This window comes from Taudactylus pleione, unplaced genomic scaffold (genome assembly GCF_031769625.1).
Source record: "Taudactylus pleione unplaced genomic scaffold, aTauple2 ptg000216l, whole genome shotgun sequence".
Taxonomy (NCBI): domain Eukaryota; kingdom Metazoa; phylum Chordata; class Amphibia; order Anura; family Myobatrachidae; genus Taudactylus; species Taudactylus pleione.
Window position 1 is genome coordinate 6,854,057 of NW_028284618.1, and position 144,179 is coordinate 6,998,235.

At 45.7% G+C, this 144,179-nt stretch overlaps 2 protein-coding genes, 1 long non-coding RNA gene and 3 pseudogenes across 4 annotated transcripts; 3 read left to right on the forward strand and 3 right to left on the reverse strand.

Annotated features, from left to right (window-relative positions):
• Positions 1-989: 989 nt before the first annotated feature.
• On the reverse strand, positions 990-52,458 carry STEAP1 (STEAP family member 1). Of its 2 annotated transcripts, XM_088478653.1 has the most exons (6): positions 52,377-52,458; positions 42,905-42,990; positions 35,416-35,514; positions 19,783-20,295; positions 5,473-5,637; positions 990-1,271 (listed from the first exon to the last, which is right to left on the reverse strand). In XM_088478653.1, the coding sequence occupies exons 2-6, from the start codon at positions 42,926-42,928 to the stop codon at positions 1,014-1,016; spliced, it is 1,059 nt and encodes a 352-aa protein (XP_088334779.1). In that variant the 5' UTR covers positions 42,929-42,990; positions 52,377-52,458; the 3' UTR covers positions 990-1,013. The 2 variants fall into 2 exon arrangements, with proteins under 2 accessions (XP_088334779.1, XP_088334780.1); XM_088478654.1 differs by lacking the exon at positions 42,905-42,990 and having other exon boundaries at positions 52,377-52,441.
• On the reverse strand, positions 8,532-9,515 carry LOC148517473 (uncharacterized). The gene is made up of 3 exons (XR_015879289.1): positions 9,452-9,515; positions 8,837-8,916; positions 8,532-8,739 (listed from the first exon to the last, which is right to left on the reverse strand). It is a non-coding gene; the product is annotated as an uncharacterized LOC148517473 (long non-coding RNA).
• LOC148517474 (5S ribosomal RNA) lies at positions 32,079-32,196 on the forward strand (annotated as a pseudogene).
• A 14,700-nt stretch (positions 52,459-67,158) lies between the features above and the next one.
• LOC148517475 (5S ribosomal RNA) lies at positions 67,159-67,276 on the reverse strand (annotated as a pseudogene).
• Positions 67,277-68,444: 1,168 nt separating this feature from the next.
• Positions 68,445-68,563, forward strand: LOC148517476 (5S ribosomal RNA; annotated as a pseudogene).
• Positions 68,564-89,416: 20,853 nt separating this feature from the next.
• Positions 89,417-111,547, forward strand: LOC148517477 (uncharacterized). The gene is made up of 7 exons (XM_088478639.1): positions 89,417-89,635; positions 96,237-96,300; positions 103,388-103,535; positions 108,562-108,673; positions 109,659-109,778; positions 111,220-111,298; positions 111,399-111,547. Exons 1-7 carry the CDS (start codon positions 89,417-89,419, stop codon positions 111,488-111,490), a joined length of 834 nt encoding a protein of 277 aa, XP_088334765.1. The 3' UTR covers positions 111,491-111,547.
• The last annotated feature ends 32,632 nt before the right edge of the window (positions 111,548-144,179 follow it).

The following is a 144,179-nucleotide window of genomic DNA, read 5'->3' on the forward strand; positions in this document are numbered from 1 at the left end:
CCACTGCAGCTTGAGAGATCTATACTGTATATTATATATGCTCAGTGTACTGGGATGCTGCCTGTGTGGTATGGTGGACACCAACCAATATACTGCATGTATGACACAGCAGACACCGAGATACTTTCTATGCATTATGATGGTCACATGTTTGCTGCCTGTGCTGTATGGCGGTCACTGCGATGCTTAATGTGCTGTATGGCGGTCACTGCGATTATGTCAGTTTTTTATGCTGTATAGCATTGTGAATATCAGGTGGTGATTGCCTGAGGGGCCCAGTGGGTGCCTTTTACTTTTGTACCAATTCTCTTATCTCTTTTGCTACAATATCTGTTTAGGGTAGGAACTCTTACCTAAAGAAGGCAGCATTAGGTATATGTACCAGGACAGCACGGGCAGGTATTCTGTAAGTAACGGATTATCACATCTTTATTCTAGCAATGTGGCTGGCTACCAAGGACCTGTGTCTACACTACAGGGGAGCAAGTGCGGTGTTGTGTAACTTTGGCTAGGGTACCTAGAAACCTTGCACCAGCCCTGTATGTAATTTATGTCAATATCCCCTTCATATACAAAGCTGAGTAATATGTCAGCTCATTATACATAAATTATAATAATATCATTATAAGCATCATCATAGAATGTTCAACAGTGAGCTTACTTTCTATTTAAAAACATACTGATGTAGATGTCCCAATCCCCCATAGGTGGAGCTACGCCCCAGTCTATACATATCACAATATGGTTTATACTATGCTTGCCTATTTTTCTTATCTCGCCTCCAGGAGATACGAGAGGGAGAATACACGTGAGGGGGCTGTGGCGTTTTGATTTGCGGCATCATACCACTGCCCCTGTTACGCAATGCAGCTATTTTGCGGAACGGCGCAGAGGGAGAAACACTGAGTGCCAATTAGTGTGATGTTTGCCTGTACAATGTAAAATGCGTTGGTTCACACATACAAATAAAACAAGCACACACCAGATTATGAATGTTATATTTAAAATAAATATTACAAGTGTGTAAGCATGCATTTGTTGGCCATTTTTTGGTCTGCCTCCCACCCACACCTGATCCTCTGGATTCTCTTGCTGAAGCACGGCAGCAGTAGTATCACTTTGCAGATCAGGACGACGAGGGGAAGGACCGACACTAACATGAATGTGGGTGGTGTGTACCATATAAACTGGTTGATATCCACCCATTTATTCCAGGCAAATACGAGAGTGTGTACTGTGCTCAGGAACAGGGCTACATAGCCCATCTTGCTCTGTGAAGATAAAAAGAAAGGTGATTTAGCATGAAACCTGGAAAGCCTATTAAAGCATAAACTGTCACCTATACAGAGGGCAGGCTGCCATTCTGCAGGCTGGACCAATATTCTGCTTTTGCGAGGAAGTAATGACATTTATCTCTCATGTCTCAGTAAATGTCTGTATTATAACTAGCTGGCACACAACCTGTAATAAATATTACCTTGCTGACATGTAATAAAAAGTACTTGTGATTTAGGTCTTGGAAATAGATCAGAGAACACCACACCCTCTATGAGGACCATTAGAATATGAAGGAAGTGTTGGGGATTTAAATACACCATTCATTAGAGCCAACTTTAATGCTCATAAAATCTCCTAAACTACTTTAATCATTGTTATCAAAAGGAGAAGTGTTTTTTGTAGGTTCCCATAACAAGATAATCACATTTGGAATGACAGATAATTTAATATATATATATATATATATATATATATATATGTAATCGGACAATGGGCCCAATTCAGAATAGTTCGATATGCCGATATTTTTTTGATCATCTCTTTGAATACTTAGGTAAAATGCGTTTTTTCCCAAACCACAAGTTAAAGAAAGTCTTTATGTGCGATTTCCAAATCATTTGATACAAATCAAGATGCATTTTTTTTTTTAAAGCGGCTTACGGCAGACCGCAATGCTGTTTCTTATGGACTGGGCTCATTACAAAACAGTGCAGTGTTCTAAGCAGCGGGTAAAAAGAAAATGCATAGGCATAAGTATTATGAATCTAGCCTATACATGTAGCTAGAGAGCACAGATCATCTGACAGACATCATCAACAAGTAAACTAGACAGAGGCTATTGGACGTACAAAGCGTCGCCGCCTAAAATGTATGTGTTAAAAACACAGGTTCGTCAGATCACAAAGGGATAGATCATTGGAAACCAGTATTTGCCTGATAGTAAATCTGAAAACCAGGGGTTTCACACAAATACACTATAAAATTCTTTTTTTTTTATTTTGGAAAACTGGCACCACTTTGACATGAGTGATCGAACATTAGACAAGCTGTGACATTGAGTTGTTTAAACCATTCATTCCCTTATGAAAGTACGGCAGTTAGGCGTTCCCTGTTTACATACTTAGGCCAAATACTTTAATGGCTTGGTCTACTGTAGGCAAAATCATTTGAAATATTATGTAAGATGAAGTATAACTGCACAGTACAAGTTTGCCTAGGTTTTTTTTTATTGTACAGTAGCCTATGGATTATGAGGAACTGAAAGAAGAAAGAAGGTGATTTCTGGAATTAAGGACCCCATTTAACAATGATACATCACTTCCTTTCAGTATTCAACTAAAAGTGGTTAACGAAGATTACCGCTATTTGTCACTGCTTCGCCTACGCCATCAGGCAATGCCGAGCCCCCGCTGGGTGAGAGAATCATACGCATGTGCAGACTGGACACTGCGCATGACAGAGCAGCCCGTCGCTGGCAGCGGAGGACGCCGTTGAGGAGGGGGACAACGCTGGACTTCACTGGAGGGGTAAGTAATGTTGAATACCAACGGCATATTTGTTAGCATCAGTGCGATATTAAACAAAATATGCCGCTAGTATCAAATGGGACCCTAATAAAGTGGTAAACAAAGGATCGGAGTAGTATTTAATTTGATGAAAGGATTTTTGTTACCGTGTATGTGTTTATACTTTTTATGGTATTTTCCTATGTGGCAACACAGATCCATGAAGCCACTGATGCCAGGGCTTGTTGGCACTTGTAGTGGTATAAGCACCAGTATGCTAATGCAGCCATGGTTATGCTGGAACTTACAGTTCTATAGTTTCAGCATATCGAAACAGTTTATGGCTGCTAGGGGTTGCTGGGATCAGTAGTACCACTCATATAAATGTTTAATAATGATGAACTCTCTCTTGTCAGGGGTGTTGGGAGAAACCCCTGTACTATCAGCATGAGGGGCATTTCTTTCTACATACGGCGGTGCATTTTATGTGCCGGCCCAAGTCCTCTAGGGAATTCAGCCTCACATGAACAGAGGGGGCTAAATCACACTATGACATGGAGGGGGGGGGGGCGACACTCGCTGAGCATGGTGCTGTTTGTGGTATTTGCTTGGGGATCTCACACTGTCCGTCAACCCCCTTAACCAGTATCTTGGCCCATCTATGGTGCTTAGACCACCTTTTTTACTTTTAGGAGGAAAGGGTAGATTTACAAAATAATTGACTTATTGTTACACTGTATAGGTCTGTGCTAATCTTCCACCCCTAATTGTGCTGCAATTACATGAGTGCTCTTACTGTACTTGGCCTAAGCTCACCCATAGGTTACCGCCCCATTCTGCCTCTTTAAGCGTAAGGTGTAGTGTGTTATCTGCGTAGGATGCTCTCACCCACCTTTCCCTTCCATACACCTCTGACTTCATCACTAGATACACCGTAGCTCGGCATCTCCTCCCCCCTCCATACACCCCTGACCTCATCACTAGATACACCGTAGCTCGGCATCTCCTCCCCCCTCCATACACCTCTGACCTCATCACTAGATACACCGTAGCTCGGCATCTCCTCCCCCCTCCATACACCCCTGACCTCATCACTAGATACACCGTAGCTCGGCATCTCCTCCCCCCTCCATACACCTCTGACCTCATCACTAGATACACCGTAGCTCGGCATCTCCTCCCCCCTCATTTACGACTCTCACTCTCCCCTCCAAGACTTTCCAGCGCTGCTCCCCACCTATGGAACTCCCTGCCTTACTCTACCTGACTCTTCACTACTGTACCACTCCTAGACCATTCCCAAATTCTCCATCTGCACTGTCCACCTGCCATGTCCACGTGTCCCAATAGCGCCTACTGTCTCTAGATTGAGTAGGGCTCACACTGCCATATGTCTTGTTATTATGCTTTATATCTACTCTAAAAGATCAATCGGGCAAAGAATCAGACCACTCTGAACAAGCAGGCAAAATGGAGTGAAAAGCTTCTAATTGAGAGAAGTGACTGTACAGGGAGCGCCTTCATTATCATGGCTTGGTTGCTGGCAGTGGGAAATTTTCTCACACTGTGCCACTACATCAGACTGTGGCTAAGTAGATAACACTTCACCGTCATGCACACGTGGATGAAAGGCTGGTGAGACGAAAGTTTGAGCCACAAAAACTAGAACTTCCCTTTGTACACAAATCCACACCCCGTCCAGCTAAGACAGAGAGGGAAATGTAATTGAATGATATTTGGTCAAATCGTTGGTTTTCCGTAGTGAGTTGGTTTTCCTGGGTGAGTTAGAAACCGCAGAATTAGCGAAAAAAATAGCCAGAAAACTGATTTTCAAGCAGATACTCGCCAGCCTGATTTTTTCCAGTGTTCTGGATACAAATCATTGGATGTAATAAGCTGCCGGCAAACATGCCTAAACAAAAACAAAAGGCTGAACAAAATTGGTGCCTCTAGCTAATGAGATTGTCCGAACTGCATGTAAAACATAATATATATTACAGCTTCACTAATTAACACTTAATTTTGGGTCCCAAACAATTAATAAATATATTTATGGAGCACAATAATGTAATGATTTTTTTTTTAGGGCAAATTAATAATAAACAAAAAAAAAACCCAACATTTTAATCATGGGGACAATATGATATTTTTTTTTAAAATATCTAGTAACCAACATTATTTGTCAATTAGAAAATGAGGCCAATAATATTTTTCCCATTGATTTAATATAGTGTGGTTTGAAAGTTTAAAATGCAAATCGTCAATTTGAAGTGGGTTGGAAAGGCCAAAGACTGGTATAGCAATATTTTTATTTTTATTATTGCTAATTAGGGACATATTAACTAATGATGGAGGCACCAATTATATTGCACACTTGTGGCACCATAAGTGCCAGTATACACGTTAAAACATGCTGCCAACATCACTTTAAAATCTTACTTTTAGATCCTGTTTGGGTTGCATCGGTGTACATTTGGGGTTTTTGGTCAGCATGTGAAGCGCCACAGAGACAGCCACACTCAGAAAATGAATGCTATTATGAAGCCTTATGAAGTTCCTCCCTAGTGACAGCTTGGAGAGAAGCAATTCCTCTTAAAGGATTCGGAACACTATGTACCCTTGAAGCCAATGCTTTACCTTCAGCTTATGACAAGGTTAATAAAACCTAGAAAGGTGTGATTCACAGTACCTGGATGAAGCGATACTCCCGCCAGGACAAAGCGTTTCCGACAGAAGGAACTGAAGCGACAGCCAGTATGGCTAGAATGGCGAGTGCTATAATTCCTAGACACACATAAATCTCCATTCGCCATACATCATGTTCAACCCAGCTATTTTCTTTTTGTTGTTTCACCTATAAAAACAACCATAATAATCATAATAAGAATACATTCCTAAGATATTATTAAACCGCCTTGAACTTAATGCACTTTAATTGTGAACATTTTACTTTTGATTACGCAATTATTTTAAATAAAGGACAAAGTTCTGTAATCGGTGTTGCAACTAAAAATACCCCAAGGTAACAGTTTCCGCTGTTTTACTGCTTCATATTACGTGTGTGTCTGCCCCGGGCTCTCTCTACAGATACAGTATCAGCTAATTAGTCAAAACAGACCTACAGTACTTATAATTCTGCAGCACAGTACGGGGAGAAACCACACAAACAACACAATGTACAGACGTTTATTCCAACAATAAAACAAATGTACGCCGCTTTTATGCAATCATTTATCTAGAGAAGAGATACAATAGCTAGGCACCGAAACTGTGAGGCTGATGGAGAGTGGAGTGTAGGCCTGTTAGCTGAGCATGTGTTGACTAATGGTGCCCTGCACATGATCTGTAACAGGGCTCTAATGATGATGACTGGTACCAAACCATGCCTGTAGATGAGGGGTGGGCATAACGTTACATACATGTATAATGTATATTATCTGTGCTCGTATCTCAGGAGCAACATAGGCCTGATTTACATACAACTCTGTATCAGGGCCTGTATATGTGCTTGTGTGTTTATACAGATACGCCCACGTTCATTGTGGCTGATGGCAACACAAACATGCCTGCAAATTGCGCCATGCTATGGCGCGTCCCCAATCGCAGGAGTGCGTCTTCATTCAAGCCTATGGAGTGGAGACTCAAAAGCGCATCCCCGACTGTGGGAGTGTGCGTCTCCCATTATAGCCTATGGAGACGCGAATGCACGTCTCCAATCGCGGCAGTCCATCTCGAGCCACACCTAGCGCGATTCACTGCACAATGGACAACTAGGTAGCTGGGCAGATCTGTATATAATATATATATATAATTATATATATATATAGACACACACACACATACACACTGGTGGCCAAAATTGCGGACACATTTTGAAAATAATGTTTTTCAACTTTGAATGCTTATAAAAACTTTCACTTCACGCAGTGCAATGATTCATGTATCAAATGAAAGGAAATTTAATGCTGAATACAACACAATAAACAGAGGTCAAATATTTGCATTACAAGGGAAGTTATACTACTTTCAGTCAAAGAAGCACAGATGCGTGAGATTCAAGAAGCGGATTGTAATAACAGCTTCTACCAGCCAATCAGAATCGTCGTTCTGAGGACCAATCCGCTGTCGTTTATGAGCAGGTGCAAGGTCATGTACAAAGGTGGGAAAGGTCAGTTTGGCTGTTTCATTTTGCAGAATAAAGTTGGTTACTGAAGTGCAATTACGGCTGGATGTTTGTGTATATTGTTTAGTGCTATTGACGGTGTAAGAAATAATTTACACAATGTTGTCCAGGCAAAGTGGTGACTGGTCACCCAGGAAGAGATCCAGGATTGTCGCGTTACGTGAAAATGGTCTTTTGTGTGCAGCAATAGCAAGAGAAGTTGGTGGGAATGTGACAACATCAGGAGTAGGAAAGTTTTGTTTACGCTATATGGAAACACAATCTATACAAAATTAAGAAGGAAAAGGCCGGAAAAAGTGCACAACAGCTATTGATGATAGGAGAATAAAACGAATTTGTGTCAGGGACAGATGGATGTCATCTGCGGCCATTAGTAGTGAACTGAGTGCAACTGGTGTTTTTGTCTGTGCAAGAACGGTACAGAGAAGACTAACGGAGGTTGGCCTAAAAGGTAGGATTCCCCGAAAAAAGCCATTGCTGAATAAAAAGCAGCGGCAGAAATGAATACAGTTGGCAAAAGAACACATTGCATGGACAGAAGGTCAGTGGAAACAAGTGATATGGAGTGACGAAACTAAAATATCGATATTTGGTAGCGATGGGAGAAAATATGTGATGTCGCATCGGGGAAGAAGTACATCCAGATTGCATTCAAGCGACAACAAAGAATCCTACAAGTGTTATGATCTGGGCATGTATGACAGCAGATGCTGTAGGCCGTCTTTATGTCAGATGGCACACTGAACAGCAGAGAGTACATTGACACCATCCTACAACCAAAACTTCTATCTTTTATCAGGGATCTTTTTCCAGTTAATGTCCCATTTTTTTTCCAGCAGGATCCAACTCTCTGCCACACTGCACGGATATGCAAACAGTGGTTCACGGAGAATGACATACAGGTGCTGGGATGGCCAGGAAACAGCCCAGACCTGAACCCCATAGAACATTTGTGGTTCTGTTTGAAAACACTGGTACATCTGAGGCGTCCATCCAATAAAAGACAATTAATTGAGGCTATGATTGTCTCATGGCACCACATAATAAAGAAGGAAGAGCTCCAAACATTGGTTGACTCAATGCCACGTCGCTGTGCTGCTGTCTTGAAAAATAAAGGATACCCAACAAAATACTGATAGGACAGTAACATCATAAGTACACAGGGATTTTCACCCTAAGTGTTGTTTTCACTGCACAACTTCCCTTGGAATGCAAATATTTGACCTCTGTTTATTGTGTTGAATTCAGCATTACATTTCCTTTCATTTGATATATGAATCATTGCACTGCATGAAGTGTAACAGTTTTTACAAGCATTCGAAGTTGAAAAACAGTAACATTTCAAAAAGTGTCCGCAATTTTGGCCACTACTGTATGTATGTATGTATGTATGTATATGTATGTATGTATATATATGTATGTATGTATGTATATATATATGTATGTATGTATGTATGTATATATATATATATATATATATATATATATATATATATATATATATATATATATAGTCCAATTTACTGCACTCACACCTTAAAAAGTTATGTGTTCAGGGTGCTCTCCAAACCCTTGGGTTCCAAAATATAAGAAATATCTGTGAATTTCTCAGATGAAGGCACTCACTTAAAAATTATTGATTTTATTGAGACATTTTTCTTCAAAAAACTTTTAGACGTTAAAGTCAGACACCATATTTGGTTGTGTCGACGTTTCGGTCCAATTTATGACCTTTTTCAAGACTAGTGTCTTTCAAATCACAAGTTTATAGATCTACAAATGAATAAACAAAAAAACATAATAAGTGAAATGGTGACAATGTCTATCTGGCCCCATCCTACAAGATAATGAGCAAATAATCATTACATACGTCGAAATCATATGTATGTTCAACATACTGTATCAGAATCGCTGCCTGGCACAATGAGGATATGGACGTGTTAACATCACCTATAAAGAACAAATGAAGATATATGCAAATATAAATGTACATGTATATACCCATATATGTGAACACATGCATACATGGTCATGCAAGCACCTGATGTGAATCTGAAAATACATGAACCTATATATCTACCAAACAGGTGTTCATATATTCAAACACACATATATGTGTGCCAAACAAATAAACACCATCTTATATGACAAAGCACCCAGAGTGCATAACTATCTAAAGCAATTCCAAACAATATCAGACAGTATATAAATAGAAAACACATAAGTATACACTTATACCAATATCATCAAACTAGTATATATCATAGAGCAACATCTTATATAAACTGAGGGTACAATGTCAGTCCTAATGATAATATGAACATTTTACAATATACTGTGGCTCATATGCTTGAACCCAGGCTGCTTAAAACCAAAGCATGTAAACTAAAGTGTATATACTAGCAATATATCATTTAAACAGACTCAATATTGAGCACAACAATACTGATATTAGTAACTGAATGGAATGCAGGACACACATTACCTTATCCTTCATAGTGGCAGCATCAACAGCAACCTGCACAGCGCACACATGGAGCTCAGAGCTCCGGAAGCAGCAGAGGTCAGAGTCACTGACCATGCTTATTATTATCATGTATTATCAGATTCACATCAGGTGCTTGCATGACCATGTATGCATGTGTTCACATATATGGGTATATACATGTACATTTATATTTGCATTTATATTTGCATATATCTTCATTTGTTCTTTATAGGTAATGATTATTTGCTCATTATCTTGTAGGATGGGGCCAGATAGACATTGTCACCATTTCACTTATTATGTTTTTTTGTTTATTCATTTGTAGATCTATAAACTTGTGATTTGAAAGACACTAGTCTTGAAAAAGGTCATAAATTGGACCGAAACGTCGACACAACCAAATATGGTGTCTGACTTTAACGTCTAAAAGTTTTTTGAAGAAAAATGTCTCAATAAAATCAATAATTTTTAAGTGAGTGCCTTCATCTGAGAAATTCACAGATATTTCTTATATATATATATATATATATATATATATATATATATATATATATATATATATATAGATCCAAGTTTCAGGTCGCACACACTTTTAAATAAATGTTTGTGGGCGCCAGGTAATCATAAGTCCAGCAACAAAACCAGAAGCTTACCCACCAGGATAAACTAAAGGAACCAGCACACCACCATGTATAAATCAATCAAGCATACTGAATTTTTAATAGAAAAAACATTATTAAGAAAAGCCATCATCAAAAAAATAGTCATTAGTACTCATCCAAAATTGGAAACTTCAGATAGTGTAACAAGAGATGAGAACCGGCCATCCCATGGAGATGGCCGGTTCTCATCTCTTGTTACACTATCTGAAGTTTCCAGTTTTGGATGAGTACTAATGACTATTTTTTTGATGATGGCTTTTTTTAATAATATGTTTTTTCTATATAAATATATAAATACACACACACACCAATCGGCCATAACATGACAGGTGAAGTGAATACCAACAATTCTGTTGTTACAATGGCACCTGTCAAGGGATGGGATATATTAGGCAGCAAGTGAACACTCTGTACTTGTAGTTGATGTATTGGAGCAGTAGAAAATTGTAAATGTGCCTATCCACTAGGCAACCTGAAAGACTGAATGTCTAGCGTTCAGACCTTCAGGTCGCACGGTGCGGTGCCCGCACTGAACAGTGTTCACTGAACGTCTTTCAGTGCAGGATCCCGACCTCCTATCTCGGAACATGGGGAACCTGATGAGCGTCGTCCAGTTGACCAGCATGTTCCGTAGATAGTCGGGGTCGGCAGGGACCCATCGTGCACGCACATCGCTGGTCCTTGCCGGCTATCCATTACACGACTTTGTGAACAATGCGACCAAAACCTCCTGGTTTTGGTCGGATTGTTCACAAAGTCGTGTAATGGATAGGCCCCTTTAGGATCTAAACGACTTTTACAAGGGCCAAATTGTGATGGCTAGACGACTGGGTCAGAGCATCTCCAAAACCAGAGCACCAGCGACAGGTTCATGGGCAAAATACAATTGGATTCTGCACAGGCAGAATGAAGAGAAATTCCTTTGTGGGGGCACGCTTTAGTACAGTAGTTCTATGATATGGTTATATCTATTAATACTTAACTTTTAATATGTACCCTTGTAAAATAATAAGTATCAAGTGTATTATTAAAATACAAAAATACCTTTTAAAAAGGCGAAAATATAAAAAAATATATATTCAAAAAACATATATATGATTAAATGGTCAAACTTCAATCTTGGATACGTGTACATTACACAATCTTTGTAGTAATTCATCCCCGACCACACTATATGTTACTATCCATATAGTATCATAGTCATCACCTCTGTACAGAATTAATATTATATCAAGTTGCATTTGTTCTGTGTTGCAACATACTGTAACTTCCTAAAAATGTTAGAAATGAATAACATAACACGTATTCATTATATTTGAATAGTTATAAAGTCAGATAGTTTTCTTGGTCTGCATGCATCCCATAAAGCAAGAGTAACCATTCATCCAAAACAGCATATATTCCAAGTATTATAGTTATAAGGCATATGTTCAATATCTAGGCGTGCTGATCATTATCATTTGATGTTTCTCACAATAAATCTACATTACACAGTAACATGCCTTCCAGTGAAGTTACATCTATTCATTACTGTATCACTAACTTCACCCAATGCTAATTGCATAGTCCTACAAAGGATATTCACCAGTCCCTTGAAGCAGCACTGTGTGACACCTTGGTAATAGATATTCCCTTTATTCACGTGTCCTGTGTTGTAGAACAGGTTTAATTCTGCAGTAATAGTTTCTTTTTAGGAAAAGGAAAACACATTGTTTTGAAAATAATACATCATTCTATTGCTATATTGTTGCACAATCCTATAGCAGCAATTGAATAATATTTATGCAATTAATTGTTTAATGAGCAGATTGCCACACCTGCTTGCTTAGTCTCATTAATCCAGAGGTGATCAACTTCAATTATTATTTCTTATTAGACAGGCAGGTTAATTACACAGATAAAATAAGTAAAGTCAGGCACGTCAGTGTCCCCCACCTCTGCTTTCGCCAGTCATACATGAAAAGTATAGGACAGGAGATGAGAGAGTAGGATGACTAATGTCTTTAGAAAATAAAGTACAGTGGTGGTGTGTTAAGGATCTGTATCGGGTGTTGGATGATCACTGATGCCATTGACATTGCAGGGATCAAATTCGCCCTGGGTGTTAGATGGCCCCTAATAAACTCTGTATTGCAGGGGACAAATGCGCCCAAATCAGAGAGACCACCACCAGAAAGAAGTAATGGATATTACCTTGAGGAGGACCTGCCTGTGGATACTAAGTGTGCTGGGTGAAAGAAGTTGCCACTGTCCGCTGCTCCCCGATACTTATCCCTTGTCGTAGCGGTAATCCGTATATGGCTGCAATCAGCCCGCCGGGCTGCTCCCTCTAATGCAGAGCTGGTTTGATAATCCAGTTTAAGGGTGGAGACAGGGAAATATTATGACAGTCAGATGAGCGGACAGCTGAGAAATTGGTTGACGCGTGTCGCCTGCTGGCTTGCTCACAAGGAGTTGCTCTCTGGGCTCAATGTATAGACATGGGAATCGAATGCTAGCACGACTGGTCCTATCCCACAGCACAACTACTGTAGCACAAATTGCTGAAAAAGTGAATGCTGGTTATGATGAAAAGGTATCAGAACACAGAGTGCATCACAGCTTGCTGCTTATAGGTCTGCGTAGCTGCACACCTGACAGAGTCCCCATTCTGACCCCTGTCCACTGCCAAAAGCACCTACAATGAGCATGTGAGATACAGAACTGGACCATGAATCAGTGGAAGAAGGTGGCCTGGTCTGATGAATCACGTTTTCTTTTACATCATGTGGATGCCGGGTGCGTGTGTGTAGCTTACCTGGGAAAGAGATGGCGTCAGGATGCACTATGGAAAGAAGGCATGCTGGCGTAGGCAGTGTGATGCTCTGGATAATGTTCTGCTGGGAACCCTTGGGTCCTGGTATTCATGTGGATGTTACTATGACATGTATCACCTACTTTAACATTGTTGCAGACCAAGTACACCCCTTCATGGCGATGGTATTCCTTGATGGCTCTGGCCTCTTTCAGCAGGATAATGTGCACTTGCACTCTGCAAACCTTGTTCAGGAATAGTATGAGGAACATGACAAAGAGTTCAAGGTGTTGATTTGACCTCTAAATTCTCCAGATCTCAATCCGATTGAGCACTGTGGGATTTGCTTGAAATAGTCTGAGCTATGGAGACTCCACCTCGCAACTTACAGGACTTAAGGATCTGCTGCTACTGTCTTGGTGCCAGATACCACAGGACACCTTCAGAGATCTTGTGGAGTCCATGTCTCGATGGGTCAGAGCCATTTTGGCAGCTGTACGAAATTGTACAAAAGCTGTAGGAGGCATCTTATTTAAAAAGACGTCCTCTGCCGGCTTCTGTGATCCCTTGCTTCGTCTGAAGGTACAGCATTGCATCAACAGTGTGAACATCCGACATCTGGGTAATCGCGCTAAATCTCGCTGCTGGAGCCAGTGACGATGTGTCCAAGGACACAGCCACTGGCTTCGGCATGTCCAGAAAATGGGCCGCCGCACCCCCTTTTTTTGGGAACGCTGGCTGTCGCCGTCCCATCGCCGTTAGCAGTAGACCCAGATCTGCATATGCGCAGTGCGGCTCCTGCACATTTGCACATTGGAGATGTGTGTTTAATATCTGAATCAGCCCCAGGGTTGCCTGAAACGTCAATATATTGTCTACAAAAAAGAATTTTACTAATACAGCTCATCTCTTTGATAGCTGGAAAGTCCATGTCAGGGGTAAACCACTTCTAAAACCATGGATTACAAAATGGATTAGAGAAATCATCTCACAGAATGAGAAGAGAAAGGATGTGAGGTGCCAAAGATCTTGAGGGCACGTACCACGTGCGCTGTGCCCATCTGATGTTATGTACAGATGAAATATAATCTATGACCTCTGCTTTTGATTCTGTCATGGGATTAGGATTTTTCCAATCTGGTTTAATTTGATTTGTAGCAATCAAAATTTACCTGGGGGACCCTAGATCTGTTAATGATTTGTTAGTACATTATTTGTTAATAACCAGGGCCGGATTCAGGCTTGTGGGGGCCCCAGGGCAATTAACTTGTAGGGCCCCCTACCAATAAAGTGCAGCTTTATTCTGAGCAGTTCACATTTCAATTCCGCGCTTTCAGCCAGTAACAACATACAGGGCTAAAACTTTACGCCGAACTGTATCACTCGCTGCTCTTACATTGTGTTTTCAGGCAAATATTTGTAACTTATGTGAGTGTGGTCTGTTATCTGTTGAACCTTCAGACAGTTAGTTACACACAGCAGACTGTGTGGGATAAACACCTACTGTATATAGTAGAATCTCACACTGGGATTCAGAGGGGGGACGCAGTGGCGATGTTGGAACGCAAGCAGTTAATGTTTTCAGTCTGCTAATGCGTCCAAGTTGCACTGCGTACGCTTCCCGATGGTTACAGCACAAAATCCTGATGCCACAAGCAAGGGGGAGGAGCCAGAGCACCATGCCCTTTTCTGCACACCGGCGGTGGGGTTGCATGCCGGCAATCCGTCCATGGGTCCCACCTTTAATCTTGATCTGGCCCGGGGTGGTCTGGCACTGTGTGCAGTAACCATTCTCTTGGATGGATCCAAATCTCACAGAGATAATCTACCACCTGGTGCCTACACACTTAACGATCTGCCTCCCCGGCAGCTCTGCGCACGATCTAGTCCATCTTCAAACGATTCATCGTGCATCCGTGACTTTTTTCCAGTGCATTGTGTCCCAGATTGCCAGATCTGTGCCCTACAGCACAGCAGATGTGACGATGCGATGTACGACCAGCGGGGACGCACATCGCATCATGTTCGTGAGTGGGGACTCACGATTTGGGCATATTTTACACGTTCTGTCGTTCCGATGTGTCGGAATCGGCCACATCGGGTAAAATATCGCCAAGTGTGTAGGCACCTTTATTGTCCTTTCACACATGAAGGGGTGTGGTATGACTAGACGACATTCAGAATCTCAACAGGTTCAGAATGTCGACAGTCAGAATGTTGATATGGATGGTAGGTCGACAACCAATATGTCGACTTCATTAAAATGGTGACACATTCATAATGTCGAAATATAACACGTCAACACCAGAATGTCGACATGTTTTTTTTTACTCTTATTTTAGCTTAACCCTAACATAAAAAAAATACAAATCGACATTTTGAATGTGTTGAAATTTTTTAACCATGTTGACAGATTGGTTGTCGATCTAACTTCCATGACGACATTCAGAACCTGTTGACATTGTGGTGCCGACATTCTGACTACCTGACCGGGTACCTCATGAAGTACTCTGGGGGTTTTTAGATTGTGCTCTGCCCATCATATGATAGTTTCTATCATCATGTTCTCTTGCTTTAGGTGTCTCCTTGCCCGTTTCTGAAGGTTTCCACCGTCTAGTTCTCTGAAAAGATCTTTAGAAGTTTCTGCTCTAGTTGAGGTATAACATTGTATTACTCCACACACTGCTCTGGCCTCTAAAATGGTAGCTTGCAGTCTCATTTCCTTTCTGCCCTGTATTACTTTGGTTTGCAGATGAGCTTCCCAACTTTTGAGTCTGTCATTAACATAGTCCTTTCTGGTTCTTAGTGGAGTACTGCCATTTATCTTATGGCGGATCATTATCCTGAGCTATGCTGTAATCTTGTCCTTTAAACTCAAGAGTTTTCTGAAGTTCCACATTGGATACCAGCACTGGAGCAGTGCTCTCCAACGCACTCTGTCAGCTCCGCCTTGATTCTGTGATGTCATGGGAAGGGTTGGGGCTGCTGGCAGAAGTGTGTAGAACTGCTTGGATGCTGCGAGCGGCTCTACATACTGCAGGCTGAGTGCCTGGAGTGTCCATTTAATACGGCGGACAGCACTGAAGCTGCACTACTGGCGGCAGGCACACTACTAGCTAGATACAGGGGGTGCGGGGCAGCGCAGCTTGAGTACTCACTGCGTGCAATGAAAGTTGCAATTACTGAGACAGGTCAGACCTGCTGTAATTCTGCGTGAGGGTCCGATGTTACCGATAAATATGCAGGATTGCGAGGTCTTACAGATGTGCGAAAGTGGTAGTCGGCGTCTCCATTAGCAGAACTGCATGCGTAATCTCAGCTGAGATCCGTAATGGATCAGGCCCATAGTCCATATATAATGATTCCTTGTAATCATCAGGTAAATACTTACCTAATGATAACCTAAGCTGCACACACACAGTGCTGTTCCTTGTCTTATCCTCTTTGGGCTCAGTATTTAACTAACCTATAACCTGGTAAACAAACACCTCTAGCTAGATATATAGAACAGGTGACCTTAGGCTTATTGTGGACAGGTTCAGGCTACATACTGGGATGTCAACTTTCTCTGGTCTCTACTCTGATAAGTTACGTGTGTGTGTGTTTTCTCCTCTCTCTCCTCTCCTCCCCCACCCCCACTATTCCTGAACAGTTTTTCCAGAAAAGTAAAAAGTAACCCTGTGTGTATGTGCATATATATATATATATATATATATATATATATATATATATATACATAATTAGCAGCGAGAGATATTCACGGTTTACAATGTCTCCGCTATAAACAAAAGTAAAGGATGTCTGTACGATTCTGTAAAGAGACAGGAGGTTAGCACTTGGTGTTGGCCTTCTGTCAGCAGAATTCCAGGGACGTGACGCTGAGACCTGCAGTGTAGTTATGCAGTTTTCATCTCTGCATCTGGGCTGCTGTGTGCTGCTAAGCTGTCCAGACTACTTGAGAAATACTGATACACAGAATGGCAGTTGCTCCATCAATATATTGGGCCATCACAGGTGCATGTAAGGGAGGCGCTAACCCAGACATAGCACATTGCAATGAACCAGCAAATGAGATTTACATCCTCCATGATAATAGCAATGCAGAGATCTCAGTAACATACTTTTGCAAACATATGGTAAGCCTCCAACCACGGCAAGGCGTCTCTGTGATGGACCAATAAACTAATTGAGCAACTGCCATTCTGTCTACCTCTGTCCTGAGAGGTAGGTATGGGATCAGTAGTTGCAGGGTATACTGACCCTCAGGGGCGCAAGTTCGTGCCAGGCGCCCGGAGGCAGAACAGACAGTGGTTCCTTCGTCCCACCCACACCCCCCCACTTGTGTGGCTCAGGCCTGATCCAGTACCCCAGTGTCTCTGAAGCCCCTCTGTGTTTCTCTAACTTCAGCCAGCCTCCTTCTGCTTCTCCAGCCCTCCAGTATCTCTCTAGCTCCAGTGAGCCCCCTTCTGTCTCTCGAGCCACCAGTGTCTCTCCAGTAAGCTCCTTTCTGTCTCGAAACAGCCCCTCAGTCTCTCTCCTGCAAGTCCCATAGTGTCTCTCCAGCTCCAGTTCCAGTAACCCTTTGGCTCCAGCCCACAGACACCTTCTTCTGGCTGCTCTGCTCCTCTTCGCGCCATGGCTTCTCTGCCTTTAATTGGTGTGGCATGATGTCATGAAGTCATGTGCGCCGCGTCGCAAATTTTCAGGCACCGCCGGCAACTTGCGGGAAATAAAATAAACGTTATTGCACAAGCCGCCGCCTGTGGTGACTGTAGACAAGAGACAGTGGCTTCAAGATCCATCTATAACCGCCACCTGCACCGCTGCAGTGATCAGCAGGGTGCAAGCAATAAGTTATAGACAGATTTATCTGTGCCCTCTTGTACCCCTTCCTGTCGCCGGGCCTGATCCTCAGTGCCCTCCTGACAGCTGGTGCCCGGTGACTCCAATGTCTCTGGAAGTTCTGCCACTGCTGACCCTTGCAGTGCCATATTGGAGCATCCTTGGGTGCCTCCTGGTGAGTTAACGCTCAATTTAGAAATACATAAATGCATTACCCAAAGTAGGCACTATCATGATGTAGCATAGGAACCTCCAGATCAGAGACGCCTTGCCGTGGCTGGAGGCTTTCCATATGTTTACAAATGTATGTAACCGAGATCTCTGCGAGATGATTGCTATTATCATGTTGGATGTAAATCTCATTTGCTAGTCCATTGCAGCGTGCTGGGGGAAACTTGTTTTCTTTTTCCTTGCTTCAGAACTACTGTATGTAACACATCAGGCTCAGATGAGTGAAAGGTGGGGAAACAAACATAACGCAACACTTTTAATGATACAATATTAAAACAAATGTGGTCATAATCACAGAAGTTAGAATATTCACATCAGGTAGATTGAGTTGTGCAGTAGCCTTCAGCTGGGTAATGCAGAGGGGACAGTGTAAATTGACAGCTGCTCTGTTAGAGTTTGGGGATCACATTGCTGCACATGGAAGAGTTTTAAAACAAAGGGGAAATTACCCAAAGTTTGGAGAGAGATAAAGTACCAACCAATCAGCTCCTGGCTGTAATTTTTTAAACATAGCCTATAAAATGACAGAAGCTGATAGGTTGGTACTTTAGCTCTCACCACCCTTTGATAAATCTCCCCCAAAGTTTTAAAAGACTACAGTGGGAATTTTTCTGACTTCTTTTGAAGAATAGGCTTCATCAGAAAGTGATGTTCCAGTTATTTAGCCCTCTAATTACAGTTCTAGATGGATGCAATTTGCTGTTCCAGGATGGCAAATTGTATCCTTCACATTCATTGCACTAAATTGACTCGCCCCGCCCCCCCCCCACCCCTTAGAATAAAACTGGTGCAGTGTAACATAAGGGGTGAGTGTAATGACATTAGGAATGGGCTATGACCTAAAAGATGTACCCAAGTGGCAGAATCAGTAGTTTCCCTGAGTTCTGCGCAGTAGACTCTAGCACGGAGTCTTACATCTACCTTGGTGAGTTCATACATTACCAGTGTTCTCCCCAGGCTGTTTTCTGCGGGCACATCGTCCGGCAGAAACAGCCTGCCACCCGGCACTTTCCCCCACCGACCCCCGCTGTGGAACGCTGGCCTCTGAAGTGACCGGAGGCTAAAGAAGCCTCTGATCGCTTCAGAGGCCAGCGTTACCAGTGATGCACTGCGCAGGTGATGTCATCACATCACCGACGACGTGAGGAGCCTGCCCCGCGCGCCTGCTGGATCTAGTTTGATCCAGTCAGCGCGAGGCAATGGGAGTGGGAGCGCGAGCGGCCAGCAAGTAAAGGTAAGTTCTGGGCTGGGGCTGGGACCAGGGCCAGGACCAGTCTGGGGGCACTGCCTAAAGGGCACTATTTAAGCCTGGGGGCACTGCATAAGGGACACTATTTAAACCTGGGGGCACTGCATAAGGGGCCAGCCTGGGGGCACTGCATAAAGGACACTATTTAAACCTGGGGGCACTGCATAAGGGGCCAGCCTGGGGCACTACATAAGGGAACAGTCTGGGGGCACTACATAGCGGCACTACTTCAGCCTGGGGGCACCGCATAAGGGCAAAGCTAAACTACAGGGGGCAATGCATAAAGGGGAAAACTACAGGGGCACTGTATAAAGGGCACAAATACAGGGGGCACTGCATAATGGGCACTTTCGACTGAGAGTCAGTGGGGGAGCAGCCTGAGACCTGTCGGGCTGGATTGGTAAGAGAGATACCCCTTTTCCCGGCGCACGCATAATTGCAAAGGCCCCAACCCGGCTACTTTTTGATGCCACCCGGTTGGAAAAAAATTCTGGGGAGAACACTGATTACAGATTATCATGCGGCTTTCACACATATAGGTAATCTATACCTGCTCATAAGCCCAGTTCAGGAGCTTGTATCTGTAAGACCGCCTCATGGGGTAGGACAAGCTGTAGAGCGCATGCATCACTCCCAAGAAGAAACTGAGGAGTCCAAACTGCTTCCGTCTAAGCATCCAAGTGTCCAGCCACTGTGGAAACCTGCTGTACTTTGTGCTGCGATAAAGCTGGATGACTGTGGCTAATATTCCAGGCAAATACACCAAAGTCAACAGGGTGATGGCAACGTCCGGCAACACTTTGTTTACCACCAGAATTGGAATTCTGTAGAATTCATTTTTCTTATGCATCAGAAATGGGTGCAAAACTTCTCGGGTAAAAGTATATAAGAAAATGACCAGGGATAGCGAGAATGCCATTTTTACTGGCAAGTGCCACTTTGGGAACAGATCCATTTTCCGGCGGGAGGTGCTGGCAGAGTCCCAATCAAGCACATCGTAATACACTGCTCTCTCAAAGTTGCCAGGATCTGGGCTGGAACTGGTCAGCTGTAAATCCATATTCTATTAAAGGCACCGAAAAGAAACAAAGAAAACTTCAATTACAATTCTGACAATCTCATGCAGAACATAATATCGTAAAAAAGTCAGGGTATGCCCTTATTAAACGTATAGAGACCTGAAACTATTTCATCTTAATTGTGAATATATGTGCTAGGCATGGGGTTTAGGATATCCCTTTGTGCAGGCTATGAGCAGGCATCAGAGTTGTATATGCCGCCAATCATATTTTCCTTTCTAGACTAAGGGGCGTATTCAATTAGTTTCGCACCAGCGATACTTTTTCGCATGCCGGACTTTTTGCTTACATCGCGTGTTTTACATGTGGAAAAGTGTCAGGCGAGCTCCCGCTATTCGCCGTATTCAATTAGAAAGGACACAAAAACAGCACCCGGCGAAACTGAAACAGGCAAAAAGTCCTGTCAAAAAAGGGGAATTCGGCCTGACACCCCCCAAAAGAAACACTAACATTGGGGATCACTATAGATGCCCCTGATTAGTCCTAATGAAGGTATTTGGGCTAATTAAGTTGTGACAATTGCTGCCAATTAGCGCATTAACACAAGTGATGAAGAATAGTATTTAGCAGTTTTTTTTGGAGAATGTAAGTAGTCCCAGCAAATTTGGGGTACACGAAAATGGGTGTTAGCATATTTTAAAGTTGCTAAAGTGAAGTTTTAAAAAACCTATAAAAACCCACCTTCCGCAAGCACCAGCAAACTTAAAAACACCTGGGATTCCCCCAAATTTGGAATTCCCCCAAATTTGGAATTTTTCGCCCCCAAAATAAATGGTTTTTTTTGGGGTGTTCTTAAGTAATTTTTAAACTTTTTCTGACACCATTTACCTTTGGAAACTGTCCAAAGGGTGCAGGGGGGTTTTCCGAAGTTTGCACCCCAAAACCCCAATCCTGCATTTTTTTTTTCGACGCCTATTCATAGGCGAAACTTTTTTTGCAAGGTCCATTGCATTGGTTTTCCGCACTGACAAAAAGTCTTTGGAATTGAATGCGGGGAATAGTTTTCGCTGGGCGAAATGAAGTCACCCGCGATATTTTTCCGCAGAAACTGACTTTTTGCACATATTTGAATATGGCCCTAAGCCACAACCCCAATGACTCCACACATTTTCTTACCACTAAGCCACAAACCCAAAGGTACCACACATTCTCTTACCATTAAGCCATAACCCCAATGACTCCACAAATTCTCTTACCACTAAGCTACAATCCCAATGACTCCACACATTCTCTAACCACTAAGCCACAAACCCTGAGGCACCACACATTCTCTTACCACTAAGCCATAAGATACAACTCCAATGATGCCAAACATTCTCTTACCACTAAGCCACAACCCCAAAGGTACCACACATTCTCTTACCAATAAGCATAAGGCACAACACAAATGATGCCAAACATTCTATTACCACTAAGCCACAACCTCAATGACACCACACATTATCTTACCACTAAGCCACAACCCCAATGACGCTACACATTCTCTTACCACTAAGCCACAACCCCAATGACACCACACATTCCCTTACCACTAAGCCACAACCCCAATTACACTACACACTCTTACCACTAAGCCACAACCCCAATGACACCACACACTCTTACTAAGCCACAACCCCAATAACTCCACACATTCTCTTACCACTAAGCCACAAACCCTGAGGCACCACACATTCTCTTACCACTAAGCGTAAGATACAACTCCAATGACGCCAAACATTCTCTTACCACTAAGCCACAACCCCAAAGGTACCACACATTCTCTTACCAATAAGCATAAGGCACAACCCAAATGATGCCAAACATTCTCTTACCACTAAGCCACAACCTCAATGACACCACACATTATCTTACCACTAAGCAACAACCCCAATGACACCACACACTCTTACCACTAAGCCACAACCCCAATGACACCACACACTCTTACTAAGCCACAACCCCAATGACACCACACATTCTCTTACCACTAAGTCACGTCCCCAATGACACCACACATTCTCTTACCAGTAAGTCACGTCCCCAATGACACCACACATTCTCTTACCACTAACTCACGTCCCCATTGACACCACACATTATCTTACCATTAAGCCAATGAAGCCACAATTCTCTTACCACTAAGCAACAACCCCAAAAGTACCACACATTCTCTTACCAATAAGCATAAGGCACAACCCAAATGATGCCAAACATTCTCTTACCACTAAGCCACAACCTCAATGACACCACACATTCCCTTACCACTAAGCCACAACCCCAATTACACTACACACGCTTACCACTAAGCCACAACCCCAATGACACCACACACTCTTACTAAGCCACAACCCCAATAACACCACACATTCTCTTACCACTAAGTCACGTCCCCAATGACACCACACATTCTCTTACCAGTAAGTCACGTCCCCAATGACACCACACATTATCTTACCATTAAGCCAATGAAGCCACAATTCTCTTACCACTAAGCCACAACCCCAATGATGCCACACATTCTCTTACCACTAAGTCATGTCCCCAATGACACCACACATTGCCTTACCACTAAACCACAACCCCAAATACACCACACTCTTAAAATTGTGTAGTTTTTGTTTACACCCACAATAGCAGAATAAAACTAGAGACATGACATACATGCATATATCAGTAAAATAATACAGTACATAAAGCTGGCATAGATAAGGACTGAGATACAACAACAATACAAAAAAAGAAAAAAAGTATTAAAAACCAAATAAGAGCAAAAGAGAGGTCATACAAAGGGGGGAAAAAAACACGACAAAAATAAACAGAATTAAAGAAAAGCCTGGAATGATCATACCATCAACAGACAAGATTCAGGGGGTAACAATTTACTAGGAGCTCACAGTTACCTACACCCCATATAACAGCGTAACAATATGACGGGTGTACGAAGGCGCCATCCAGACCCCCATATCTAACAATCAGTAGGGGTAAAGGTAGACATCAGGTGAATGAAAAAAAATTCCAGTCTATAAAAAAAATAATCAAATCTACAGAAAGGATTAAATACCCCAAATTTAAATATTTAAAAATTAGCCAAATACCAGACTGTTAAAAGGAAAATACTAAAAACACACATCTGCCAATGCCTCAAAAATATGGACAGCAACTTATGGGCAGCAACTTAAAAGTACCCACCAACCAGGACCCCCAACCCCAATGGCACCACACATTCTCTTACCACTAAATCACAACCCCAAAGACACCACACATTCCTAGTCACTACAGAAAGGATCAAATACCCCAAATTAAAATATTCAAAAAGTAGCCAAATACCAGACCATTAAAGGGAAATAATACTAAAAAAAAATATATCTGCCAATGCCTCAAAAATATGGACAGCAACTTAAAAGTACCCACCCCACAGGACCCCCAACAGCACCACACATTCTCTTACCACTAAGTCACAACCCCAAAGACACCACACATTCCTAGTCACTAGACCATACCTCCACACTTCCAATTACATCACATATTCTCTTAACATTAGGTCATGCTCCCAAGCTTTTGTATGGGGAAAGAATTAAAGTATATCAATAAGTCTGACTGGAGAATTTCAGGAGGAGATGAATGGAAACACAAGTTAAACAACTGAATCTATGATGAATGATGAGCTCTGCAAGCCCAATTACTAGCACCATCACAGATAATATGTAATGTCATTCATCATATTTTATATATTCATCCATTAACATTTACATTAGACAAATAAAAAAAAATAAAATAAAAAGGAAATGAATCTTCCGTTTGTTTAGATGGGTTGGAACACTGACAAATTCGGCCTGATTTTTGGGTCAGAGCTATAAGGAAAATGAACTTCCACATTTGTAAGGCTTGATATCATATAAATTACTGCATTATAAAAAGTGAGGTTCATTGCTTAAGAACAATAATCTAACAGGCCATAACATTTTTGAGTACACTTAGTGTGGCTATATCTTTCCATTATTATTCAGTTTAGTGACTTGCCTGTTATATTCACAAATCAAACTAAAGAGCTATTTATTTTTTTGTGTTCTAATGTGAAAAGTGCAGAATTCTTCTTGTGACCTCACCAGGGAGCCTATTTACTATTCCACGCAATTTTGCTCCTATAACCATTATATCATACCCACCTATCGCGGCAATAACCAATGATCTTTCTGGGTAGTTTTAGAAGAGCCTCTTGCTGGGACACTCTCTCTGAGAAGAGACCATCCTGGGGAAGAGTAGAAAAAAGTGATAGCGTAAAGTCTAGTGTTCATCCTAACACCCTGCACCTGTCCCAGGCAGGAAAGAGGAACTGCACGGGTTGTGATAGGTGCAGGGTGCTAGAATGAACAACACTAGCTTAAACTATCACTTTACTTCGGAGTCTTACATACTGTGCATGTGCGTCCACCGGCCCTGCATGTGGAGAGGGATCGGAAGGATCCCTTTCAGAAAATATTTGTAAATATGTAGCCTACAGGCTGGATTGACGGATGCCACCTTTTCGGAGCTTAGTTAATTGGGCATTTCCGCAGCCCCCAGAGAAGGCTATGGGGACCGAAATTTGCGTTCGGAAACTGTTGCAAAAATCGCGTTTAACAAATAATAAAGCTAAACCATTTGAACAAAGTATTTGGCAGATGTGGGAGAGCTGTAATTTTGTCAGGTATGTACAATTCTACAGATTATATGAAGTAATTGCTCAGTGCAACTAGGACGTGGGGGTTATCGGTGAAGCAGACAAATTGAGGAGGCGTAGAACAGAATCTGCAGCTACTGCGTATATACATCTATTCTTAGCAACACAAGCAAAGAGCAACATGGAGAGAACGTTTTCCTCAGAAGAACCAGAGAAGGTTGGGGAGGGGTATATTTATCTGCCATGTTCCCATCTGAGATGCTGCAGTTTTTGCTCCATCTAGTTACGAGAAAAGGGTTTTATACGAGCAGATAAATCAGTGTAAACAGGACACAGACCTTGTAATGTAATAATGTAACACTTGATAAAAGTTAATCTGGCGCCACCACCTTACTGTCCTGCGTCATTAGGACATAAATTAAGATAAAGTGAATAGTATTTTAGGAGATCATCATTTACACAAAAACATATTGTAACCAGCGCACATCGCCAGCTGTTTTCATTTTAAGCCTCTAAACTGCTAGATAATAAATATGGTGGTTTGGAGGGCAAATCCGCCAGCAATTGCAAACCACCATTAAAATAAGCTATTGACAAACTCTCCCCATTCAGTGTATGGAATTATGAGAGGTCTGAAAGACTAATACCCCTTTTCCACCAAAATTCCGTGTCTGACCCGGAGTTGGAACAGGGATCCTATCCGGATCAGACCCGTAATTTAGCCGGCGCCGACTCGTGATATTCGCGAGTCGGCGCCGCTCACACCGCAGTCTGGTCTGCATAGACCCGGCTTTTCCGGCGTGAAAGTGGATGTTTGGAGATGACGTCATCTCCAAGCGCCACTGAAGCCGGACCAATTGGCCGGCTTGCGGCGCACTGCAGGTCATCAAGACCCGGAGTGCGCCGTACACACAGCGGGTTTCACGGGTTATGCCCATGTTAAACCCTGCTATTTACCTGGGTTGGATCGTCGGGTCACTCGACCCGGCGATCCAACCCTCACCCCCTTTACACCAAGGAGCTGGCCGGGTTAACCCTGCAATAACCCGGGTTTTAGCTCCGGTGTTTAAGGGGTATAATTCTGCAGGGAGAAAATGTTATTACTTGATTAAAAAAAACAGAAAAAAAAAAAACCTCTTTGAAGTGTTAAAATAAGTAATTATAGACAAACAGTGAATGCATCATCCATGGCCTCTAAATAAAAATATGACACAATGTGATAAAGTGAATACAACAATATTGTCATTGTTCACCATGCAAAAGGAAATGAAGAAGGGGGACATTGAGGGCACTAGTGCATACCCAATTATGACCTCCATCCTACTAATGAGGCCACAGAAAACAATGGGGGAGAGCGAGCACTGCACGTATTCTCATCTGCATCAGCTCAGTCTGACATATAATGTACAAAGCATACATACATACATACATACATACATACATACATACATACATGCTGTATCTTCATTCTTCTCCTTATATTTTATTTGGCATAATACATTAAAATTATATAATCAATCCTATTTAAGTACCTGTACCCTTATTAGGAGTAAAAATCAAATATACATTTTACTAAACATTCCAAATATTTCCTTTTACATCCCACATTATAGGAAAATGTGGGATGTAGATCTAGAAAAATGCATAGAAACTAGGGATGTGCGCCGGACCATTTTTGCCGGATTTGGATTTGGTTTGAATTCGTCGTCCGGCTTTGGATTTGGATTTGCCAAACTGCGGTGACTGGCTTTGGATTTGGATTTTTTTACAAAAATTTACAAAAAATCTAAAATCACATAAATTGGTCTTCTTTTTTTTCTTCCTAGAGTATTATTAACCTCAATAACATTAATTTCCAGTCAATTTAGACCATATCACAGCTTATAATATTGTTTTCAACATTATTGGTCAAAGGTTGCAGTGAGCTGTCTGGTTACTAAGCGACAAAGCAGCGGCACAACGACACAGACACCACAGTATAAAGCACATCTATGACACATTGCCACACAGCAGTGGCAGAAATTAAAAGTAGTGCACCCACCCAGTGGGGTACGGCCAGCAGAATCACAGTACTTGTTTACATAGTGGGCTACGGCCCAAGGAGTCACAGTGCACAATCTTATTCACATTACACCGCACATAGGGCCTGATTCACATTACACCATAAAGTAGTGTCTCTTATATGTTACGGCACACAGTAGTGCCCCTTTTACACAATGCCCACAGTAGTGACCCTTTTACACAATGCCCACAGTAGTGCCCCTTTTACACAATGGCCACAGTAGCGGTGTCCCTTACACAATGCCCCCAGCAGTGGTGCCCCATATGCAGTCCCCTTAGTAGTAGGGTCCCCTATGCAGTGCCCCCAGTAGAATGCCCCCCAGTAGTATGCCCCCCATTAGCAGGCCCCCCCAGTAGTATGCCCCCCATTAGCATGCCACCCAGTAGTATGCCCCCATTAGCAGGCCCCCCAGTAGTATGCCCCCCATTAGCAGCCCCACCAGTAGTATGGCCCCCCCAGTAGTAGGCTGCCCCAGTAGCAGGCCCCCCCAGTAGCAGGCTGCCCCATTAGCAGGCCCCCTGTAGTATGGCCCCCCCAGTAGTAGTATGCCCCCCCCAGTAGTATGGCCCCCCAGTAGCAGGCCCCCCAGTAGTATGGCCCCCCCAGTAGCAGCCCCCCCCCAGCAGCAGGCCCCCCCAGTAGTATAGCCCCCCCAGTAGTATGGACCCCCAGTAGCAGACCCCCCCCAGTAGCAGACCCCCCCCAGTAGTATAGCCCCCCCAGTAGTATAGCCCCCCCCAGTAGTATGACCCCCCCGCACCCCCAGTAGCAGACCCCCCCAGTAGCGCCCCCGGCCCTTGCACAAGTAAAAAAAATAAAAATAAAAAAACGTACCTGTATCCCCGCTCCCGCGCCGTCCGCTCTGCTGTCACACGCTGAGGAGGGAGCCGGAAGACGGAGCTCATGTGTGAGCTCCAGCCGGCTCCCTCCGTGCAGCAGCCAATGAGAGTCTGTGTGACTCTCATTGGCTGCTGTAACAAACACACAGCTGCCGCTGGCGGCTGTGAGTTTCTGTCTGTGTAGGGCAGAGCGCTATCACAGCGCTCTGCCCTACACAATAGGAGCCCTGATGTCGGATTCTCTAGTGAGAATCCGACATCAGGCGGCCGCCGTTCGGCCCCGAACGGGGATCCGAGTCAGGCGGTGAACACCCGAACACGGTTCGGGTGGACTCGGATCCCCAATGTTCGGAGCGGTTCGGATGCCACAGAATCCGAACCGCTCATCTCTAATAGAAGCAGAGAGATTAGATCCACATTGATCAGATATAGGGAAAGATGCCACACTGGTTTGACTGGTTTTATAAAATACAAACTAAAGATTTTGCACACTTTAAACGCTAAAAACATAGAGGCGTCCTGTCTTACAGATGCCTTCAGTCGCACCAAATAGCCCCTCTCGGTGCGCCAGGTCTCATGTGACTCCACCACCACAAGCTTTTTTTTTTTTAGCTTAAAATGTGCAGCTAATGCGCATAATTTGCGCAGAGCGTCCTGCACCATATAACGTACAGACAACCAGTAAATGAGGACTCATCTGGACAACAGGAAAAACAACAAACTCTGCAAGTGATGTAATATACCATCTGGAATAACAATGAGGACTTGCTGCACATTTCAATCAAACTGCAGATGCTGATCTCGAGCAAACATTTGACCACATTCAAATAATTCAGTTAAAAGTTCAGCCTCAAGTCTCATGGAAGATATTTGCTATTTTAAATGTTCGTCCAAGTGTCAGTATTTGCGCGGTAGCGGACAGCATCACGTTTCCTCTGCTTTATCGATATGTTAGGTCTTACTTTTTCTCTTCTCTTAGTGATGTTTCTTAGTATTTGCTGCTAAAGCTAATGTTTACTTATGTACTGCACATGCCAAATGTATCTAGTAAAAGCTATGTAACCACTGAATTTATTATGTTTGGGGTGGCTATCTAAAACAGCATTAGGTCCCTGGCTCAGAAAACACTCTGATGCATGTACTGTATATATACTTTGCTTTGAAGAAAGGAACCTCTGATAATTCAACAGTCTAAAAAACTATTTCCATGACAATTACAGTAATTGGTGTTTGAAGTGGCATGCAACATGGCTCGAGCAGAAAAGAAAGAGTACACTAGGCTATCCCGAGTCAAACATAGATATGTTAATTTGTTTTTTTTTTTTGCTTTAGTGACTGACGTTGGTCGCCCCTCTGCTACCAGATGTTACTGCACCTGACTGGACCATGGAATGTACAGTAGCTATTACACCATGGCTATATATGTGTAATTTACGTTTGTTCAGGAATCTTTTTAGAAATATCAGACAAAATTAAATTTTGTTACATGCAGGAAATAAAATATTGCTATGATGACTGAACCTTGTATGAATCGAGGAGTCTGTGTGTTGATGAAGTCTAGGACTATACATGTGGCATGTATCCAAGGAACATAATGATCCACTGGAAGTGCATGATAGCTTTAATTGTTATCTTTTCTCCCCTGTGAAAGGGCCCTTTTCATGTGCCAGAATAATTTGATGGTTAAATAAGTCTGCCATGGAGATCCAAGGCAAGACCCAGTGACGGAACTAGAGAGTGGTGGGCCCAGGTGCAAGAATATGCTTTGGGCCCCCCTATGCAGTGCCCCAGTAGTGGTCCCCCTATACAGTGCCCCATATACAGTGCCCCCAGTAGTGGTCCCCCTATGCATTGCCCCCAACAGTAGTCCCCACTAAGCATTGCCCCCAACAGTAGTCCCCACTAAGCATTGCCCCCAGTAGTAGTCCCCCTTATACATTGCCCCCAGTAGTAGTCCCCCCTATGCAGAGCCCCCAGTAGTAGTCCCCCCTATGCAGTGCCCCCAGTAGTAGACCTCCCTATGCATTGCCTCCAGTAGTAGTTCCCCCTATGGATTGCCCCAGTAGTAGTCCCCCTTATACAGTGCCCCCAGTAGTAGTCCCCCCTATACAGTGCCCCCAGTAGTAGTCCCCTTATGCATTGCCCCCAGTAGTAGTTCCCCTTATACATTGCCCCCAGTAGTAGTCCCCCTTATACATTGCCCCCAGTAGTAGTCCCCCCTATGCAGTGCCCCCAGTAGACCTCCCTATGCAGTGCCTCCAGTAGTAGTTCCCCCTATGCATTGCCCCAGTAGTAGTCCCCCTTATACAGTGCCCCCAGTAGTAGTCCCCCCTATACAGTGCCCCCAGTAGTAGTCCCCTTATGCATTGCCCCCAGTAGTAGTCCCCCCTATATAGTGCCCCCAGTAGCGCTCCTCCTATGCAGTGTCAGTGCCCGTGCCCCTTACACACACACACACCCACACACAAAAACCCCACACAACTGAATCCCCGCTTCTGCTGCGACCGCCGCTGTCCGCTCCTCCTTGCCCGGTCTGCACCATGCGAGAGACGCTGCGGGGGAAGCTGGAAGGCGGAGCTCATGAATAAGCTCCAGCCGGCTCCCTCCGTGGACTCAGCAGCCAATGAGAGTCTGTCTGACTCTCATTGGCTGCTATAACAAACACACAGCCACCGCTGGCGGCGATGTAGTAGTGCGGGCCGCTGTCACTGTGGTCTGCAGTACACTTACTGTGGGGCACGGGGGACACTGGCGGTGGGTGCAGCGGTGCTGTTGGATGCAGGCGGCTATGGGCCCCCGCACCATAGCGGGCCCCGGTGCAAGCCACCAGCTGCACCGCCACTAATTCTGCCACTGGCAAAACCAATATACCACTTCATGTGCTGGACTGCTAGTTAGATTCTATATCAGGGTATCACATTCCCCCTTCTTGACAAGCTGCGACTGGCAGGGCACACATTGCAATATCATAATGGGCTTTCATCATGTTGACATTGTGCTTTTCCTAACATGACCTGTAGTGTTAGAATACAAAAGAAAGAAAGGGATTCTGCAGAGAACCTGTTGGATTCATTAGTTTAGACCACCCATCCATTATTAGTGTACAAATTATATCATCAAAAAGTTGTTGGTGGTGCTCCCAAAGTTGAATAAACTGTATATAAGAAGGAAAAAAGTAGGGCTAGTTGCTGGGGCACTCTTAATTGAAATATATAGTTAAAATTTTACTTTTAATGTGTATCAATAAACTTAGGCGGTACCATGTACCCAGGTGGGGTTACTCGAAATTATATAATCATTGTCTGTTAAAATTAAGGTCTTGAGGAAATCCTCCGGCGAAATATTTATGAAATCTCCATGGCAATGGGTATGAATGGGTTTTAGTTGGAAGTGATTAGAGTGATTTAACAGTGAGTAAATGTGATGAACAAGGACACGATTATGGTGCTCTGCCAGTACATGCTAAATCCCAATTATCCTCTTCTCACCTACAGTACCTGGTATTCCCTACAGGTCTCCCATCCAGGTACTGACCAGGCCTATCACCATTTAGCTTCCAAGATCAGACGAGATTGGGCAATCTAGTGATGTATGGTTGTAGGGGCAATTACGTAGGGAAGGTGAAAACTGGTATTGAAAACTGTGAATGTGATTATGCCATTCTCTCATGCACTTTAATAATGGATAACATGCTATGTTGTTTGTGCATGTTACACCACTGATGATATCTAACCACTGAATACAGAATTGCTGGGAAATAGTGGATACATTACCATTTAATTGTGTTTGTTGGATATTAAACGTTATTTGGAATTAATATGCCATTTTAAATATTATTAACATTTTGTGATGTAAATGGCTTATATGAGTATATTGTGATTCAACCTTTGTTTGGTGAGGATTGGTAAAATATGAAACTCTGTGATGCAAACAGTTCATTTGAGCATACTGTGATTTAACCTATTGGTGAGGATTTATAATCGGATAGATAATGCCCAATTTATTTTGAATATTAGGATGAGTTCCTGTAATTAATACTCCTCTATTTTTTGTTACATGTTATATGAGTTTGTATTATATGTATATAAATGTACATTCCAATCACTTTCTTTGAACACTGTATTTTAATAATAAAATGGACTATTCATGGTGATAGTCCTACATTTATGGTTATGTTCTTGCTCTGACCTGTGTTGTTGGGATTCACCTTCCCTACGTAATTGCCCCTACAGCCATACATCACTAGATTGCCCAATCTCGTCTGATCTTGGAAGCTAAATGGTGATAGGCCTGGTCAGTACCTGGATGGGAGACCTGTAGGGAATACCAGGTGCTGTAGGTGAGAAGAGGATAATTGGGATTTAGCTTGCACTGGCAGAGCACCATAATCGTGTCCTTGTTCATCACATTTGTTCACTGTTAAATCACTCTAATCACTTCCAACTAAAACCCATTCATACCCAATGACATGGAGATTTCATAAATATTTTGCCGGATGATTTCCTCAAGACCTTATTTTTAACAGACAATGATTATATCATTTCGAGTAACCCCGCCTGGGTATATGGTACCGCATAATTTTATTGATACACATTAAAAGTTAAACTTTAACTATATATTTCAATTAAGAGTGCCCCAGCAACTAGCCCTACGTTTTTCCTTTTTCCTTCTTATCTATAGTGTTACAACTCTGTTCTGTTACCTGCCAATATCCATTGCATGCCACCACACCAGGCCTCTGTGTATGTGAGCTACAGTTCGGGACGTTGCAGAGGTACTGCTCTCCAAAGTTTGTTCTGTGGCCAGGGGTCATGTGGTTACTACTAAATCACCATTATGGTTTGCACCTGACACCTGCCTATTTAAAGCTGGGCATACACGTCCAGATAAAACGTCAGACCAACAGACATTTTATAAGGCAGCCTGCCAGCCCGAAGATGCCCGCGGCATACACTGAGATTTCTCACAGTGTATTAGCCCCGACATCTGCGCTCCGCCCCCGAGAGAGGAGACGTTTCCCTGTTCCTTCCATGGGAGGAACACAGGAAATGTCTCTCTGTCGACCGCGGCTGGGCATACACTGCCCGATGCGTCCGACATTTTAACTCATAAATATCGCATTGGACGGCATGCTGGACAATCCGGCATGCTCGACCAAGCGATATTTAAGCCTCGGTCGCCCGCACACACTCTACAATTATCGGGGCGATCCGCAGATATCGGGCGGATCGCCCCGATAATTGTAGCGTGTATGGCCAGCATTAGTTTGCCTGGTCCCAGCACTCATTGCTGGGTCATTCATGTTTCCTATATTGGACTTGTGTCCTTGTGAGTGTCTGATCTGCCTTGCCAAAACCTCTGAATGCCTGTTCATTTGTATACTTATTTGCTACTATGAACTACTGTATATTTTGTTTATTTATTTATCCGGGACTTCACTGTGTCTTCCATTATTATCATTTTGGACTCAGGAGTTACTGTCTGCTTTATCTTTTTTTATCAATCCGGGACTTTGTTTCTGCCAATGTTTGCTACCATTCTGGACACTGAGCTATTCGTTGCAGTTACAGTATCTGCATTGTGCCTACCAGGACTCCCAATATTTAGCTTGTACCTACATTTTCAAGTGTATCTTCATTGATAGGTGTCTCCTGCATCAGTTCAGTCTGTATATCTCCTCCCAGAATAAATACCATTGTATGTATATTACTATCCTGTGACAACAATATTTACATAATTGAGGTGTTGATGGATGTGCACAGGGTTCTCCCAGGTGTCCCGGAGTTTATTCTGGGTCATGGGAATAAACACCCACACCTTCTGACCCACTTCATACACTCTTTGTGGCATTGCAGCCACACCAATGCCTGGACCTGTCTTGTATACTTATGTACCTACCACATGAGATACTCTGGGGGATATTTGTTAAACCTTGTACAGCGGAGAAGTTGCCCATAGCAATCTATCATTTTATAGAATGATCTTTGAGCAACTTCTCCACTTGTCCTCTTTGAAGGTTTGAGATCTCCTCCTCTCTCACTGAGACTTCTATAGGAAGCAATCTCCCTCCCAGGATTCTCTTCTAAGATCTATGGGGCCCACATCCTTCTTCCAAACAGGAGCTCCAATGGTGGGAAACCTATTGATGCATGGGCTACTTCTCTGTAAGCAAATAGCAGATGTCGGAGGAAATGACCCCAGTCCCATACCTACGACTGTACAAGCGTCTTGATCATCAAGGTCCCAATAAAACGCTCACAGACCATTAGTCTCTGGCTGATCAGGCCTAGCTATGGTATGTCGCACCTGCAGTATATGACTGCAACAAGTTGGGCATGAACTGGGGGCCTGATTCAGACCCGGTCGCAAGTGCTGAGAGCTCGCAACCGGGTCGATGGTGGCCCACAGCGCATGCGCACCACAGAGCCGGCTCCGTCGTGCGCATGCGCGAGACCCGGCTAGCGCATGCGCACCACGGAGCCGGCTCCGTCGTGCGCATGCGCGAGACCCGGCTAGCGACGGGCAATCCGTTGCTCCAGGTCTCGCACCAAAGGGGGCGAGCTGTCGATGTTGAGTGACAGTTCGTCCCCTTTGGTGGGTGGGCCGGGGGGGTGGCTGCCCAGACGGAGGCGTTCCTGAGGGAACGCTTGCCATTTGGGGGCGGCCCCACTGACATCACGAGTGATGTCAGTGGAGAGCTTCTGGCTCTGTTAGAGCCGAAAGCTCTCTGGGGCTTGCGATGAACGAGACCCTACCACAAGGGTCTCGTCGCAAGCCCAATGGTCGCGATGGTCTTCACCATCGCGACCATCATCATGGCCGCTCGCTATAGCACTGGGTGGTCACCCACAGTTATGCGAGCGGCCAAGAGGCGCACCCAAAAAAAAAAGCCCGACCCTGATTCAGAGCAAGCGCTCTGTCAGAGCGAGCGTCTCTGAATCAGGCCCTGGGTCCCTTGATCCATACAGAAATCTCAAGCTCACAAGTTGATGGGCTAGAAACATTAATTTATGCTTATTTTTCTACCAGAAGGCAACGGAAAGGGTCATAGCAATCAACTTCAGTTTATGACATTGGGGAATACGAGTGCTATGACATGTTGCAGGCAGTTCCCTATAAATTAAAATGATTCTAAAATGATAACAGTAAATGGAAAAATTGATGGTCGCTTTTCTCTATGGAGTTTTCAAAAAGGTTTCCCTGCTGATAAGATATAGCTTTATGTCCTTGTTTTCAGCATTAGCATTCTGACACACCAGGGCAGCATGGGCATAAAGCTGGCAGTGTGTCCTGAAACTGAGGCTCCCAGTCTCCTAGTTGGCAGAACACACCGTAGTTGCACTTTTGGCTGACAGCAGAGGCAGCTGGCGCTGGTAATCTCACATTCTCTTACCGCCAATACATTGGGAATTATTCTGGAAATACGGTTGTAGAACTAGTCTGTTAGACGAGCTTAATTTTTCACATGCAGATAATTGAGGCTAATAAATGCTGACATTATACAAACTGCGGGCATCTGTAGGATTACTACTATGCGGTATTTAATGTTATGAAAAATTACCGGTCTATTTTTGCATTCCGTGTCCCTCCATTGTCTTGGTGCCCAAATATCTTCTGCTACATGGGAGTTGTGCATCTCGTCTTCCAGTATGGGCGACGTCTGTAACAAAAACAATAAAAATCAATGCTGTTAGCCAACAAAAATTCAAGTTTGCAAAGTAGTCAATACAGCAAAAGAAAGATTTCGATTAATAATTAGCATTTTGTATGGTCGCAATGCGATTAGGACGCACCAGCAGGCTGTGCTGATTAATTTGATATGCGACCCTTGTATATCTGTGTGCGTCTAAAGGCCGGTACACACTAGACGATGTCTAGTGTGTAATGACCTCGTTAGGGATAAAACCCGGCGTGGTGTCGGCGTCGGCAAGTGCGTACACATTTGCCGACGCTGGGAGCGACAGCGAGGGTCCCGCTGATGATATCACCCGTCGGACCTGCATGCAGTTTAACGACAATGGCCCGTATTCAATTGACGGCGAAAAGTCCCAGACTTTTCGCATGCCGGAGTTTCCGCCGTCATCGCTAGTTTTGCCTCCGGAAAAGTATCACGCTCATCACCGATTTTCGCCCTATTCAATTGCAAAGGACGCGAGAACGCGTCCCGGCGAAACTGAAATCGGTGAAAAGTCCTGTCAGATTTGGGGAAATCAGCCCGTCACCCACCCAAAGATGCACTGACATCACTGGATCACTATAGATACCCCCGAATAGGCCTGCTGGAGGTATTTGGGGTGCCTATTTGCCCTCAATTGGTGCTATTTAGCGTATTTGCACAAGTGGTGAAGAATAGCCTTTAGCAGTTTTTTTTACAAAAATAAGTAGTCCCAGCAAATTTGGGGTACATGAAAAAGGGTGCTAGCATGGTTAAAAATCGGTAAACTGCATTTTTAAAAACGTAAAAAACGCACATTCAGCAAGCACCTGCAATAAAAAAAAAACAGCTTGGGCATACTTGGGGGACCCCCTGGAGTTGATTTTGCTAGTTTTTAAGTTTGTCCCCCCCCAATTTTTTATTTTTTTTTTACCCCAAAACGAAAGTACTTTTTTTGAGGTGATCTAAAGTATTTTTTTTTTTACTTTTTTTGATGCAGTTTACCTTTGGGGGACTGTCCCAAGGCTGCAGGGGTATTGCCGCAACTTTGCACCCCAAACCCCCAATTCTGCACTTTTTTCCGCCTCCTTTCAGAGACAAATCTTGTCCGCTGGTTACAAGGCACAGACTTTTCGCAGCGGTGGAAACTCTTTGCAATTGAATACGGGGAAAAGTTCTCGCCTGGCGAAATGACGTCACCGGCGAGAACTTTTCTCCGAGAACGGCTTTTCGTCTGCAATTGAACACGGCCCAATATCACTGACGGCGCGCGGGAACACGCATCGTCAGCGGTATAGACGGTACACACTGGTCGATGTGTCGTCTAATCAGAAGAGTGGCGAAGGTAGCGCCGGCGGAGCTTGTGCTCCTGGCACCTGCTCCGGCCAGGGCGTCACAGCAGCATGACCACCAACATGCGCCTTCTGCGCATGCGCGGCTCACCCCCCGCGTCTCTCCATGCCACACCGGGGAGCAGGAAGAGGAACATGCACGCTGAAAAGAGGGTAAGTCGGAGGGGGCTAGGGAAGGGGTTGGCTGGAGTGATGGGGCTGGTGTGGAAGGTGGCTGGTGTGGCAGAGGGCTAGTGTGACAGAGGGGTGGTGTGACAGAGGGGTGGTGTGGCAGAGGGGCTGGTGTGGCAGAGGGCTAGTGTGACAGAGGGGTGGTGTGACAGAGGGGTGGTGTGGCAGAGGGGCTGGTGTGGCAGAGGGGCTGGTGTGGCAGAGGGGCTGGTGTGGCAGAGGGGCTGGTGTGACTGGGGGCTGGTGTGACTGGGGGCTGGTGTGGCAGAGGGCTGGTGTGGCAGAGGGCTGGTGTGGAAGGTGGCTGGTGTGACTGGGGGCTGGTGTGGCAGAGGGGCTGGTGTTGCTGAGAAACCACCATATAGGTATGGTGTATTTTTATTGCATACACACAAAGCTGGATTTTATTAGTGGAATTGGAATATATATCTAGTCCTCTATGCCCCAATTCGTTTCTGCCTCTAATGTTTATTTTTATTTCCCTTTAATTTAACCCCACATGCTGGACATGCCTCCTCCCTGGCACACAGGAGAAAGGGGGGGGGGGGGGGGGCGCCGTATCATGTGCTCCGGGCACCCTGACCACACTCTACGCCTCTCCGTCCGATCCAACATATTGTCTAGGGCAGTGGTCTCCAACCTTAATTTGGGTGGGAGCTACTTGAGAAAAATGAGACGTCTTGATGAGACACAGTTTATTTTTGAAAACTAAAATCTGGCTAATAACCAAATTTTTCATAGAAAAACAACAATGTATTTATTAATGCAGTGATAAACATCAGTATATAGATAAATGCATTGTTGTTTTTCTATGAAAAATGTGGTTTTTAGCCAGATTTTAGTTTTCAAAAATAAAATGTGGAGAGCTGTCAGCGGGGAGCAGGGGGCTGTTGGGTGGTTTGTGCGGGATGGACAGGCCCCATCCCCCCTTTCAAAGTGCCCAACTCTACCTCTGATGCCTGAGAGCTGTCAGCAGGGGGCAGAGAGGGGATAAGTGCTGACAACAGCTGGCGCAGTACTGGGGAGCAAGGAGGGGTTAGGGGCAGGTAGTACTGGGGGTAGGGAGTGGGCATGGGTAGATGGCAGCTAGGGCATTACTGGGGGGCAAGGAGTGGGTTCGGGCAGACAGTACTGTGGTTAAGTAGAGGATAAGGGTAGATAGCAGTTGGGGCAGTAGTGGGGGGCAAGGAGGTGGTTAGGAGTAGGGAAGGGGTAAGGGTTGATATCAGCTGGGGCAGCACTGGGGGCAAGGAGGAGGTTATAGGGCCAGGCAGTGCTGGGGGTAGGGAGGGGTAAGGGTAGACAGAAGGGCAGCTTAAACTAGCAGTAGCAGCGGCCCATCGTCTCCATCCCACCACCGCAAACACCAGCACTACTGCTTTGCCAAACGGTGGTATCCCCTTCTGGCTGCTCACCTGCACCTCTTCACTGTTAGCAGAAGCCATGGGAAGTCACCCTCAGATACCCCACTTGTCACAGCACTACCAACGCACCAAACCAACCCCCACCCACTTACTTAAATTATCCTCCAGGTCTGGGAGTTCAGCCACACGCGCCGACACCGTTTTCTAGTCACAGGTCCTCGTGCCTGGTCCACATTCGCATTATGCTGCCCAGCTGCCGTCTGTTCTTGTAAAGCCAGGGGCCGTCCTCACACCGTATGGTGCCGGGGGCCGTCTGTGTAACCGGGCGACCGTTTGTATCTCTGTAGCACTAGGGCTGGGGGCTGCCCACTTGCCGAGGGACGCCTGTGGTGCCGGGGGTTATCTGTGGCGACGGTGGCCATCCTCACGCTGGGTGCCGCCAGGAGACGCCTGTGTGCCGAGGGACGCCTGTGTCCAGGAGGTAAGGCACTAAAGGTCTGGCTCCACCTCCACTTTGTATAGTCCTCCCTGGGAGACATCAATCACTGAATAAGGAGCCACAGTACTGGTCGGCGCAGCGCGTCCCCAGGGACCCATCCATTGTCCAAAAGTGAGGCCCCGATCCTCATATTCTTGCAATCACTGGCGAGCCACCCTGTCTGCGGCTGCGAGGTACCTGTAGCTCGCGAGCGACAGGTTGGCGACCGCTGGTCTAGTGTGTACCCGGCATGAGTCTCTGAATCTGTATACAAAGTGCTACAATGTAGCACCCACAGTTTTTTTCATTCCAAGTTCCGTTGTGTGTCATATACAGACTCAGGTGCACACAGATATAAAAGTCTGCTGGTGTGTCCTAGTCGCATCTAATTTCCGGCAAAAAAAAGACGCCCGACGCTAGCACAGTAGCGCGGGACCCGGCGACTCACTCACGCCAGGCAAGTCCTGCTGTGTGGAGTATTGAGACTAGATGGATGAGGACACATCTGTATATCATTACAATTTGTGTTAGAAGACTATATAGTACAATATATATTGTATAATATGTAGCCAAAGGGGCCGCTCTCCTGCCTCCAAGCCAGGGATGGAGGCGCACAGGATGGGTATGCTACGGGGAGTGATTGTTTACTAAGCTGTGAGTCAGATGTCTCAGTGCCTGTAGCTGTTTAAGGTCGGGTAACAATCACGCACTGTAGCTGCTGATGGCCTGGTAAGAACAGATTCGGGAGAGTCAGTCTGAGAAGAGACCACCGGGTCCTAGGAGGGAATATTGGGGGTCATTCAGACCTGCTCGCGAGCAGCAGTACGCTCGCAAGCAAGTCGATGTTCCCCACTGCGCATGCGCACGACGGAGGGAGCTCCGTCGTGCGCATGCGCGAGACCCGGGGAGCGACGGGCTTTCCATCGCTCCGGGTCTCGCACCAAGGGGGCGTGCTGTCGATGTTGATTGACAGCACGCCCCCTTTGGTGGGCGTGCCTGCCAGGCGGAGGCGTTCCCATGGGAACGCCTACCGTCTCAAGCCGGCCCCACTGACATCACTAGTGATGTCAGTGGGAGTGATTTTGGCTCTGATAGAGCCAAAATCACTCCTGGGCTCCCGTAGCGAGACCCTACCGCAGGGTCTCCATTGCAAGCCCGATGGTCGCGATGGTCAAGACCATCGCAACCATCATCATGGACGCTCGCATAAGCTGTGGGTGGCAACCCACAGCTATGCGAGCGTCCATGAGGACGCTCCAAAAAAAGGAAGGAGGGCCCTGATTCAGAGCGAGCGCTCTGGTCAGAACGTTCAGCTCTGAATCAGGCCCATAGGCTGCTAAATGGATTATCAGACTATGGGCCTGATTCAGCAAGGAACGCAAAGGAGAGAACGCACGCACCCGTCCTCTGCGAGAATATGCTAATCAATGCACACGCACGGAGACAGCAGCGCAAGATGCAGAAGCCCAGCGCCAAATTTAGGCCGCCCATCTCCCTTTACTCAAAGCCTGATCAGTACGCAAGATAGCGTAAACATCGGTACAATTGAGAACCATCGACCACATTTGCATAATAGTGGTTGACCAGAGCTCGCGCAGGATTTTGGTAGCTTCCTGTGTGCACGGAGTCTCATCGCTGCGTCCGTCGCCACACTGGCTTAATTATGGACGCCCCAAAACGGTGTCCCAACGCACAGGCACGCCTGCGTTCGCTTGACCACCCCCCACCACCCACAAACGGCACTTCCGGTCAATGAATATCGGAAGGGGTCTGCGTACACACTGCGTGTAGTCTGCGTACGCTTACCCGATCGCACTGGCTAGGTTGCGCACGCTCAGTGCGATGCATAAGCAGTACAAAAACATCGGCCAAGTGCGTGCGTTCTCTCCTTTGCGTTGCTTGCTGAAACAGGCCCTATGCCAAGTGTTAAAGATCTGGTGCAACAGTACACTTCTGTACTCTCTGGTTATACGGTATACAGTAATACGAAACATCATACTAAGAATTTATATGTAACAGCAGGAATATTTAATTGAATAAAACTTAGGCACATACATTTCTTTTTTTCTTTTAAATCCCAGTTTCATATGCAGTTTATTGATCAAAGACACACATATATTAGTGGATTGGTACATAATAACTGTGTTCAGTCCAAAACGACCAGAATGCGTACCGTATATACTCGAGTATAAGCCGACCCGAATATAAGCCGAGGTACCTACTTTTACCCCAAAAAACTGGGAAAACTTATTGACTCGAGTATAAGCCTAGTGTGGGAAATGGCAGCAGCTGGTAGTGCCCCCAGTAGTAATTCCCCTTGGTTGTGCCCTCAGTAGTAATCCCTCCTGGTAGTGCCCCCCAGTGGTAATCCCCCCCTGGTAGTACCCCCAGTGGTAATCCCCCCTTTTAGTGCCCCTGTAGTAATCCCCCACTGGTAGTGCCCCCTGTAGTAATTCTCCCCTGGTAGTTCCCCCAGTGGTAATCCCCCCTTTTAGTGCCCCCTGTAGTAATCCCCCCCTGTAGTAATCCCCCCCTGGTAGTGTCCCCTGTAGTAATCCCCCCTGGTAGTTCCCCCAGTGGTAATCCCCCCTTTTAGTGCCCCCTGTAGTAATCGCCCCCTGGTAGTGCCCCCTGTAGTCCCGCCCCCCCTAGTAGAGAGAGACGTGATAAGAATAAAAAGAAAATAAACACTTACCTGAAACTCCCGCTCCTGGTCCTGCCGCTGTCCGCTCCTTCGGCCGCTTTGCATGGCAGACACGTCGTCATGACGATGTGTCTCCCATCACACACTGCAGGAGCCGGAAGATGGCTCCCGCAGTGGGAGCAGCAGCAGCCGCTGAGAGTCTGACAGACTGCTGATTGATCAGCGGCTGCTGATTACAGCAAACACACAGCTGCCGGCTCCGGCGGCTGTGTGTTTGGCAGTGTGTAGCGCTGACCGAACTCCGTCCAGTCAGCGCTACACTTCACTCGAGTATAAGCCGAGGGGGTACTTTTTCAGCACATTTTTTGTGCTGAAAAACTCGGCTTATACTCGAGTATATACGGTAATCAGAGATTAGGACACCACTGGAGGCCTGCGTGAGTGGTCATTTGCCGACTCCATGTGCTCCGGCTGAACCTGTCCAATTTGACCGCACGATGTGTGCGCTTGTTTTCATCAGCAGGATTGCTCATTTTGTGCCCAGCTTAGCAATCATCAAAACGGAATGTCCCATTAAGTATAAGGGGGTTGAGCTTATTTCCCCTTCATGCTACGGACCTGGAAGTGATGTGAGTGAGGGCAGAAGTGCAGTTCCATGCCCATTAAGGCCACCTAAAGAAGAAAGTTGTCCCCTCGCGGGCTTGTCACGCTTCGGGCTCGGTAGCTCGCTACAAGGTTATATTCCCCCTCTATGCCCACTTGGATGGTAGTGAATGACGTTGGCTGATGACGTCAGGGTCCTCTCCGTGAAGGGGATTTAGACATTACCGTAAATTTACTAAAGTGAGAGTTTTTAGAAGTGAGTTTTAGAAGAGATGTTGCCAATAGCAACCAATCAGATTCTACTTAACATGTAACTAGCACCTTCTAGAAGATAATAGCTAGAATCTGATTGGTTGCTATGGGCAACATCTCTTCTAAAACTCACCTCTAAAAATTCTCACTTTAGTAAATTTACCCCTTAAACTGGGCATCCACTATACAATTATCTGTCAGATATCTGTCCGATCTGGCTGGTTGGAATGAAAACCTGGTAATGTATGGGAGCAAATGACAATCGACCATTTGTTCACAAACACTGGAAAATAGCCAAAACTTTTTGTTCAGACAAATTGGATAAAACACACAAATTTAACCAATTTGAACAATTTTTTTTGTCCTTTGTTTAGTGTTTGAAGCCATAAGATCAACTGTCATCTGCTCCCATACATTACCAGGTTTTCATTCCAACCAGCCAGATTGGACAGATATCTGACAGAAAATTGTATAGTGGATGCCCAGCTTTATTGTGACCTGATTTTGGTGGACAAAAAGGTGCGTAACTCACCTGTACATGAGTCTCCTCCTCCATGTTACCTTACTCAGGCACACCTAGGGTCACATGCCTCTAGCAGTAGAGTGGAGTAAGGGGAACTGTACAGATAGAGAGATCACAAAGTTACAGAGAACAAAATAAACACTTCGGCTATTTAAATAACTGTAGACATGAAGCAGCCAATAAACTATGTTCTGTGGTGGCTGCAAACAGTGAGCCTCTAGCAGCGTGCTGAGCTACACAGCCCTCAGACTCTTCTCTGATGAATGGCTGTCATTGTGCAATGTTAATAAAGTTATTTTCCTTAGTATATAAACTCACAGAGGCGTCATTTTTGTCCTCTCTTTTTTTCCGTGTCAGTAAATGTCTGACAAATGTCCTAACATGTTTATGTGCACGTGGGCTTATTTACAGTCTGTCTAGCAAGAGTAGCAAAAATAGAATGAACACATTAAAATACATAAGTCAGTGTAGCAAGATCAATCACTATGTTTGAAAATGCGAATAGTATAATGTGTACATTTTAAATTCTTGTGCATATGCTTATATAAGTACTCTTTATGCTTTATTTTCTTATTTGTAGCCACTTTTTAAGACTCTTCAAATCTCCTGTCTGACTGTCTGTCTTTATGTACTAGGCCACAACTCTTCCACATTTCCACACTTGGCTGGATGTTATTCCTATAAGCAGGGCCGGACTGGGACTAAAAATAGGCCCTGGCATTTAAAGAGCACACAGGCCCACCTTGCGTCAGCATCTGGCTCCTGGCATAGACTCCTCCCCTAACTATTCCTGACCCCTCCCACTTAAGTCTATGCTCTTACAAATATAATTAATATCAGAACAACAGACAAGTACACATCATAATAAATATTAGAACAAGAGACAAGTACACATCATTCTCTATTAAAATACATACAACAGAGCACATCCTGCTGGGAGTCAAACATTTGGTATTGTGTTGGTTCTGTTAAGTTGTGTGGGACACCTATAGATATATCTGTCCAATTCGTGTGGCGGGACAGAAAATCTGGGAATGTATGGGAGCAAGTAGCAATAGCAATTTGCTCCTAGATGCTGGAAAATGGACCAGATTTTCTTTCCCACCAGACAGATTGGACATATATCTATAGGTAAAGCTGGCACTTCACTGCTGTAGGTCATACACAAAGAGAGGGGAAGGCATTTTCCCAAGCCCTAGTTTAGCAGTTGTAGAAGATTAGATAGTGGTCACTATAGGACTTTTTTAGGACAGGGGTGCTGAACGCAGAGGACACATCTGTGCACACCAAAGCAGAGCTGTAACTACACATTTTAACAAGAGCGTTTGTGCTGCCATCTATAGGTGAAGCTGGGAAGGGGCGTAGCCACCTAATTTTTCACTTTACGCCACACAGTAGTGTCTCTTTTTCACATTACGTCACACAGTAGTGTCCCTTTTTCACATTACGTCACACGGTAGTGCCCCATAGTCACACTACAAAACACAGTAGTCTCCCTTAGTCACACTACACTGCACAGTAGTGTCCCTTATTCATGTTACATCACACAGTAGTGCCCTTTTTCACCTTTCGTCACACAGTAGTGTCCCTTTTTCACATTACGTCACACGGTAGTGCCCCATAGTCACACTACAAAACACAGTAGTCTCCCTTAGTCACACTACACTGCACAGTAGTGTCCCTTATTCATGTTACATCACACATTAGTGCCCTTTTTCACCTTTCGTCAGACAGTACTGTCCCTTTTTCATGTTACGACACACAGTAGTGTCGATTTTTCACATTACGTCACACAGTAGTGTTTCTTTTTCACATTACATCACACGGTAGTGCCCCATACCCCCGTTACGTCACACAGTAGTGTCCCTTTTTCATTTTATGTCACACAATAGTGTCCCTTAGTCACATACACAAACATGAATATTTGCACCAAACAAATATTATATAATGGAAATTTAATAAAAAATATATTGTATACAATTAATATTAATACTACATGGATCTGAAGGTTTGAAATAGCAACATACTAAAAGAAATAGAGGGAGACAGGAAAAAGAGAGGAGGAAAGGGGAGAGCCAGGAGAAAAAGAGAGGAGGAATTTGGGCAGCTGGGGAGAGAGAAGGAAAGAGGGGACCCAACATAGGAGAATTAGGAAGAGCCAGGAGAGAGAGGAGGAATAGGAGGAACTGGGGTAGAGAGCGAGAGAATATGGGGAGCCAGGAGAGACATAGGAGAAATATGGGAAGTGGGAAGAGAGAGAGAAGAAATAGGGAGAGCCAGGAGAGAAAGAGAAGGTATAGGTTGAACCGAGAGAGAGCAGAAAAAGGGAGAGCCACGAGAGAGTGAAGGAACAGGTTGAGCTGAGAGAAAGGGAGGAGGAACTGGGGAAGCTAGAGAGACATAGGAGAAATAAGGTGAGCTGGGAAAGAAAGAAGGAATAGGGGAAGCCAGGATAGAGAGAAGAAATTGGGGAGGCCGGGAAAGACATAGGAGAAGGGAGCTGGGAGAGAGTAGGAAGGAATAGGGAAAGATGAGAGAGCGAGGAGAAAGAGGGGAAGCTGGGAGAGAGAAGAGGAATAGGGGGAGACGGGAGAGACATAGGACAGAGAGGGAAAGCTGAGAGAAGGAAAGGGGGAAAAGCTGGGAGAGACATAGGATAAATAGGGGGAGACGGGAGAGACATAGGACAGAGAGGGAAAGGGGAGAGAGAGAGAGAGAGAGAGAAATGGGGGAAGCCAGGAGAGACATAGGAGAAATAGGGGAACCTGGGAAAGAGAGAGATGAAATAGGGGGAGACGGGACAGAGAGGAGGAATAAGGGAAGCTGGGGAGAGAGAGAAGGTATAGGGGAAGGAGAGACATAGGAGAAAGAGGGGAAGCTGAAAGAGACATTGGGCTCGATTCAATTAAACGCAAATTGAATAGCGCCAGTAATGAGCTCCCGGAGCTTTTCAAATCAGCGCGCTGCTAAGCCCGACTAAGGATTTCTTCTCGCATCCCTCCTAGGATGCAAGCAAAAATCCGACAAAAGTCCAGGCGCAATGCTGTTTTCTGCCCTTAGCGCGGCGGAAACAGCATCGTGCCGGGAAGTTTAGTCGGAGAATGCCTGTTCTCGCGAATAAACACCTTGTTTAAGGCGCGAGGGGCGGGAGAAGGGCATTCTCCGACCTAACAACGCGCAGAATTGAATAGCTCCGGGAGCTCATTCCAGGTGCTATTCAATTCACGTTGAATTGAATCAAGCCCATAGGAGAAAGAGGGTGAGCTGGGAGAGAGAGGAGGAATAGGGGGAGATGGGAGATAGAGGGTAGGAATAGGGAGAGAATGGAGACAGGAGGAATAAGTGCAGGCATCAGAGTTTAGGAATAGGGGGAGATGAGAGGGGAATAGGGGGAAACAGAAAAAAGAGAGAAGAAATCAGGGGAGATATAAGAGAGAATAAGAGGAGGAGGAATAAGGCGAGATGGGAGAGAGACAGAAGGAAATGAATGGCGGAGATGGCAGAGAGAGATACCGCATATACAGTAGTTTTGGAGTGTGCAGAGGTTTTACCTAGTGTCACCATATGCAGGCTCCTCTGAATGGCGTGTACTTCTTGTGCGGCTCCACCTCCTTGGCAGTAGACAGTCTGCTTAGCGCTCTCCCCGCCCCAGATTCCTTCCCACTGCCCCATTGCCATGGGGCTTGGTCGCGGCAGTACAACCACCCGGACTGCGCTGCGCATTGCTCAGCAATCAGATTTCAGGATTGTGCGGCCGCGTCATGACGCGACTGCATCAGGATGTCATTACGCAATGGCGCGGCCGCGCATTTGTGAAATCTGCTTGCTGAGCATGGCGGCACCCGGGAGGTTGTACTGCCGGGTAAGTCTGTGCTCAGCCAAAGCGGCCCATTTGACCATCGGCCCTTCTGGCATTTGCCAGAAGTGCTCGATGGCCAGTCCGGCCCTGCCTATAAGGAAATCTGGCACAATTCCGGTCCAATTAATGGATGGATTTGAATGAAAACTTCACAGAGGGGTGGCAATTGGCAATTGGTCTGGGATGCGTAATGTAGTGGTTGGGGTCCCTTTCCAACATCATGGCGGAGTGTGCCGGGCAGACCTTTGACCCAGGGAGCCTGTTTTGGGCCTTCCACTGGATGGATTTGGACAACATCACATAATAAAACTTACTTGAAGATTTAAACCTGGGCAACGGTACTTCAGATAGTTGCAAATAAATGTCTTCATAATAATCTCTGAATTGCATGTCAGTCACTAGAATTTGACCTGTATTGTAAATTGGAGACAATGGGCCTGATTCAGTAAGGGTCACGATTGCAATAACGATAACGCACGCAGTCTCACTGCGAAGATCTGCTAATGATTGCAATCGCAATGCCGTCGCAGCACCAACATAAGGACGCCCACTTTACCTTACACACATCTGTAATACTTTGCAAGTCTGCGAAACCATCGGCAATATTGAGTACAATCACAGCCTCACGCACACTTGTACAAGGTCTGACCTTACTCAGAAATTGCTAACATCATTGCACGCAATGAAAGCGCTGTGTATGGCATTGCAGTGACTAATTTATGCACGCCCCTGTAACGACATTCAAACGCACTGGCGGGCCTGCGTTTCGCCAACCCCCCCCCCCCCCACATCACCACCCCCGAACGGTGCTTCCTGTCAATCAATCTGCGTAGTCAATGCAATCACATCCTAATCGTAGTGGAGTCTTTGCGCACTGCGGTGCATACGCATGCACAGAATGCAACAATCATCCGATGTGTGCGTAAATCGCAGTTGCGATCATTAATGAATCAGGCCCAATGCTCTCTATATTCTAAGTCACTAGAGTACTCCCTGTGTTTGGTATTTGTCATTAGAATGCTCCTTGTGTTGTAGATCAGTCACTAGATTGCTCCATGTAATTTATGAAGGTCACCAGAATGCTCCCTGTATTGTATATAGGTAACAATAATGTTCTATTTATTGGTCACTAGACTGTTCCCTGTATTGTATGTATATAGGTCACTAGAAGGTTCTCTGTATTGTATATTAATAGAATGCTCTTTGTCATTAGAATTCTACCTGTACTGTATATTAGACACTATACTGCTCTGTGTATTGCATATCGGTCAAGGTAATGCTCTATGTATTGTACATAGGTCATTATAATATTCTATTGAATAAGGGTTACTAGCATGCTCCCTTTATTGTATAATACTCCCTAGAATAGGGATGGCCATCGGTGGGGTGTCCATCGATGGTTACCATTGATGGGCCTATCAGTGATAACTATTGATGGTACACAAACCATCTATGGTTTGCACCCCCTCGATGGCCACTGCTGCTGGGGAATGCCTAGCTGCAGGCCAATCAAAAATGGAGGCAGAACTTATCGGCCTCCGGGGCGGGGCTAAGCTCCGTCCTGTAAAGAGAAAAAAAAAAAACACATCGGCTCCCAGTCATCCATCGATAGCAGAGAACCACTGGCACCCGCAGACCTCGCGGTGGCTTGGGGCACCAAAGGCTATAGCTACACCACTGCAACTGTGAATGCAGGCAACTGCACGGCCGCACCTGTTGGATCAAGTTAGATTCAGTCAGTGCGACAGCGAATGCACGGACAGCGGCTGAGTGGAGTCAAAGATGCCCAGCGTGGTCAGGTAAGTAATGGTGTCGGGGAACTCTTGCGGGGGCCTGCATAAGGGGCACAACTACAGGGGTCCCTGCATAAGGGGCACAACTACAGGGGTCCCTGCATAAGGGGCACAACTACAGGGGGCACTACTATAGGAAGCACTAGATAATGGGCACAACTGCAGGGGCACTACTACAGGGGGCACTGTATAAGGGGCACTAACTTGATACAAGCAGTTTTCAGATTATAAACTATGTTCCCAATAATCTGGTTCTACACGGACATAGAAACTGTGCAACCTGTCTTGAGCTGAGGTCACAGACTGGCAGGAGCGGTTGGTGAGATAGATCTTTCAGGGTGGGATGTAATGGACATTACTGTGTGGCATAATGTGTAAGGGGCATTACTGTGTGGAACAATGTGCTATTAGGGGTATTACTTAGTGTGACATAATGTGTTATAAAGGGCATTACTGCGTGGCATTATGTGTTATAAGGGGCATTATTGTGTGGCATAATGTGTAAGGGGCATTACTGTGTGGCATAATGTGTTATAGGGGGATTAAGGTGTGGCATAACCTGTTATAAGGGGCATTACTTAATATGGCATAATGTGTAAGGGGCATCACTGTATCACGAAACCACACATCTCTTTGAGGAATGCGCGTCATCTTTGGGTTTTCGGGTTTTTTTGGATGGGGGAAGGCACAAACTTTTTTGGCAAGGGGGAGCAATATTTATAGTTACGCCACTGGGAACTCTGACACCCAGGCACAGGTAAAAAAGTGCAATTCATTCACTTCTACAAAATATTGTTTAAGACTAACCGTGCTATTTAAGAAACTGCCTCTCCCTATTTAATGAGCCCCCCTAACCTTTGCCAGCTACCGCAGGTGATAACTTGCCCCAAACAAAGCATGGCATAGCCTATCAAGCACAGCAGTGGTATAAGTACTGCTGGCTGCACTCATCAATTGTTAGGGATTGTACCAGTGGCGTCCCTCCCCACGGTGTCACCTGATGTGGGCCGCCAAAGGGGGCGTGTCCTCACTGGCAGGGGCGGGCCATGGGGCAGGGGCGTGGGCATCGCAGTCCGAACCCCTGCGGTTATTACTGGGGAAGGGGGGGGTGCTGGAGGTGCAGACTGTCCTGTTTGCAGTGCCGGCTCCCTCACAGTGTCAGGGGCAGTGTGCTGCACTCCTGCCACTGACGGGGCATCTACACTTTAGTGTAACCCCTGGGCGGGTGACACCCGGGTGCGGCTCGCACCCCCATGTGACGCCACTGGTTTGTACTGCACGGTAGCTGATCATGACTGCTATAGAAGCTGCATCAACCATATCAGTCACCTTCCCCAGAACTACAGCGTTCACTAGTGCTCAGATGCTCCCTGGACTTGATCCCAGTAGTAAAATGTTGCTAATAGCACCAGTGCAACTGCAGACCATACTGGCCATCTCTCCCGGAAGTTGCGTGAGGTTACTGATTTTTCGGGTAACACCCACCACACCCCTGGAAGAGTAGGTGGATCTCCCCAATCATGCCCACTTCCTAGTGAAGTGGACAGAGTGGGGAGATTATACAGGGACACATCAGGCCGACGATTTGTAAGTATGTATGCACTTGCCAATGGTCAGATACGACGGCGGATCGGCAGCATCGCCCTAGTTTATATTTCTTATTTATTAAAGGCTACTGCTGATAGAGTCTGTCACTGAGAATTGCTGGTGGTAGTTATTGTAGAAGTCTTCCTCATGCAAAGAAAGGACAGTGATGACATAAGTAATGCAATGTCTTCTAATACCATTGCCATCTCATGGAGGAGGAGGCTCAGTACAGGTAAAACGTTTTATTATTTAAATATATTTATGTATTATTAACAGTATATAAAAACTATTTCCAAGCTGGCTATGGCCCGTATTCAATTCAAGGCGAAAAGCAGAGATCCGCGAAAAAGTATCGCTGATTTTGACTTTTCGCTAGGAGGAAACTTATCTCTGTATTCAATTGCAAACACTTTTCGCGTACGCGAAAACGCAATGCAATTTAACAGGCGAAAAAGATTTGCCTATGAATAGGTGGAGAAAAAAAGTGCAAAATCTCTATTTTGGGGTGCAAAGGTGGGGAAAGCACTCCGCACCCTAAGTTGGGACAGCCCCCAAAGGATGACTGCGTAAAAAAAAGTGAGGAACACCCCAAAAAAAGCACTTTAAAAAAGGGGGCGAAAAAGTGCAAAGTGTGGGTACAAACATAAAAAATAGCGAAATAGACTTTGGGGGGTCTGCAAGTATGGGGGAGGTGTTTTTTTGATTGCAGGTGTTTGCTGAAGGTGCATTTTTTACGTTTCTTATAACTTCACTTTAGCAACTTTTAAATATGCTTACACCCATTTTCAGGTACCCCAAATTTGACAGGAATACTTATTTCTCCTATAAATACTGCTTAATGCTATTCTTCACCACTTGTGCCAAGACGCTAATTAGAGGCAAATGTCCAAACTTAAGTACCCCAAACTGTTTCATTAGGGCTAAACTGGCACTACTACATTGATCCCCAAAGTTTCTGCATCTGTTCAGGCTGATTTCCCCGATTCAGACACCGCTTTTCGCCTGTTCTGACATCGCGTATCTCCATTTTCGCATCTTTTCGAATTGAATAGGGCTAACGCGGGTACGCGCACAATAAGTTTCTGCGGCTAAAATATGCGATGTAGGCGAAAAGTCCGGCCTATGCCTCAAGCTGGCAAATCAGTAACCGCTGATAGCCAGTACTGCTGATCAGCTGCCCCAGAAAACTTATTTTGCTAAACTGGCCTGGAAAAGTCTATGGATGCAACAAGCGGCAATAGAAAAAGCTTTCCTATTGGCCAATATTGATAACTAGTCCTTAAAAGTGTGCAATATGAAAGGTAGGTAATTGTTCTCAACTCCAATCCTCAGTTACCCCCATGGGTCATGTTTTCAGGAGGTTCTCGATGCCGAATACCAAAACCACCATATGCTAACTGGATGCTTATAATATGTAAAAAAAACAAAACATTCTACCTACAGTATAAACATGGTATAATGCAGAGCAAGGTAGGCAGCCTGTAGCTATCTAGCTGGTGTCTGGCAGAGTACGCTGATAGTGGCAGCTTGCCAAAGCCTGGTTTAATCATCATTGTTTCCCTGTAAATCCCTTGTCTACTTCATTCATAATTCTGATAGTAAAATGACCTGGCTGGGACCTGCACTAACTAGTTTACTCCATGGGAGGAAGGACATGTCAGAGAGAGACACATACTGTACTGTGAATAATACATACCATTCACTCAGTGTGTCTATTTCCATCTACAACTTGCTTTTACATAACCTATGTCTCACAAGCGATAGCAAGAACACTGTCTTACATCGATATTACATTACTTATAGAAATAAAAAACAAAGAATACACACACACGCACACACACATATATATTATATATATATATATATATATATATACATACACATATACTAATATATATATATATATATATAAATATAAATAAGCAAGAAAAGCACAGAAATTAATCAGACACAATACACAGAAAACCATCAATGTGGAAATATCATGCATTAAGCCACAAGTCAGCAGGAAGCTTAAGAGGTTTAATACAGAGTAATGCAGCACTTATAGAGCTAAAACAGAACTTGTAAAAGAATGACAGCAACATAATACCCCAAATCTGTGTTTCTTTAACTTTATCTTTTAATGATGACGTTTAATAAATCATTAGTAGGCGTAATACAAAAGATGAGAGTTAATTCTATCCTATACACTATAATCCTCCTGCACTGTACATAAAGGTGTAACAACAAGTTCACTCACCGATCCTTGTGCTGCCAGCAGACAGAGCAGCACTTACTTCACCGGGCAGGCATACCCTGACTCCGACCAGCTCTCACCGGTCACCGCCTCCTACAGGGCACACCCTCCAATTACACCCACCCCGGCAACTCCCACTGCCCGCAGCTTAGCTGCAACGTGGGAATGACACAAGCTTCTCAGGAAGACCCCACGTCACATGACGTCATTGTCAATATTGATTCACTGTGGAAATAATGACTGCAGCTCTCACACAAGTTTATAAAGTGCTTGTACTAGTGTTATACCTCAGATCAGGCTGGAGCAACTTACATTTATCCCATTGTTGTGGAACTGCAAATCCCGTTTATTACGTGTTTTTTTTTTTTACTTACAGGTAAATGCTAATTTTTCATTGAGACAAATAGAATGTAGTAAAATGAATTATCTACATTTTGCTGCTATTAGCTGAGACAAGAGTTTTAATATGCCACTACACTCATAAAAGGGTCAGTGACCTACCCCCTTTTACTTGTACACTAGGGATGCCCAGGCCATCAAATGGTGGCTGCAATGGCGTAATAGCACAATCCTTTGGAATAGCATGTAGCCGATGCAAGGCAACTATCTATGGTTTAACCATCGATGGTTGTGTTGTGTGCATGTGCAGTCGGCTGCAGAAACTTGCACAAAGCTGCTGTGCTGCGGACACCATTTCTGGGTGTTCACAGCTGATTTGAGGTAATACAGCCGTCGGGTGAGTACAGGAGCCCATCTGATGGCTGCATTAGCTAAAACTATTTTGATGGGACTATGGGGGTCATTCAGAGTCGGTCGCAAGCGCTGAGCGCTCGCAACCGACTCGATGTTGCCCCACTCGGCATGCGCACGATGGAGCCGGCTCCGTCGTGCACATGTGCGAGACCCGGCTAGCGACGTACGCTCCGTCGCTAGGGGTCTCGCAGCAGATGGGGCGAGCTCTCGATGGTGAGTGACAGCTCGCCCCGTTTGGGAGGTGGGCAGGGGGCGTGCCCACCCAAACTGAGGCGTTCTCGCCGGAACGCTTGCTGTTTGGGGGCGGCCCCACTGACATCATTGCTGATGTCAGTGGGGAGCTTCCTGCTCGATCAGTGCAGGAAGCTCCCTGGGGTTTACGAGTGCCCAGACCCAACCTTAAGGTCTGATTGTAAGCCCCGATGGTCACGATGGTCTTGACCATTGCGACCATCACCCATGTCGGTCACTAGAGCTGTGGGTGTTAACCCACAGCTTAGCGATCGACAAGGAGGCGGTCGTTCAGGATGCAAGCGGCCGCCCCGATTCAGAGCGACCGCTTGCAACTAACGACCGCCTCTGAATGAGGTCCTATTTCCATCAAGCTGGAAACATTGAATGTTGGTAACCATCAGCTTCCAATCAGCATCCTTAGCGTGAAGTAGGTTGCGAATGACGGGGTTGCAAATTCTGCATTTTCAGATGAGGGAGCCAGGAAAAGCCAAGTGCAGCGAGTGATGCACCCACCTGCGGTTTGCGTCCACATATAAAACCAAGCTTCAATTATTGTTTTCTAATGCCACTCAATAGAAAATGTTTTATTTCAGTGCTATTGATTCAGGGCAGCTGAGTACTGTAGTGGTGAATTTTGTTTAATTACCGCTTGCCAGGCCAGTTAGCTGACCAAGGGCCAGATTCATTACAGATTGCAACTACGAATACAATAGCGATTACACAGGCAGTTCCTCTGCGATAGTATGCTAATCCATTGCGATCACTATGCCGCCGCTGCACAACATAAGGACGCCAACTTTACCTTACACACATGCGTAATCCTTAGCAAGACTGTGAGACAATCGGTACAATCGATTACCATCGCAGCCTCACGCACACTTGCACAAGCTCTGAGCTTACTCAGAAATTGCTAACTTCGTCGCACGCTGTCAGGCGTGTTCAAAAGCACTGGCACGCCTGCGTTTCTCCGACCACCCCCCCTGTCACTACCCCCAACGGTACTTCCTGTCGATCACTCTGCGCTGGGTCTTCGTAGTCACTGTGACCGCAGTCCTGATCGCAGTGGCCGGTTCGCGCACTGCGATGCATGCGCATGCGCGGCATGCAACAATCGGCCGATTGTGTGCGTAGTCTCAGTTGCGATCGGAAATCAATCAGGCCCAAAAAGCGCATCCATAAGCCACATGTGCACTGGTACCTGACTCCGGCCTCTGGTTCCAGATTCCACAAAAAGTTAAACAATTTTTTTTTTAAATAAATATTAAAATAGATTCCCCCCCCCCAACAGCGTCTTTCCCCCTACAAGTTAACTTTTTTTTTTTCATACATTCTCAGATGTGTGCATATTTTATATCTTATACATGAAAACTGCATTTTTAGCCTCTGTTCTATCACTGTAATACAAACATCCACATGTTCAATACACATAATTACGACAATGCGGCTAGCCCCTCATTCCAATGACTTAAGGCTATAATGACTGTATTTGTAGTTAACCATATGTGGAGGGGGCTACAAATGGGGGTGGTCAGAGGAAAGAGCCTGGGAGGAACAAAGCACACCCCCCCCCCTGAGTCCCCTCCTGGTGCATTTGCTAAGGCAGGCTGGAGGCCGGAGGCAATTCGGCACAACCTGTAGTGCAGCTGCGCACCATATCCGGGCATTGCGCCTTTCTTCAACTTCACCTGGGTTCACTCTCAGCTCTCTGACCACCAGCGCAGCACTTAGGGGAGATGTACTAAGCTCTGGGAAGTGATAAATTGGACATACAGTGGGATGCGGCAGGGGCCGCCATATCGGGCGGTCGGTCACCGGATCGAGTAGTGCGTACCAGTCGCCCGATATGTTGGCCTGTCGGCAGGGGTTGCCCGTCGGATCGCTGGGTACACACATCACTTATTGTGTGCCCAGCTTAAGGCTTGGAAAGTGATAAAGTGGAGAGTGATAAACTACCAACCAATCAGCTCCTAACTGTCATGTTACAGGCTGTGTTTGAAAAATGACAGTTAGGGGCTGATTGGTTGGTAGTTTATCACTCTCCACTTTATTACTTCCCAGAGCTTAGTACATCTGCCCCTATGCCCGTGAATGAAGTTCGGACTGACACCATAACAGATGGTAAGTGTAGCAGCAATTGAGGGGAGCGCGGTGGGTTGCACTGCCTACTGACACCATGGGCAAACTACCACCATTGCACTGCTGGCATAATTTTTACTAATAAGTCTTAAATATTATATCACTGGATATTTGCCTGGTATGGGAAATGTCCCCACGTCTGCAATACTGAAGGTGAGATTCTATGTGGGAATCTATACCAGTTACTCCTGGGTATACTCTCTGCTAGTTGGCTAAGGCCATAGTGTAGGATACCCCGGGACTCTGTGACACCCATCTCTAGCTGAGAGACACTAAGAACACTTACCCATCAGTACAGCTATTGTGAGTGCTCACCCTTGTGCCACATGTACACGTGGAACAGTACCAGGAAGTGTTGATAAATACAATATTCATATTCAAATAATTACCTTGTTGTTTTCAGTTACATAAGTAGAAAATCCAAATGCAGTACAAGGAAGCTTGCATAAATGACACTAATATATTATTTATAGTCAGACTACTTCTTAACTCCCTTACCAGTATCAGTTCTTCCCTCCAACTCTTAGATTGGAAGCTTATTTGGGCGGGTCACCTTCAACCTTTGCTTCATGCATTTCTAGGTAATATGATATTATGAACCCCTCAATGGACAGCCCCAGGGCCGTATCTAGGAGTGGTTGTGTGGGGCCGCCTGCCAGGGCCTAGGGGAAGCTCCATCACAGCTTATTCCTGGCCCTGTAAGGCCGACCCCTCATCATGACTTCCTGACGCCACATGTTCAGGAGGCAGGGCCGGCACAATGCAGATTTTCTCTTTGCTATGGTCCTGGACAGCGCCATGTAATTGGCTGGCGCATTATAAATAAAGGCTGTTTATAATATTATATAAGAATGTTTATGTATGTATTTATGTTTGCAGGGGTGCCGAGAGAAGGTGGGAAGTGGGTACTCAGGCCTGGGCTTGTTGGAGTGGCTCGGTAGGGGCCCGGCTCCTGCAGCAATCCCCCCCCATTCCCTCACAACAGGATGTGGCACTTCGGGCAGGGAGAAAAGAGAGACTGCTGCTGCAATAGCCGCTCTCTCCAGTCCAGCACTCGGTGCTGTGTGCTGGGCTATTGAGAGCTGCTGCTACAGCAGCTGTCAGTCCTCTTTCTTCCTATGTGATGTGGTGGGGGGAGTGATCGCACTCGCCCCTCCTCCCACCTTATCTGCCACCGGAACCCCCTGGTGTAAGGAGCGGGTCTGGCCAGATCTCCCCGAGATGGCCACGCACCCTACCAGTACCGGGGCCCGGCAGATTGGTCAGTGGCCATGTATGTACTATATATACATTTATATTGCGCCATTGTTTACACATAGACATTACAGGCAAATATGGGAAGTCATTCAGAGTCGATCGCAAAAAGCGATTGCTCACTCTGAATGAGGGCGGGCGCATCTTTTTTACAAGTGAGGCCTCCTGGTCGCAAGCTAAGCTGTGGGTTACCACCCACAACTTAGCTTGCGGCCAGGGTGATGGTCCCGATGGTCATCACCATCACGACCATCGGGTCTTACGACCAGACCCCAAGGTTGGGTCTGGGCTCTCGTAAGCCCCAGGGACCTTCCTGCTCTGTTTGAGCAGGAAGTTCCCCACTGACATCATTGATGATGTCAGTGTGGCCGCCCACAAACGGCAGGCGTTCGCATGGCAACGCCTCCGTTTGTGCGACCACCTCCCCAGCCCGCCTACCAAACGGGGACGGCTGTCAATCAACATCGAACAGCCGCCCCTTTGGTAGCGAGCTCCGGAGTGAGAGAGTTTCTCTCTCACTCCAGGGCTTGCGCAGGCGCACAGCGAGCCATCGACCCGGTTGCGAGTGCATCGGCGCTTGTGACCGGGTCTGAATGAGACCCATAATGTGGTACAATAAATGCAGAACAGAATTTGAGTCACTGCTCCAATGAGGTTACATCTGTAGGTTAGAATCAGGGGCAGAACTATGGGAGACAATGAAGGTTCCTTCTGCCAGGCATCAGCACTGAAGGGGCACCTCCTCCATTGCCCACAATATATTCACCCCACTTAGAGCTGTAACTATGTACCCGGAGTGTACCATCATGGCTGCCCAATACATTGCACCTCTTCCTGGCACCTGAGAAGCCACCATACACTAGTGGTGAGCTCTGTGTAAGCTGCTGCCTCTGTCTATCTATAGTCTGTCACTACTCATTGGTGTGACAGGGGGACACCAAATTATAACTTGCCTCCAGGCATCTGGGATGAACTTATGCCACTGTTTAGAATGTAATCAGAAGGTGCAGGAGTAGGTACATTATCTATTTGTGTTAGGTCACTAGCTGGTGGTTACCACAGTATTACTATTCCTGACAATTCAGATGCTTCGTCCATGAAGTGAGTCTTAAAACCAGACATAAAAAAGTGATTGATTTTTTCCAAGTGAGCAGTGGTGTAACTAGGGGGGGGGGTCGAGTGGGGCACTTGCCCTGGGCACCGTAGCAGGCCCAGCAGAGAGGGGTGCCACCGGCCAGGGCATCGTACTCGCACCGACACCCCCCACCCCTTCGCCGCAACCAGATGATGCAAGGGGAAGGTGATGGTGTGGCTGAGAGACAACGCGGTGGAGAGGTGATGGTGTGCTGAGAGACGACGCTGTGGGGAGGTAATGGTGGGTTGAGAGACTACGCGGGGAGAGATAATGGTATGCTGAGAGATGATGCAGGGGGGAGGTGATGGTGTGCTGAGAGATGACATGGTGGGGAGGTGATGGTGTGCTGAGAGACTACGCGGGGGAGAGATAATGGTATACTGAGAGATGATGCAGAGGGGGAGGTGATGGTGTGGCTGAGAGATGACACAGGAGGGTGGTGATGGTGTTGCTAAGAGACAATGCAGTGGGAAGGTGATGGTGTGCTGAGAGACTACGCGGGGGGAGATAATGGTGTGCTGAGAGATGACACAAGGGGGGAGGTGATGTGTGCTGAGAGATGATGTAAGGAGGGAGGTGATGGTGTGGCTGTGAGATGACTCAGTGGGGAGGTGATGGTGTGCTAAGAGATTTCACAGGGGGGAGGTGATGGTGTAGATAAGAGATAATGCAAGTGGAGGCGGTGTGCTGAGAGACAATGAGGTGGGGAGGTGATGGAAAGGGGGGCTTGACTACTGCGAGATGGGGGGGTGCGGCAGGGTTATATTTATTTGGCTGGCTGCATTTGTGTGAAAGAGGTGTGTATATCCGTGTAGGCTTTGTCAGTGTGTGTATGTGTCAGTGTGTGTGTGTCTGTGTGTATCTATGTCAGTGTGTATCTGTGTCACTGTGTGCCTGTGTGCATGTCTGTGTCCATCAAATATTCATGTTGAAATTTTACAAGCCCCAAAAAATGTAAAAATTCAGCCCCTCATTCACATGTCCTGATGGTGTGCTGAGAGACAATGTGGTGGGGAGGTGATGGTGTACTGAGAGATGATGCGGTGGGAAGGTGATGGTGTGGCTGAGAGATGATGCAGGGGGGAGGTGACGATGTACTAAGAGACGATGTGGTGGGAAGGTGATGGCGTGGCTGAGAGATGATGCAGGGGGAGGTGATGGTGTACTGAGAGACAATGTGGTGGGAAGATGATGGTGTGGCTGAGAGATGATGCAGGGGGGGAGGTGATGGTGTGCTGAGAGACAATGCGGTGGGAAGGTGATGGTGTGGCTGAGAGATGATGCAGGGGGGAGGTGATGGTGTACTGAGAGACAATGCGGTGGGAAGGTGATGGTGTGGATGAGAGATGATGCAGGGGGGAGGTGATGATGTGGCTGATCGAGATGAGCGGTTCAGATTCTGTGGAATCCGAACTGCTCTGAACATAGGGGATCCGAGTCCACCCGAACCCTGTTCGGGTGTTCGCCGTCTGATTCAGATCCCCGTTCGGGGCCGAACGGCGGCCTCCTGATGTTGGATTCTCGGGCTCCTCTAGTGTAGGGCAGACCGCTGTGATAGCGTTCTGCCCTACACAGACACAAACACACAGCCACCAGTGGCAGCTGTGTGTTTGTAATAGCAGCCAATGAGAGTCAGGCAGACTCTCATTGGCTGCTTCATGGAGGGAGCTGGTTGGAGCTCACTCATGAGCTCTGTCTTCCGGCTCCTTCCGCGCATAATAGAGCAGAGCAGAGCAGACGGCGGCAGGAGCGGGGATTCAGGTAAGTTTTTTCTTTTCTTTTTCTTTTTTATGTGTGTGTTTGTAAGGGGGCGCTCCTAGGGGCATCCTAATGGGGGCACTGCTACTGGGGGGCATACTACTACTGGGGACCTGCTAATGGGGGCACTACTACTGGGGGCCTGCTAATGGGGGCACTACTACTGGGGGGCATACTACTGGGGGCACTACTACTGGGGGCACTACTACTACTGGGGGCATGCTAATGGGGGCACTACTACTGGGGGCCTGCTACTGGGGGACATACTACTGGGGGCATGCTAATGGGAGAACTGCTACTGGGGGGCATACTACTACTACTGGGGGCATGCTAATGGGGGCACACTACTACTGGGGGCCTGCTAATGGGGGCACTACTACTGGGGGCCTGCTAATGGGGGCACTACTACTGGGGGCATGCTACTGGGGGCATACTACTGGGGGCCCTACTACTGCGGGCCTGCTAATGGGGGCACTGCTAATGGGGGCACTGCTAATGGGGGCATGCTAATGGGGGCACTACTACTGGGGGCACTGCATAGGGGGCCCTACTACTAAGGAGAGTGCATAGGGGGCACCACTACTGGGGGCATTGTGTAAGGGACACCACGGCTGGGGACATTGTATAAGTGGCACTACTACTGTGGGCATTGTATAAGGGGCATTACTACTGTGGGCTTTGTTCATAAGGGTCACTAGTGTGGGCATTGTGTAAAAGGGTCACTACTGTGGGCATTGTGTAAAAGGGGCACTACTGTGTGTCGTAACATAAATAAGAGACACTACTTTATGGTGTAATGTGAATCAGGGACACTAAGTGCCATGTAATGTGAATAAGATTGTGCACTGTGACAGGGCCGTAGCCCACTTTGTAAACAAGTACTGTGACTCTGCTGGCCGTACCCCACTGGGTGGGTGCACTACTTTTCATTTCTGCCACTGCTGTGTGGCAATGTGTCATAGATGTGCTTTATACTGTGGTGTCTGTGCTGCTGCGCCGCTGCTTTGTCACTTGGTAACCAGTCAGCTCACTGCAACCTTTGGCCAATAATGGTGAAAACTATAATTTAAGCTGTGAGGTGGTCTAAATTGATTGTAAATGACTGGAAATTAAGGTTATTGAAGTTAATAATACTATGTGATTTTAGCTTTTTTTTGTCAATTTTTGTAAAAAAATCCAAATCCAAATCAAAAGCCAGTCCCCGCAGTTTGGCAAATCCAAAGCAGGACGACGAATTAGAACCAAATCCAAATCCCGCAAAAATGGTCCGGCGCACATCCCTAGTGGCTGAGAGATGACGCAGGGGGGGAGGTGATGGTGTGCTTAGAGATGACGTAGGGGGGGAGGTGATGGTGTGCTGAGAGATGACGTGATGAGGAGGGAATGGTGTGCTGAGAGATGATGCTGGGGGGGAGGCGGTGTGCTGAGAGGTGACGTGGTGGGGAGGTGATTGGATGGGGGCTTCACTGCTGCGGGAGGAGGGGCGGACACGTCAGGGTTGATTGGCATGCTGCATTTGTGCAAAAGAGGTGTGTGTGTCTGTGTAGGCTTAGTCAGTGTGTGTGTGTATGTGTAAGTGTGTGTGTGTATCTGTGTTAGTGCATGTGTGTCTGTGTGTATCTGTGTCACTTAGTGTCTGTGTGCATGTCTGTGCCCATCAAATACACATGTGTAAATTTTACAAGCCCACAAAAAAAATTCAACACCTCATTCACATAACCTGTTGGTGTGCTGAGAGATGACACGGTGGGGAGGTCATGGTGTGGCTGAGAGATGATGCAGGGATGAGGTGATGGTGTGGCTGAGAGACAACACAGTGGGGAGGTGATGGTGTGCTGAGAGACGACACGGTGGGTAGGTCATGGTGTGGCTGAGAGATGACACAGGGGTAAGGTGATGGTGTGGTTGATAGATGACAGTGGAGAGGTGATGGTGTGCTGAGATACAACACAGTGGGGAGGTGATGGTGTGCTGAGAGACTACGTGGGGGAGATGATGGTGTGCTGAGAGGGATGCAGGGGGGGTGACGTGTGCTAAGAGATGACGCAGGGGGGAGGTGATGGTGTGCTGAGAGATGACACAGGGGGAGGTGATGGTGTGCTGAGAGATGACACATGGTTTAGAGGTGATGGGAAGCAGGGGCTGGACTGCTGCAGGAGGGTGGGTGGCAGGGTTGTATTTATTTGGCTGGCTGCATTTGTGTGAAAGACGTGTGTGTGTCCATCTAGGCTTTGTCAGTGTGTATGTCAGTGTTTGTATATGTCAGTGTGTGTGTGTATCTATGTCAGTGTGTGTGTATCTGTGTCACTGTGTGTCTGTGTGCATGTCTGTGTCCATCAAATACACATGTTGAAATTTGACAAGCCCACAAAAATGTAAAAATTCAGCCCCTCATTCACATGTCCTGATGGTGTGCTGAGAGATGATGCAGTGGGAGGGTGATGGTTTGGCTGAGAGATGATGCAGGGGGGAGGTGATAGTGTGCTGAGAGATGATGCGGGGGGGAGGGAATGGTGTGCTGAGAGACGATGCTGGTGGGGAGGTGGTGTGCTGAGTGGTGACATGGTGGGGAGGAGATTGGAAGGTGGGGCTGGATTGCTGCGGGAGGAGGAGCGGGCACATCAGGGTTGATTGGCATGCTGCATTTGTGTGAAAGAGGTGTATGTGTCTGTGTAGGCTTATTCAGTGTGTGTGTAAGTGTGTGTCTGTGTGTATCTGTGTCACTGAGTGTCTGTGTCCATCAAATAGACATGTGGAAATTTGACAAGCCCACAAAAATGTAAAAATTCTGCCCCTCATTCACATGTCCTGATGGTGTGCTGAGAGACGACATGGTGGGTAGGTCATGGTGTGGCTGAGAGATGATGCAGGGGGGGAGGTGATGGTGTGCTGAGAGACTACATAGGGGGAAGATGATGGTGTGCTGAGAGGGATGCAGGGGGGTGAGGTGTGCTAAGAGACGACGCAGGGAGGGAGATGATGGTCTGCTGAGAGATGATGTTGGGGGGGAGGTGATGGTGTGCTGAGAGATGACACAGGGGGGAGGTGATGGTGTGCTGATAGATGACACAGGGGGGAGGTGACGGTGTGCTGAGAGATGACACAGGGGGGAGGTGATGGTGTGGCTAAGACGCAGGGGGGGAGACAGTGTGCTGAGAGTCAACATGGTTTTGTGGTGATGGGAAGGGGGAGCTGGACTGCTGCGGGAGGGGGGGTGGCAGGGTTGTATCTATTTGGCTGGCTGCATTTGTGTGAAAGCGGTGTGTGTGTCCATATAGGCTTTGTCAGTGTGTATGTCAGTGTTTGTATGTGTCAGTGTGTATCTGTGTCACTGTGTCTGTGTGTATGTCTGTATCCATCAAATACACTATGTTGAAATTTGACAAGCCCACAAAAATGTAAAAATTCAGCCCCTCATGATGGTGTGGCTGAGAGATGATGCAGGGGGGAGGTGATGGTGTACTGAGCGATGATGCAGGGTGGAGGTGATGGTGTGCAGAGAAACAATGTGGTGGGGAGGTGATGGTGTGGGTGAGAGATGACACTGGGGGGAGGTAATGGTGTGCTGAGAGACAACGAGGTGGGGAGGTGATGGTGTGCTGAGAGACTATGCGATGGGGAGGTGATGGTGGGCTGGAAGACTACTCAGAGTGGACATAATGGTGTGCTGAGAGACGACACAGGGGGGAAGGTCCTGCCAGGGCTCTGTCAGATAGGCCAGACCTCTGTGATACTGTGCATGCGCTACGTCTCCGGCGTGTCTTTATTCCCTGGCATTCCATGAGGATGGACGGATCCAGGAAACCCTAACAGTATAAAGCCAACCAGCGCCATATAGTAGGGATGTACAGTCAGGGTAGGCAGGGGAGGTAGAGCCTTAGGCCCTGATTGAGAGCCGGACGCTTTGACCAGAGCGCTCGCTCTGAATCAGGGCCCACCTCCATAAATATGGAGCGTCCTCCTGGACGCTCGTATAGCTGTGGGTCACCACCCACAGCATATACGAGCGTGCTGGATGATGGTCATCACCACTGCGAGCCGAAGCCTGCGGTTGTGTTTCTCAACCGCAAGGCCCGGAGTGATTTTGGCTCTATCAGAGCCAAAATCACTCCCACTGACATCACTAGTGATGTCAGTGGGGCCGGCTTCTGACGGTAGGCGTTCCCTTGGGAACGCCTCCGTCTGGGAGGCACGCCTCCGGCACGCCCACCAAAGGGGGCGTGCTGTCAATCAACATCGACAGCACGCCCCCTTTGATCAGACACTACGAGCGAAGGAAAGTCCTTCGCTCGTCGCGTCTCGCGCATGCGCACGACGGAGCTCCCTCCGTCGTGCGCATGCGCAGTTCAGACCATCGACCCACTTGCGAGCGGACAGCCGCTCGCGAGTGGGTCTGAATCAGGCCCTTAATTTGTTGTGGATATGACCTCAATTTTATCGATGTTCTTTTTATCTTTAACAATTTGATGTCGATGTTATTGTACTCTCCTTTTTTATGAATAAAAATTATGGTTAAAAAATAAAATAAAAAAACAATTAGAATAAAAATATATTAGCAAACTCCATGGCATTTTTAATGGTATCCTCTTCCTTGTACGTGTGTCTCTGAGTCTGATGCTGGAAAAATAACGCTGACCTATGTAATTGCTTATGGTCTTGTCCCCTGGTTAGAATCTTCTGGCTCCGAGTTTGTAGATACACACTGGATTATTTGGTTAATTTTCTGTCTTTTGATCCTGCATGGGCCATCCTGGGAATTTTACCGAAGAGCCAATGGGTGTCAAGTGGATGTCGTAAACTTTAAGTGGCATTGAGTGCAGCTGCTAGAAAAACTATTTTGCAAGTGTGGATACAGCCTGGAGAACCCCCTTTTTTATTTCTAGAAATGTTTTTTTTATCTATTCCGAATGGACTGGTTGGAGGCTTCTTTAGCTAAGGAGTCTAGAGTAGCCAGATGTTTTGAGGTTTGGGAGAGCTACATTTTTGTTCTCCCTACACAGACACAACAATTGCTAACTCAGTACTTCTCGTCTACCTCATGGTACCTAATGAGGCTGGTTGACAATGATCCCACCATTGCTTGATAAACTATCCTCTTTACTCGCACAGCGTGTCCTTCACTCTCTCTTATCTATTGCTAATGTATTAGATGTACACTGAATATATTAAATTTGTGAATTGACTTATCGTATGTCATGTCCAATTTACAATGCATTGTATGTTGTATTTTTCTTAATATGCTTCAGAATCAATAAAAACGGGGAGCCGCGCCTTGTGCAGGACGGTAATTCGTCGCCCCTTACCAGCGCGGAACCGGATATTGGGGCGTGACCTAATTACCACAGGTCACGCCCCTAAATGACTTTATTTGGCATGCCTCCCATTAATGTCAGGCTGGGGGCGAGCTCAGCATTATGTCAGTAGGTGGGCTGCCCCCAGCCCTCTTCCTCTTCTCCGGGGTTGGCACCACCACACAGCTGCGGCATTGGAGGTGCCCAAGCTCCCGAATGCCTGCGGGACACTTCGTCCCACAGGTGGAACAGCAGGGCAGTGCCCGAAAAACGTGACTGTCCCGCTGAAATCGGGAATGGGTGGGAGGGGTGCGCCCTCTATGGGGTGCGCCCCTGTTCGACCGCACCTGTCGAACATGCCTTGAGCCGGCCGTGACTGCAGGGAGGTGAGAGATGAGACAGCAATAGCTCAGCCTCTCTTCTGTATAGTCAGACACTGCTTGCAGAGCTGGGGATGGGGTCACACCACTGGCAGCAAGCTGCACAGAAAGAGAGCCAATAGAGGCATGCCTCTGAGTATGGGGGCATGCCTTGAGCACTGATGGACACCTTGGATGTGCCATGTGACCAGGAAGTGCACTGCAGTGTTTAGAGATTGGAGCTCAGTCACCAGAAGCAAGAGAATACACAGTGATGTGGTAGGAAAATCAATGGACACTGATGCTTAGTGTAGTGAGGGGAGAGTTACAGTGACTAGGGGGTGTGACAGGCTCCCAGCACTCATACCCATCTCCATGCGTGCCTCCCCAGCCATTGACCTCACTGCATGTCACTGCCATACAGCTGGACCACAAGTATACTATACCACTATCATCATAGTACAGGCCATCACTGCTACTATCTGCCAGTGTATTCATCATTACAATGCCCGGTGCACTACAAGCCCCAGTAACAGGCTGCCTATGTGTGTGTGTGTGTGTATATATATATATATATATATATATATATATATATATATAACGATAGGCTCAATCCACGGCACTCGGCCATCTGGGGTGCCCTTGGTATGTGACCACACCATCTACATAAAAAATATCATACAAACTCGGCACTCACATGCTTTTCAAACTGCAACTCCTTTGAACATAGGGAATGTTGGTTCCAAAATATTGCAATAATTGCAATTATTGCAATATTTTGGAACCAACATTCCCTATGTTCAAAGGAGTTGCAGTTTGAAAAGCATGTGAGTGCCGAGTTTGTATGATATTTTTTATGTAGATGGTGTGGTCACATACCAAGGGCACCCCAGATGGCCGAGTGCCGTGGATTGAGCCTGTCGTTTATTTAAATTTTGTGGTCACACTTGCTAGGGCACCCTGTTTTTCAAATGTAAGACAAACTTTTTTCTTTTTCCAGGTGCTTATTAACTGATAGCCCTGGGTGTGGTCCTGTCTCTTTAAGGCAGGACCCAGTTTTCTGTTTAAAATGTATGCAAGCTTGAGGCCAAGATGGCAGATCAAATTCATTTATCTGAGAATCAGTGTAGGGACTGGCTAGATGGGAATGACCGTGAAGCGGTGGCCAGCTTAACATATTATTGTAATATTTTGGAACCAACATTCCCTATGTTCAAAGGAGTTGCAGTTTGAAAAGCATGTGAGTGCCGAGTTTGTATGATATTTTTTATATATATATGTGTTTAGCGAGAGATTACAGCGCCAACTGGGTACAGACCCTCCTAAATCGTGTTTCAGTTATGTGTTACTTATCTCACACACATATATACTTTAACCAAACCAAGATCTATAAATGGTTATCCTGGAAGTAGCAATTTGTTTAATCTTTCCTATATGGCATAATGGAAACAATGTTAGTGTTAACATGTAACACATGTATTAAGCATGTCCAAAAATAATTTAGGTATGCCAAAAATAAATTATTAAGATTTGTTCCTCACACCAGATCTGTACTTTGTAAAAAATTTTTTTTTTAATAAAAATAAATGTAAGACAATATTGTGTGTTAATAATTATTACAAGTCCCATCTATGTGATATAATTTATATGTGTGTTAGTATTGATAATAGGGAATTTCCTCTCTTTTTTTCTTTCCATAGTTTTACTCAATATGTGTATATATATATATATATATAGTCAATTCAATGTTTATTTCAAAGACTTCTTTTTTGCTGCGTGGTTCATTCAAGGACACTCAGGTGTAGATCAGAGATTGCTTCATGGATCACTTATCCTGAGGGAATAATAACAGTAGGTCCCTTGGGAATCTACCATACCTGTCTTCCCTAGAGGTCTCCCATCCAAGTACTAACCAAGCCCAATGGTGCTTAGCTTCCAAGATCAGACAAGATTGGGCGCTCCAACACAGGTATGACAGTAGATATTTATTGGGACATGCCGTATACCCTCCTGACCTGTTTTCCTCCATCTCGATCTTCTTATAGGAAGGGAGCTATTGAAATTCACATCAAATATAAATAAGAGCACCATTGAATTTCTGGATTTGATTCTATGTGGAGAAGGAAATAAAATCATTACCAAAAATTTTATAAAACAAGTAAACACCAACAGCTATCTACATTTTAAAAGTGGACATCTAAAAAGATGGAAGGAGAACATACCGTACTCACAATTTCATAGGATAAAACGAAATTGCAGTGAGGTACAAACATGTGATGAACAAATCCAGTTATACACTACTAGATTCTTAGAAAAAGAATATCCTCCTAAAGTCCTTTTGGAAGCTAAAGAGAGAATGAATAATATGGAGAGAGGTACGCTTTTGGATTACAAGGGTGTAGAAGAAAAAGAAAAAGAGAAAAACATCATTCCCTTCATAACAACATATAATGCACAGGAGAAAGACATCAAGCATTCACTCAATAAACACTGGAATATCCTTTTAATGGATCCAGTTTTGAAGGAAATCTTACCAGCTAGACCCCCCATAGTGTTCAGAAAATCAAGGAACCTTAAAGATGCTCTAGCACCTACCATGCTAAAGGATACCAACACTTTGACACGTAGCATCCTTCCCAGTTGTCCGGGGAGTTATAAATGTGGTAGATGTAATGTGTGCAAATACCTGCACCGAGAGAGAAAGAGCTTTAAGAATTCAGCGGGTAGTAAGGAATATAAAATTAAACAGCATCTCAACTGCAACTCAACTTCAGTGATTTACCTCTTGGAATGGTCATGTGGAACAAAATATGTGGGCAAGACGAAACGACCACTAAAACTTTGCATACAGCAACATATATACGGAATATTAAAAATAAGGTGGAGACGCATATGGTGTCAAGACATTTCAATTTATGTCATAAATCGGATCCGGATGATTTGACGTTTAAAGCAATAGAACATGTGGAATTGGGAGACAGAGGAGGAGACCTTGCAAACAAATTATCTAAACGGGAGATGTTTTGGATCCTTGAATTGGACACTATAACGCCTAGAGGATTCAACAATAACTATGAAATAGCTCCCTTCCTATAAGAAGATCGAGATGGAGGAAAACAGGTCAGGAGGGTATACAGCATGTCCCAATAATATCTGCTGTCATACCTGTGTTGGAGCGCCCAATCTCATCTGATCTTGGAAGCTAAGCACCATTGGGCTTGGTTAGTACTTGGACGGGAGACCTCTAGGGAAGACCAGGTATGGTAGATTCCCAAGGAACCTACTGTTATTATTCCCTCAGGATAAGTGATCCATGAAGCAATCTCTGAATGTCCATGAATGAACCATGCAGCAAAGAAGAAGTCTTTGAAATAAACATTGAATATATATATATATATATACACATACACACATATTGAGTGAAACTATGGAAAGAAAAAAGAGAGGAAATTCCCTATTATCAATACTAACACACATATAATTTATATCACATAGATGGGACTTGTAATAATTATTACGACACAATATTGTCTTACATTCATTCTTATTATAAAATTTTTTTTTTTTACTAAGTACAGATCTGGTGTGAAGAACAAATCTTAATAATTTATTTTTGGACATACCTAAATTATTTTTGGACATGCTTAATATATGTGTTACATGTTAACACTAACATTGTTTCCATTATGCCATATAGGAAAGATTAAACAAATTGCTACTTCCAGGATTAAGCGCCCTAATAGCAGATAGAAAGGAGTAGGAAGATGGCTGTGGAGATAGCGATCACTAGGAGTAGCAAGATGGCCGCGGGTGGAGACACCACTGAGATCATTAAGATGGATGCCGCCAGCGATGACCGTGGAGATTACGATTGCCAGGAGTAGCAAGATGGCCGCGGGTGGGGACACCAGTGAGAGCACTAAGATGGATACCGGCAGCTATGGGGAGTGACCAGGAAAGAGGAGACGTGAACATGTGATCGGATGCTCGAGTAGAGGAAGCAGACTGACCAGCCTATCACGGACAGCCAAGGATGGTGTGTAGCGCTGTATGCCAATTGGGCGAAAGTCACGTGAGATGGAGACAACTAATGGAAAGGAGCAGAGCGTACTGCACACTAAGTAAAGGGCGGAAGTGCCGCGGGAACTAAGGGCGGAAGTGACGCGATAAACCACAAACGGAGTAATACTCGATCTATTAAATATCTAAAGATCCAAAATTATATACATTTCTAGAAATATGATGATGTATATTAACAGTGTGGCTAATAAGAGAACAGTTCAATGAAAATATAACAACTATGACTCTTTAATAAGCTTATGCTAATCGGAAAACCGGAAGTGATGTCACTAACTATTCCTATCATTCCTTGTTTGTCCTTATTAGAGGGGGTATAAATATTGGATACCCCATAGGAGCCTTACTATCCCTTGAAGAAGTCCAGGATACGGACGAAACGCGTTGATGCTCCTGTTCTCTACCCATTCATGAACTTGCCATTTTTATCAGATAAGCTATATTTATCTTTTAAATCCTTATTTACTCTGATTTTTTATGGTATTTTTATATATATATATATATATATATATATATGTATATGTGTGTGCAATTGTTTTCTTGGTTTTTATGTATTTTATCCTTCATGTGGAAGGATATTATTGCTGTTTTTGATTAAAATTATTTTTTTTTAAACTTTTTTAATTGACTGGTTTGCACTTTCATATCTTTGCACTTTAATAATTAATGCACGGTTGCACATTCATATGAATTTGATTGATATTCATTTTGGTTACTTCATTGTTTGCAAGGTATCACCTAATGTATTATTTCTTGCACTGCAGCACTTTTTACACAGTCCACTAGTCACTTTAATACCGTTTTTGTATATATAAAGGTACATAAGCACATAAGGTGCTCTATTCCAGTTCTAATAGCTCTATATATATATTGTGATGACTTGAAGTAATTAGCTGGTGGATGGGTGTCAGTGGTGCAGTGTTTAAGGTTCTCAATCAGGTCCAACACAGCTTTCAGTTAAATAAATTGAATGGTGCTTTTCTTGTCAGCAAGAATCAAAAATGAAAAGAGACTAATAAACAGCCTAGCCCCTTTTTGTTTTTTAGGGCAACTACCTCACTTCTTTGCCCCTAACTATAATTGTGCAGCTAAATTGCAAACTTAGCATCAAAGTCCCAGTCCTGTCTCTGACAGGTATTCTCACAGGATCTGGCCTGCTCATGTTCAGGCTCCTGGCCTGCTTGCAGTCTCACAATCTGCTTCCAGCAGAGTAACATGCACAGTCTTTCTTGGTGGCCTTCCCTGTCTCCTACAAGTATAGGCTCTGGCTTCCTTAACTGCAGCTTAGCTGCTGCTTTGTCACACAGTCTTTTGGAGTTTTAGGGTTCTCCCTACCTCCTGTAGGTCTGAACCCGGCTTCCTAGCCACCAGTGGCTTCCCAGCACACACTGGTCTCCAACTGTAGTCCCAACTGGACTGGACACACAGGCCCCAGCCTGTCCTGACTGCAGAGTCTTGCAGACTGACTCTCTCTCACTACAGCCCATAGATGTGGCAAAGCTTAGTATTTCTACCCTGTGTGGGTGGATCTCTCATGCCCCACACAGAATCTGCTGCTCACAGGGCCATCTCTGCTGATACTGCCACATATCCCCTCCCCAGCTTGAAACCCCTGTGTTCAGCGACATGGGACGAGGCACTTTCATAACGATGTCCCTCTTCACTCTCCTCATGAGGGAAATCCACCGCATCCATGGTCATACAGTCTCTTGTGATCTCTGGGGGTCTCATCCTCCAAGTTCCAGAGTTTATCTTCCTCCTCACTTTTTTTCTACCTATATGGTACCTTTTGCATTCTTTGCTTTCTTTAGGCAGGACTTAAGGCTCATCCCTGGGTACCACGTCAGGCATTAAGAACCTGAAGTAACTTTACCCAAAGTGACACACTTCATCTTCATATTTGTCAACTGCATCAAAACCCAGCAAGCTATTTTCCTTGGAATCTTCTGGTTCAGACCAAGAACAGTTGCTTCTTTGTTTCTTTTTAACAGATAATTGCATTGAAACATCTTTAACCTTCAACCTTAATCCTTGTATTGGCTATTGGCATACTTAACTGGCAAATCCTTTTCTTTCAGAGAGCCACCCTCATCCTGAGAGACACCAGCATCACAACTTCCGGACCTTGGCTTTATATCAACAGTCCATGTACTGGCATTGCCACCCTCAGACTCCGGACTCTCATGTCCATGTAAGATACTTGAATCTTTGCTCCATTGATCTGCAGACTTTATCTCACGGTTTTGATGGCTATCTGCCACTTCATTAAGGCATATATCACTTGCATTTTCTTGTGCTCCCGCTTTTTGAGCCTTGAAAATGTGATGAACAACTTTCAAATGTTCCACCAGCACAGGATGAAGTTCACCTTCCACAGAGGTCTTTATTTTCAAATACTGTCTAGCAGGACTACTTGCTTCAAGCTTTATAATGTGAGACCACTCCACTTCCCCACAGACAAATTCAGCAGTATTGCAAGTTCCATCCTGCTTGCATGAAGGCATTGTTTCACATACAGGAGTATAACTCTTCACAAGACTCTCAGAATTAACTTTCTTTAAGGTTCTGCTTTGCACTGCAAAATGGTGTGATTGGGTCACATTCATATCACTCTGAACACACGGCAACAAGAGTCTCATCCTTTGAAGCAATCACGGTCTCTGTACATCCTGTACTTTTGCTTCACGGGCTTTGCGATCATCAACTGTATAAGTCACATCTTTTTTTTTTTTTTTTAATATTACATTTTTATTAATTTCCGGCACAAAAAAGTATACATAATAGAAACATACAATAAAAGCGTGCAAAAATATGGGAAAGAAAATAAAATAAAATTACCACACGGAAACAGAAACAAAAAAAAAACACATAAAGAGGTACATACAGTATTATAGTATCTTTAAATCACAATAAACACATTATTCAAAAATAAGAAATATAGCACAAATACTGAAATCGTATATTCATTTATTTATATTTTCCTACTTCTATAGTTTCCTTATAGTGCCCGATGCAATGGGCAACATTACTGTAAGATCTTATAAAGAAATTACAACATATCCAGCTTTGAAAAAAAAATTGCATTGTAATTGTTTTATTCATCCAATTTAGTTACCAAAGACATTTTTGTGGGACCGATAATCGGACCAAGCGAGCCAACGGATCATAGGATTAGAAACTGATGACGAGTATTGGACATCTGCTGTTTCGAATTCATAATGAGCCTGAATTTTATTTTCGATAGCTTGTATATTTGGAATAATTTTGGATTTCCATTGTTGGGCGATTAATAATTTAGTGGTAATAAGTATATGTCCCATTATATAACAGTCATTATTGGAAATAGGTCCATGATAAATGTGGAAAATTGCTAATAAAGGGTCAGGGTTTATAGAGATCTTCAAAACCTGTTCTATGAGATTAAACACTTGTGACCATAATGGACGTATCAAGGGGCACGACCAGAATATATGTGGAAGGGTGCCTACCCGGCCACAGTGTCGCCAACACTGATTAGAGACTGAGGGCCAGATCTTGTGCAGTTTCTCTGGGGTTAAGTACCATCTATGCAGAAGTTTATAGAATTGTTCTACATGGGATACACATTTCGAAAGTGTAAAGCAATTGCGGAAGACTGCCTGCCAGTCTTCTTCAGTCAACGAGCAGGACAGATTTGACTCCCATTTTACCAACGAGGCAAATTTAGAGGGTTTTTAGAGTCCATTAAAAGGGAATACCACCAGGCTATGCTACCTTGGAGGTAGCTGTCACCACTCTATCTTGCAAATATTTTGGAATCTTACTGACCTTATGAGGAGACTGTGTTGCATTAAACAACCAATGACGCAATTGAAGAAATTTTAAAGAAATCCCTTCCCGGAATAGAGAACTTCTCACATATCTGAGCAAAAGAGCTCAGAACGCCATCTGACGTTACATCGTCCAATGAAATCACCTCATTAGCTATCCAGTTATCAAAACGTAGGTTTGGGATCAGGGATGCGATTCCTTCATGCGATAGGTTAGTAGTGGGTAGGGTAAAGACATCTAATCTAGAAACCGCTTCTAGCCATGCTTTTCTAGAAGATAAGGTAGCTGTCAGGCTTCTAATACTTTTAAGGTTACTGATTTGAGGCAACCATAGAAAATCTACCAAAGGTAGCGGAGTGGCCACATCTCTCTCCAGAATAACCCATGTTTTTGGTTTATCCAATACGAACCAGTCTCCCACTTGACTCAGCAAACATGCCAATTGATATGTTTGTAGGTTTGGAAACGCCAATCCCCCTCCCCGTTTTGGCAAAGATAAAATGTTCCTAGCTACTCTAGGTCTCTTTCCCTTCCAAACATATGTTATAAACAGTGTATGAAATGTATCTAATATATATTTGGGAACCAGTATCGGAATTGTTCTAAAGAGGTACAAAAGTTTAGGAAGAAGCATCATTTTCAGTTCTGCAATACGTCCCAGCCACGATACCTCCTGCATCATCCAATCTTTCACTAATACAGACATCGAGCTCAATAGAGGGATGTAATTACTTGAAATTAAATTAGAAATTTGTGAGGTAATTTGGATTCCGAGGTATTTGAGGCTTCCTGTTTTCCACGCATATGAATAGGATGCTTTGAGAGAGGCAAGCATGGTTGGATGGACATTGATCGGGAGGGCTTCGGTTTTGGACGTGTTCAATTTATAGTATGATACATACGAATAACTCTCCAACACTGCTTGTAGTTTTGAGAAACTAAGAATAGGATGAGTAAGGGTTAATAACACATCATCTGCAAATAAGCTGATTTTATTATGTACTCCTGCGATAATAGGTCCGTGAATGTCCGATGTGGACCGGATAGATTCTGCTAAGGGCTCAATAGCCAGCGCAAATATTAGTGGGGATAATGGGCAGCCCTGGCGGGTGCCGTTTGATATATTAAATCCATTGGATAGCATACCATTAGAGGACACTCTGGCTGAGGGGTTGGAATACAGAGCCAATATAGAGGTAAGGGCTCTATCACCTATTCCGAAACGTTGCAGCACGGCTGCTAGAAATCCCCAATGAAGTCTATCGAAAGCCTTCTCTGCGTCCAGGGAGAGCACCACCAGTGGCTCATCTGAGTCAGAAAAGGCCTCAATCAAGTTGATTACTCGTCTGGTGTTGTCCGGGGCTTAGCGGCCCCGGAAAAACCCCACTTGATCTTGGTGAACCAGGGATAGTAGAAACACACTCAGCCTATTTGCAGTAAGTTTCGCGTATATTTTGATATCCGAGTTAAGTAATGCTATCGGCCGATAGTTTGAGACAAGTGAAGGATTCTTGCCTTGTTTGGGGAATGCCACTAGTCTAGCTTCCAACATTTCCGTGGGCAAAAATCCACACTCAGAAACTTCATTGAAAAGGTTCACCAAAGTGGGAGCCAGTAAATCTTTAAACTCTTTATAAAATTTAATAATGTACCCATCTGGGCCTGGGGCTTTGTCTAAAGGCAGAGAGTATATCACCCCCGCAACCTCTTCTATTGACCACGGCTCACTCAGGGAAGCAGCAGAAGCGTCATCTAAAGAAGGGAGCCGAATGGAGTTTAAGAATTTATCTATATCTGCTAAGGCAGGTTGGGAAATAAGAGGATCATCTTTTAAATTATATAGTTTAGAGTAGTAATCAGCGAAAGCATTTGCTATATCTGTAGGATCAGTTACCTTAGCTCCGTTGGAGTTATAGATCATTCTAATCCGTTCCTTAGCTATTTTGCCCCTTAATTTCCGGGCCAACATTCTTCCCGCTCTGTCACTTTGAGTATAATATTTCTGTTTCAATTTAAATAAATTCTTATGTACCCTCCCTAAAACTAACACATTCCACTCCTCTCTGGCTTTTAATAAGTCCCTGTAGATCTCATCATTAAGAGGTGAATTTTTATGTTTGGTATCCAGGTCAACCAATTTTGCTTCCAAATCTGATTGGGTCTTAATAGTGGTTTTTCTAAGTCTCGCTGCCGCCTGTATTGCCGAGGCTCTTACCACCGCCTTTAGGGTGCACCAATGGTTAAACAAGGAGGTTTCCTCAGGATTATTTGTTTCCATGTACATTGTAAGAGAGTCGTGGATGGCCTGTCTAGCTATGGAATTAGTTAATAGGTGGTCGCCAAGGCTCCAAGGTCTAAATGGAGTCTTGTAAGGTTCAGCCTTCCAGTGTATTACAAGGGCCGAGTGGTCTGACCATGCAACAGGTAAAATTATAGCTTTCCTGATTTCCCGCATTGTCCATTTATCTGACAATGCCAGGTCAATCCTTGAATAGGATCGGTGTACATGGGAGTAGAATGTGTAGTCTCTGGACGTAGGGTTTTTTGCTCTACATATATCATATATGTCATATTCTGATATTATTCTGTTAAATACTTTAGAGTGGTTTAGAGTCTGTTGTGGATGTAATTTACTAGTAGGTATAGATTTATCTAGAGATGGGTCTAGATTCTAGAACCATATTGAAGTCTCCTAATAAAATAACCGGTCCCTTACTGTGTTTTTGGAGTATGACACAAAATTTCCTAAAAAATACTGTTTGTTTGGAATTTGGGGCATATATTGTAGCAATTGTAACTGTCCTGTTCTCTAGTTGTCCTATCAGGATAATATATCGTCCTTTAGGGTCTACTATTTGGTCATCTAATTTAAATTGGCAGGAGCTGGCAATTAGTATAGCGACTCCAGCTTTTTTTTGTGGGCCATTGGACAAATATGATTGGGGGTAGTAGGAGTTTGTGAATTTCGGGGGGAGCCGAACATATAAAATGAGTCTCCTGAACCGCAACTATATGAGCTTTATGTTTATGGAAAAAGTGAAGGGCCAGTCGCCTCTCATTGGGCGAGTTTAGCCCCTTAACATTCAAAGATAATAGATTAACCATTGTAATATTGCACAACAGCGATAACTGATGCTATAAATTACATAAAAAAATAACTGGTCTGTGTATGTAGTACCTTTAAAATAATTAAAAAAATACAATAATAGAATACTCGATACACATTGTATACAAGTGGATAAACGGCTATAGAAATAAAACTAAATAAAAACATAAATGAGGAAAGGATAGCACCTTATAGGAGCTATTTGGGACCACCTCCTGAGGCGGTACATAGTAAGCATGTGGGGGGTAGCGGCCACCCCCTCCGCTCCAATTCTAACAATATGAACTAGATATTGACCTATAACATCCATTAAGAGAAATAAGCATTTTTTTGTTTTTTTAAATATTTTACCAACTATTCCGACATCATCGGAACATACTGAATAGAGAGATGAAATAAGTTACACAGATACTATACATTTTGGGCATTGTAAGCAACTCAAAATGAAAACCTGCAATATGAGATGGGTTGAGAGCACATCGACTGTAATTAAGTCCATTCACGATCAATCCTCGGGCTTTTGACCAGCGACGCTGAGATATCCTCCAGATTCCAAGAGATCAGTAGCTGGATACCATCCTCCGGTGTTAATACAGCTGTGGTTGATCCATTTCGAGCAATCAGCAATTTGGTCGGAAAGCCCCACCGGTAAGAGATATTAGCTTGTCGAACAGCTCTTGTAACCGGATAAAAGGATCTACGTTTAGCTAGTGTGGATGCTGATAAATCTCCATAAATTTGAAGGTTGCCCAGAATAGGACCTGCAGTGTCAGAGGACCTAGCTGCGCGTAGTACAGCTTCTTTTATATGAAAATAGTGCATTCGCATGAGTGTATCTCTGGATGATCCCTCTGGGGCATTTCTGGATTTAGGTAATCGGTGGATCCGGTCTATCAAAAAGTCAGTAATGGTAGTAGTAGGGAGCAACCTTGAAAACAAATCAGTGGCGTATTGTTTGAGATCTGAATTTGTTACAGACTCTGGGATACCTCTGATTTTGACATTGTTACGTCGAGATCTGTCCTCTAGGTCGCCCACTTTATCTCTCAGGGAAGTCACTTCATATTGAAGTTGTTCATGCAGAGTTATCAGGTCATTGTGGGACTTAACAACTTCTTCGAATTTATTCTCTAGATGATCTGTTCGTTCTCCTAGACCAGCGGTTTTCAACCGGTGTGCCGCGGCACACTAGTGTGCCGTGGCCGGTTGTGAAGTGTGCCGCAGGGCTGTCAGAGCCACCGGGCACATTTTACTGTACTTCAGCATCCCGGGCCGCTGAGCTCCTCTGGGAGACTCAGGTGCGACCGGGTAGTGACCTGCAAAGATGCGGCGGCGTGACATCACGCAACACCCTGCGCCAATCAGCCAGCCCGCGCTCTGTCCAGACAGGCTCTGCAGCCTGCCTGGAAGCCCGCCCACACGCGATCCTGCTGCAGTGTGAGTGACAAGGGGGGAAGAAATGTGGGTTTTGTGGGGACCAGACATTTTTTCTTCTTCATGGGTACCAGCCATAGTTTATTTTTTCATGGGAACCAGTCATGTCACTTTTTCAGTGAGAACCAGCCATATGTTATCCAGCCATATATTTGCCTATTTAGTGGGGAACAATGGCCCTGATTCAGAGCCGGACGCTCTGACCAGAGCGCTCGCTCTGAATCAGGGTCCACCTGCATAATTATGGAGCGTCCTCCTGGACGCTCGTATAGCTGTGGGTCACCACCCACAGCATATACGAGCGTGCAGGTTGATGGTCGCGATGGTCTTGACCATCGCCACTGCGAGCTGAAGCCTGCGGTTGAGTTTCTCAACCGCAAGGCCCGGAGTGATTTTGGCTCTATCAGAGCCAAAATCACTCCCACTGACATCACTAGTGATGTCAGTGGGGCCGGCTTCTGACGGTAGGCGTTCCCTTGGGAACGCCCCCGTCTGGGAGGCACGCCCCCGGCACGCCCACCAAAGGGGGCGTGCTGTCAATCAACATCGACAGCACGCCCCCTTTGATCAGACACAACGAGCGAAGGAAAGTCCTTCGCTCGTCGCGTCTCGCGCATGCGCACGACGGAGCTCCCTCAGTCGTGCGCTTGCGCAGTGCACACCATCGACCCACTTGCGAGCGGACAGCCGCTCGTGAGTGGGTCTGAATCAGGCCCAATGTGTTTTGTTTTGTTTTTTGTTTCTGTGGGGCCAGCCATAGGTTTCTTTTTCTGTGGGGAGCAATTCTGTGGGGCGCAATGTGGTATGGTTGTTTTTTTTGTGGGGAGCAATGTGTTTTTTTTTTTCTGTTAGGCCAGCCAATGGGATTGTTTTATTCTTGTGGGGGGCCAATGTAGTGTGTTTTTTATTCTTGTGGGGGCCAATGTAGTGTGTTTTGTTCCTGTGGGAACTAATGTAGTGTGTTTTTTCATAGTCCGCGCACACCGCATCGCCGGATAGTGTGCCTTGGCAATTTTAAAATCTTGTGTAGTGTGCCGCGAGTTAAAAAAGGTTGAAAATCACTGTCCTAGACTATCCACCGATTGTTGGCAGGACTGGAGTGCAGACTTAAATTCCAGGGAAATGTCTGATTTAAAGGACGCCAAGAGAAGTTTCATGGATCCCACTGTTAGGGGGGCGTCGTCACCCAATGAGTCCCCAGAACCGGAGGGCAATACAGAGGGTTTTGTAACCTGATCAGTGGAATTCGTCGGTTTAACTCCCTTGTCAATGGGGTGCTGTTTAGGTCCTTGTGCGGGAGATGGCAATTTAAAGAAACTCACTGGCGGAACCTTTGCAGGATCTTTCTGACGTTTGGGAGCCATCGTTACCACTTCAATTCTCCCTTTTTCTTTAAACACTGGAGAGTTGGTATCAGTTGAAATTAAAACATCAATCCGCACTACATCTGAGCTTTTGTTGAGAGATTATTACCCTCCACTTAGCGTAGTAGTGAGCTTTATATAATATTCAATGAAATTCCCAGCACCAGATATAAACTTCTAGGAAATGCAGCAAAGATATTAAGAGTGTAATGAGACTGAGCTTCCACAAGGTGGAGCCAAAGCACTAGTAGTAGTGAAGAAGTAAGACTTTTCTTCCCCCTGTAATATTGTATGGAGAGGTATCCAGAGATACCACAGCTGCCCCTGCGGTACTCACACTTATGTTTCCAGGGAGTTTGAACAAGAGCGCAGATCAGGACTGATCTCCTGCTGTGACGTCACCCGCTTCAGTCCCCAGAGATTGCCGTTTCCCGGCCGGTTGGTAAGAGGGAGGTCACGCTGCAGAGGAACAGATGGAGCTCATCCAAGGGTCAGAGCGGGTAGGTGAAGGGGTGCGATGAGTGAGGAGTGGACCCGGTGTTCTCCGCTGCGGGTCCCTTGTCGATGCGCTCCCGTCCACGGCCGCGGCGTTCAGGCGCTATGGTGGGCAAAATTGAGGCCCCGGCTTGGTCCCTGGCGACAGGCCACAGCCTGCAACGGCGTGATTTCACGTCGCCCGGCTCCGTGTACCTCGCCACCAGTTAGGGCTAGTGAGGGGGATTCGGGTGTTCAGCTCCCTTTTTGTGGGCAAATGGCGGAAATTTGCGGTGGTTTCCCCCGGAGCTCTAAAACCCACGTCCAGCTCCTTTTGCTGCTAGGCCATGCCCCAGTACGTCACATCTTTATCAGTGGCGTAACTACCGCCCCCGCAGACCCCACGGTGGCTTGGGGGGCGGGGGCTTGTGGGGCGATGTGGCTGCAGATTCCATGCGGACTAGCCGTCCGCATGGAATCTGCAGAAAATGGCCCTCCAAAAATGGCCGCCACCTATGAGGAGACAGATGCTAGAGGTCCTACTGGACCTCTAGCATCTGTTAGTCATGCAGGCAGGGCGGTAGTGCGGACCACACATAAGTGCCGTCCACACTACACTAGTATAACAAACACACAGCCGCCAGCGCCGGCAGCTGTGTGTTTGTTTTAGCAGCCGATGAGAGTCAGACAGACTCTCATTGGCTGCTTGTCTTGCGCCCACTGCCGGAGCCGGGCTCTTCCGGCTCCCGCAGTGGGTGATGATGGGAGAGATGTCATGCCCGGGAGGACGCCGGACGGGGGAGCCGATGCCAGAGTGTTGATCAAGGTAAGTAGATTTTGTGTGTCTGTCTGTCTGGCAGGGGGTTGGGGGGGAAGTTGTTTACTACTACTGGGGGCATTGCTGGGGGGGTTGTTTACTACTACTACTACTACTGGAGGCATTGCTGGGAGGGAGGACTATTACTGGGGGCATTGCTGGGGGGGGTTGTTTACTACTACTGGGGGCATTGCTGGGAGGGAGGTCTACTACTGGGGGCATTGCTGGGGTGGACTACTACTGGGGGCATTGCTGGGGGGGAATATTACTGGGGCATTGCTGGGGGGGACTACTACTGGGGGCATTGCTGGGGTGGAACTACTACTGGGGACATTGCTGGTGGGGGGGACTACTACTGGGGGCATTGCTGGGGGGGACTACTACTGGAGGCACTGGTGGGACCACTACTGGAGGCACTGGTGGGACCACTGCACTGGTGGGACCACTACTACTGGGGGCATTGCTGGGGGAGGACTACTACTACTGGGTGCACTGCTGGGGGGTTAGTACTGGGATCACTATTTAAGGGGGTCTACTACTGAGGGCATTATATAAGGGGCACTGCATAGGGGGATGACTACCTGGGGCACTGCATAGGGGGACCACTTCTGGGGGCACTGTATAAGGGGCACTACTGTATACTGTAAACTGTCTAGGGGGGGTGGGAGCACATTTTTTACTTTTGCACTGGGGGCCAAATTGCGTATAAATGGCTTTTTAATTATATTACCAATATGCCGAGGGGTGGGGGGTGACAGATAATTTTTTGGCAGGAGGGAGTAAAATTTATAGTTACGCCACTGATCTTTATCATCAACTTCAGACACGGTTTTGCAATCTGGACCTGTGTCCCTTTTGGAAGACTTCACACCCCCAGCTATCACTGTAAGCTGAAAGACACCAAGGAATTTCATCCACTTTTACAAGACAGTCTTTTAGGGAGTTTTCCAACTCTGATACTTCTGTCCCTTCTTGTACACTGTGACATTTAATGGGGACATCTTCTTTGTCAAATTGCTGCTGACAAACATCATTCTTCTGGAACATCTTACTTTGTTTAAGCATCTCACTGTTCGTCCGCTGCTCATCACACAAGACACTCTAAACCAGTAACATATCACTCTACCCGCCAGCCTTTCCAGGATCAATCTGTAACAATTGCTGCTTATGTTTATGTACTTCTGCCACACTGGATTCAGCAAAGACACCAGATGCCATTTTGGGTCCAGAATCCAACTTCAGAATGTTATTTAACTTCTTTTCCTCTTCTGATTTTCCCACTACAATGTTGAACACTTTTTCTGAGCTGCAGAGAGCTGCTCATCCAGCTGGGCAATTTTTGCCACGGCGCCTTCCAACTTGCTCTCAGATTGCAGCAGATTGCTCTCCACAACTTCAAATTCAGCAAGTCTCAACTTTTGTACAATTATTTCAGACTCTGCTGCAAATGGCCACATTTAATTCACATTGCAACTCTAGCTCTTTGTTATTCCTCTCCATTTGGAATCGTTGCAACTGGTTCTGTGTACTTAGCAGACATTTCTCAAGGTTCTCACTCTGTTCTTGCAACGTCCAAGCCCTGCCATGGGCAAGGTTAAGCTCTCTCTCTCCAAAGATTCACTTTGCTCTGTGTCTTTATGCAGACTTTCCTCCAGGAATACATTTCTTTCCGTCTGACATTCTGAAACTGCTCTAGCTGCAGCTAAATTGGATTGGAGAGTTTGTACTTGCTCCTTACAGCTGACTTCAAGACGGACAATCTCCATCTCTTTTTCTTCATGGTCTATTTCCGAATGAGCGCGAATCTGCAGCATCTGGAGATACTTCTCTTTTACTTCACAAAACTTTTCAGCCAGAGAACTTTTCTCCAATTCACAATCTTTCAGCTTTACTTGTGTGGACACAATTAAAGAGTCTTTTTTTTTTTAACACCAGAGTCAGATTCGCCACTTTCACTGGCATGTGCTCTGCATCACTCTGATGTCTCTGGACACATTTTTTCAATTTGTCCACTTCCTGTTGTAGTACCACACACTTTTGCTGCAATTCAACAGCATCTTGCTCTAATATTTCATTCTTTGCTAGCATCCCATCATTCTCATACTTTGGGCTCTATTTATTAACATTATTTTTACTAAAATAAAGTGAAAAGGGTGTTTTCACACCCTTTTCACATTATTTTAGTTTCACCTGTAGTTATTACAGGGCAATTGGAGTAGAATTAGTAAAATTGTACTCCAATCCCCAGTATCACTTATTTTTAGTAAAGCAAATCGCATTTCCCATAATTGTAATGGGAAATGTGATCTGTGTGCAAGTTACTAAAAATAAATTGTAAAAAAATACCGGGGGAAGCCCTGTGATAATAACGCCACCTGGAGGTGGTGTTATCCAGGGTCTCACCCGGTTACTGGGCTCCCACTCTGCTCTAACGGGGAGAGCAGATGCGGGAGCCGGTACCAGTAATCAGCTATGTGGTCTAATCAGACCGCAAGCTGATTGCTGTAAAAAAAAGAAAAAAAAAATTTAATATTTTTTTTTTACTTACCTGAATCCAGGGACCGGTGATCGGGCCTCCGGTGATGGCTCCTCTCCGGTCAGCTGGTCTCCCACACTGCACTGGGGCCCGGTCATCAGGTGATCGGGCCCCAGTGCAGTATGGGAGATCACCTGATCGGGAAGCCCGGAGAAGACCACCGGAGGCCAGGAGGATGCAGGTAAGTGTAATGAAGGGAGGGGGGGTCGCGGGGGGGAGGAGGGGTTGCGGGGGTCCACGATCATGGGGGGCGGGGCTTAGCGCCGGGGGGCGGGGCTTAGCATCGGTGGGGGGGTAGTAGCGGTGGTCGGTCGGCGCATGCTCGGGCTCTTAGTCGCGGTATTTTTTCCGAAAATACCGCGACTAGAGTGCGGATGGGATCCGCAGGGACAGAGCTTTATCGCAAGCTCTGTCCTTGCAAGGGATTTATAGTAAATTCCTGTGATATTGCCTGAATTCGCAATGCGAATTCACTCGGTAATATCACACTACAATCCGCATTCAATATGCGGATTGTAGTAAATAGAGCCCTTTGTAACACATTTGAATGCTCTAGCCTCCTCAAGGCGTTCAGACACAGCTGCCAATTTGAGGTCTGTTTCTTTAAGAACTTCAAGTATTTTTTTTCTTCCTCCTGCTCAAATGCTATTTTCAAAGAGGACAACTCACTCTGGGCTCTATTTATTAACATTATTTTGACTAAAATAAAGTGAAAGAGGGTGTTTTCACACCCTTTTCACATTATTTTAGTATCATCTATAGTTATTACAGGGCAATTGGAGTAGAATTCGTAAAATTCTACTCCAACCCCTAAGTACCACTTATTTTTAGTAATCAGATCACATTTCCCATAATTGTAATGGGAAATGTGATCTGACCAAAGTTACTAAAAATAAATTGTAAAAAAAATATCAGGGAAAGCCCTGTGATAATAACGCCACCTGGAGGTGGCGTTATCCAGGGTCTCCCCCGGTTACTGGACTCCTGCCCTGCTCTAACAGGGAGAGCAGAGCCGGGAGCCAGTCCCAGTGATCAGCTGTGTGGTCTAAACAGACCGCAAGCTGATCACTGCAAAAAAAAAATAAAACTAGTAAAAAAAAAAAATTTACTTACCTGACTCCAGGGACCGGTGATCGGGCCTCCGGTGATGACTCCCCTCCGGTCAGCTGGTCTCCCATAGTGCACTGCTGCCCGGTCATCAGGTGATCGGGTCCCAGTGCAGTATGGGAGATCACAGAAAAAAGGGATTTGCCCCCCAGCACACTGCAGCAAAAACAATACTTAAATCCTATATGATAATAGAGATTCAGAGGTATTAGTTACATACATTTGCAAATATATGAATAAGCGCCAGGCCAATCATCAAGGCTCCTCTATACTGGCGTCCCTAACATTAAGGGGTTCACGTCCGAGAAGCAAGGCACCCCAAAAAATTCCAGCCAAGAAATTCCAGCCAGGGCATCACACGAAAAAGGGAAAAAAGGTGATAGTGAAGTGTAAAGAATAGATGTGTAAAGATAAATCAATAAGTGTTAATGAAATGAGAGAGAATTAAAATGACATAAATAATATACAAACAAATAGAGAAGTGTTAAAAGTATTCTATGTGAATTAAGTGGTGATGCCATGAGAAAGGTCCAGCCAGAACCCCCCCAGGGGCCCCACTCCCAAACGCTCACCCCAAAATAATTATTGCTACATAATGGTAGCACCCACTCTGGGTCATATAATCACAATTAGTGTACTACATGATAACAGCACATATATAAGCTGAGAGCTAACTTACCTTGGAGGTACCCCAAAAAACCTCCACATGGCACTACAAGGATCAGCACATCCTCCTAATGCTGACTCCCTTCATGCTTCTCCAAACTGCAAAACAATATGGTAGTTGCTCAAATCAGCTTAATTGCATACCACAGGTGCTTGTAAAGGGCGGGGTTTACACTGAACACAGAAAAAAGGGATTTGCCCCCCAGCACACTGCAGCAAAAACAATACTTAAATCCTATATGATAACAAAGATTCAGAGGTATTAGTTACATACATTTGCAAATATATGAATAAGCGCCAGGCCAATCGTCAAGGCTCCTCTATACTGGCGTCCCTAACATTAAGGGGTTCACGTCCGAGAAGCAAGGCACCCCAAAAAATTCCAGCCAAGAACCATCCCCAGGGCATCACACGAAAAAGGGAAAAAAGGTGATAGTGAAGTGTAACATGAGAAAGGTCCAGCCAGAACACTTCACTATCACCTTTTTTCCCTTTTTCGTGTGATGCCCTGGGGATGGTTCTTGGCTGGAATTTTTTGGGGTGCCTTGCTTCTCGGACGTGAACCCCTTAATGTTAGGGATGCCAGTATAGAGGAGCCTTGACGATTGGCCTGGCGCTTATTCATATATTTGCAAATGTATGTAAATAATACCTATGAATCTCTATTATCATATAGGATTTAAGTATTGTTTTGCTGCAGTGTGCTGGGGGGCAAATCCCTTTTTTCTGTGTTCAGTGTAAACCCCGCCCTTTACAAGCACCTGTGGTATGCAATTAAGCTGATTTGAGCAACTACCATATTGTTTTGCAGTATGGGAGATCACCTGACCGGAGGCATGGAGAACTTCACCGGAGGTCCGGATCATGCAGGTAAGTGCAATTAAGGGAGGGGGTGTCGCGGGGGGTCCGTGATAGCAGGGGGCGGGGCTTAGCACCGGGGGTAGCAGCGGAGGCCGGTCGGCGCATGCGCGGACACTTTGTCAAGGTATTTTTGCGAAAATACCGTGATAAGGCTCTGAAGGGGATTCGCAGGGACAGAGCTTTATCGCAAGCTCTGTCCCTGCAAGGGATTTGTAGTAAGGCCCTGTGATATTGCCTGAATTCGCAATGTGAATTCAGTCGTTAATATCACTCTACAATCTGCATTCGATATGCGGATTGTAGTAAATAGAGCACTCTGTAACATATTTTTAATTTGCGCATGCAGAAGCTTCTCTTTCTTTGACTTTTCCTCTAAGTCACATATCTGGACACAATAGCACACACTGACAATTTAATCTGCTTTAACAATTAAAATCTCTTTTTCTGGAACATTACTTGGAGCATCAGCATTTTGACAAGATTGACCACAGAGGATTTCAAACAGCTTTAAATCACTTCCTTTTAACAGACTTTCATATTTAGACCTGACGCTCCAGTCCTGGATTTGCATCCCTCCAACTTGAGACTGAACTTTTGTAGCAGACATTCTGCCTTTAACATATTTCTTTTTATTTCCCATAAATCTTGGCACAAAATACACAGGAACAACTTGCTTTTTTTTCACTATATCACACTTTGGTCCGTATTCAATTTGAGGCGAAATGTCGGAATGATGATGTAATTTTCGCCTATTTAAATTATCCCCGTAGTCAATTACACTGACTTTTCGCTGGTTCGAAAAGTCAATGTAAAAAAACGGGGATAAATATACTCCAGCCTTTAGCTGGCGAAAAAAACTGCAGGATTGGGGTTTAGGGGTGCAGCCTTAAAAAATTAGCCTGCACCCTTGGGAATGCCCCCTTTTAACGATCTGTGTCAAAAAAAGTTTTTTCAAAAAATAGGGACACCCCACAAAAATGTGTTCAATTTTGGGGTAAAAATAAAATAAAATAGGGAACACACTTCTAAATTAGCGGAATGGAGTCCAGAGGGGTTCCCTTATATGCGGCAGGTGTTTTCTTCATTGCGATAGTAGCGGCAGGTGCATTTTTGCAGAATTTTTAAAAATCATTTATGGGACTTAAAAATATGCTTGCACCCATTTTCAAGTACCCCAAATTTGATGGGCATAGTTATTTTTCCCAAAAAAAACATTCTAAATGCTTTTCTGCATCACCTTCTTCCAAGCCGCATTTATGCACCTGCCGCGAATATTTTAAAACCGGACTTTCTTCTGCAAGCAAAAACGGGGATACCCATAGTGATCCCCCAGGTCTGGACATCTTTAGGGGGGGGTCCTACAATTATTTCCCAAAAATTCCCATTTTTCTTCGCCGATCAAAGTTTCGCCGGTTCCCGATTTTGTGTACTTTGCAGTTTAATACGGGGAATAGCAGGCGCGCGCGCGATACTTTTCCGCCTGGAAAATAGGCGAAGGAGGCGAAAAGTCCAGCAGGTGAAAAGTCTGGACTTTTCGCTTCAAATTGAATACGGGCCTTTGCCTTCAAAAGTATTTTCAACACAGCAAAACATCTTTCTTCATGTGACACTACAATTACCAGCATGTATCAAGCAGTCTCAACAGCCTTTCAAGAGAAATCTCTGCTCCACACCACACTTGATTAGCCACACCTGACTTAACGAGCTTGAGCATTTCAGCTGAATAAACCGCACAATTTCTTTTAACTCTTCCAATGCTGCAAAAAATCCAAATGCTTTGCCTTTTCCTGCAGGAATTTCAACACGTGTGCACATTTCTCTTCACAGACACAATATATATTTCAGAGCTGGCAATTAACCAAAAATATGCGTGTGTCATAATGGTTTTCCATAAACTGCAGGCAATTTGCAGATAAACAATACTCCATAATGACTTATCTTCACTCACCAGTCTATTGAGCATTGCACTGTTGAGTACACTATGCAGTCGCAGTCGCTGTACACATCTGTTAGCTGCTGTATTCCACCTTTTCTTTGCAGATCTGTCTAGCGTAGACCTTTCTGCCCGCATTCTCCACCATATTTTAATGACTTGGGGTAATTAGCTGGTAGATGGGTGTCAGTGGTGCAGTGTTTAAGGTGCTCAATCAGGATCCAACACAGCTTTCAGTTAAATAAATTGAATGGTACTTTACTTGTCAGCAAAATCAAAAATGAAAAGAAAATAATAAACAGCCTAGCCCCTTTTAAGGGCAACTATCTTACTTCTTCGCCCTAACTATAATTGTACAGCTAATCTGCAAACACAGTCTCTCAGCGTGAAAGTCCGTGTCCTGTCTCTGACAGGCATTCTCACAGGCTCCGGCCTGCTCACATTCAGGCTCCTGGCCTGCTTGCAGCCTCACAATCTGCTTCCAGCTGTAGTCCCACCTGGACTGGACACACAGGTCCCAGCATGTCCTGACTGTAGAGTCTAACAGACTGACTCTCTCACTACAGCTAGGTGTGGCAAAGCTTAAAATTTCTACCCTGTGTGGGCGGATCTCTCCTGCCCCACACAAAATTTGCTGCTCACCAGCACCATCTCTGGTGATACTGCCACAATATCTATCTATCTATCTATCTATCTATCTATCTATCTATCTATCTATCTATCTATCTATCTATCTATCTATATACATCCACAATCTGCAGGCACTCAGACCCAAAAAAGTTTCAACTTCCTCCGGTGCACAAATATATTAGAAATAACAGATCCAAGAAAAAACGGCACTAAGAGATTTCAATGGAATAACAGGTAACGTGTATTCCCACTGTGAAGCATGGAGGAGGAGGTGTGATGGTGTGGGGGTGCTTTGCTGGTGACACTGTTGGTGATTTATTCAAAATTCAAGGCACACTTAACCAGCATGGTTACCACAGCATTCTGCAGCGCCATGCCATCCCATCTGGTTTGCGCTTACTGGGATCATCATTTGTTTTTCAACAAGACAATGACCCCAAACACAGGCTATGTAAGGGCTACTTGACCAAGAAGGAAAGTGATGGAGTGCTGCGTCAGATGACCTGGCCTCCACAATCACCCGACCTTAACCCAATTGAGCTGGTTTGGGATGAGTTGGACCGCAGAGTGAAGGAAAAGCAGCCAACAAGTGCTCAGCACCTCTGGGAACTCCTTCAAGACTGTTGGAAATCCATTCCAGGAGACTACCTCATGAAGCTGATTGAGAGAATGCCAAGAGTGTACAAATCTGTCATCCAAGCAAAAGGGGGCTACTTAGAGGAATCTAAAATATAAAACATATTTTGATTTGTTTAACACTTTATTGTTTACAACATAATTCCATATGTGTTCTTTTATAGTTTTGATGTCTTCGGTATTAATCTATTATGTTGAAAATAATTTAAATAAACAAAAACCATTGAATGAGAAGGTGTGTCCAAACTTTTGGCTTGTACTGTATATATACAGTATATATATATGTAGTCTGCATACCGCTGTTACACCCACTTGTCCTAAGAACTGGTTAAGCTTAATCACATGTGGATAAAGCACCTACAACTACATTACATACTAAACACCACATGCATCTTGGCTAAGCATATTATACCCTGGTTTAATTAGTGTCTGGAGGACTACTGCTATTAGGTTATGGGCCCAGTAACCATATGCTAGCAGATACCATCACCCCAGACTAAACATCTCTCTAATTACCAAGTTAACACAAGTGGAATCAGGTATCATGTGCATGAATTTGACTGCCAAAAAGTCCAGATACCCTTGGTGTTGAACACGCCGATACCAAGATCAGAAAGACTTGCAGACAACATGGAATAAGAGGATCTGAGTAAGTACAGTACAGGGAGCAGCATGAGTTTTGAAAAGAAGGCAGGTGCTGAAAACTACACTACATGGAAGTTTGCCATGGAGATGCAGTTGAAGCAGGAGAAGTTGTGCAAGGTCACTAGTAATACCGGTGACAATACAAATCTTGAAGATGTGGACAGAGCTATGGGGACAATTGGTCCTGCAGTGGAATCAAATGTTTATTCTATAGTCCACGGGAAAGCTTCAGCATATGATATGTGGGTAACTCTGCAAATGGCTTGCGAAGATAAAGGCTTAATGAGAATTAACCTGAGGTGCACATTGTGTACAACAAAGATTAGTGTTTGTAAGAATGAACTAGTGCATAGACAGAATGTTATTAATTTCTCAGCGCTTGATTTTAGTTGGTATCACAGTTGATGATGAAGAGGTTGCTGTGGCAATGCTGCAAAACCTTACGCAGGAGTACGACTTCTTAATAGTAATAGCATTAGAGTCGATTACTAGAAGCTAACAGACTGTATGTGCTAATTGATTGCAGTTTCAACAGCACATACCTACAGAAACAAATACTTAGAATTATATTCTGTTGTCTAAGAGTTTAAAGCTCAAAATGTTTAACTCAGATGTTTCAAGAGTCACAAGTTGGGACATAAGGCATCTCATTACTTAAGTGTGAAATCTCCTCCATTCTTAAAAAAAAATATCCTTGATCCTAACACTGTCTCTAACTACCAACCCATTTCTCTTCTCACTTTTGTCTCCAAACTCCTTGAGCGGATTGTCTACAACTGCCTTACTGCCTTTCTCTCCCCTTACTCCCTGCTTGACCCATTTTAGTCTGTTTTTTTTCCTCTCCACTCCACAAAAACTGCCCTCATGAAAGTCAGCAATGACCTCCTTGCTGCCAAATCCAAGGGTCACTATTCTCTGCTTATTATCCTGGATCTCTCTGCTGCTTTTGTCACTGTGGATCACGGTCTCCTTCTGCAAATCCTTCACTCGCTCAGCCTACATGATACTGCCATCTCCTGGCTGTCCTCCTATCTCTCTGACTGTTCTTTCTTCATCTCCATTCATGACTCTACTTCCCCACACTTCCACTACCAGTTGGTGTTCCCCAAGTTTCTGTTCTTGGACCTCTCCCTTTCTCCCTTTTCTCTGCTCTTTTGGCCTCCAATATTATTTCTTTTTTTTGCAAGTAAAATTTATTGAGATTTTAGTTTATAAACAAATACAGCATCATGACATAATAGTCATCAACCATGGCAATAAACAAAACAAAATAGCCAAAACAGTACAATATATATATGGCTTAAGAAAATCCAAAAACAAACATTGGCACAGTGACATCAACAACAACAAAGAATAAAAATATTAGTCAGGAAAACTGCCAAACATAAATAGTATAACCTTGCATAGTTTAAACAGTCTATGATGAAAAAAATAATCACCCAATATAAGAAAAGAAAAATAAAGTGATAGAGAAAGAGAGAAAGCAATATAGGAGGAGGGAAGAGAGAGAAGGGAAAAGGGTATCCACCGGAGACCCAATGACCAAAAAAAAAACTAGATAAAAGATTACTAAGGGAGAATGGTAATTGTAATTACAATTATATTTGTAAGGCTCCTATCAAGGATTTGTAGCTAGGAGACTCGCAAAATTCTGGCCAGGAAAACATACCTTCAGGTAGTACTAAAACTTATCAGCAGAAGACATTATAATATCATCCATTGAACGATACAGTTCAATCCTTTGGAACCAATCTATGATAGTTGAGGAGGTAGATTTCCATCACACGGGAACTACAGCCTTGGTAGCACTATTAAGATATTTCAAAAGGGAATTTTTATATACAGATAAGGGCATGGTAAGCAATGGTAAGCAAGAGCCAAAATTCGGGCCCATCTTATCCGGGCCCATAATTTCCTGAGTGACTGAAACCACCCCGTCCCAAACAACTGCTGGACAAGACCACCAAAGATGGAGGGGAGTGTCCAGATCTGTGCCACATTTCCAGCAGCACGCCAACACCCCCTGGTACATTCTAGACAAGACAGATGGACAATGGTACCAACGAGAAATTGCTTTAAAATGAGTCTCAATAGTTAGTACGTTGGTAGAGCTACTCCAAGATTTCTCAAAAATAGATGACCATTGGGTATCGCTAATTTCAGTACCAACCTCTACCTCACATTTTTTAGTAAATTTTGGCAATGTAGAAAAGTGATTTTCAATCAGTAGTGTATATAAAGTGGATACAACTTTGGTGGGAGAGGTTGAAGACTGTACTTATTGTTCAAAGGGCAAGAGACTACGAGTCCCTGAACAGAGAAGATCCTGTGATTGGAGAAAATGTTTAACCTGGAGGTATCGCCAGATCTCGTTGTTGGGTAACTGTCATTGTGCTTGAATATCTTGAAAAGACCGTACTCTGGAAGCAACCAAAAACTGACCAATCCTAGATATTACTGCCTGGGACCAACATTTGAAAGCCAATTTAGAAACCCCAGGGGAAATGCTGGGTTGTCAAATGATGGAGTTAGAGGGGACTGAACCAAGGAAATATAGTCTAAGCTCCTAAGTTGTTTCCAAGCTGCCAATGTAGGTCCTATGGTCAGATGTATAATGGTAGGTAAGCGGGACAACCAGGGTACAGCAGTCAGGGGTGATTGTAAAAAGTAGCCCTCAATAGTCACCCACTGTTTAACTGAACTTACAGTAGCCTGGACCAATCAAGAATTCTACTAAGCATAACTGCGGTATATTAAGTACAGAAGTGTGGGAGCTGAAGTCCAAGAAAGTGTCATCGTCTGAATAGAACGTCATGTTTAGACCAAGGAATTCTCCCTCCCCACACAAAGTTTTTCACTACCTGATAAAGATCTGTAAACCACCAGTGAGGAATCAGCACTGGCAAAGAGAGAGTACCTAAGGCAGAATACTAATTTTTATTACATTAATCCTCCCAATCCACAAGATACCTTTACATGTCCACGAAGTAAGCTCCTGCCTGATTTTCATAAGTATAGGAACAAAATTAAGTGAATGTACCCTAGAAAGGTCTCTAGGAAGGAGCAATCCTAAATATTTTAAATGCGCGGGATGCCATTTAAAGGAAAATGCTTGTTGAAGACCAGAAAGAACCGAGGTATTAACAGTAAGGTTCATTGCAATTGATTTTGGGAAACAGGAGTGTGATCAGACCATGTAAGTGAATCAATCCTTGCATCATGAATCATATGCAAGTACTTGTGTTCCAGAAATAAGTAAGCTATGCGGGAGTAGACATTGTGTGGATGGGAGTAAAAAGAGTAGTCACGGTCCGCGGGGTGATGTAGCCTCTGTGTCAACTAGATGATGGTCATGAAATAAATGTCGTACCTTACGTTGCTGTCTATCAGGGCGGTTAGAAAATGTAGAGAATACTGTATGTCCACTAAAGGGTGAAGTAACCAATTAAGTTCTCCCCACACCATTAATAACAAAGTTTTAAGAGCATGAACCTGTTCAAGCAACCGTTCCAAGAAGGCAGGTTGGTGTAAGTTTGGGGCGTAAATATTGACAAATGTGAAAGCCTGTTCATGAATCTTACAGTTAAGTAATAGGCCACTACCTTTACTGAGAATATGTATATCAACGTCAAAGAGAGGAAGATTACGAGCAAAAATAATAGCCACCCCCAAAATCTTACCCAAACTATTGTTACTGAAGTAGGAGTGGGGATAGTCACGATTGCAAAGCGGCAGAGACTTGCCTTCTTTAAAGTGAGTCTCCTGAATAAAGGCCACATCCGCCTTGTATGCTCGGAGCTCCCTGAGAAGTCTAGACCGCTTTTCTGGAATATTCAAGCCTTTGGAGTTTATGGAAACTAATTTAAAAGTCATTGAGGCAAATTAAGGGGAGTGATCACACAGAAATCTAAGACCAGAGAGAAGCATATACAGACAATAGTGTCCAAGATTTGGTCAGGTCTATTGAGTCCCGGTGGAGGGGTGAAAGGAAGAGGATCTAAGGGACAAGAAACAGAGAAGAACCAATGGAGGAATGGAGAAAAAAAGAAAAGAAAAGAACAACATACAGTTAAAACATTAGCAATTAAGAAGAAAAAAACAACAACTTGAATACCGCTCCTAATAAACATGGAAAGAAAATATCTTCCCACTATTAGGAAAAATATCAGCAGTATAGGGGCACTGGGCAGTCAGTGCCAGTGACAGAAACAAGCAACAAAGAATAAACAATTCTCGTCAAAATATCACAAAATATAAATATCTTTTGAGCTGAGACAAGAAACATGTGTCAATGCTAAGTAGAACAGAACCTAAATAACCTAATAACAATAGAATTAGTTATCAAGGAAAATATCAATACAAAATATTCAATATTCAATACTGTGACTCAATCAGAAATAGTCTGGAACCTTACGGAAAGTATCTAATAAGGTTAACAGATTACTTAGGTCAAACGAAGGGCCTATGAAGAGTAAATCTCTCAGTGCAATATCTGTACGAGTTAAACAAATATATAGCATAGAACCTTGAACGGCTTCATAGTACGTATTGCCTGTGCTTGTGTTGGCGTCTGGAACTTCTAACCAGTTGAAATGCCCCATCCCGAGGAGAGTCTCTTGGAGGCTGGGGAACAAGTATAGGTTACATCCCAATCTGGTAACACAGGTGTGGACTAGTCCAGCACAGAGCAGAAGGTATCAAGATCAGATGGGTCCCGGAACATAGTAGATTTGCCATTATGAGATTGAAGTCCAAAGGGGAAAAGCCATTTATATTTCCTGCTATTGGAATGTAAAGCTTCGGTCAGAGGTCGTAATAATCGCTGTTGCTGAAGGGTGTGCCAAGAAAGATCTTGAAAAATCAGGACACGGTGGCCATTATTCCAAATCTTCCTTCTAGTTGTAATAGTGTAACCTGCAGATGACATCTCTTGGTTTATCGGTGGAGTCTCCATGAGGCTTTAAAGCTGTGTGTGCCCTGTCAAAAGTAATAAGTGCAATAGGATCGCTGTACCAGTATTTAATTGAAGAGCTTAGTCAACACGTCTATCAGGCCCTGTGTCGGAATATCCTCAGGGATACCTCGAACCCGAAGGTTGTTTCGGCACCCTCTGTTATCCAAGTCATCTACTTTATGTTGCAGAAAGACCAAACCTTTAGCTTGTGCATGAACAGTATCCTGTAAACTTTGGAAATCTCAACCATGGCTTCCCTACCCTCTTCCAGAGTCACCAATCTGGATGTCAAGTGGGAGATATCTGCTTGGAGACCTGCCACTTCTTTACAGAGGTTAGGGGTCTCCATTAGTACCGTGCTGGTAGAGACTCCCATTTGAGAAGGACTTGGTGAAGGAGGAGCACCTGGTGAGGGAGGTTGAGATGAGGCTTCTGTAGTGGCTGAAGAAGACATAGAAGTCCATAAAAAATGATGTAGATCAGAGTGAAGAGAAGAGCTCTGCGGTTTGGGAGTGTCCATCTTAGAGGAGCCTCTCTTGTCCTTGCCCATAGAAAATAAGGATTATATCAAAGCCACCAGCATAAATAGATAACTAAGTACATATTGGACCTCATTCAGACCCGGTCGCAAGTGCTGAGCGCTCGCAACCGGGTCAATGTTTAGGCCCCGCACACGCGCAGTGGCCGCACTGCGTGTGCGTAAGCCCCGGAGCGAGAGAGAAATTCTCTCGCTCCGACGCTCACTACAAAAGGGGCGGCTGTCGATGTTGATCAACAGCTCGACCCATTTTGTAGGCGTGGCGGGGGGGTGGTTTCACAAACTGAGGCGTTTTTTAAGGAACGCCTGCCGTTTTGTGGGCGGCCGCACTTACATCAGCAGTGATGTTAGTGGGGAGCTTCCTGCTTGATCAGAGCAGGAAGCTCCCTGGGGTTTGTGGTTGCCGAGGGTCTCGTCGCAAGCCCCGATGGTCGCGATGGTCTTGACCATCGTGACCATCAACCTGGTCAGTCACTAAAGCTGTGGGTGGTAACCCACAGCTTAGCTAGCGACCAGGAGGCTGCACTTGAAAAGTCAAGCGCCCGCCCTCATTCAGAGCGAGCGCTTGCTTCTTGCGACCGCCTCTGAATGAGGGCCATAGTGAGGTTTAGGCTGTAGGTGTAGTCAGAATTGCAAGCACCGTCACTGGACACATTCCCCAGAAAAGATGGCCTAAGCAGTCATATTCCTGCCCAACATCAGAGCATAGGAGCAAACAGCATTGTAGGGCGAGGCAGGGTTGTTCAAGAGACCATGGTGGGAATATTCAATAGGTAGAGATATAAATATAAATACCTAGGGGCGAGCATACATAGGAAAGGAGCAGAAACTACCGCCTATATAAGCCAACCAAGGGAACAGCAAGCAATAGAGGAAAACAGAAAAATGTATAAGTAATTGACAGACAGAAATAGTAATAAATGCTGTTTATACAGCATTGGCCACAGGAGGGAGCTCTAGCCTCAAAAGTAAGTTTACATGGTCCATAAACCCAGGCTCCTATCATATAGTGAAAGACAAAATATATATTACCAGGAATATACGGGGCCCAGCATTAAATATAACTGAAGAAAACTTAACCTGCCCCCTGGAAATAATATGTATTTGGGCACTATGTGCAGGAAACTCAAAGTGAGATCTGCCTACCAGGGATGAGGGGGGGGGGGGGGGCATGGACAGAAAACAGGAGTACTCACTGGAGTCAGCACTGACTGATCCCAGAAATTCACCACTACAGTGGTGGCATATATATGATCAGGCCTCTTTATCCAAGGTAAGCACAGCAGTGGAGAGTGGGAGAAAGAGAAAGTCCGGTGGGGATCACTCACAATTCAGCCTCTCTGTCTCTCAATCAGCACCACCAGGTGCCACTCATGGGAGAAGAAGAATCCTCAGAAGCCCACCAGTCTGGATCGGAAGGTAAGCTGTGCAGTGCCTGAGCCTCCTCCACAGATGGGAGCACTAGCGGGCCCCAGATAGGCAGTAGAGGGAGGGGAACAAACAGCCACAGGCTCCACTTGTGGTGAGCGATGGTCCCAGATCCCGGTGAAAATCTAGCCCACGGCTTCCAGCAGGTCAGTAGGTGGCAACCCTTGGGATGTAGGAGACACACCCGGCTCCGTGGTCCTTACTGCCTGGAGTGAACTGGCCCAGAGAGAGTGGGGGAATCAAGAAGGAGTTCCCAGGTGGCGGGAAGATGGGGCAATTTATGAAATAGAACAGGAGCTCCAGCTCACATGTCTGCCTCAGTCGGTTGCTAGACCACGTCCCCCCAATATTATTTCTATGCTGAGGATACTCATATCTACTGTACCTCTCCTTCCCTGAGCTCTCCCCATCTCTCCTCACGTACCTCCAGCTGTCTCTCTGCTCTCTCTTCCTGGACACCCCAGTGCTTTCTTAAACTCAACATATCTAAAATTGAGCTTATTATCTTCCCTCTCACATAACCTTCCTTCCCACAATTTCATTATCTATTTATGGCACAACCATCTCCTCTAGCTTACAAGTGCACTGTTTTGGAGTTATCCGTGATTCCTCCCTCTCCTTCAAACCACATATCCAGTACCTTTTGCAGTACTGCCATCTCCTTCTCAGAAATATCTCCACGATCAAACTCTTTCTCACCCCAAAGGTAACTAAGACCCTCATCCTCACTCGAGATTGGACTACTGTAACCTTCTACTTTCTGGCCTCCCTGACGCCCATCGTTCTCCACTTAAATCTGTCCTCAATGCTGCTGCTCAACTTATCTTTCTCTCCAAATGCACTATATCTGCATTCCCTCTCCTACAAGCCCTACACTAGCACTAACTCCTCTTCCCCTGCAGAACTGAATTCAAACTTCTCACACTCACTTACAAAGCTCTCACCAAATCCTCTCCCATTTACATCTCTGACCTTAACTTTTTTCACACTCCTGACCGCCCACTTTGCTCCACAAATACATGTTGCCTCTCCAGCCAACTGATTACTTCCTCCCACTCCTGTCTTCAAGATTTTGCCTGTGCTGCTCCCCACCTTTGGAATTCTCTCCCTCTTTCTATCAAACTCTCCACCTCTCTACTGATCTTCAAAGGGGCTCTCAAGACCCACTTCTTCATCAAAGCATTCCAGTTCTCACCCTAACCCACTGCTCCATGCTCCTTCACTGTCTCTTCCCTCTGTGTCACCCCTGTCTGTCTTCCCCTTCCCTTTAGAATGTAAGCTCTCATAAGCAGGGCCCTCTTCCCTCACATGTTTCTCCTTCCCTTACTCATACTATCATTTACTCCTATCTCCCCACAACGACACTTAACACTTGGTTGCTGACACCTTGCTGCTTTAAGTGTTGTGATTGCTAATGCTGCAATGTTTATAATCCATGTCCTTGTCCTGCATTGTTTTGTACTGTTAATAACTGTTTTCCTGTGTGCTCATATGTTTATGTACATTGTAAGGCACCGCAGAACCCTTGTGGAACTATATAAATAAAGTATAATAATAATATTAAAGCAGGAATCAGGCAGCCTTGAATGAAGCTGACAGCCATCATAGGGACTGCTGGTGCATGGACTCTGTAGCCTCAAGCATTTCAGCTGCAATGACAATTGGTATAAGTCATTAAAGTTGTGCAAGTCAACCATAATCCGAGTTACAGGAGGCAAAGTGTATGCTACTCAAGTTGGGACAATTGCATTATGCTGAAGAGCGAGAGGCAAGGAAGTTGTCACTGGTGTGGAAAATGTACTATTTGTGCCTGACTCAAGAACCAACCTAATTGCCATAAGTGTTTTTGATAAAAGAGGATCAGAGTCTTGGTTCCAAAGGGTCGGTGCATTGTGTATAATCAAAGATGGACTGTTACTGCTGCAGTAACACGGTACCAACACCAACACATTCTTGACACCAAAAGAAGTTGTGTAATCATGACTCGTAAGTCCAACAGGTCAGCAAAGCAGTGTCATAGGGAGTCAAGACAAAGAGATTACCCAGGGGGCATTGTGTTTAATGAAACTACTCTAGCTGAACACAATCAGGATATCGTAACACCACATAAGGTTGTAGTCAGTGGTGTAACTAGGGTATTTGGAGCCCAGGGCAAATTTGAAAAGGGAGCCCCCCCCTGATGTGCGCGGGGGGGCTCCCTTTTCAAATTTGCCCTGGGCTCCAATGGGCGTGGTCACTTAAAAATGGGGTGTGTCTACATGACACACCCCTTTATTTTCACGCTGAACATTCCTATCCATATGCACCTTAACCCCAGTAGTACCCCTTATACAGTACCCCCAGTATGCAGTTGTGGTCCCTCTTATGCAGGCCCATAGTAGTGCCCCTTATACAGTATCCCCAGTAGTGGTCCCTCTTATACAGCCCCCAATTAGTTCCCCTTACTCAGTACCCCCAGTAGTGGCCCCCCAAATGCAGTGCACCATGTAGTGTTCCCCCTTATGCAGTGCCCCCAGTAGCAGTCCCCACAATGCAGTGCGCCCACTAGCGGTATCCCCTTATGCAGTGCCCTTTATATAGTGCCCCCAGTAGTAGTCCCCCCCATGCAGTGCCCTTTATATAGTGCCCCCAGCAGTAGTCCCCCCCATGCAGTTTTCCCAGTAGTGGTCCCCCTTATGCAGGCACCCAGTAGTGATCCCACCTATCCAGTGCCCCCTGTAGTGGCCCTTCCTATTATTGCCCCCAGTAGTGGTCCCCCCAGTGCAATGCCTCTAGTAGTAGGCCCCTTTTATAATGCCCCCAGTGGTAGTCCCCCCCCCCAAGTAGTAGTCCCCAGTAGAGGTTCCCCCTCCCGATTAAGTGCCCCCAGTAGTAGCCCCCCCAGTAGAGGTCCTCCCAATAATGGTTCCCCCAGTAGTAGCCACCCCTGCCCCTTTGTGCCCCCACCCCCAGTAGAGGTCCCCCCAGTAGTAGCCACCCCCCTCCCCCGTTTTGCCCCCAGTAGTGCAGACAGGTTTAAAAAATATATATATAAAAATATACTTACCTGAATCCACGCTGCTGCTCCGGACCGCGACACCGCTCCCGCCCCCGCCTGCCAGTCCTCCCGGGCTGGCGCGCTCAGAATTATGGGAGAGACGTCATGATGTCATGACGTCTGTCCCATTACCCATTGCAGGAGCCGGACGGAAGCCCGGCTCTTGCAGTGGGTGCTTCAGCAGTCAATGAGAGTCTATCTGACTCTTATTGGCTGCTGTTTAACACATGCATTGCCGCCAGCACTGCCGGCGATGCGTGTGTTATGCACAGCCTGAGCCCGCCTCCTAGCGCTATTGAGCAAGTTGTGCAGCACAGGACCGGCGCTGGAAGCCTAGCGCCGGTCCTGTGTAAATGTGTAGCGCACTCACTGCGGTCGGCGCTACACTGGTGGCTAACTAGGGCGGGCCGGACCGTGGCACGCACCCCGCTCGCCCTGCCCTAGTTACGCCACTGGTTGTAGTGCCAGACAAACCTGAAGCTGGAAGCGTACCAGAAGGTGAAACAACAAGTGAAACTGACCAGTTAAGGAACAGATGTTTCACAAGGAGGATTAAAGGGAAATCTCCCAAAAGTTATAATGAAGAATATGCAAACTTCATCTACTGCAATCCCCAAACACTCCATGGGGTAATGTCAAGTGAAGACTAGCATGAATGGAGGTCACTATAGATAAAGAGCTTGTAGGCTTGGATGGAAACAATACATTGTTGTAGACAGACCGAGAGACATTAAGACAGTAAAACACAATTTATTTATTTTTATTGCAAGAAACGTAATACTTGTATGGTAGAAAGCTCGTCTTGTTGCCAGTTTGGGAACCACTTCTATAACATATATGTTCTTGTATTTGGTGTATATTTTAGTTGCTTTCTTGCCTTTTACATAAAACCAAATGTATTTTTTATTACTCTTGCATCTACTGTCTTATTTGACTTGCAAATTATAGGTCTACTTTCTAATTGTGCATTTCTCAATGCTGTTCATTTGAATAACTAAATTGATTGATCAGTCTGTAATTGCACATAGATCCTTATGGGCATATTTACTACTTTTTTTTCTTCTCCCCAGGAGAAGCCCGGGGAGGAGAAGCAGGTGGGTAACAATGGGGGCGGGGTGTAATCAAGCCCCACCCCTTTGCTGTCAATTGTTGCGATTGATGCAAATTTAACTGGAGGGCGGGGCCAAATTATGTGATTCTTGAAGAATTGCTTTATTAAGCCCCGCCCCCTACACGGGGACCCGCGATTGCCACGGAAATTTTTCACATTCTGCTCACTCTCCCGGGGGGGGGTTACCCGAAAAAATCGTGAGTCTCCTACGATTTCTGGGAGAGCAGGCATGTGTGCCCTAAATACATAAAAGTGCCATAAATTGCATAATTTTATGAGTAAAATAGAAATGTCATTGTATCACTTTATGGCAGGTATATTTGCATAATACCCAATTCGTAGAGTCCCTGGAGAGTAGGTCACCCTCCCACATCTTGCTTCTCTTTATTGTGAAGAAGGTGGAGCTGGGCCATGATAATGCAGCTTGTGCCATCACTTAGCTCACTCTCACAGCCTTGTAGTGAATTCAGCAATGAAAGAGGATTACTGTCAGGTTACACAAATAAAAAGCGGGACTACATGGAAAGTAACATTAGATAGTTGTTATCACATGGCATTTGCCCAGTAGTTGCTCTAGTAAATTTACAGTACAGTACGTTTCATACAGGTGAGCAGTGTTCTGATGCATTTTTATTTGACACAGTGACATCTAGTGGTAAGAAGGCATAACAAGCAAATGTGCACCACATGTAAGCTGAAATAACAATAAGTTTATAAACACTGAAAATGAAATTAGTTAGGTGACATCAACCATACAAATGAACTGTTTCCATCCAGTTTGAATTACAAATTGCTCGTTCTTACAAACACTTAACAAGTGATACAACTATCTTGCATTGGGCATCTGCTATTTTACAACATGATTTAATAAATGTAAATAAAGCTTGATGCTTTACCACCTTTCTCTGTTCAGTAGTCTATGCTGTATATAATGTACTTATTTAATTGTGGTCTCCTCTAAATCAATGACCCACAACTACCATTCTCCCATCTGCAAAACATTTTGTTGTACTGAACTTATGCCTACGGAATATAATACCTGTTCGAAATATAACATCTCCTGATTTCAGCATTTTCAAAGTTCAGACAACCCCTTGGGCCGCCCCCAACGTCCTGTGCTAATTGCTGCTGCTGGCAAGACTAGATTGTTCCCCCCTCTGTCAGGACCAGCAGTGTGATAAGGAGCAGCGTAAGAGCTCTCCTATACCAGGGAGCTAGACTTCGACCACTGTGAGCAGGGGCAGAACTATGGGAGACAATGGAGGCGCCTGCCGCCGGGCTCCAGCTCTGAAGGGGCACCTTGTCCACAACATATTCACCCCACTTAGGGCTGTTACTACGTATGTGCCCAGAGTGTACCGTCACGGCTGCCCATTACATGGCACCCCTTCCCGGCACCTGAGAAGCCACCAAACACTAGTGGAGAGCTCCATGTCAGACCATCAGCTGCCACCTTCGTCTAACTATTGCCTGTCTGCATGTGGATTGCTACATTACAGTGTCAGCAGCTGTGACCGGGGGGGGGGGGGAGGTGCAGCAAATTTTAACTTGCCTCCAGGCGTCTGAGATGAACTTACGCCACTGACTGTGAGATAAGGATCATCCAATTGACATGGAAAGGAAGTAAGCTACAAGAAAACCTGAGGCCTCCATGTGTTGGGTGGGCAGGATGCAGGGATTTTTTGTGATTGCAGGACGCAAGTCATGTTACGTGGTGGGTGTGCCGGACACAGGTCTTGTAACTTGCAGTGGGGCCCAGAGGGGTCAAACGGTTCCATAGCTTGACATCTACTGCAAACTGACAGGAGCCAATTCATTGGTAATTTATTTATTTTCATTTTAGCTCTCTCCAAGGCTTAGTACATCTACCCATCTGTTCTGGACCAGGGGTGTTGAGAGGGGCATGCAGGGGTGCCAAGAAGGGGGGGAGCGGGTACAGATTACCCGGGCCCGGGCTTCCTGAGGGGCCCAGGTCCGGCGCCACTCCCCCCCCCCCTCACAGCAGCCCAGCACACAGCGTGTGCTGAGCTGCAGTTGGAGACTGCTCATGGCTGCTGAGCAGCAGCCATGAGCAGTCTCCTATGCCTGTGCGGGGGAGTGATCACACTGATCGCGCCCCCCTTGGCTTTGCGCCGGGCTGAGGGGGCTCAGAGCGCCCCCCTCCCCAGCTTCGCGGCGCTGCAAATCTTTTTTTTTTTTTTTTCTCGGCAAGGGGGCGTGGCTACGCCTCCCGCGATTAGGTCACGCCACCTATTACCGGGGCCTGCTACGGCTCTTGGCGGGCCTGGGGGCATGTACTAATTACCAGTGCCCGGGCTTGATGGAGGGACCCGATGAGGGCACGGATCAGCTGCTGAGGGGGGCATTGTTCCCCTTTGCAGTGCTGCTGAATGGGGCAAATGTCCCTCTTTGCAGTGAGCGGCACACTTGCTTTTTTGGAGGTGGCGTGACCACACCCCTCATATTTGGGCACCCCTCCACCCCCAGTATTTGGGCCTATGTCGGCTCTTGATGGCCCTGTTTTGGACATGTTGAGCTTTAGGTAGAATTGGGACATCCATGCATATTGGGTGTGCAGGGTCTGGCCTATGAAGATTTCCTCTTCAGTGGTGTTGTTGTCTTTGATGTCGGTGACTTGGGTTGGTTTAGTGGGAAGTGGGCAGGCTGGCAGAGACACTATTGACTGAAAATGGCAGAGCAGTGAAGTAGATCCGCTATCCGCTAAAGAAATAACTGCGAACTTTGATGGGCGGACATGAAGACAAGGATTGTATTGACAGAATGCTTGCATGGTTGGCGGAGAGCTAACTAACCACACTATGCTGGAGTAAATGACAGGAAGCACATGACAGCGCCTGTCTAATCAATCCAATTCAACTGCAACTATCCTTGTGACATCTGTGGTGACTCTGAGATCATTTCATTTCTAGCTCCGACTGTAACTGGGATTATTGGGAATGTTAAACTGGAAATGAAGATGCCTTTAAAAATTGAAATATCAATATCACTCTTCTTACTTTTGTCATTTCCATCTTCCGTTATTGCGGGTCCGTTCCATGCCCAGTGCAGGCTTGAATGGTAAGTACGGCTTTTATTTACAGCTATATATGTGCTAGGAAGTCTAGTTTACGAATTATGCTGCAAAGTCCCAGTTCTACATCATCTCACAATGCACTATAGTAAGTAGACTATAGTACACTCAGACAATGCGATGTCTTGGATGTTTTCTGTGTAAGGGAGTGAGCACACAAACTCGCTTTTCTATACTTACTAATGACATGGTGGTTCCTTAACTGCAGCAAAAGAGGAGAGTGCTTTATATTTTAGCTTCAGATTTGAACTAGGGACAATGGCCCTCATTCAGAGCCGCTCGTTAGCGGCAGTACGCTCGTTCCGAGCGATGTTTGCACATCTGCGCATGCGTACGGTTTTTAGTACGCATGCGCGAACCAGTCAGTGCGGTCAAAATTCGTTTGTACGCTATATAGCGAGTGCCTGCTATTTTGAGTGACAGAATGAGGCGTATGTGGGTGGTAACAGGGGAAGGTGCTTGAAAATGGGGAGTGGAGATCCGAACGCAGGCGTGCTTAAAGGTCAAAACGGGCGTATTATGGGTGTGCATAATTAATTCAGCAGCGTCATTGACCACGTCACTGGGTTATTTTATAGCCAGAACTGCTCGCAAATTTGTGGTAGCAAACACCAACCACAAGAATAGCGAGCAGTTCATACGCTGGTCGATGTACTCGATTAATCTAATAAATAGCGGACATGACGTAGGATGCGAGCGGCCAGGGGGCGTTTTTAACAAATAAACGAGCGTATGTTTTGCTCGCTCGTTCAGACTTAGAGGCGTGAACAAACTACAATTTGCGAACGGATCATTTGAATAGCCACCCCTTGTTTTTGAACGAACGACCGCAAATAGCGAACGGCTCTGAATCAGGCCCAATGTATTACATACAGCGTCTTGCAAATGTATTCAAACGTTTACAAAACCCCTAAAAAACAGATTTTGCTGCATTACAAATGGCACAGATTGTTCCAGACAGTGGACCTGATTCAGCAGCATGTGATCATGTGATCGCAGCTGCGATTTTGCACAAAACACAGCTGCGAAAATATGGTAATGCCTGCCAAAGCTTAGCCGGCATAAAGACGCCCGCTGCTGCCTTCTCATATCCGTCCAACGTCGCTCTTCTGCATAAACATCGGTACCATCGACGCCCATCAGGCAGTCATGCAGCAATTACAACAAGTCAGAGCAGCCGCAAACACTGCAAGTCTCGACGCACGCAGAGAGCTCTCATGCCACGTATGCAGTGGCTAATTTATGCCATCCCATAAAACGGTGTTCAAATGGACAGGCACGCCTGCGTTTTTCCCGACCACCCCCAAACGGTGACAGCCGGTCACTCACTTTGCGATGGATTCCTCTGTGTAACAGTAATCGCAATGCGATCGCTGCGCTCGTGCAGTGCGGCTTATATGCATGCGCAAACAATCACTCGATCTGTGGGCCTGATTCAGAGCCGGACGCTATTTGCGCTCGCTCGTTCAGAAAAAGGGGCCGGCTATTTAAATTGAGCGCTTGCTCTTTGCGGTCTGTTGACGCCTCTATGTCTGAGCGAGCGAACGAAACATGCGCTCGCTATTTTGTAAAGACGCCCCCTGGACGCTCGCATCCTACGTCATCTCCACTATTTATTTGATTAATCGATTAATCGAGTACATCGAAAGGCATCTGAACTGCTCGCAGTGCTTGTGGTAGGATTTTCCTACCGCAATCATGCGAACAGTTCAGGCTAAGAAACAACCAAGTGACGTGGTCGATGACGCTGCTTTGTTAATTATGCACACCCTTAAAATGCCCGTTTTGACCTTTTGGCACGCCTGCGTTCGGATCACCACTCCCCGTTTTCAAGCATCTTCCCCTGTTATCACCCACAAACGCCTCATCCTGTCACTCAAATTAGCAGGCACTTGCTGTTTTGCGAGCGCTCGATTTCCGACCGCAATGACTGGTTGGCGCATGCGCATTACGACCGATACGCATGCGCAGATGTGCGAACATCGCTCGGAGCGAACGAGCGGCTCTGAATCAGGCCCTGTGTCCGTAATCGCTATTGTGTACACTGCTGAATCAGGCCCATTGGTTTTATTGTGGGCCAGTGGGCTCTTGAAGCAAATTTTCAAACTCATAATTCATTATTCCTGCAGGATAGTAATCATACTTGCAAAACCAGCTTTAAGGGGTCTATTTACTAAGCAGTTAGGAGACAGAGTGAAAAGTGATAAGAAAGTGATGAGGTGCCAGCCAATCAGCTCCCAACTGTCATCTCACAGGCTGTGTTTGAAAAATGACAGTTGGGAGCTGATTGGCTGGTACCTTATCACTTCCTTATCACTTTTCACTCCATCTCCTAACACTGCTTAGTAAATAGACCCCTAAGTCTGTTAGCGTAAGTTTCTTCAAGGTTTACCCATGTTTGCCCATTCTTCCTTGCCGATTGCAGATTTGCTGCAGGCTCTTCAGGTTGGCTGGATGACGTTTGTGTGGACTGCAATTTTCAAATAGTATTACAGATTCTCAGTTGGCTTTGAGATTAGGGCCCGTATTCAATTAGCCGCGAAAAGTCCCGGACTTTTCACCTGTTGTACTTTCCGCCGCCTTCGCCTGTTTGGGACGCGAATTTGCAGCTTGTGCGTCCCCGCGTTTCGCACTATTCAACTGCAGAACAGGCTAAAACGGAAATTGGCGAATGCATAACAGACGGAAAGCACTGAATAGATTGGAGGAATCAGTCTGTACCCCAAAATAAGACGCTCTGCCACTGGAATTCATTACAGATGTGCACTATTAGCCCTAATAAACGTACTTTGTGTCCTTAAGTTGTGTTAAAAGCTTTCTAGATGCTTTTATGTAAAAGTCGTGAAGAATGATAGAAAACAGTATTTTTTGGTGAAAATAAATAGTCCAGTCAAATTTGGGGTACTTGAAAATGGGTGCTAGCATATTTTTGTATCTCTATAGTGCACTTTTAAAAAAAAGTGAAAAAATCCACCTGCTGCACATGCACCTGCCATCCTAAAAATACCTGGACCATCCATACAGTCCCCCAAGAGACCTGTTTCGCTGCTTTTTATCCTTGTCCCGCCACTTTTTTTATTTTTGCCCCAAAAATGACATGTCTTTTTTGGGGTGTTCTGAGGTATTTTTTTTTTTGCCTGATTTGTCCTTTGGGGGGGGGGGGGGGGGGGGGTGTCCAAAGGGTTCTGAATCAATTCCCAACATTTGCACCCCAAAACAGAGATTTTGCTCTTTTTTTCGCCTGCCATTCATTGGAGAAACTTTTCCGCCTGTTACACTGCATTGAGTTTCCGTGTACGCAAAATCGACCTGGAATTGAATTTGGAGATAAAAGTCAAACACCCGAAAAGTGGTGATAGGCGAAACTTTTTCGCAAATTACGGCTTTTTGCGTCTAATTGAATCCGGCCCTAGGTGGTAGATGTAGCAAAGCTTGGATCAGCGCCTAACTGTCATTTTACAATGACAGTTAGGAGCTGATTGGTTAGTACAGGGGTTCCCAACCACGGTCCTCAAGGCACACTAAAGGTGCATACACACTAGACGATATGCTCCCTGAGCGATATCGTGTAGTGTATCCCCGGCAGGCTGTGCTCAATGTCGTTTATGACATTGAGCACAGCCGCTGAACGATATCATTAACGATATCGTTCAGCGCCGGGCTCTCTCCCCCATTCCCTGACATGCAGCAACCTGACGAGATCGTCAGGTTGGCCTGCATGTCAGCCCGATGAACGATGATGACGAACGACCCGCGGGAACGCGCGTCGTCGTCATCGTTCATCTTTTTTGTGTTAAAAATGGACGATAAAGTGGACGACTGAACGATAACGATATCGTTATCGTTCAGTCGCCCACTTTAATCGCCCAGTGTGTACGCACCATAACAGTCCAAGTTTTAGGGATAGCCGTACTTGACCACATGTGTCTTAATTAGTACCTCAGCTATTTTGATTTAACCATCTGTGCACAATCATGGATATCACTAAAACCAGAACTGTTAGTGTGCCTTGAGGACCGTGGTTGGGAATCACTGGGTTAGTACTTAATCTCTCTCCCCTTTATGGAGTATATTTAATGCCTACTTAGATACCATGTGATCCAGAATGTATGTGAATTGAAACGTCTGTAACGTGAAGGCATGGTTCATTATTTTAATTGAAATTGCGAAACAAGAAACCTAATTTTACTCACTGCATACGGCTTGGTGTGACAATGTTGTGTTAACGTGTGGTGTTTGGCGCAATGCTCTCATGGGGGCATGCGGTCTGGTGTAATACCTCATATGGGCATGTGGCTGGTGTAATGCATCAGTAAGGGCATGTGGGCAGCTATAATGACTTTGAGGGTGCATACAGGCTGAGGGTGCATACAGGCTGAGGGTGCATACAGGCTGGTGGAAAACTTTTTTATGTGGGTGCTTGCAGGTTGGTATAATACTTTTGAAGGTACATGAGAATGCTTTAATGTTTTCTATGTGGGGCATACAGGCTAGTGTAATAGTTTTTGGGGAAATGAATGCAGTCCGGCGTACTGCTGTTGTGAGGACACAAGGCCTGGTATAACGCATTTGCAGGACCATGTGGCTGGTATAATACATTTTTTTCTGTGCACTCCGGCTGACATAATGCCTTTTTGAGGTGATTGTAGGCTGGTCAGTGCCATAGCAGGGCACTTCTGCACTCAGGGATGACGCCCACCCCTTCCCCCACCACATGGGAACTCAGACAATGCAGTGCCCACAGCAGATTATGCTGATGCTGTAACCCCAAAAGAGAGGGATTGCAAGTGTCGCTTTTCATAAATGGGGGGAAAGTATGATAACCCATCCACCAAAAAAATCCAGAGAAAGGGATTATCATTGCTTCATAAGTAGACCCCTTAATGAGATCATGTCATTATATTGTGCACAATTACAGTATAAAGATACATTTTCTCAGGTCCTATCTACTTTGCACAGCGTAAACATGACTGCATCAGGGTAAATCATTATATTTTTATTTACATTGTACAGGTATTTTGGAATCTCTTGTATCAATGTGTACACGTCTTTAGTGACACAAATTAAATTGTGGACCTCAGTGGAGAACTGTAAAAAAGAAGGTGGAGAGAGATGTCTATATGAGGTAAGATGGCCGCTTCCTACAAACACCTCACTACAACCCTCCTAATGGGTGACATACATCACGTGCATCGCTACTAAAATGACTGACCAGCAGAACTCATACTGATATCATTATTACTCATTGCTACAGCTAATTAACAGTTTTTCCATACATTAAGTATGGGCCTGATTTGGATTTGTACCCAAACCTGGTCTCTGCATGTGCAGGATGAGCCCTGTGTGATCGTTCACAGTCCATACTATGCCTCTGCCTGCCGTTGGTCGCAGTGCTGGGATCGCGAATACAGCAGGGGGCGCCAGACACCTCATGCTGCATTTGCATATTAGTGAGGATAGAATTGCAGAGCTGCTTGTGTGCTGAATTAGGCTTAGCCCCTATGTTCAAAGGTAACTGAGATTATTATTATTATTATTATAATTTATTTATATGGCGCCACAAGTGTTCCGCAACGCCTTACAAAGTACAAAAACAAATTGTATACAAGTGACTTACAGAACAATACAATACAGGACATGGATAATATATATTGCTACATTAGCGACCATATCACCCAGATAAGCAACAGAGCATAAGCAACCAAGTGTTAGGTGCCCTAGTGGTGAGTAAGAAGTAAATTACACTATAGTAAGGAGAAGCACAAGAGGGTAGATGGCCCTGCTCGTGAGAGCTTATAAATATCATTATATATCATTATCAATCAGTAGGACATATGTTTTGCATTTGCTGCATACTAAAACACATTGGGGCATATGTATCAAAGCTTGATGTGAGATAAAATTGTGAGATATATATCACCAACCAATCAGCTTCTAACTTACATTTTGCAGGCTGTGTTTAAGAAATGATAGATTGGTGCTGATTGGTTGGTGATATATATTTCACAATTTTATCTCACATCAAGCTTTGATACATATGCTCCATTAACTGATATGAGTCATTTTTGGTTGTTAGAAAATTTGGGATATTGGAGATTTTTTTTTTCTAGCTCCAGTCGGCTAACAAGCATTACATTGTGGCAAAACACAGAAACCTAATGCACGACTATGTGGATGATCTGACATTTAAGCTGATGCCATATGAGGCAATGCAATCTTGCCACGTGTCTGTAAGTATCAGCATTCATACATACAAAAATGACAAAGACATAGAAGTTCTACTGACTGTATGAATGTTATATAAGAGTCTGTCACATATATCTATTGTGACCCCATTGAGGACCAAATGCCCAAATACTAGTCTATATTGTAATATATAGGGCCTATTGTAACGTGAGGCACTTTGATTGACAGGTGTCAGTCAGTAAATACAACTCTGAGACACAGGTTTATAAAAAGTGAAATATAATTTATTGGTGCAGATAAGTGATAATAGCAAAAACATTCAATTGAATATGAATATTAATACTCAGCTTCAGGTTTCATTGTTTAATATGTCTGGTAGGAAGGAATCTATAGTCAAGATCGACACCAAAACTGGGTATGCACTATGCGATCTGTATTACGATATATACTGTAGCTCAGACGCGGATCGGAACGATATATCGTGCGCACCGTATAGTGTGTATGCCCAATCGCGGGTTCAAGGCAATTGTTCATCAAATCGTCCTATCAGCTGTGTTGCACAGCCAATGGGACAATGTAATGAACGATGCCATGCCGCTAAATGCAGCATGGAACAACACATCGCGCCATCGTACACCGGATCGTGTAGTGTGTATGGCCGGAGCAATACATATATCGTTCCATCGCGTTGTGCCATCGCTGGCTACACACATCGTATAGTGTGCACCCAGCTTAATGTTCTATAGTCAGCTAGGTTAGTGCTAAGCACAATACTTCCTGCAAGCTCCATGTTCTAGCAGAATTCCAAAGAACAAAAAGAATACCCAATCCAATAATATGCATTCAACCCTTGGTCAGCCCTCAGGACCGGCCAAAACTGGCTTCAGCACCATGTGCTCAGTTTTGGTACCAGGTACATATACATACAGGAAAGTAAATGTAATAATAACAGCTGCAATCTCTCCCAGCTGTCAAGTGATGTGACTTATAGCATATAAACCGAACTCGGATGTATCCTTTGTTCTAACTTGTATGTGTTCAGCAATGAGCAATGTGATTACCGCTACTTACAGATGTGTCCTCGTACATCCTTCTATCCTTAGGTGCTCAGTCATATGCAGCAATTCCTGCACTTTCATACTTTTCCCTATAGTTACCATCTTAGTTGCATTGTAGATGCATACAAAGTCGCTTATAGGGTACTAGGCACCAGGATTGGTGTTTGTCACAAAGGATTTGGTATAAAGTCACTCATTAAGCACAACAATGTGTAGCGTGAATCTGGTAATGCTGCAGATTTCTTCTAGCAGCAAAACAAACTACAAAACAAACTGGAACCTCTTTCAAATACCTTTGTACTCAGGTTGACCCTCCACAGAACATGGTGTAAAACACATTTACCTGTTTACACAAGAGATATAAATTTTTATTAACACTATGTATTTTTTGTTTTTATTGACAAAAAAATAACAAATCATTTTACAGGCATTCTCAGTATCTGAACCGTGGTATATCGTGTTGGATAATGGGATCAACTATTGCAATCTCCATAATCTTGTTGAGGGTAAGATAAAAAATTGTAATGTGGTACAGCTTGATTATATTTACTTATATTTCTATTATAAATGTATCTCACCTATTCCCATGTTTTGTTTTATTGTCAGGTTGCGGTTTGGACTCTGTTCCAGGATTCACAGAATCAACCAATGATTTCAATTGCACCCAGTATTCCTCAGCCAATTGTACTATATACTGATGCTAACAGAACATTAAAATGTATTACAATCAGTAATATCAGACCAACAGGAAAACAGAAATGCTCAAATATTGTGGGTATCAATTAGCCCATCCTTGAGTTAGATAGTAATAGTAGTATATATTTTAATATATATATATATATATATATATATACACACATATATATACTGTTTAGTAATGATAGTAATTCCATTATAGACACGATAAGACATTTTCGTGTGAATAATTTTCCATAGCATTTAACGCAATCTTTTTTTCACCACCTCCTGTGCAGGCAAAAAGTTGGGGAAAAGCCCCTATTTTAAGATAAAAATGTTGGGACTTGGTTCAGAACCACTGGGACACCCTCCTTAATGACTAATTAGGCAAAATATATATTTTTTTAAATTAGCTTAAGTAGGCTAATAATGGCCAAATTAAGCAAATTAATCATTTTTGGGGTGAAAATGTGTAAAGTGCAGAAAAATGGGTAAACTGATGTGGGACACGTATGGGGGTGCTATATGAATGGGACAGGTGTTTTTAAGATTGCAGTTGGGTATTAGAAGTGTATTTTTAAGTTTTTTTTATTGAAGTGGCTTAAAATTACTCAAATATATACTTACAGTCATTTTTAAGCACCCCTAATTTAAGTAGAGCATTATTATACAGTAAAACAGTCGCTTTTTATCATTTTATCACTGTTGGAGAAAAATGCTTATAACAGCAATTTGACACAATTTAAGAACCGCAAATACTTTTACTATGGCCACTAATAGACTTCTATACTGTTATCCAATATTAGTCTGTCTTTTTTTGGGGGGGGATACAGGCAGATTTCCCCATTTTCACCTATACTTAATGAGTATAAAACCAGCCAGAATTATCAGGTAAAATACTTATCACCCATTTTCTAATTGGATTGCACGGTACGTTAACACCCGTATAAAGGCGTTACGTGAAATTATCGGGCGATATTCTTGATAAGTTAACACCCGTGAAACCTTATCACTTTCGCCTCTAATTGATTTCCCCCGTCTCCAAAAAAATGGACGACTGGAGCCACAGATAAAAATTCCAACTCCTCCAGTGAAACGCGTCACTTTTACTACAGAACCTTATCTGAACAGAATTTGAAATAGAAATGATGGTTCTAGTCTTACAGGCTTACCAGTACAGTACATAAACCTCTGTGGCCGATAATAAATCTATAGGTTCCAGAGTAGGGGGGTATTGGACAGGGTAATGATGTCTGAAGATGGATATCCTTAAAGCATGTTGCATTTGAAAAAATTGAGTGTAGACAGTGATGAACATTCACAAGCCTGAATTGTGCAGACTGCTTGACAATGCAAACATGAGCCATGACCCATTGCCATCAATGTGTTCCTCTGATTGAGATTTTTCTGGACCAGCTTTGTGTCCCTCAGTAACGCCAGAAAGGTTTTCACATGTAATTGGCTTAGATCAAGTCTACTGCAAAAATTGGTAAATTATGGTACGTACACACTACACGATATGCTCCCTGAGTGATATTGTCTAGTGTGTCCCCGGCAGGCTGTGCTCAATGTCGTTCATGACATTGAGCACACCCGCTGAACGATATCATTAACGATATCGTTCAGCGCCGGGCTCTCTCCCCCATTCCATAACATGCAGCAACCTGACGAAATCGTCAGGTTGGCCTGCATGTTAACCCTTTTAACAATGATGAAGAACGACCCACGGGAAGCCGCGTTGTTGTTATCGTTCATCGTTTTTGTGTTAAAAATGGACGATAAAGTGGATGACTGAACGATAACGATATCGTTATCGTTCAATCGTCCACTTTAACCGCCCAGTGTGTACGCACCTTTACTATTATTATTATGAAACTTTAACTTATCCCTGTTTATATTTTACTTTTACTCTGTTTTCTATCTGATGCTTGGGTAGCTCCCTGACATCTATCTTTTACTTTCTGACATGGTTATCCTCAGTGTTTGGATTCTGTGCATTAGTGTTTCCATCCTCTGTGAAAATATTACTTTTGTTTGCACATTGGAAAGAATCATCTCTGATGACCTTCAGGATTCATCTAAAGTCAAAGAAACAAAGGCTCAACTCAATGCAAGGACACATCTCTGCTTGGGGCTTTAATCCCACTTTAATATTTAATATTATATTTTGTATCTCATTTATTGAATTTATAAATAAATACATTTGCACAAAAAGGCTTTCTGTATATTATATAACACTGTCCACAATACGCAGCAGATAAACCCTCGTATTTGCACCACTATTATTCTTGTCTATTCAGATAATACCCATAATGTGCTGGAAGCTCTAGCCGTCCACCTCCATCTGTACCTCTCCTCTTTATTACAGTAGTAGAAGTATTATATTTTCTGTTCAGATCTTTTTCTTGAGGACATTAGGATGGGAGAGAGTAGGGGAGATGTGGTGGAAGCAGAGGGGACCACCAATAACTGCCAAAGACTGGCAGCTGAAACAAGCTGCCTCTCACAGAAGGGAATTCACCCAAACATAGAACATAAAATATGGATTTTCATTATTACTGTTCTTTATGGCACAGGCAGTACCCATTCTGAGGTCAAAGTCCCTTTAAGAAGGAAATGGATATTTAGACAGAAATGCTTTAGCAGAGCAGATGTTATTTATTCCATGTTCTCATGCAGTCACAATTAAATAAATAACTAGTATTTTGTTTACTAGTTGTTATCCGGCCCCCTCCCAACTCTGCCCTCCCCTTGTAATCTCTCTTTACCTTCCCATCTCTTCCCCATTCCCATCTTCTCCCTCTTACCATCTCTCCCCCCTTCAAATCTCTCTCCCCCCATTGTAATCTCCCCCTTTCCCATCTGTCTCTTCTTTCTATCTCTGTCCCCCCCACCACTCTTTCTTCCCCCATCCCTCTCTCTCCCTAATCCCCCATCTCTCTCTCCCACGATCTCCATCTCTCTCTTTCCCTCTTCCCAGCTTGTTATCTCCCTGCTTTCCTTTTTCTCTCCGTCCTCCTTTTTCAGACTGCTATAGATAAGCCGACTTTAGCCACAGGCTACCTCTTCCACAGCTGCTAGCCATTCCTCTTTTGGGTGGTCCCCCACCATGTAGTCAATGCTCCATTGTCGTTTAAGGCTGGGTCAGTATGTACATGAAGGACCTTTGTTTATGCAGAATAATTCTGAACTGATGAGAGGAAATAAAAGCATGTTATCATAGAGAGCAGAGCAATGTCTCGGAGGGAGTCCCGGCCTTGGTCACATCCAGTGGCGTAAGTTCATCCCAGACGCCTGGAGGCAAGTTATAATTTGGTGCCCCCACGTCACAGCCGCTGACACTGTAATGTAGCAATTCTCATGCAGACAGGCTATAGATAGACGAAGGCAGCAGCTGATGTTCTGACATAGAGCTCTCCACTAGTGTATGGTGGATTCTCAGGTGCCGGGAAGAGGTGCCATGTATTGGGCGGCCGTGACGGTACACTCTGGGTACATAGTTATAGCCCTAAGTGGGTGAATATGTTGTGGACAAGGTGCCCCTTCATAGCTGGAGCCCGGAGGCAGGCGCCTCCATTGTCTCCCATAGTTCTGCCTCTGGTCGCATCTAGTCTTCCCATGTATTGTAGACGGTGGAGTGGGTGCCTTTTGTAGGACATTGCTTGTATAAATCCCTTTACTTCCTGTCTCTCTGTGTGTATGGTGTCCAACACGCCTGTGCTAGACGGACTCAAGACATGATTATATAATATACATGTCTGTACAAAATACTGACTCAGAAAAAGTTACGTGTAGATTCAAATCAAATTTCGGTATTCATTTTCAAGAAATAGGAACTGCTGCTGCCTTTGGAGATAGACTGGTCTCTAATCACCAGTTTTCAGTGCCAATGCTGACGTGTTCATGCTATCTTCTCTTCGTAGGGAAGGAGGTTTCCTATGTGGAGACGCAGGATGACCCCAGGGGTACACAGACACATAGGGGTATATTTACTAAAGAGCGGGTTTTTCGAAGTGGAGTTGTTGCCCATAGCAATCCATTGCACAGAGCTGGAATAAGGGGGAAGAGGGGTGTGTGTGTATCAGGGGATGCATATCCCTGTGGCCCCCCCACCTACCCGCCAGTTTACCACTGCCTTTTGTAGGAGAGGACTGGTGTTGCAATTGCTGGGCTGTCATTACACTGGCACAGGCACTACAGCAGGCAGGTCCATCCCTGCTGCTCCATCACCACTACAGACAGCAGAGGACATCCCATCAGACTGAGCTGCATCAAGGGTCAGGGAAGCCCTGATTGGAGGAGCTCATCCCATGCTCCTCTGATCCCTCCCTGGTGATCAGCATCATGGGATTGATTACACCAGTGTAACGGTAGAGACTATTTCCACTTCAGATACTGTACCTGGAAGTGATGTGTACTGAGGGCGGAAGTGCAGTTTCCAGCCCACACAGTCAGCCAAAAAAAGAAAGTTAACCCCTCGCGGGCTCGCTTCGCTCACCACACTTCGGGAACGGTGGCTCGCTACGCACGCCACATGGTTATATTCCCCCTCTATGCCCGCTTGGATTGAAGGGAATGACGTTGGACACTGGCTGATGATGTCATGGTCAATCTATGAAAGGGGATCTAGCTGCTTCCCCAGTATAACTGGGTTGTGTCTAGATGCCCTTCACTGAGCCAACCCTGGCGGCATCAGTTACTGTCCTACGTCATTCCTTACTGTCTACGTGGACATAGAGGGGGAATATAAACCTGTGGCTAGTGAAGCGAGCCCACAAGGGGACAAATTTCTTTTTTTGTTGACCTTTATGGGCATGGACCCACACTTCCGTCCTCACTCCATGTCAATTCCAGGTCCTTAGGATGAAGGGGAAATAAGTTCAACCGTGGCGACTGTAAAAGCAGCCAGTTAACTAGGGTAAGTATGGATGGATTGGCGGAAGGGGAGCCCAAAACTGGTACTTTGCCTGGAATCTTAATCTGTTTCTGTTCTGGAGTCTGCCCCACAGCAGGAGTGCAAGTAAAACCTGCACTGCTGTCTCTTGGAAGTGCGGGGGGAGAAGGCACACACAGAGCGGGCACAGCAAGGGGGGCAGTGCTGACAGAAGGGGAAGAGCTTAGTGGAGGGTTTACCTGTAAGGCAATTTGTCATGTCTGACTGTCTCTTCTATGGTATGTGTGGTACCCCAGAAACTGAAAGTACCACTTATGCTAGTATGTCCCAGTGTCTACATATAATGTAATGTATATGCAGGCGGCTCTGCACTGTTTGGCATTAGTGACAGTGGACATTGAGGATGGCTGCAGAGGCGGGCATGTGGGCAGAACGGACAGTTGACTGAAAATGCCATTTGGCTGCTCCAGCTCACGGTCCCAGCAGAAAGCATCCAGGACACGGATAGAGACTCACCGGCCATTGTACAGTGCTGAGGCAGCCCTTGGCCTGGTGAAAGCTGCGCTGGGTGACTTAGTAGAACAACGATGGTCGGCTCTGAGTTGCCGGTAACAGAGCTGGGAGAGGCTGCCCAGTGAGACCTGCTGCCTTCTGGACAACAGTGAAGGGAGGAAGTTGTAAAGACCTGTACGCAGGGTTACTGCGCAGTTCCGGAGGCGAGCTTGACAGGGAGAGAGAGAGACTTGTCACCCTGCTGTTACCTGAAAGAAGATCCAAAAAGCCGTGGACAGTCGGGAGCTGGTAGAAAGCTGACACAAACCGAACTAAGCCACAGTAACAGTCACTGGCAGTGGAAATCAGACTTAGGGGGTCTATTTATTAAGCAATGTTAGGAGAAGTGAAAAGTGAAGAGTGAAAAGTGATAAGGTGCCAGCCAATCAACTCCCAACTGTCATTTTTCAAACACAGCCTGTGAGATGACAGTTAGGAGCTGACTTTCTGGCACCTTATCACTTTTCACTCTTCACTTCTCATAACACTGCTTAGTAAATAGACCCCTTAAACTTATCGGACGTTACTAGTTAGTGAACAATACAGAAAGGAGTAAGAGTAAGTGATCACCAACGTATACAAGCCCTACCTTTCCGGGAACTAATTGTGCACCAACAATAAAGCGCTGGACTCTTATTGGGGGAACTTTACTTACCTGATTGTCATTAGCGCAGTGTAATACTAAGTTAGAGTACAACGTTAATGGTTAAGTCAGAATATATAGAATAGTAATATTACATTGAGTAAATGTTATGTTTGATGCGATTGGAGGAATTGACAAATATACTAATCTTTGGGATTCCGCAGGGATCCAGGTGCATCCGGTGATTCCACGAGCTGCTGAGTTCCTGTAAAATAAAAATACAAATGTTATTGTAATGGGATTTGATGTTATGTGTATTGTGAAAGTAAATGTAAAGGAAGATTTACAGTAAATGATCTTTCCAATAACCTTAAATAAAAATATCAACACAGCTTACCAAAGTGCAGTATGCGTACCTCCTTACCTCTCTGTAAAGAAGGAAGAACTAGGGATTACTACACCTATCGTTAGCTTTACCCCATAAATTTGGGGTGTTACATATGACCTATATGTGTGGCATAGATATTCTGGTCACTTTCTGCTGTTATTAGTACATACCAATCATAAGCTACTAATAAGAACTCTCAAGCCCTGTACACACTGGATAAAATGTGTATGGAGCGACCTCGTCAGTGGTGGACCTGGTGGGGGTGAGGGGCACACTTGCCGATGCCGGCAATGACGAACGACACCCTTGCAGGGCCATGTTGCATTTGGCAGCATGGCATCGTTAACGTTATCCCCAGATTGAGCTGCATGTTCAGATGACTGGGGATATCGTTAACGACCGTTAATCGCCTAGCGCATACACACTGGACGATATGAACAATGTATTGTTCAACGATATCGTTATCGTTCATATCATTCATGGATATTGTCCAGTGTGCATGGGGCTTGACAAACACTGATTGATATATGATATATGACTGGTTATTATTTGAGAAATGTCTTTAGGAGAGCTAGAGATATGTATTAATATATTATATTGTGTGTTAATGTTTCTTTGAGGGTCCAGGGGGGGCCCACACCGCACACCCTGCACCCATACTTTTTAATACTTACCTCTCCGAAGTCCCACGTCGGCTGGAGAGGCGCTACACAAAATGCCTAGAAAATGATCACCGCAGCCATTTTCTTTGCGTTTTGCGCATACACAGTAGGAAAATTGCCGGGAAAATGTCTGCCGCACCATTTTCCTGGTGACCTGATGGAACTTATTTATCACAATCCGCATCTCAAATGTGGATGTGATGTGATAATATTGTCAGGATTCACAATGCGATATCTGAATACATTGCAAGGATGTATGAAATATCGCATGCAGGGATAGAGCTGGCGAAAAAGCTCTGTCCCTGTGAATCCTGCTCTGTGCTCACTTTTCAGGGTATTTTTCGCAAAAAATACCCTGACAGTGTGAGCACGCAAGCGCTGCCGCTCTGGAAACCACATGGAAGTGGATGTGCTCATTTATTCCAGTGCTTGGATAAGTGTAAAACTCACTGAATTTTAACTATTATTAAGGGTTTGAGACCAATTTCCAAGATGCATTAACTTAATATAGCTTTCAGAAATCAGCTGAGAAAGTCGTCGAATTCAGTGATTTTGTGATGTTTTAGTTGATTTGGAAAACTAGTGATTTAATGGTTGATTTCCTGTAGAGATGCTTAAGGAAATCATTGACAAATAGTGATTTTATCATTATTCCTATAAACTGATCTTTCATTTTAACTTTTGGCTCCGTTACATTGCAGCAGGTGGTGATGGCTGGTGGTGATGTCACAGTCAGTCTGCACATTGTGACATCACACAAGGCTGCTGCCTTGGAATCCTCATTTCTCAATACGAGTTGCTTATTGGAGGTAGGTTTTGTTTGAGGCTCTGATCCTGTCCTTTATTATTTTCTATTATCTCCAAACTTCATCCTCATTTAGGCCTATACTCTTTCTGAAGACATGATCTGTGCTCAGTCCTTTCATTCTATCATTATTTCATAATATTAGCAAAACCATAGGTTCATTAATCATTTGGCTGTTTCATTACCTTTAGATTGTAAGCTCTTACGAGCAGGGCCCTCTACCCACGTCTGCTTCTCTTTACTTTATTTTCATCTACTCCTTACTCCCCACTAGGGCACCTAACATTTGGAGCCGTATTCAATTTGAGCGAACCTGCGATACTTTTCCACCTCCGGGACTTTTCGCCTACTTCACCTGTTTTGAAGGCGGAAAAGTGTTGCGTGCGTGCCCGCGTATCCCCGTATTCAATTTGAAAGTACACGAAAACGGGAAACGGGACCCGGCGAAACTTAAACAAGTGGAAAGTCATGTCAGATTTGGGGAAATCAGCCAGACACCCCCCAAAAGATGCTCTGACATGGGGGATCACTATGGTTATGCCCGATTTGGCTTGCTGAAGGTATTTGGTGTTTTAAACGGGCTTAATAGCTGCAAAATAGTGTTTTTGTATAAGTGGTGAAGAATAGTATTCAGTAGGGGTGTGCACCGGCCACTTTTCGTGTTTTGTGTTTTGGTTTTGGATCTGGATCTTTCTTTGTGTTTTGGATCTGGATTGGTTTTGCCAAAACCACCCTTCCGTGTTGTGGGTTCTGGGTTTTGTGTTTTGGATCAGTATTTTTTTTAAAAAAAAGCATAAAAACAGCTAAAATCACACAATGTGTTGGTTTTTCTGCTCCTATGCTATTATTAACCTCAATAACCTTAATTTCCACTCATTTCCAGTCTATTCCCAACACCTCACAATAGTGTTTTTATGTCCAAAAGGTTGCACCGAGGTAGCTGGATGACTATGCTAAGCGACACGAGTGGGCGGCACAAACACGTGGCCCATCTAGGAGTGACACTGCAGTGGCAGACAGGATGGCAGTTTGAAAAACTAGGCCCCAAACAGTACATAATGCAAAGAAAAAAAGAGGTGCCAGATGGAATTGTCCTTGGGCCCTCCCACCCAACCTTATGTTGTATAAACAGGACATGCACACTTTAACAAACCAATGATTTCAGCGCCAGGGTCTGCCACACGACTGTGGCTGAAATGACTGGTTCGTTTGGGCCCCCACAAAACAAGCTGGCAATTAATCTGTCCCTGCACAAACTGGCTCTTCGGAGGCAAGATGTCGTCCTCATCCTCCTCATTCACCGATTCCTCACCTTCTTCAGTGTTGTGTACATCCTCATCCTCACAGAGTATTAATTCGTCCCCGCTGGAATCCACCACCACAGGTCCCTCTGTACGTTCTGGAGGCTGGTCTCCCTGGAAGAGTTGATAATTCATTTTTATGAACATCATCTTCTCCACATTTTGGGGAAGCAACCTCCTACGCCTTTCGCTGACAAGGTTCCCGGCTGCACTAAACACTCTTTCGGAGTACACACTGGAGGGGGGCAACGCAGGTAAAATAGAGCCAGTTTGTATAGGGGCCTCTAAATTGCCTCTTTTTCCTGCCAGTACATGTACGGACTGTCTGACATGCCTACTTGGATGCTGTCACCGATGTAATCCTTTGACAGACAGACGCACGCTTGTCGCTGCTGCTTTGAGGATGCAGGTGCGGCTACAGCCCACACAATTCACAAAGACAGAAAAAAAAGAGAAGAATTTTTCATTTGTTTTGGAGCGCACTTTGAGGGTTACAGCACCCTTTAACGGACAAGCCAGCCGGCCCTTTACTTATGACACAGGCGCACGCTTGGCGCTGCTCCTTTGTTGATGCAGGTGCAGCCACAGTGCACACAATTCACAAACACAGAAAATAATTCCTCCACCATTCTGTCAGTGGTGACAGTATCATATGCAGTGACAGTAGACATGTCAGAAATTGTTGGCACGTCCTTCAGTCCGGACAAGATGTCCAAACCGGCCCTTGACTTATGACACAGGCGCATGCTTGGCGCTGCTGCTGTGTTGATGCGCGTGCGGCTACTGCGCATACATTTCGCACACAAACACAGAAAAAAAAGAATTGTTTATTTTTTGTGGAGTGCACTTTCAGGGTTACACCACCCTTTAACAGACTTATGGGAGACAGGCGCACGCTTGGCGCTGCTCCTTTGTTGATGCACGTGCAGCCACAGTGGGGGTCATTCAGACCCGCTCGCGAGCAAAGGACGCTCGCAAGCGGGTCGATGTTGTGCAAATGCGCATGCGCACGACGGAGGGAGCTCCGTCGTGTGCATACGCGAGACCCAGCGAGCGATGAGGAATACGTCGCTCAGGGTCTCGCACCAAAGGGGGCGTGCTGTCGATGGTGACTGACAGCACACCCCCTTTGGTGTTGGCGTGCCGGGGGCGTGGCTGCCAGACGGAGGTGTTCCCATGGGAACGCCTACCGTCTGAAGCCGGCACCACTGACATCAGTAATGATGTCAGTGGGAGTGATTTTGGCTCTGATAGAGCCAAAATCACTCCTGGGCTTGCGGCAGCGAGACCCTACCGCAGGGTCTCGTTGCAAGCCCGATGGTCAAGACCATCGCGACCATCTTTTTGGCCGCTCGCATATGCTGTGGGTGGTCACCCACAGCTATGCGAGCGGCCAGGAGGCCGCTCCATTTTCAGGGAGGAGGGCACTGATTCAGAGCGAGCGCTCTGGTCAGAGCGTTCGGCTCTGAATCAGGCCCAGTGCACACAATTCACAAACACTTTGGGGGTTACACCAGTCTTTAACAGACGAGCCAGCCGGCCCTTTACTTATGACACAGGCGCACGCTTGGCGCTACTTTGTTGATGCACGTGCGGCTACTGCGCACACAATTCACAAACACAAAAATATTTTTTTATTTTGTTTGGAGTGCACTTTGGGGGTTACAGCACCCTTTAATGGTCAAGCCAGTCGGCCCTTTACTTATGACACAGGCGCACGCTTGGTGCTACTTGGTTGATGCACGTGCGGCTACTGCGCACACAATTCACAAACACAGAAAAAAAAAATATATTATTTGGAGTGCACTTTGGGGGTTACAGCACCCTTTAACGGACGAGCCAGCCGGCCCTTTACTTATGACACAGGCGCACGCTTGGCGCTACTTTGTTGATGCACGTGTGGCTACTGCGCACACAATTCACAAACACAGAATTTTTTTATTTTTTTTTCACTTGGGGGGAGCACCCCTGATGGACAAAGTACCCCCTGGACAACACTACAGCACCCCTTTAGGACTGGGACACTACACAGGACTTTGGAGTGGACACAGCCCCTATGGACAACTGACTGCACAACACAGTCCAGCCAGCCCCAATGGACTGGAGGAGTGGACACAGCCCCTATGGACAACAGCAGCACAGCACAACACTACACTGCACTACACTACACTACACAGCCCAGCCAGCCCTAACTCCCACCCTCCCTCTTCACTGTCCACAGCCGAGTGAGAAAATGGCGCCGAAGCGGGTACCTTATATAGGATCCAAAACCCGCGAGACCAGGAAGGCGGGATGATGAGGTTTTGCCTCGATTTCAGATCCGAGTCAGGCGGGAAAAGTCGGCCTGACTCGGATCGGCCTCGGATCGGCGGGGCTCGGGGGGGTTCAGATTTCAGAAATCCGAACCCACTCACCCCTCACCCCTAGTATTCAGGAGGTTTTTTTTGCAGAAAATAACTTATCCCATCAAATTTGTGGTACTCGAAAGTGGGGGCCAGCATATTTAAAAGTTGCTAAAGTTAACTTTAAAAAATCGTGAAAAATCCACCTTCCGCAAGCACCTGCAATGAAAAAAAAAAAACACATGGGGCATACTTGGGGACACCCCTGGAGTCTAGTTCGCTAGTTTTTAACTTTGTCCCCCAACATTTTTTTTTTTCGCCCCCAAATTGAAAGTGTTTTTTTTGGGTGTTCTTAAGTCTTTTTTTTTTAAAGTTTTTTGAAGCAGTTTACCTTTGGGGGACTGTCTGAAGGCTGCACGGGGGTTCCCGCAATGTTGTACCCCAAAACCCCAATTCTGCACTTTTTTCCGCCTGCTATTCATGGGCGAAACTTTTTCGCCTATTACATTGCATTGACTTTCTGCCTAGGTGGAAAGTCTTTCAAATTGAATACGGCGATACTTTTCCGCCTGGCGAAATGACGTCATTGGCGAAACTTTTTCGCCGATCTCGGCTTTTCGCTCCAAATTGAATACGGGCCTTGGTTGCTTTTGCTGTTGCTATTTGGGTTATATGGTCACTAATGTAGCAGTGTATATTATCCATGTCCTTGTCCTGCATTCTGTTGTATTGTACTGTAAGTCACTGGTCACTTATATGTTTATGTACTATGTAAGGCACTGCAGAACCCTTGTGGCACTATATAAATAAACGATAATAATAATAAATTACCCAGATGACTTAAATACAGTTGGAAAATCCTTATACAGTATGATAGCTTGCTATAGGAAGTAGCACATAAAATGTTCTATTATCTTACCTCTGTCAAACGATTCTTTTGCTTTCATATATTGTTTTATTCAGCCATTTCTCTAATTTAGGTGTGAATATAACGAGACTACGAAATTAAAAATCATTACTGATATTTTGATTTGTGGCAGGGGTATAGTAATGTTTATAAAAGTTATAATTTATTCATCTCATGTTTATAAATATCCTACTTATATTAAAGAAGATTGGTAACTATGGTTGCTATAATACACCTGGTGGGGGCGTGGCCTAATAGCGGGAGGTATTGCCACGCCCCCTTAGGAAAAAAATTAACTGTCGGTCCCCTCCAACAAGCCTAGGTATTTAGGGCCTCATTCAGAGGCGGTCGGAGGATGCAAGCGGTCGCTCAGAAACTGGGCGGCCACTTGCATCCTGACCGCCCGCCTCTGTTGCGGTCGTTAGGCTGTGGGTTAACACCCACAGTTCTAATGACCGTTCAGGTGATGGTCGCGATGGTCAGAGACTAGTGATGTCAGTGGGGCCTCCCCCAAACGGCAGGCGTTCCCATGGGAACGCCCCCGTTTGGGCTGCCACCCCCCCGGCCTGCCTTCCAAACGGGGCGAGCTGTCAATCAACATCGACAGCTCGCCCCCTTTGGATCGAGACCTGCTACGACCAGCGCTGTCGGTCGTAGCGGGTCTCACGCATGCGCACGACAGCGCCGTCGTGCGCATGCTCTGTGGGGGGCCATCGACCCGGTCCGAGCGCATCGGCGCTAACGACCGGGTCTGAATGACCCCCTTAGTACCTGCTTCCCCCATCTCAGCAACCCTGCTGATATGTTTTGGAAATCCAAATTTTATTTATTTATTGGATCAAGGGGACAGCTCTATATCTGGATTATCATGTTTCAGTAAGTAGTAAATAAACTCTCTATCGTCAGATAACTCCACACACAAGAGCCTTATAACTAAAATAACGACTCGGACACAGAGAATTGCTGGGAAACGGGTCAGACTTTTTATTGCTACATACTAGTATCCTATTTAAATGAACAAAATTTCACTAGTAAGATTTTTTAAACATTGAACAGTACAAAATATATATGGTGGTGGGGATTTGTACGGCCTAGCAAAAGCACATAATAAATACAAATAAAATGTAAAATAACAAAACCGGGTCTAAACGAAATATCAACTCGGGACCAACTGCCCCTCCCTCATCAACTTGTAGGGGTCACCGGCCTCCTGCCAAACCCTACGGGGAAACTGCCCTAAAATCTACAACTTGGGAAACCACCTATGCAGCTAGGAAGTACAGGACCCACCTGGTGGTGATCCAAACTACCCTCAAGTCGCCCTCATGCTATCCCAGCCGCATGGGGAAAAATAATACCTTACAGAATAAAATGAAAAACAACCCAAAGGCCGTTCACAACCAGGCCAACTAACCAAAAGCTGATACCAATCAAACAATGGACATAGGGTGGGCAAGTTCTGGAAAAAGAGAGGGTTTCCTAAAATGGATTACCCATAAAACCCTCACACCACCTCCCATTGCAATAACTCTTGAAACCATTGGCTACATAACATAATCCTAACCCCTCCCCCAATCAGTAACCTCTGTGTCCCTGAGTGTGCAGAGGGACAGACTGGAGGTTTATGACACTACTGTCATATAAAATGCCCTCCGTGTTCTTTATGCTGGGTCTGTATAAGACCGGTAAAACCTAGGACACTGTTAAAAGGAATAGTCTTAACAAAAATTAAATTCTTCTTCTTACTTGTTATGATATAAAAGTTCGGGACTTCCGGTGGGCAAAGCATCGTGCATGGCCGTTTTGTACTGAAGCTCCCTCATCTCGTCTATAATTTTGTGTAATCTACCCACACAATCTCTCTTTATTTAGATTATCTCCAAACAATTTACCACCTATGAGCCAGAGGTTACTGAGGGATTACTTATTTTAGCAGGAGTTCTCTGGATTCCATGACCGCCTAAACTGTTGAGGCAAATTCCAGGCTCCCTCCCTATATCCCAAAAGAGCCTGAGTCTGACTCTCCCTTCCCCTCTGCTTCACCTTCCCTATCTTCGGATCCTTACTGCCAGCTGTTGCTGTTCCTTACAGTCTCCTTTAACCCCGCTGTCCGGAGTGCCATACCCGCGGTAAAGACTCGCCAGCCGTCGTACCTCGTGACTGGTGGATCCACTCTCCGGCTACCCCCCACCTGTGGGGTCTCTCCGTGCTAAACCCGGAGTCTGGCTGTGGATGGCTGGCCGGTGGTTTGCTGCGCCTCCTCACTCTGACCGTCTCTCCGGCTTGTGTCTGATACTCTGCTGTGGCAGGTCGTCTCCTGGTGGTGCAGACCGCGGCTGGCTATTATAACTCACCTGCTCCACTGACCCTCCGCCTCTGGACCTGGTGATTCATTTGGTGCCCTGCTGTGTCCATTTACTGCCGATGCCTTTCTTCTCCAGAGCCGGACCTGACTTCCTGAAGCTGACTTTGTACCCACGACGCTGGTGCAATGATACTTCACTTCAATGTCTGGTCTGGACTGTCTGCGGTGTCCTCTCCATCTGACTGTGTCACTGACCACCTGCTTTCGCTGTAACATTTACAGAGCTCCTACTGACCTGGTGCCATAAAGGATGATACACCTGAGACCCATCTGTGACCTCTGTTATACTTTAAATCCGACCACTGCTGTGGAAGATGGCTTTTCTCCTTTCCTTTCCTTCTAGCCTGCTGTCATTGCAGCTTTTGCTGTAACACTCCCTAATCAGCTGTACCTGGGTCCATATTACTGATCTGCTTAAAGGCCCCCATACATCAGCAATCTGAAAACCACAATTGAACAATTTGAAGATTTATTGGCCGATGTTAGGATTTCCCAATCTAGCAATCTGCACCCATACATTACAGATCTTTTTCAGTGATTTGCAGATCGTTTGCAGCAAACACAGATCTGCCAATCTTGAAAGGCCCATCCTTTTACTGGTAACGGTCTGCAAATCTGCAGACCATCTCCATACACTAGCTATCTATAGCCCCATTCCATCTGTGAAATCCAACATGTTGGACAATCTGATTTAACAATTCCAATTACTTTTTGGTTGCAATCTGCGATCTGTGAAGCCCATACATTGCATATTTTTTTTTTATAAAATCAAATGCAAATTGCAGAATTGCCACAACTGATTGCTGATGAATGGGGGGCCTTAAGACCAGGGACGTTGTTAATGACATTATAATATTGCTGGACTCACTCGGACTTTATCAACTATCTAGTATTGCTGTGATTGCATATTACAAATTTGCCATCTAGTGGTGAATTATATGCAATACAATTTACTGATTATATTGCTATCACATTCATTGTCATTGATATATCAAACCTGCCATCTTTCTGGTTACTGTTTGCTTTTAGTTGACCTGTGTTATAACTAGGGATGAGAGGGTTTGGATTTCTGAAATCCGAACCCCCCTGATCCGAGCCGGTAACCGAGTCCGACTCGGGTTTTCCCGCCAGACTCGGTTCCCAGAACGAGGCAAAATCGTCATCATCCCGCTGTCGGATTCTGACGGGTTTTGGATTCTATATAGGTCCCGTGATCGCCGCCATTTTTCATTTCCGGCTGTGGAGCGTGCAGACTCAGGAGCTATTGGCTACTGTTGTGAAAACTTTTATATAATAATAAAGTACTTATATTATATACATTACATACTGGGCTGACTGGCTACTGTGAAGAGGGAGGGAGCTGGGAGCTGTTGCTGACCATAGGGGCTGGCTGGCTACTGCTGTCCATATACATAGGGGCTGGCTGGCTACTGTTGTCCATATAGGGGCTGGCTGGTTGTAGTGCTGTGTTGTCCAAGGGGTGCTCTCTTCACCCATCCCCAGTGTGAAAAACAAATATTTTTTTCTGTGTGCGTGCCGTGTTAGCCATACCTGTCATTGGCGTAGGTAGGTACGCAGGGGTGCTATGCTCCTGTCTGTCAAGGGGCTGCTGCCCAAAAATAAAAATATTTTTTACAGGGGCTGCCCTGTGTGGTGTAGGGGTATGTTGGCTTTCATCAAACTAATTTTTCCAGGGGCTGTCCTGTGTAGTGTAAGCTGCCCTTCATCAAAATATTTTTACAGGGGCTGTCTTGTGTGGTGTACGCTGCCCTTCATCAAAATAATTTTTACAGAGGCTGTCCTGTGTGGTGTACACTGCCCTTCATGAAAATAATTTTTGCAGGGGTTTGGATTTCTGAAAGGGTTTGGATTTTTATTTTTGGGCAGCAGCCCCTTGACAGACGCTCCATAAAAATAATGCACTCCATAAAAATAATGGAGAACAAAAATTTGGAGGATAAAATAGGGAAAGATCAAGAACCACTTCCTCCTAGTGCTGAAGCTGCTGCCACTAGTCATGACATAGACGATGAAATGCCATCAACGTCGTCTGCCAAGGCCGAGGCCCAATGTCATAGTAGAGGGCATGTAAAGTCCAAAAATCCAAAGTTCAGTAAAATGACCCATAAAAATTTTTTTCGATCGTCTGAGGAGAAACGTAAACTTGCCAGTATGCCATTTATGACACGGATGTCATGATTGGTGCTTGTGAGTTACCTGTCTCAGGAGATGAACTGGATTCTCTGGAGGCCGGCTGGACCGGATCCATGGGTGATGTAGATAGCTCTATTTACAAGACTTGTGTAGCAGTGAAAACTGCCTTTGATGATAAATGACAGGAACTGGAGGGACTGGACTGGGACCGGCAGGAAGACTTGTTGAATTGAACTGATGAACTAAGAACTTGACTCTGGACTGGAACAACATGGACTGAACTGATGAACTTGGAACTTGACTCTGGACTGGAACAACGTGGATAGAACTGATGAACTTGGAACTTGACTCTGGACTAAAATAACGTGACAATGGCTGAAGGGAAATCAGCTAATGCTGAGACGAGGGTTAAACAGGGTGATCCGGAAATGCTGTGACACAGGTTGGAACTCAGGTGCGGGCTGGATTGGATAATTGGGAATTACAGGTTCAGGAAGGAACAGGTAGGTTTGGGAACTAGGTTCAGGGAGGTAGTAGGTAGGTAAAAGGAGCAGGAGTTGATCCACAGCAGAAAGCAAGGCACGGTGACACGATGCAGGTTTACAGAGTGCCAGGGACCAACCAGGAGTAGGACTAGCAGCAGAGCACAGGCCAGGTAATGCTGTAACAGGACGTCTGGATGCCAGGTATTACTGTAGCAGGTTTTCGGGATGCACCAGGAGTTGCTGTCAGCAGGTTTACTGGATTGCCAGGTTTAGCTGTAGCACGTTTTCTGGACACAAAGGGGTTGCTGCCAGCAGGTCTACTGGATTGCCAGGTATAGCTGTAACAGGTTTTCTGGATTGCACCAGGGATTGCTGTAGCAGGTTTCAGGGATACACTAGAACGCAGAAACAGCATGAACCATACACCACGTGAAGACGAGAGGATATATATACCATGGGTCTGGCAGCAATTGGTGGATACGGACAGGTGGTCTGGTAGTAGCATTCTGAGTGGTGGAAGGCACAACATGCAGAGGGAGTATTCATCTCTGCAGCTCTGAGAATCAGAACCACACCTGCGAATCCAATCAGGGCTAGCAGTGCTCACAGACAGAGGAGAGGCCAGGTGCAATAATCAGAGCAAATCCTCCAGGTAAATTACACACACAGATCCATGGGGCAGCTGACAGGGGTAAGTGTCAAGGCACAAAAGGTGACAACTAGACAGGGTCGTGACAACGGAGTGGCAAGGAACAGCTAAGTCCCTGGCCTATGTTAATTACTAGTGGTTCATCTTCACATGATGATGGAAGCCCTCCTCCTCCTGCTAGAAAAAAAAAAGATTTAAGCTGGCAAAAGCAGAACAAAGAATTGTGCTTTCTAAGAAGATATCCCAAATCCCCAAGGAGAATCCAAGTGTGGCGGCGGTTGCGATTCCTGACCTTCCCAACACTGGACGGGAAGAGGTGGCTCCTTCCACCATTTGTACACCCTCTCAGAGCCAGATTTAGACCTCATGGGGCCCTAGGCAGGATACCAGTTTGGGGCCCCACTCCCTCCAACTACCCTCATATCCTCTCCATCACCGCCCCTCTCAATCCCCCTTATTACAGTCACCTCCATCACATCTCCTCATATCCCCTCTTCACAGCAGACCTTCATCCTAGCTCGCTCATTCCCTCCCCCCCATGCAGTCCCTCACAGCCCAGCACCCCTCATCACAGCCCCTCACAGCACCCCCCACCACAGCCCCAGTCATCACAGCCCCCCTCACTCCCCTTATCACAGCCCCATATCCCTCTCATCACAGCCCTCCATCACATCTCAGTCCCCCTCATCTCAGTCCCCCTCATCACAGCCCCCCTCATCACAGCGCCCTCCATCACAGCCTCTCCTCATAGCCTCCTCCATCACAGCCTCTCTTCATAGCCCCCTCCATCACAGCCTCTCCGCATGGCCCCCTCTATCACAGCCCCTCCTCATAGCCCCCTCCATCACAGCCCCTCCTCATAGCCCCCTCTATCACAGCCCCCTCCATCACAGCCTCTCCTCATAGCCCCCTCCATCACAGCCTCTCTTCATAGCCCCCTCCATCACAGCCCCTCCTCATAGCCCCCTCCATCACAGCCTCTCCTCATAGCCCCCTCCATCACAGCCCCTCCTCATAGCCCCCTCCATCACAGCCTCTCCTCATAGCCCCCTCCATCACAGCCTCTCCCCATAGCCCCCTCCATCACAGCCTCTCCTCATAGCCCCCTCCATCACAGCCTCTCCTCATAGCCCCCTCCATCACAGCCTCTCCTCATAGCCCCCTCCATCACAGCCCCTCCTCATAGCCCCCTCCATCACAGCCCCTCCATCACAGCCCCTCCTCATAGCCCCCTCCATCACAGCCTCTCCTCATAGCCCCTCCATGACAACCCCCTCCACACAGCCCCTCCTCATAACCCCCTCCATCACAGCCCCTCCTCAAAGCCCCCTCCATCATAACCTCTCCTCAATGCCCCTCCATCACAGCCCCCCCATCACAGCCCCTCCTCATAGCCCCCCATCACAGCCCCTCCATCACAGCCTCTCCTCATAGCCCCCCCACTTAGACTTACTTAGACTTACCTGGTCCTGGTGGCTCCAACAGTGGCAGCAGAAGACTGCCTGCTGGGGACAAGTCTCACAGCGATGTCGGTGCCGGGAACCCTCCTGAGCGCTGCGGTGTGCCTGCGCAGGCAGCTGTATCACAGTGATACAGTCTGCCCGTAGTCTCTCTGGGAGTGGAGGTGGGACCACGTAACTTAAAGACGTCACGTGGTACTCACGCAGTGCTCCTCTGGGAGCACTGTAATCAAGTAATTTCTTCAGGCAAAGGGGCCTGTCCACGGGCCCCTTGGGTCCCGCCGGGCCGTAGGCGAGCGCCTAGGATGTCTAGCGGGAAATCCGGCCCTGCACCCTCTGCAAGTGCTGGAAGGAGCACCCACAGTCCAGTTGCTGATGTTCAAATTGAAGATGTCACTGTTGAAGTACAACAGGATGAGGATATTGGGGTAGCTGGTGCTGAGGAGGAAGTTGACGAGGAGGATTCTGATGGTGATGTGGTTTGTTTAAATCAGGCACCGAGGGAGACAGTTGTTGTCGGTGGGATTAAAAAGCCCATCGTCATGCCTGGGCAGAATACCCAAAAATCCACCTCTTTGGTCTGGAAATATTTCTATCCAAACCTGGACAACAACTGTCTTGCCATATGTAGCATATGTAAAGGTGTAATAAGTAGGGGTAAGGACGTTAACCACTTAGGAACATCCTCCCTTATACGTCACCTGCAGCGCGTTCATAAAAAGTTACTGTCAAGTTCAGAAACTGTGGCTAAGACCGTAAGCAGTCCAGGGACACCTAAATCCCTTTGTCTTGTTGTATCCAAGCACCTGCAAACCACACCGTCAACTACCTCCTCGTCAATTTTCTCCTCAATCAGGATTGGAAGTAGTCCTGCAGGCCATGTCACTGGCATGACTGACTCCTCTCCTATCCGGGATTCCTCCGGAGGATCCTGCATTGCTACGCCTACTGCTGCCGCTGCTGTTGCTGCTGGGAGTAGCTCATCATCCCAGAGAGGAAGTTGGAACACCACTACTTCTTTTACTAAGCAATTGACCCTCCAACAGTCCTTAGCGAGGAGGATGAAGTACGACAGCAGTCATCCTGTTGCAAAGTGGATAACTGAGGCCTTGACAGCAATGTTGGTGTTAGACGTGCGTCCGGTATCCGCCATTAGTTCAGTGGGATTTAGACAATTGATGGAGGTAGTGTGTCCCCGGTACCGAATCCCATTAAAGATTCCACTTCACTAGGCAGGTGATACCGAGAATGTACAGAGACATCAGAAAAAGTGTCCTAAAAAATGCGGTTGTACCCAATGTCTACTTAACCACGGACATGTGGACAAGTGGAACAGGGCAGACTAAGGACTATATGACTGTGACAGCCCACTGGGTAGATGTATCGCCTTACGCAGCAACAACAGCAGCGTCACCAGTAGCAGCATCTGCTGTGTATAACCGGTTTCAGTAAGAGGCACACCGCCGACAACCTCTTAGAGATACTGAGGAAAATCATCGCCCAATGGCTTACCCCACTTAGACTCTCCTGGGGATTTGTGATATCTGACAACGCCACCAATATTGTGCGGGCATTACATCTGGACAAATCCCATGTTTTGCTCACACAATAAATTTGGTGGTGCAGAATTTTTTGAAAAACGACAGGGCCATGCATGAGACGCTTTGGGTGGCCCGAAAAATTTCAGGCCACTTTCGCCATTCAGCGACTGCGTGCCAAATACTGGAGCACCAGCAAACACTCTTGAATGTGCCCTGCCATCACCTGAAGCAAGAGGTTGTAACGCAGTGGAACTCAACCCTCTATATGCTTCAGAGGATGGAGGAGCAGCAAAAGGCCATTCAAGCCTATACATCCACCTATGACATAGGCAAAGGAGGGGGTATGCACCTGACTCAAGCGCAGTGGAGAATGATTTCCATGCTGTGCAAGGTTCTCCAACCCATCAAACTTGCCACATGTGAAGTCAGTTCAGACACTGTCAGCTTGAGTCAGGTCATTCCCCTCAACAGGCTTTTGCAGAAGCAGCTGGAGAAAGTGAAGGAGGAGCTAAGAGGGAGCGATTCTGCTCGGTATGTGGGACTTGTGGATGAAGCCCTTCATTCGTGTTCCCAGGATTCGAGGGTGGTCAATCTGTTGCAATCAGACCACTACATTTTGGCCACCGTGCTCGATCCTAGGTTTAAAGCCTATGTGGTGTCTCTCTTTCTGGTGGACACAAGTCTGCAGCGGTGCAAACACCTGCTGGTGAAAACACTGTCAGCTGAAGTAGAACGTGACACAGCAACAGCTCCTTCTTCATTTTCTCCCGCAACTGGGGCTGCCAGGAAACAACTTAGATATCCTAACAACCCGCTGGTGGTGATGCAGGGCAGGCAGGACCAAGTTTGGACATCTGGTCCGGACTGAAGGACCTGCCAACAATTTCTGACATGTCTACTGTCACTGCATATGATGCTATCACCATTGAAAGAATGGTGGAGGATTACATTGGTGACAGCATCCTGTCAGTGCTCAGCCGGGGATCGGCGCCCGCTTACTGCACCGCCGGCTTCCCCTTTCATCCTGGGTGGTCGGTCGGCCTGCGCGACGGCGGGGGAGAAGCTGAGGATTCTCCCCGCTTGCTGTGGCTTCCTGGAGGGCTGGTGTCCGGCATCACAAATCCGGACATGGGCACCGCCATGACAGTCGGCCCATGTGACTGGATCCTTCCTCCTGATAGGTTCGTTTCCAGCTGATGCTGTGCACCTGTCTAAGGGTTCCCCTGGGTATAAAACTGTCCCACAGGTTATGGGAAATTGCCTGAACAACGGTTGTCTCCTAGCGTGCCTTAGTGAGGTTCCTATTCATCCGTACAGCAGCAGTGTTACCACCTTTACCTGTGTGCCTAAAACATCTCTGGTGAATACCCGTGCAGCAGTGTTACCACCTTTACCTGTGTGCCTAAACATCTCTGGTGAATACCCGTACAGCAGCAGTGTTACTACCTTTACCTGTGTGCCTTTACGTCTCTGGTGAATACCCGTGCAGCAGTGTGACCATCCCCACCTGTATGCCTCACATCTCCCGTGGACATCCGTGCTACATTTACCACCTCTACCCGTGTGCCCTCTATCTCTGGTGACGTCTCAAGTAACCGTGAGTCGCTTCCCACTTTGAAAGCCTTATTGACGTTTTTGATCCTCGTGTCAAGTTGTTTTCTAAACAGTATTTTCAGGGACTGTGTTGTGCCTATCAGGCATATCCTCGCTGGGCCACGGGTGTAGTGTCTCTATCCCTGCAGGGCTTGGGTACCTGGTCAAAGTACCGCGACCTGCTCACGGGGTGCAGCTAAGCCCATATCCCAATTGGGGGGGTCACTGGCGAACACCATCCTGTGGGTTAGACTACGCACCTTTGCCCGGGTCTCGCCAACACTCAAGACCTGTGGATGAGGAGAACGTACATCCAGGCCCCTCGTCTCCGTTTCTTTCCCCAACTATGCCCACCACGTCCTCTTCTCCAGTTTCAGACGTGACACATCCAAGTAGGCATGTCAGACAGTCTGTACCTGTACTGGCAGGAAAAAGAGGCAATTTAGAGGCTCCTATACAAACTGGCTCTATTTTACCTGAGTTGCCCCCCCTCCAGTGTGTACTCCAAAAGAGTTTTTAGTGCAGCCGGGAACCTTGTCAGCGAAAGGCATAGGGGGTTGCTTCCTCAAAATGTGGAGATGATGTTCATCAAAATGAATTATCAATTCTTCCGGGAAGACCAGCCTCCAGAACGTACAGAGGGACCTGTGGTGGTGGATTCCAGAGGGGATGAATTAATATTCTGTGAGGATGAGGATGTACACAACACTGAAGAGGGTGAGGAATCGGTGGATGAGGATGAGGACGACATCTTGCCTCTGTAGAGCCAGTTTGTGCAGGGACAGATTAATTGCCTGCTTGTTTTATGGGGGCCCAATAATTTCAGCCACAGTCATGTGGCAGACCCTTGCGCTGAAATGATTGGTTTATTAAAGTGTGCATATCCTGTTTATACAACATAAGGGTGGGTGGGAGGGCCCAAGGACAATTCCATCTTGCACCTCTTTCTATTTCTTTGCAGTGTGTATACTTTGGGGCCTAGTTTTTCAAACTGCCATCCTGTCTGTCACTGCATTGTCACTCCTAGATGGGCCACGTGTTTGTGCCGCCCACTTGTGTGCTTAGCATAGTCATCCAGCTACCACGGTGCAACCTTTTGGCCTAAAAACAATATTGTGAGGTGTGAGGTGTTCAGAATAGACTGGAAATGAGTGGAAATTAAGGTTATTGAGGTTAATAATAGAAGAAAAGCCCACAAATTCTGTGATTTCAGCTGTTTTTATGCTTTTAAAAAAAAAAAATACAGATCCAAAATACAAAACCCAGAACCCAAAACCCGGAAGAGTGGTTTTGACAAAACCAATCCAGATCCAAAACACGAAGAGAGATCCAGATCCAAAACACAAAACATGAAAAGTGGACGGTGCACACCCCTAGTATAAAGTAAAACATGAACTTTATTCAGAGCCCACATACTGAGTAATCCATTTGCCGGTGCTTCCCGAACCAGAAGTGATGCAGTGTCCATTTGTCCATATGAGTCCAGCAGCTCCTGGTGACTCCCCTGGAAGTGACGCATTGCGACTGAATCGCTCTATACATTGTAATGGATCCCACCGAGCTTCTTTTCCTCACAAACTTGCGGTATCACTCCCGGAAGTGATGTACGACAAGTTGTCTGTATAGTATAATGGTTGTGTATAGATCCCCTTCAGTGAATGTACTGTACGTGACGTGGAGTGAGGGTGGAAGTGCGGTTCCATGTCCTGACAGTACAGTTATGTTGTCTCCGCTGTAGTATCCGGCCAACAATAGTATAAATTGTGCACTCGCCACGCTTCGGGCATGGTGGCTTGCTTCACTCGCCACAGGTTACTATTCCCACTCTATGTCCACGTGGATCGTAACTGATGACATCAGGGTACATTCTACTGAAGGGGAACTATCTGCAACCATAGTATAATACAATATGTAGCGCTATATATTTAATTATAGGTGTCAGATTGCTAAAGACATTCCCTTCATACTGTACATGGGAGTGAATTATCGAGCTAGTGGCAGCTGAACTGAAAGAAATTGACCTTTAACTCTTGACGCATATTTTAAGGGGTGTGATATGTATTACCGCCTACCGCATGGCCAGCGGTTCAATTCCCGACAGCGGCTGCCCGTCAAAGGAGGAAATCCCGATCGTCCTAAAGGTAAGTATTTACTAACCTAACCTAACCCCCCTAACCCTCCTTAGGAGTAACCATAACCTCCCCCCCTGTGCCTAACCATAACCTCCCCTCTGAGTGCCTAAATCTAACCCCCCCTTCCCCGCTGCCTAAACCTAAGTCCCCCGAGGGGTTGCCTAACCCTAACCTCCCCCCGGGGGTGCCTAACCCTAACCCTCCCTCCCCCTAGCCTAACCTTAACCTCCCGGGGTAGTGCCTAACTCTAAGTCCCCCCGGCGCTGGTCTCCCGACGTCGGGCTAATGACAGGCGTCTAGATTTAGATGCCTGTCATTCGTCCCTAGTTGGGATAAAGCAGTCTGGAAGCCAGCGGTCGGCATTTAGACCGTCGTGTTCCAGACTACATCCCATTTTAAGTACATGCACTAATAATATTTTCCCATATAATGATAATGGATTATTCATCTTTCATAACATGTTATAACAATCCGATATTGGGGGATGATATTTTCACTCAAAGACCCCGATATATGTTTAAAAGTTTTTATGATAGGCATTATCATTGTAACACTGACATATATGTGACAGTGAATATAAAACTTTTATGAAGATCAATGCTTGTTGCACAACATTCACAGCTTTATAAACTTGGCCAGCCTAAACGATGCTGTAAAATCTTATAATGGTTAATCTCCTAAACCTAACAGAATCAGGCCCTCATTCAGAGCCACTCGCTAGCGGCAGTACGCTCGTTCCGAGCGATGTTCGCACATCTGCGCATGCGTACGGATCGTTATACGCATGCGCGAACCAGTCAGTGCGGCCGAAATTCATGTGCTCGCAATATAGCGAATGCCTGCTATTTTGAGTGACAGAATGAGGCGTATGTGGGTGGTAACAGGGGAAGGTGCTTGAAAATGGGGAGTGGAGATCCGAACGCAGGCGTGCTTAAAGGTCAAAACGGGCGTTTTATGGGTGTGCATAATTAATATAGCAGCGTCATTGACCACGTCACTGGGTTATTTTATAGCCAGAACTGCTCGCAAGATTGTGGTGGCAAAAACCAACCACAAGAATAGCGAGCAGTTCATACGCTGGTCGATGTACTCGATTAATCTAATAAATAGCGGACATGACGTATGGTGCGAGCGGCCAGGGGGCGTTTTTAACAAATAAACGAGCGTATGTTTTGCTCGCTCGTTCAGACTTAGAGGTGTGAACAGACTGCAATTTGCGAACGGATCATTTGAATAGCCACCCCTTGTTTTTGAACGAACGACCGCAAATAGCGAACGGGTCTGAATCAGGCCCTCAGTATTTTGTTCCTAACAGACAACAGTAATAGAAATACCAGGATTCGCAGTTATTATTAGGGAAGGAAAGCTTCATATTATGGCCCACAGTGTCATCTTGTGGTCATTTTTAAATATTACACTTTTTATCAGGACAATTTTATAATCTTGAAAACCATTTTAGATACTTTGGTATAAAGATCTTTAAGAATGTTAGAATAGCCAACGGCAACTTACCTGTGGTGCGAGAGTAAGATTTTCCTTCTAGTGAATCAAGCATCTAGAGATGCTCATTAAGCTTGTGCACAGGATATACCTTACTCTGGAGATACAGACCTCAAGTCAAGGAAGGACTGGTGCTATAATCTGGCCCTGCATGGAAGAGTGGTTACATTCCACATGCCTTTTGGGCTTGCCCTGGGGTTTGGCACTTCTGGAGGGAGATGGCAAACCTAAACGTACTTGTTATGGTACTGTACAAACAGAACACAGAGATTCGCAGCTGCTGTAGCAGCTGAATCATATGCATTATTACTGGCCATTGGGGACCTTTAGGAATCAAAGTAACTTAAAAACAGCCTGACTGCTGAAACTGCCATCCAGCAACACCATAGGACGGTACAGGGAAAAGTAGGGAAAGTACCTATTTCAAGTCACTTGGGAGAAGTTACTGACAATTTCACCAAAAGAGCTGTAAACTTTTGTTATTTGTGTTTGCCTATGGGCCTGATTCACATTTGTTTGCAAACCCAATGGTTTAAGTACAAATCCGATGGTTTAGGGTCTGCGGAGGACCCGTTCTGTGCATGTGCATAGTGGGTCCTGTGTGATCGCTTGCAGTCCTCACTAGAGATGAGCGGGTTTGGATCTCAGAGATCCGAACCTACCCAAATTTAGAGATCCGGGGCAAGAACTGAACGTGCGTTCGGTTCCCCCGCCCGGCCCCGGATCTCAAGCTGAGGCAAAACCTCAGAGACGAAATCTCGTGGATCGCGAGCTTTCGTCTCTGCTATATAAGGAGTCCCCGCGGTGGCGCCATTTCACTCCGGCTGTGGAGAGTGAACAGGGATGGTGGGTAGTGTAGGGCTGGTGCTGTCTGCTGTGTCCATCTAGGCTGGTGCTGTCTGCTGTGTCCATGTGGGCTGGTGCTGTTTGCTGTGTCCATCTGGGCTGGTGCTGTTTGCTGTGTCCATCTGGGCTGGTGCTGTCTGCTGTGTCCATCTAGGCTGGTGCTGTCTGCTGTGTCCATCTGGGCTGGTGCTGTCTGCTGTGTCCATCTGGGCTGGTGCTGTCTGCTGTGTCCATCTGGGCTGCTGGGCTGTGTCCATCTGGGCTGGTGCTGTTTGCTGTGGCCATCTGGGCTGGTGCTGTCTGCTGTGTCCATCTGGGCTGCTGGGCTGTGTCCATCTGGGCTGGTAGCGTTCTGCTTATGTTATTGATCGCTGCTGCCTCGGTCAGCGTTGCTCCGGGCCCCAAGTTCTGGACAAAAAATAAAAAAATTAAAAAATAAAATAAGTGTATTTTTTTTCTGTGTGCGTGTGCGTAAGCCACACTTATTATCAGACAGCAGATACTTACCTTCCTTTGTCGGGATCTCCTCCTGTCGGGCTTCCGTTGTTTAAACAGCTGACGGTATTTCAATCCCATTCCGCTCAGCAGTTTGTGCCAGCTAAATTCCAGAGATTCTGAAAGGAAAAGGAATTACACATGTTACTTCGGCTCCTCACCATGCGATAGCCAATGGCCTGGCTAAGACATTTGTACAGACCTTTAAGGGAGCTGTGAAGACCATGAGAAAAGAACAAGTTTATCTACCGCAACACAGTACACTGTACAATGGGCCATGTTGTATCTACCGAGGAACTTGAGGTCTCAGTGGGACTAAATGAAGCTGTATGTGAGGAAAGAGGTACATGATAAACAGTTCCGGCAGGTTTATCAACAACCCACATGAAATTTTGCTGTTGGTCAAGATGTGTTGTACGTAATCTCAGAGCAGACAAGTGGCAAACAGGCAAGGTGACCTCCAAAACTAGACCCTTGATGTACAAAGTTTAGGCTGGAGGAGAACTGTAGTGACATAATGCAGATCAGATCATTGAGTGCAGTGGGTTGGTTGAATCCAACGTGACCCCTAACTCTCCTGGCACTCATTCAGAGGCGGTCGCAAGAAGCGATCGCTCGTTCTGAATGAGGGCGGCCGCTTCTATTTTTTAGTGCGGCCTCCTGGTCGCTAGCTAAGCTGTGGGTTACCACCCACAGCTTAGCGACCGACCAGGTTGATGGTCGCGATGGTCAAGACCATCACGACCATCGTGGCTTGCAACGAGACCCTAAGGTTGGGTCTCGGCAACCGCAAGCCCCAGAGAGCTTCCTGCTCTGATCGAGCAGGAAACTCCCCACTGACATCACTGCTGATGTCAGTGTGGCCGCCCACAAAACGGTAGGCGTTCCTTAAGGAATGCCTCCGTTTGTGAAACCAACCCCTTGCCCCGCCTACAAAACGGGCCGAGCTGTCGATCAACATCGACAGCCGGCCCTTTTGTAGGTCACTCCGGGGCTTGCGCAAGCGCAGTGCGGCCGCTGCGTGTACGCAGGGACTAACCATCGAGCCGGTTGCGAGCGCTCAGCGCTCGCGACCGACTCTGAATGAGGTCCATTATCTTACCGGCGCCTCTTTATATAAATCCTCTGAGCTAAGTGGCCCAGATAATGTGATTGAGGTTTTACATGAACCATTCTAGGACCGCGCAGATGTGGAAACATCAATAGAGGTTCAATGTCATGAACCTAACATGGATCCCCCGGAGCCTCTCCCAGAAGCCAGGGTTTATCCAGTACCCAGACAGAGGGTCTGATTCAGAGATTCTGCTCATGTGCAAAACGTGTCCTGCGATCTCGTTTGCAGGCCTCCCAAATCGCAGCATGATCGCCATTCCCGGAAATGGAGGCGCGTCGCCTCCGTTTTCTGGTGTACGCAGATTCCGGGCTTCTTGCGTGACCAGGCACTGACCAGGCTGTGGGAAGCTTCAGCTCCCGCAGCCTGACAAAAGGAGCAACCATCGGTCATGATGGTGATTCCAGCCTGCGACGGCCGGTCACAGGGCTGGGATTGCAAATGCAGCGTGGAGGTGTCTGACACCACCTTCTGCATTTGCATCTGAGATGGAGGGATTTGCGCAGCCGCTTGTGTGCGGCTGCGTAAATCCATCCATTTCTGAATTGGGCCCAGAGTATGGAAGGATCCACAAAGGTTGGATGTATAATTACAGTAAGCAATGATTACTGTACGAATTGCATAACGCTGTCTGGCAGAAGAATACGCCGAAACTTCCTACTGTGGGGAAAATGTACTGTATAAAATCTTTTAACAACAAGTTTAGAGGTTGCCTATAGCAACCAATCATCTTTCAGCTATCCTTTATTAAGTACATTCTATAACATGATATCTAAAAGCTGATTGGTTGCTATGGGGAACTTCTCCATATGATCTCTTTAGAAGGTTTCATTCATCTGCCCCTTGTTACTGTTACTACCTGGTTTATGTTATGTATATGTTTTATTGTAAATAGTTGCGTTGTTGTTGTTTTCAATTATCCGGTAAAGAAGAACCTGGTGTTGCTGCAATCTTTGGCCCTGATTCAGAGCCGGACGCTCTGACAGAGCGCTCGCTCTGAATCAGGGCCGGGCTATTTTTTTTTAGAACGGCCTCCTGGCCGCTCGCATAGCTGTGGGTGACCACCCACAGCAATAGCGAGCGGCCAGGAAGATGGTCGCGATGGTCAAGACCATCGTGACCATCGGGCTTGCGACGAGACCCTTGTGGTAGGGTCTCGTGGCCGCAAGCCCCAGAGAGATTTCGGCTCTAACAGAGCAGAAATCTCTCCCACTGACATCACTTGTGATGTCAGTGGGGCTGCCCCCAAACGGAGGCGTTCACATGGGAACGCCTCCGTTTGGGCAGCCACTCCCCCGGCCCGCCCACCAAAGGGGGCGTGCTGTCACTCAACATCAACAGCACGCCCCCTTTGGTATGAGACCTGGAGCGACAGGTTGCCCGTCGCTATCCGGGTCTCGCGCATGCGCACGACCGAGCTGGCTCCGTCGTGCACATGCGCACTGGCCCACCATCGACCCGGTTGCGAGCACACATAAATTAGGCCCTAAGCTCCAGTGTGACCTTAGGGCCTGATTGACTACGGATCGTTATTCTGCTTATACGTACGCAACGCAGTTGCTAATATCAGCGCTGATATGTAAATGTTTGCATTCGCATTGCGATCGCAGCCTGACATAAGGATGCCCACTTCCCCTTACTCACATCCGTATACTGTGACACCATATAGAAACAGTCAGTAACATCGAGTAACATCGGACAGTTAGGGAAGCCCAGACCTCACTGAAGAATCTATTACTTTTGCGCACGCTCTGAGGCCTCAGGCAGCATCTGGCATCGCAGTGGATAATTTTATGCCCGCCCCTGCAACGGCGTTGAAACGCACTGACGCACCTGCGTTCACCCAACCACCCGTCACCACCCACAAACGGCACTTCCTGTCAATCACTCTGCCATGGGTCTGCGTGGTCTCTGCGATCGCAGTTCGGAACGGTACTCGTGCACTGCAATACATGCGCAGTGCGAATTAATCGACTGATTGCGTGCGTTTAAGCAACTGCGTTCCTTGCTGAATCAGGCCCTTAGACCAGAAACACTTGTGGGAAAAGTAGTTGTTGTTATTGTTTTTTATAGCTATTACATCTGTTCAATGAACCACTCAATTAGCAGATAAAAGGACCTAGGCATGCAAGCTTTCAGGCATCCTGCTCTGTAGTCCCCACGTTGTGACACTACGGTGGCCTGTAACAACCTGAAACTTCCCTGTGGCTTAGCTGGATGGCATGACAGATATAGCGCATAATTGCCGACAATCAGCTCCAGCCTTCTGGGAGGGAGCTGATTGTCGGCTAATAGCGGGGGGCGGGGCCGGCCATTGGGGGCGGAGCCGGGGGCGGAGCGGGCATTTTGGGTCACACTGGGGGCGGAGCTGCACGATCGCGTCATCGTGACTCCGCCCCCTCTTCACAATGCTGTGATTTTTGGCATTGTGAAGCAGGGGGCGGGGCCACGATGACGCGATTCTGCGCGAATCGCGTCACTGGGCCCCCGCTGCGGGGATTTCTGTTTTTTTCAGGGGGAGGTGAGGAGGATGTGAGTCATCCGGGAGGCTTGCCTGCCTTTCCGGGGGGCCGGGAGCGGCACCCGAAAATCGGGAGGCTCCCGGCTAAATCGGGAGGGTAGGCAAGCCTGATATAGCGCCTCATTCAGAGTAGTGCACAAACCCGATGGTTTGCATAGTACCTAGATTGTGAGAGAGCTGCGCATGTGCAGCTCTCCCTCTGCAGAGCTGGTTGACAGGCTGCAGCCGTTTGGGGGCGGCGAGTGGGCGGGGCTCCACTGGAGCTTCTATGGGCAATCTGAGTAACCTCAGGGTTACTCAGATTGCCGTTGGCATTGCAGGAGACCTGATACTGAGCTCAGGTCTGCGATACAGACAGGAGGCGTCTTTTTACACGAGGCGCCTCCTGCTGCATCTGTATATGAGCTGAATCAGGCCCATTATCAATAGTTACACAATGGGCCTGATTCAGCGCTGCACGTAAGTGCAATGCTGAATGCAGATTCCTGATGGGGAGAATCTGCGCAGGCGCCGGACCCATACTGTGCAGAGCGGGTCTGCGATCCCGCATGCAGTCGTTTTGGGAAAAGGAAGCCGTCACAGCCCCCTCCCTGTCCAGAAACAGCAGCAGACTATCAATCACTGACAGTCTGCTGCCGTTTCTGTACAGGGACGGGGCTGCGACGCCCTCTGTTTCCCAAAATGGAGGCGTGTCGCCACCGTTGAGGGGTAGGTAAATCTTTGTCAGCTGACGGAGATTTCCTGGCCTCTTTCCCTCATCTGTGACAGCCGGCTTGCATGACCCCATGGTCACTCAGCTGGCCGAGGATCGAGCAGATGATCCGATGCTACGTACAAGGATGCAGCTCGGATCATTAATGTCATACGTATCTACTTTCTTATAATCCTTTCCGGGAGAGGACCTGCTGTTCCCAGCTTCGGGGGGCGGGGCCAGATTATAGTCATCATTAGGCCCCACCCCTTTACAGTAAAACTCTGTGATTCGCGGGTCTGTGTGGAGGGGACGGGGCTAAATTATGCAAACTTGTGTGATTTAGCCCCGCCCCCTCCCTACGGACCTGCATATTTTTCGGAGAATCTCCACATCCTGCCCACTTCACTAGGAAGTGGGCGGGATACGGGAGATCTGCCTACACTACCGGGGGAGTTACCCAAAAAATCAGGAGCCTCCCGCGACTCCCGGGAGAGTAGGCATGTATGATTAATGTATGCAGGAGGCATGACTACTCCTGCTGCATTAACATATTAGTAAGGACGGAATTGCAAAGCTCCTTGTGTGTGGCTTTGCGATTCCATCCTACGCTGAATCACCCCCAATGTGCAGAAATATGTGATTGCTGGCTAATGATTATAGTGCTATTTGCATCATGGTATTAGATTAGTTTGTTACTTTAATACCAGAGAGTACCTGGATGCTGCAAGA

Bases quoted from the DNA above. Each gene is read 5' to 3' on its own strand.
- STEAP1 (XM_088478653.1), bottom strand. From the start codon at position 42,928: ATGGAGGAGGAGACTCATGTACAG. The intron at 35,515-42,904 runs GTGAGTTACGCA...TTTTTGTTACAG, and splicing joins AGGAGGAGACTCATGTACAG to ACGTCGCCCATACTGGAAGA. The intron at 1,272-5,472 runs GTACTGTGAATC...TTATCTTCACAG, and splicing joins GGGAGTATCGCTTCATCCAG to AGCAAGATGGGCTATGTAGC.
- LOC148517477 (XM_088478639.1), top strand. From the start codon at position 89,417: ATGAGTTTTGAAAAGAAGGCAGGTGCTGAAAACTACACTACATGGAAG. The intron at 103,536-108,561 runs GTAAGTACGGCT...TACATTGTACAG, and splicing joins GCCCAGTGCAGGCTTGAATG to GTATTTTGGAATCTCTTGTA. The intron at 109,779-111,219 runs GTAAGTATCAGC...ATCATTTTACAG, and splicing joins TGCAATCTTGCCACGTGTCT to GCATTCTCAGTATCTGAACC.